The following is a 144,179-nucleotide window of genomic DNA, read 5'->3' on the forward strand; positions in this document are numbered from 1 at the left end:
TTTGTATTGCTGTAAAGAAATACCTAAGGCTGGGTCATTTCTTTCTTTTTTTCTTAAAAAAAAAGATTTACTTGGTTCATGATTCTGTTGGCTGGAAGATTGGGCATCTGGTGAAAGCCTCGGGCTGCTTCCAGGCATGGGGAAGACCAAGGGTAACTGGCACGAGATCACATGCAGAGATCTCATGGCCAGAGAGGAAGCAAGAGGGAAATGGAGGAGTGCCAGGCTCCTTTTCATAACCAGCTCTCGTGAGAAACAATGGACTAAGAAATTATTACAGCAAGCACAGCACTAAGCTATTCATGAGAGACCCACCTCCATGACCCAAACACCTCCCGTTAGGCCTCACCTCCCACTGTGGGGATAACATGTGAGGCTTGAGGGGGACAAACATCCAAACTATAGCAGCACTCTTTCAAAAAAACTAAATACAAATATTTCCAAAATATAACACAATGTTATTAACTATAGTCTTCATGCTATACATTAGAACTTAAGAATTATTCATTCTACATAACTCTGACTTTGTACCCTTTGATCTTCCCATTTTTCCCCCTTCCCACCCTTGGTAACCACCATTGTACTGTTTCTAGGTACTCACTTTTTTTTTGTTTCCTTTTTGGAATTCCAAATACAAGTAAGATTATGCAATATTTTTTTTCTGTGTTTAGCTAGTTGAAATTTACTAAGAAAATAGATTTTATGTGTTCTTACCATAAAAAAAGTTTAAAATTTTTTAGAAATTTAAAATGCAATGTATACTATGCCCATAGTATACATAGTTGATCAAAGTATAGTGAAAAATAGACTAATAATTACTTTGATCTGATCATTTTACATATATGTATCACTATGTGTCCCATAAATATGTATAATTATGTGTCAATTAAAAAATTGAATATTTTCAATAGAAAAATGAGGAATAATTATTCCAGTAATCATAAAAATGATTAACTTCAATGAAGAGGCAATAAGATGATATCAGGAAGAAAACGTGAGGGCTTCACAGTTACTAGTAATATTTTAATTCTTAAGAGGTACTTACATAGGTTTATTAAAAATAAATGAATAAGTTAGGCATGATGGCTCTCACATGTAATCCAAGCACTTTGGGAGGGCAAGGCTGATGGATTCCTTGATCTCAGGAGTTCAAGAGCAGCCTGGGTAATATGGCAAGACCTTGTCTCTATTAAAAATTATTATAAAAAGCTCAGTGGTGCATGGTGGCATGCACCTGTAGTCCCAGCTACTCTGGAGCCTGAGGCGAGAGGATTGCTTGAGCCTGGGAGATTGAGGCTGCAGTGGGCTGTGATCACACCACTGCACTCCAGCCTGGGTGACAGAGTGAGACCCTGTCTCAAAAAATTTAAAACAAAATTAATGAATATAATCAGTTTTTTTTTTTAAAGAAAGGATTTACACAATGTACTTAGCCATTGAAGTCAGATGTACGTTCTGAGAGATACACCAATGGGCAGGACTGGCCTCATGCCAGCCAAGATATATTTGGGTTACACTCATAATTTAAGCCTCTTCACAATTCAACAATAAGGTTCATAATTTCAACTATAAGTAGCATGTTACAGAGTGAAACATCCTAACATTCCTAAAGACGCATCCTCTGCCAGAAGACTCCACCACAGCTGTGCCTCCCGCTCTATCCTGCTCATTCTCTCTTTCTTTGTATTTATCTCCATTTCTCCCCGTGTGTATTTCTCTCTGTGTGTCTGTCGCTCTCCCTTTCTCTTTCTCATCCCATCATACCATTTGCCTCTCCTTCTTTCCCACACAAGCTCTCCTTTTTGCCTGCCTCCAGTTGCTGAGAAAATTATTTCTTTAAAGAGGGCATTTCCCAGTGAATTGTGATGTGTCCTGGACAGTATGTGTATAGTGGAAAGAGTGTCAAGCATGGAATTGAAAGGCCTGGCTTGCAATCCCTACTGTGCCATTCACTAACTCCTCACCTCAACTTTCTTACCTATAAATGAGGCTTCAGCACAAAATTGTGAGAATTAAATGATATAATGTCTGTAAAGTCTCCTTCCACAGTGTCTGGCGCATAATGATTTTAATGGATCTTGCATCTGGATCAGTGGAGAATACCTAAATTACACCATCAGACTATTTTTACCCTGATATGCCCATATGGGGTAGAAGTAAAGAGGCATTTCTATTACTAATATAATTTTCTAATCAAGAACTACCTCTGGGGTCATCAAAAAAAAAATCCAAATTAGTATCAACAGACCCATTATTCTCCCTTTTAAAAAAATGCAAAACTAGTTAAATGTTGCTGATTTTATACCAACAGGAAAGTTAGGGGAAAAACTAAAGGATAAAATCCTTGTAATTTCGGCTCCACACATACCTTTAGCAGGTTCACTGTGGAATAATTTATTTTTTTCCATTAATCGGGCCAAAGGCAACATTTGTGCCCTGAACCGCTGGAGCTCTGACAGCAAGGCGCTAGCTGCACATCATCCACCCAGCGTTTGTGCTGGAGAGCAGGTGGCCTCTGACCCATGGGATTGAGAATGCAGAGAGGAAGAGAAGAAAGGGGCACACTGCAGCATCTTGGGCTGGATTCACAGAGCGGGGCACGTACCCTGGCTCTCACAGCCAATAGTCTTTGTGAAAACACGGCTTTCTGAGGAGCGCTCCCACGTTGCTGTCCACGTACACTTTAGCTCGGCATCTCTGTCTTGCCTAAGGAACACCAGAGATGGAATCACCTTACAATCTCTGTAATGAGTGCCAAAAAGGTACCCGAAGGGCTATGCCTTGGTCTCCATCCAAAACACAACATCTCACTGTTAATTAAAGCTGCATAACACTCCAGGGTTCCCACCAGGGAGAGATGCAACTGCAGCATAAAATGATGGTGATTCCTAAAATAACCTTGGGCACTAAAAAAGCACTGATGGGTAAGAACGGTGCAGAGAGGGACTAAAAAGACATTTTCTTGTCACCCCTGCACTGTCAACCTGCAGATCTTAAGCTGGGCACTGTCCCCCTTTGTTAATTGAGCCAGAGGGCCCTGCCCTACCATTGTGCTTTATAAATCAGGAAACTGAGGCCTAAAGACTTAGCTATGGTCACACTGTCTTATCATAAAACTAATGTCATGTAATTGTTGTTTCTTTTATCCCATTTACCAGGAATGTGTGGGCCCTTTTAGCAGCAAAGGCAAACAAAAAGAAAACATTTTTGACCATAACTACCTTAAATATTTTCACGGGGCAAAGGTATGGAAATGGAAATAGTTAACACTATGATTCTAAAAACTAGCAAGTTCAAAAACTCTATGAGACCAAGCTATATTAATGTATATTTTCAAATGGAGGCTGAAGACTGCACATAGCTTCATTTCAAGTTGTGCTTTAAAATAATGCACCTCTGATTGTCCCAAATGGGTAGTGGTGGTCCTTGGCTTCAAACAAAAATTACATTAACTCCCTTGCCTGAATAAAAAGAGTGCCCACTGCCAGCAGTTACCCGTTACCACAAAGACCAAGCAGGTAATTTCTGTGTATTTGTCAAATCAGAGGTGCGGGCTAGCAAACATTACACGTTTGCATTTCTCTTTCATGATGTATGCGGCCTGCATTAATATGGAAATAGATGCAGCCCTAAGGCACTTTTGAAGTTGTCAGGGCTGTTCTCATGTGACAAAGTTTTCATGTCTCCGTGCATTGTACAGTGCTCCCTTGATTTTAAAATCTGTGCTTACCTGATGTATTGTAATTATGGGATCAAAAATGACAGGATGATGCTATTCCAAAGTTAAAATGAATGATAATAATACCTTAGGTTTATATAGTGTCTTTCTTCTGAAAAAGTAAAAGATTTCTTGCATATATTACCTCCTGTATCCTCTCGACACCCCTGTGAGGTATTGTTAGCCCCATTTTACAGATGGAGAACCAGAAACAGGTAGGTTATGTGACTTAGCCAAGGTCAGCAATATTAACCTGTCCACCAAACCACCCCAGTAGAAAGCAGTGAAGACCCACCTCACTGCTGAACCTCATGGCACTCCTCATGCCTAATCTACCCCATGTATTACTTTGTACTTCCAGTTATGGGTAACACTCAACTGCCTAATCTCTGATACTAGGTCTTTGAGCATCAGATCTATCATTTTATTCTTCCTTCTTTTCTACCCCACCTTCTCTTCCTTTCCTCCATAAAATTTCTGAGGATATACCCAACAGCTTGCCATTTTGTTGCATTCTACAGACTCAAAGAGGGCTGAATTGTTCTTCTTGTCCCCCAGGAGTTCACAGGCTGGTGAGAGAGTCAGAGAAACAGGCAGGCAATCATCACATGGTGGGATTCATGGGCTCAGGGAGTTTCCCAGGGAAGGAGGCTTGTTGGCAAATGGTACAGAGGACTGAGGACTGGAGCTCTGGTTACCTGGTGCATGTTCTGGAAAGGAGGGTAGGCTCTGAGGGGGCACATCCCCTTGGCTTCATGGAACCCTCACCTCATAGGAAAAGGTATAGCTGAAAGAAGAACATAGCAGCACCTCAGGCAGTAAGTGATGAGAAGCACTGTTCTTGCCAGGGTCCAAGAACAGAACTTCTGAATATAAACTTCCCAGGGCCTGAGAGTGCAAAGTAACGTGTCTTAGCACAGACTGGAAATCTCTTTGAAGTCTTTAGTTTCAGTTTAAGAAGCCATGCAAAATTTGTTTCTTCCCAGCCCATCTTAATACATGGCAGATCCAATCTTTCAATTGCTTAGATCAGAACCCTGAAAGTCATCCTTGACTCTGTCCTTAATACCCCACATCCCCTGGGAAATCCTGACAAACACATCCAAACACAAACCACTTCTCACCACTCCTTGCCATAGTCTAAGCGGCCATCATCTCTTGCCTGGAGTTCTATAGGAGCCTCCTAACTTGTTCCCCACCTCTACCCTTTTCCCCACCCTTTATCCTCGCTTTCTAACCACAGCACAACAGCCAGAGTGAGTCTCTTATAATCTAAGTCATCAACTCAAGTTATTCTTCTGCTTCCTCTCCTCTAGTGGCTTCCCAGCCCAGGCAGAGTGAAGGCAAATTCTGTAGCTCCCACCTCCCACATCATCTCCTACAATTTTCCCAACAGTCACCCAACTTCTGCCTAACTGACCTCATTATTGATCCTGGAAGCATACCCATGAAGAATACTCCCATCTCAGGAACACCTTTTTTTCTGTTCCTCTCCCTGGAATAATCTTCTCAAGATATTTGATAACCTCTTCTCTCATTTTCTTTAGGTTTCTGCTTAAAATCACCTTTCCAGATGATCATATACCCAACTCCCACCTTCATCCAACTTTGTTTCTTTTGTTGCACTTTAACAAAGCCAACACAGATTATAAACTGTTTTTATATACATATCATCAAAATACTCACTCCATGATGGTACGCACGTGACTCCATCAGAGCTTAGGACCATGAAAGCATGAAGAAGACACTCAATTCGATATTGCATTTGTTTTATGTTTCTTAAATTAAAATGGAAGTTTTAGGGAAGTGAGTCTGTGATGTTAGTATTGACTGGCACATTACCTCAGATCTGCATATTGAAAGCAATGAAAGCAGGTGTCCAGTAAAATTTTGCTTTATAGAGGAAATAATTATACTCATATTAGAGAGAATCTTGGCATAACATCTATAATTCTGACCTAACCACGTTCCATCTCCTATTCTTCTGCGTGATGCATTAAGTGTGCTAAAGTCAATTGACAATTGACCTTCTTACAACTGATTTAGTAGCACATTAAACTTTTTCAATGTAACACATGGCTTTTATAATCCCTCTCCAGCCCCAGCCTTTATCTATAGTATACTTATATACACTTGTTTGTTACCTTCAAACACTAATTATGCCTTCCTAACAGAACTCATTTCCATAAACCACACATACAACTCAAATCATTATTACAGTCAAATCTTGCCTTTACCAAATTGATTCCTTCAAGGGCAAGAGCTATATCTGCTTTTCTTTTTCAATCTCACTGATTAACCCCATGTCAGTCCTTTCCCAATGTAATACCAAATCAGTCACGGATATATGAGCAATTATTCAAGAAGTTAAAGTCACATAAAAAGAAAAATATCTTTTATAATTTGAGACTTTGGGGTAGGCTTAGCTCTAAGGCAAGTGGTCAAAGATTTCTTCATATGGTCACTGATACCCCTCTAAGCACAGTTCTAAGATCTCATTGTAAGTCCTCATTATTTTTATAATTTTTATAAGTTGCTAACTTAGGCCATATAAAGCAGAGGAATGCAGACTATCCACTCTTATATTACAAAGCTGATGTATATTTGTTGTGAAAAATTGTGACAACGTAAACAAATAAAGGGAGAAAATAAATGCATTCGTGGTCCATTACCTAAGGATAGTCATTGTCAGCATTTTAGTCTGTGTCTTTCCTATTTGTTTCTGATCATAATGTATTTATTGCTTTGTTCCTGACTTAAATTTTAATTGTTTATTTATGCAAGTAATAAATCATTCTCCTTTTAGAACATATAAATACAGAGAATGAAAAAGAATAGGCCAGAAATGATGGCTTATGCCTGTAATCCCAGCACTTTGAGAGGCCAAGGAGGGAAGATTACTTGAGCCCAGGAGGTTGAGGCTGCAGTGAGCCAAGATCCTGCCATTGCACTCCAGTGTGGGTGACAGAGTGAGACCTCATCTCAAAAAAAAAAAAAGAAAGAAAGAAAGAGGAGATTATTTATAATCTCATCATCCAGAGACTGCCACTGTTAATTTCAGTAAACACTCCTTCACAATTGTACCTATACATACACTCATGCATGGATATTTTTTATATATATATATATATATATATATAACTCTATATCAAATATATTTCAAATATATATATCAAATATATATATTTCAAATATATATATCAAATATATATATTTCAAATATATATATCAAATATATATTTGAAATATATATATATATATTTGATATAGAGTTTCCCTTTTGTTGCCCAGGCTGGAGTGCAGTGGTGCCATCTCGGCTCACTGCAATCTCTGCCTCCTGGGTTCGAGCTATTCTCCGGTCTCAGCCTCCCAAATAGCTGGGATTACAGGCATACACCACCATGCCTGGCTAATTTTGTATTTTTAGTAGAGATGGGGTTTCACCATATTGGTCAGGCTGGTCTCAAACTCCTGACCTCAGGTGATCCTCCTGCCTCAGCCTCCCGAAGTGCTGAGATTACAGGCATGAGCCACCATGCCCAACCTAGAGTACATATTTTGTTTCTACCAAAATGCTATAATGTGACATATAACACTCTACAAAACTAGTTTGATCACTTAATGTTAAGTCATATCACTAATATTGTTATATCATCATCATGATTTTTGTGGCTACATATTATTGCATTACATGGATGTATCCAAACTTACTGTTTCATCCCCTATGGTTGAGCATGTTTGTTGTTTTCTCTTTTTTTCTAGTGAAAGTGAACATCCATGCAAGAAAGCATTTTTCTACATTCATAAAATTTGTGGATGTAAAATAACTGAAGCAAAAGACACACACATGCGTAATTTTTTTATACCTGCTGATGGCAGAAAGATGCTAATATTATTGTTCACTTGTTTCACTTGTTTCAAAGTGAAATCTCCTCTGCACGTCTTTTCTCTTTAATTTTTTCATATCTTTTTGGTCATGTTTTCACCTAGAACATGGACATTTTCTATTATATCCTTTTCCTTATAGAGTTTTCACTGCATACAGGACACTTATTGATCAATCCTTGCTATTTAACATGCAAACACAATGTTACTTTCAACACAGTTTCAACTTGATGGATGCTTTGCTTGTTCAATGCACAAGTGTAGCCGGATCAAATGAATTCACCAACTTCCTCGTTTCTGATACCCTGACATGTACTTGGGTTAACTCTTAAGCTGTTTGGAAATTAAAAGCTGCCTATTGAATATGTGAAATTTATGAGAAGTCCTTTGTAGTGGTCTTATATGCTGCATGTTTTCTTCAATTAACGTTAGTGTAATACCACTGCCATTGTTGCCAGGTACTGTTAACTTATAGTGTAGCTAATCTGCCAAATCTCACACAAGCATAAGCCAATATGCTTATTGTAATTTTGACCTTTCATCTCTCTTTGCTCCTTGACATAAGCCAACAGGGGTCTTATGCAAACAAGCCCAAAACAATGGCATTCCTTCCAAACTCTTTAGGAAAAAGAAGGTGAAAAATCAGCAAGAGTTACATAGCCTTATACCTGAGTGCAGGTGAGATGTTTTTAGATTGATATATATGGTGTCATTTTCTGGACCATTAAAAATCCTGTCACCTCTGGAATGAAATGCTGCAGTGATTTACTTGCTGGTGACATAACATCATGCTATCATTTAGAAAGAGAAATGAGAAGTAGAAGTATTGAACCGAACATATTTTAAAGTTTATCACCTTAAAAAAATAAGATATTTTGTATAGGAGAAAAATCTGTAAATTTATTTTCACCGATCAAGTTCTTCATCTAAATCATTTTGATTTAAATGACAAACTAAGCTTTGAGGGAATAAACAAGTAAATGAAAGAAAAGCTTTTCCTGGCTGGGTGCAGTGGCTCACGCCTGTAATGCCGAGGCTGGAGGCAGGGGGATCACTTGAGGTCAGAAGTTCAAGACCAGCCTGGCCAACATAGTAAAACCCCGTTTCTACTAAAAACACAAAAATTAGCCAGGTGTGGTGGCACACACCTGTAGTCCCAGCTACTCAAGAGGCTGAGGCCGGAGAATTGCTTAAACCTGGGAGATGGAGGTTGCAGTGAACAGAGATCATGCCACTGCACTCCAGCCTGGGGGACAGAGCAAGACTCCATCTCAAAAAAACGAAAAAGAAAAAAAAAAAGAAAAGCTTTTTACCAACAGGGCTAAGAGAATGCTTGCAAACTCTTTGACAGGTTTTCAGGGCCATTTAAACAATTTAATTTTTTTTTTTTTTTTTTTTTTTTGATGGAGTCTCACTCTGCTGCCCAGGCTGGAGTGCAGTTGCATGATCTCGGCTCACTGCAAGCTCTGCCTCCTGGGTTCACGCCATTCTCCTGCCTCAGTCTCCTGAGTAAGCTGGGACTACAGGCATGCGCCACCATGCCCGGCTAATTTTTTGTACTTTTAATAGAGATGGTGTTTCACCGTGTTAGCCAGGATGGTCTCAGTCTCCTGACCTTGTGATCTGCTCACCTCGGCCTCCCAAAGCGCTGGAATTACAAGCATGAGCCACTGCGCCTGGCCTTTTTTTCTGTTCTTAAGACTTCATTCACCTCTAGACTGAGCCAGAGTATGATGACAACAAAACAATCATTTTTTTTTTCTATTTCCTAGAAGCTTCCCATATGGCCCAGGAGTCATAAAGCCTCAGAAATAGAAGGCATCTACCTGTGGCCCATTGAACAAGTTAAAGCAAACTGCGTGTCATGAATTGTTTTCTTGTGATATTTAGGTGGTAATACAGGTATGGTTTAAGCAAGAGAGAATAAAACATACTTTGAAGACTTTTTTAATTATAAAAGTGTTCATTCAAATTTTTTTTGTCATAATGAATCAGAATAAAGACAGATGCAAGTATTTGTAAAGAACATCTATTAATGTCTACAGACGGAACCAATATCTACCCAGGAACCATTTGTAGAATCTGAAGCTTCTCATGATCAGAAAGCAGTCAGATATAATTCATCATGACTGCAGATGCTCCATTTAGGGTGAAAACTAGATTTTTTAAGTTGGTATTGGTTCTTTCTGCAGTACTGACAAATTGGAGAGTAACTAGTAGTGAGCCTGTTGTGTGAAAGGTATTTGAAGTTCTTAGAACTAAGAGCACCTGGGGGAATATGATAGTGGAAGATTTGTTTGATGAAAAGAGGGAGCAAGTTTATTCTGTGTTGTTCTGGGAAAAAAAAAGAATGTGATAAAGAAAGTAAAGTCCCCAGAAAAATTTTTGGCACAAAGAGTGAAAATGTAATTTTAGGAAGACAGCCTAACCCCTCCTTTATAAATGTTCCTCACTCCGCCAACTCCGCACCCCATGAGGCACACAGACTGAGAGACACACGCCTGCTAAACGATGCCACTTTGGAGGCGATGTCTGCATTAGGTGACCCTGTTCTCTTGGCTCCAACTAATTATACCAAGGGCCACACGTCTCAGATTCCCTTTCTCAAAAACACAAAGAAAATAAAATGTCGTCAGATGGCTGGGGAAGGTGGAGTTGGCTACAAGATCAGAGTTGGCCCAAAGGCAAGTCAGTGTTGCTGGAGACTGTCAGATGAATCCAGTCTGCAAAAAACAAGAAAGAAGCAGATGTTCAGGGAGAAGAGGAGATAAGAGACTGTGAAAGCCCAGAGAAGTGATGGAGAAAAAATATCTGATGACATTCCAGATTTGGAAAGTCCAGAACTAGGTTATCGGGGATGCTCCTTTATATTTGTAATGCCTCCTGCTCATCTCCACCTTCTTCCTAAGCTATTTTGAACAGGATTCTATTTCCTGAAATAAAAAAAAAACCCTAAAGAAACCCAATGACTCAGTTTCCTCCTCCCTTCTTCCTGAACTTCAGATGCCAAAACCAGGACAAATGGGTACAAGTAACAGGGAAGTGTATTTCCTTTGATGATTGAAACTGTCCAGACCTAGCATAACTGTCATTCAAAGTGTTCAAACAGGCTCTAGAATCTGCCTCTTGCTATCATTGATCATCCCACTGGAGTTACTTATGTTTGTTTTTCTTCATTTATAATCTTTAGTTACAGTTAGAATACTGTTTAAAGGTTGACAAGCAAAGATAATTTCTTAATCTCGTCTACATACAATGGTAGCACCCATCAGTTGCCCCTAAATTCCGCAGTAACCACTGGATCTAGGTTAAAGTGTGCTGGGGAAATGGCTATACAGTTAAAAGCTTTTTGACTTTTCCAGGTTTCTAAACTTCTCAAAGCCTCAGCCTTGTCATCTGTAAATTGGGTGCACAATCCCTTCTCTGAAATCTTTGGGCAGGAATATTTCAAATTACAGAATTTTAAGACTTCAGATATTTTGTGGGGTTTATATACCGTATTTTATGTAAAATCATCACCAAAGTTTGTGTAAATACCCTTTACTATCATTGTGTCTGCAGTGAAACATTTAGATATACACACCAACTGGGATAAATAAAGGACATAAATAGTCCTTATATTAATTCAGGTCGGATTTTGCTGTCGGATAAGATTGCTAATAAAACCCTCCTGTGTTTCAGAAACTTTTGGATTTCAGGATTGTGGAATGGGCTTGTGACCTGCACTATTTGCCTCTTAAAGGTGTTGTAAGGATGAAATGCCACCATGTAGATAAAGGAATTGGAACAGACTCTTGGTCTCTGTTGGCTTGTGACCTGCAGTATTTGCCTCTTAAAGGTGTTACAAGGATGAAATGCCACCACGTAGACAAAGCAGTTAGAACAGGCTCTTGGTCTCTTTTTTTTCCCGCCCTTGCCAGGGATGCAGATTCCACCATGACCCCAGGACTCAGCCTGTCTCTCTGTTGCCACCATTTGTCCTGGTGGCTTCTTCCAATCCCCTCTTCTTCCCTCCAAACCTTGAGTGACAGATATAGTCTAGCTGAGCCCACATAAATGATGTAAGAGGTTTCAAAGACAGCTCTGTCACCAGCTGAACTTCAGCAGAGTGCTTGGCACATAGTCAGGGCTCTGTTTGGTCACTATCACAACTACTTCTACTACTACTGGGGGCATTACTGTCTTTCTACCCCAGCTACCAATGCCTGGCCATGGCTCCTTTTTCAAGGAGAAACTGCATCCTGAGTGACATTTTACTGTCCACTCAAAAAAAATAGGAAAGATCTGGGAACAGTAAACAAGATAGCTTCTTCTCTAAATGGAAGTATAGGGAAAAGGAAATATATATCCAAGTTGGCATTCACTGGAAAATAGGCCATTTGGATCACAGCCTTTGATTATTCAGTTGAATCCCATACTTACACACCTTCAAAAATGTTAATTGAGCCCTACACCACTTTAAATGTGTTAAGACTGAAGAGCAATCAAAACTCTTGTAGGAAGGGACTGTCCTTTAATTCTTATCCTAGCAGTTTCTTGTAACTTAGAAAATGCTGCGTGGAAAACTCCCAAGCCCTCCAAAGGAAGTAAAGAAACTCCCATCAGCATTGAGGGACTGCAGCTTCAGTCTTCCCGTCTCACTTGAGCCAACCCAATGGGCTGGGAGTTTCTAAGTGCTTTCCTTTGAACCTTTGCAAGTTACTGGAATTCTGATAAAAAATTCATTTTTCCTTCTGCCCCTTCTCCCAGAACTAATTGCTCTCTTTGGTAACCACAACTGCACCAAGATCTAAGCTTTATGAGCATAAGGTAGACTAGCAGAAGATATTTAGGGAATTAAAATAAAAAGAAACAGAGAGAGTTTAAAATGCTTCATAAACACCAACAAGACTTACTGAGAGCACTCAAGATTGGCAGTAAGTTTTAAGAACATGGTTGCTGATAATGATAGTCCACTTAGATGAGGCCAAGTCTTCCTGTGCCAGTGAGGCCTAATTTGCTGCATACTAATGAGAAAAGTATCTAAAAGTCCATTGATTTAATCTCATTAATGGTTACCCTCAAAAGCAATGACATGATAAGTTTTCTACAATTTGCTTCTAAATAAAAAGAAAAATAATCAAATTTAAAATTAAGTAAATTGCTTTAGCTTGCCATTTAAAAACAGCACAAGTAATCTAATTTGCTAAATTTATTAGGAGTAAATGTGAATGAACTCAGAAATTGAATTTGGGCACCAATGCTAGGGCAGTCTCTGTATCAACATGTAAGAGAGCACAGCTAGGTAAAAATTCTTTTTGTTTCTGGAGTCTGAAAATATGTGAAATAAAATGGAGAGGGATGCCCAAATGCAAACAGACTGAATTTATTCCCATGCTATCTTACAATAGAGTCAATAACATCTATCGGAATAAACAAACCCAAACTCAGAAGTTCAGCTTCTCAGCCTGGTCAGTAGATCTTATTAGTATTTATGAAGTAATTTGAATTTTAAAAATTCCCAGCCAGGTGCAGTGGTTCATGCCCATAATCCCAGCACTTTGGGAGGCCGAGGCAGGCAGATCACTTGAGGTCAGGTGTTTGAGACCAGCCTGCCCAACATAGTGAAACCCCACCTCTACTAAAAATACACAAAATAGCCGGGCGTGGTGGCGGGTGCCTGTAACCCCAGCTACTTGGGAGGCTGAGGCAGGAGAATGGCTTGATTCAGGGAGGCAGAGGTCGCGGCGAGGCAAAATCATGCCACTGCACTCCCATCTGGGTGACAGAGCAAGACTCCGTCTCAAAAAAAAAAAAAAAAAAAATTGGTTCAGTTGCAATTGTCCAGAATGATAAGTTAGCACATCATATCATTTTGGGGCGGGGGCAAGTGGAAAAAGAAAACATTTTAGAGGATGGATGGGAAGAACTGTTACTGCTCCTCTCATGTTTACAAAATAACTGTTCTTTGTATTATTAGCATTGTCCTATGCGCCAATGCCAGTGTCACTGAGGTAACAGGCAAAGGGAACCGACCTTGGGCCAGATGCTTGATACATGTGGTGTCCTTGAATGCCCATAGCCCAGTGGGGTTACTAGTATTGCTGCACTTCACAGATGGAGAAGCTGAAGCTTAGAGAGCCTAGATTACCTATGCAGCATCATTCAGCCAGTAAATGACAGAATTAAGATTCATATTCATATTTCTTTGAGTTCAAAGATTGTGTATTATTAAAAGTTACTCAATAAATATTTATTTGAAAGGTTACATTTTACTTAAAGAAAATAATTTTCACTTCTAATAACAACAATAGCCAATGGCTTTCTACTTTCACATCCAGTTTTTAGATATTACTTTTACCTTCACAACAATCTTGGCTATTTGTGTTGAGGTCAGTGTCGTTATTCTCATTTTACAAATGAAGAACCAGCGATCCAGTAACCCTAGGGAATCTACCTAAAATTATGCATTTTTAAGTGGATGCGGCTCTTAAACCCAGGTATATGAGCTTGTATACCAAGCTTTGCTCTGTCCCCCACTGCCTCCTCTGCTCAAGGAAAATGAAAACTAAGACTAGAGGACCAAGGTCCATCTTCTGACCTCTGATGTCTAACCAAGTTTCTAAGATTGTGTTTATCTAGAGAAGAGAAATAACTATATGAGAAATGGTTGATTATTGAATTCAAATTAATAACATGAAATCAACTATTTAGAGGCTTAAGTGTTGATTTAATAAAAAATATATTATAATTTGGGCAACATGATGAACAGTCTTACAGGGCGTGTAAAAAGACTAGCTCTCCCAGGATCTAACAATATTGCTATTAGACATCACTCACTTGGTTTATTCCATAAAATCCCTTGGTTACAATTCAATCCCACCTCTTCTCGGTTCCTCAGGAACACTGGTTCATTTTCCTTATTTACAGGGAAAGTGTTAAGCCTTATTTTTTCTTAAGCTAAAAGACCAAAGCAGTCAGAAGAAGAGATAACAGGGATCTGACAAGGCCACAAGGCAATTACACGTCCCTCTCCTATGTACCTGCCTGAATGTTTATGTGGGATCGGAAAAGGACAAGATGCCCTTCCTCTTGTGAAGTCTCCACTGATCACAGAAGCACTTTTCAAATAATCTTTTCCATTTTGCTCCTCTGGGCTGCTTGGCTTTGTAAACTGTCAGCAAAGCCGTCAGAGTGGGAAGCTAGATATTGCAGTCTCCATGGGCGGATGCTGCCCAAATCATGTCTGAGAGATGGCAGGCACAGGAGGGCAGAGCAAACCATGTCGTTGCAATATTCCTGAATCCCTCGGGCTAATTAGGCCTTCACATTCTTTTATAACAGTGAAAAAAAAAAATAGCTACTTGGAGATTCCATTAGAAAGTGCACAGTTTCAAGGGACATGAAATAGCCCAGGTATTGCTGCTGGTAAAATGAAACCTTTCTCTCTTGATCTGAGATCATTAGCTTTCTGTTTTACAAGAGACCATCTGCTGTTCTTATCTCCAACCAGAGATCCAAGGGAAGCCCTTTCATCAGCCCCTGGGACAGGATTATCTGCCACAACTGTTGATTACTCTGTGTCAGGAAAAGTGAGAGCTTGCAGAACAGGCAGTAAGAGAGAGAAAAGTGAAATAATTGCTTTGTGGGGAGCCCTCAGTGTGTGCAACGCAGGCAGAGAGCACTGGGTACGTGGTTTCACTTTATCTTTACAACAACGCCAGGGAATAGGTCAAATTATTATCCCCATTTCACGGATTGTGGGAATTGGGACTTGCTTGTTATCAGAGTAAGTGTTGAGAAAATCTGCGGAATGTTTTATAAAGAGTAAGGTAAAAGGTAAGATGCAGGCATACAATTTTCTTGTTTAAGGTGAAGCCTCATTTTTTTTTTTAACTGGCAACTCCCCATCAAGGAAACTACATTTTTCCCCTTCACAATATTAGGTAGAATCATTTTTTGCCTACATTAGCCTTCCTTTATCTTAAAATCCATATTCGATGTAACAAATATAATGTATAAATGAAAAAAAAATTTAAAAATGGCATTGATTATCTTGACTGGTATGAAACCATAAATACATAAATGAAAGTTTACATAGTTGTAAAAGATGAAATCTGTATGTATATATTTGGATGTTATTGAGCAAATATTTGAGTGCCATACCCATGTTAGATGGTAGAAATTTTTTTGGTAAAAAGATGTCCTATTTTTTCTCTTTTTTTCATAGAGCTTATGGAGAAAAGATGATAAGAAAATATATCACTATTTATAAATAATGTGGTGTTTCTGAAGTTCAAATGTGAAATGAAGCACAAAACCCTAATGCTCAATTTTTGTATTACAAACTTTATTTAAAAAATCAAAATGTGAATTACACAAAATAATTGCATAGGAACAATTTCATTTGGCAATAAAATGAGTGTTTACCATGAATCTTGAAAAGACGTTAAATTATTTAATTAAAAAGAATTAATGAGAAAATAAAAATAGAAAAGAAAGTAAGCATAATATGATGTGCAATAATAAATAAGTGACATCGAACAATTCTTTTGACACTCTTCACAAGAATTTGTTATACCCTTCGCTCTTGCTGCTTGATAGAATCCGAAACAGTGCTTTGAATGAACAGCAGCATCTTGTACATATGTAGGGTATACACTTGACTTTCTCTGTAGAAAACACCTTTTTGCAGGTGATGTTTTTCTGACACAATTTAGGTTCTACAGTTGCTAAACCAAATTCTGTTATTTCCTAATTTTGAGAAAAAGGATTAGGAAAAGAAATACAAGCTAAGCAATTTTTGTTACCAACAGAGATTAAACTAAAAGCATGGATATGCTATTCTTCAATTGCTTGGTGAATTATGCCTTACCCTGAATCATTCTATGAAGACTTCACTGAGCATACCTCAATTTAGAAGAATAACCATAAGACCCCCAATTAGAACTATAATTAAATGTCATTTGGAGACTAATAACCAAGGCTCACAATGTTATCTGAGTTGATGACAGTGGAGAAGAGATGAGGTTGCACGGTTCAGCTTCTGGTCAGAAATGCCAGCTCGTTATTATACTCCAGTAAATTTCATGCACTACTACATTTATAGCTACTATAAACTGAAAACATAAAAGACAGAAAAAGTGGAGATATAGTGATCGCATGATGGGCCTTGGAGGTTCAGTTTGATATCCATGGGATTTATTCCTTGATAACGAATATGCCTTTTGGTTTTACCCAACTAAATTTGTTTTCCTTTATTTCCAAACTTTTGTGAAAATTGGCATAAAATAAAAGATTTCATGGAAAAAAATTGTATCCACTTAGAAAGATATGATGTTTTGCTTTGGCACAGTGGTTAGGCCCCAGACCTCTCTCATCATGGAGACTGAAACATTGAGAGTTTGGAAGCCGGATCTTGAGAGGTTCCAATATTTTGCTGTCCTGATTTCCCTACTGCTGTGGTCTGAATATTTGTGTTCCTCCTATATTTATATGTTGAAATCCTAACCCCCATGTCAATGGCACTGGGAAGTAGGGCATTTGGGAAGTGATTATGTCATGAGGGCTCTGCCAGACGGGCCCTCACCAGACATTGAATGCTGGTGCCTTGATCTTGGACTTCCCAGCCTCCAGAACTCTGATAAATAAATTTCTATTGTTGATAAGCCACCTAGTTTATGGTATTTTGTTATAGCAGCATAAACTGGCTAAGACACCTACAAAAGTTGGGAATTCTCAGCTAGATTTTGAGATAACAAATTGTTTAGCTATACTAGATCTAGAAATGCTTCTCTTTAGGGACAAATTTTTGAGATAGCTTCACAATTTCTTTCTTTTCCAAGAATCTAAAGGTAAAACAAATCCACAGAAAATCAAAACTTGCTTTTAATAGATTTTCTTTTAGGCTAAAATTATTATTAGTGCATGTTGGGCTCAACAACTTAATCCAGAACTGAGAATAAACTGCTTCTCTAGTGGCCTATTCAGAAATCAGGAATGAGAATACATGGCAGGAAAATGACTACCAAAATTGGAATAAAATTGAGGTTGGCCAGAAATAAAACCACATACAGCCAACAGATCTTTGACAAAGTGGACAAGAACATACTGTGGGGAAAAGACACCCTTTCCAATAAATGTTGCCAGTAAAACTGGATTGCCATATGCAAAAGGATGGAATTGGACCCCAATTCTCACCATATACAAAATCAACTCAAGATGGATTAAAGACTTACATGTAAGTCTGGAAACAATAAAAACACTGGAAGAAACCCTAGAGAAAACTCTTCCGGACATTGGTCTAGGCAAAGAATTCAAAACCAAGACATCAAAAGTAGGCAACAAAACAAAAAATAAACAAATGGGACTATATTAACTAAAAAGCTTCTGCACAGCAAAAGAAATGATCAACAGAATGATCAGACAGCTTGCAAAATGGAAAAAAAATATTTGCAAACTATTCATCTGACAGGTGACTAATATCCAGAATTTTAAGAAACTACAACACAACTCAGCAGCGACAACAGCAAAAACAAATAATTCCATTAAACAGTGAGCAAAGGACATAAATGAACATTTTCAAAAGAAGACATACCAAGGGCCAACAAGCACATTTTTTAAAAAGCTTGTCATCACCAATCAACAAAGAAATGCAAATCAAAACCACAATGAAACATCATCTTATACCAGTCAAAATGGCTACTACTAAAACGTGAAAAAATAACAGATGTTGGTGATTATGTGCAAAAAAGGGAATGCTTATACACTGCTGATAGGAATGTAAATTAGTACAACCTCTGTGGAAAACAATATGGATATTTCTCAAAGAACTAAAAACAGAACTGCCATTTGATTCAGCAATCCCACTGCTGGGTATTTACCCAAAGGAAACAAATAATTACGTAAAAAAGATACCTGCACTCATATGTTTATTACAGCACTGTTCACAATAGCATAGATATGGAATCAACCTAAGTGTCTGTATTAGTCTGTTTTTGCATTGCTATAAATGCATAGGGCTGGATAATTTATAAAGCAAAAAGGTTTCATTGACTCATGATTCTATAGGCTGTATAGGAAACATGGCTGTAAAGAAAGCGAGTCATTTGCTCAGTTTCTGTTGAAGGCCTCAAGAAACTTGCAATCATGGCAGAAGGGGAAGGGGGAAGCCTGTGTATTACATAGTGAAAGGGGCAGCAAGACAGAGAGAGGGAGGAGATGCCACGCACTTTTAAACAACCAGATCTCATGTGAACTCACTCATCCCCAAGGAAATGGCACTTAGCCATTCATGAGGAATCCACTCCCATGATCCAAACACCTCCCACCAGACCATACCTCCAGCAGTGGAGATTGTATTTCCAGATGAGAGTTGGAGGGAAACATCCAAACCATATCAGTTCCCATCAATGGATGACTGGATAAAGAAAATATGGTATATATGCACTGTGGAATACTATTCAGCCATAAAAAGGATGAAATCATATCTTTTGCAGCAATGTGTATGAAACTAGGGGCCATTATCTTAGGTGAAACAGCTCAGACACAGAAAGACAAATATTGCTTGTTGTCACTTATATGTGGGAGCTAAATAATGTGTGCACATGTACATAGAGTGCAGAATGACAGACAATGGAGGCTTGAAAGGCTCGGGGATTGGGATGGATATAGTAATAAAAGCCTTGACTTCACCATTATGTAATATATACATGTAACAAAATTACGCTTGTACCCCATACATTTATACAAATTAGAAAATAAACTAGAAGTTGTAAAACCGTTTGAGAACATCATGTAAAAAAGCAAAAAAAAAAAACACTATGCTTGTTTATAAATAAATAAAGCAAGCAGGCAAGCATACATGCATTTAAGCTTTTGTGAGGCCAGAGAAAAAAGTAACTTTTGTATAAATAGGAAGAAGTTGAGGAAGTTAGAACATAAAGGAAGTGGGAGGATTAGAGCAGCTCAGCAGCTGTTTCGTGGCTTTGTAGGGCTTATTTCGGCATATCTGGCATATGTAATCATGCGTCAGGGTGGACTTCGTGGGGAGTCCTATATTTACCAGGTAAGTGACCAGATGTCTTTGCCAATGTATGATAATTTCTGGAAAAGGGATTTAAAAATTCAGGTCATACCACCCAAAATAGGAAACCAGCTCTTCTTGCTTTAAAGGAAATTTATGGATAATTCAAGATAAACCATCTGTGCAATAAGAAATACACATCCTACAGATGGTGAGAATTATAGGATCCATAATACTGTTAATAATAGTATCAATTGTAGATGTATTGTATGAGAAATATATGTATGTGTGACCATGGGGTCTGTTAGGGTAGTACTTTATATTGATACACCACAGTCAGACTCCATCTCTGCTACAGTGCTGGACACATAGTAGGCTTTCAGTAAGTCTAGAAGGAGAGAAGGGAAGAAGGGCTTTAGGGTTATCTTGAAGTATCTGCTGTGTGTATTAACTGAAGTTAGTTATAATGGACCATGTAATTTAGCAACATTGAGACTAAGTGCAATTGTAGGAGGAAAAAAGATAGGTGGATTTTTTTTCTTTTTTTTGTAGTCAGGCCCTCTCCATCTTCCCTCTATTGAATGACTATATGATATTTACCTGCACTCTCAGTACCACGGCAGAGATTAGATTGCAGATCCAGATCTTTCCAGGTTGGGCATGGGCAGGAATCAGGAGCTGCCATGCATCGTAAGATTTCAGTCACCTGAACTTGTTAGAAAAGAGGTGCCGATGATTTCTTCCTATTGTGGCTGCCCTAGTGTGCTAATAGTGATTAATTTTACATCATATGTTGACTAGTTTTGTTTTAATCCTATATGATATGCTAGAGCCTGCTTGTATGGCCACTTACTATTTTTAGAAAATTTATTTGTGAGCCGGTTGTTAAACACAGCTGTTATTAAATATTAAATGATATAAACTTAGAGTTAAATAATTGTATTAAACTCTAAGGTAATAAATATTCAAATGCATTACCTCCAGTGACTTTACTGCATTTTACTATGATCTATGCCCTTGAGATTATTTATTCCTTTTGTATTCGAATGAGGGGAAAACTATAAAATGGTACGCTAATGTACCTATCTTCTAAGCTCCACATTCAGTGATAGCACATTGCTTGCCTGAAATTGGCCATAGTAGGAGTATTCACTCTACAGAAATTGAAAAATGCTACAAATCAGGGCTTTTTCAGGGGTTGAGGGGAAGGGGATGGTGGCTAAACATTTTCCAGCACCTCACAAAGTAAACATCTCATTTTTCACTGCATCAGTATCTATTACTCTCTATCTTCTGGAACTATGTCCTGCATCTTTTAGATAATCACTCCTCCCCTCCTTTAGGTAGTTTTAGAGAGGATTTCAACTATTCTACTCCACTCCTTGGTCACAGATATAGGAACATAATCTAGGTTTGGCCAATCAAAATTACCCTTCCTCCTGACCACAGTTGGAAGTGTAACCCAGGGAGGAGCATGTGACTTAGGCCAAACCAGAGTCCTTTCCTGATGTTTTCTAGATCACTGCTGAGAAAATTAAAGCTTCTTTTTTCCTTTTTTTTTTTTTTTTTTTTTCAGACGGAGCCTTGCTCTGTTGCCCAGGCTGGAATGCAGTGGCGCTATCTCAGCTCACTGCAAGCTCTGCCTCTTGGGTTCACGCCATTCTCCTGCCTCAGCCTCCCGAGTAGCTGGGACTACAGGCGCCCGCCACCACGCCCAGATAATTTTTTGTGTTTTTAGTAGAGACAGGGTTTCACCATGTTAGCCAGGATGGTCTCGATCTCCTGACCTCGTGAACCGCCTGCCTCGGCCTCCCAAAGTGCTGGGATTACAGGTGTGAGCCACCGAGCCCAGCCTAATTAAAGCTTCTCTTTTCCCGCCAGGGTTGCTAAGCTGAGATGATGTAAGACTGTGGCTGTGGCCACTCTTCCCCCAATATCCAAATTACACATAAGAAGCCAGTCCCCGTTAGAGAACCTGAGGCTGCCATAGCAAGTAGCAAAGACACGAAACAGAGGACAATCTGGTACTATCATTTGGGTCCCTGGGTGCAGACATGCTTGTTCATCCATTCTTTTTCAGCTGTATAAGTCAATAAACTCTAACTTAAGCTATTTGGAGTTGAGTTTCTGTCACTTGCAATGAAGATTCCTAACTAATACAGTTGATTTGGGGTGACCCATATCTTCTCTCTTGTCCCCTGTTTCCTTGGTTCATCGATTACATGTATACATGTGTGATTTTCATGCTGTGACTTTAAAATTGATCTAGAGAAAAAAGTCATTCTAGAAAACCAGATGCAGACATTTAGGAAATCCATTAATCTCTCTTAACCAGGACTTTCATGGTTTTGCTGCCACCATGGGGATTGAGGGTCATAAAATGTAGAGGTTTATCATTTTAAAACCTAAACTCTGCCAGGAACAAACAGGATTCCAATACTATGACTGATTAGTGTCACTCCAGCAGAAGAGTAGTATAATGATGGGAATACCTCTCAAAATTAAATCCTAACGAAAGGATCAGTTGGCTTGCTATCTTGATTAAGTTATACAAGCTGAAGTCTACTAAATCACTTATCAGCAGAACTGTGATTGTTATAAGAATAAGGGAAATCGAATTAAAAAAGAAACTGAGGAAAAGAAAAATTCAAAAAAGATCAGAAACTAGTTTTTTAACTCCCTGTGCCTCAGTTTTCTCACCTGTATAATGGGGGTTATAATAGTATCCTGTAGAGTTATTATAAAGGTTAACATTTATAAAGCACTTAAACAGATCCTAGCTTATATTTTGAACCATATAAGTTTTAGCTCTTTTTTCTGTCAATGTTCTGGAGGGAAGCAAATGGCACTCTCAAGTAGTTTAATACAAGAGAGCTTAATAAAAGAACTATTTAAGAGTAGGGAAATCCTCAATGGATAATGAAGCATTCTGAAGCTAGCAAAAGAGTGGGAAGGAGTTTGAATTCCTGGAACTGAAGGAGCAGCTACCAGAACCTAGAAGGAGAAAATTATGATGAGATGGTTGCCTGACAGTAGCCATGGCTTTAAATGAGGATTCACAGCCAACTTGAGGCAAACTTGTAGGTAAGGAGATGGGAGAACAAATACTCTGATTTTATCTTCCTCTGTTCTACTGCTAGGGCTACCTACTGGCCAAAGTCAACCTGAAGTCAGAATAGGAGTCTGCTAATGTAGCCCATGCAGGTCAGCCTCTGCCAGGGCACAGAGCAGAATGGAAAGGGTGAAGAGTAGATGAATGCAGTGAACAGTTGATTCCTCAACATCTATTCTTGCCCTTCATCTGGATAAAACAATCATATTCTCAATACGGAGAACATAAAATATTCAGTAAGCTACCATATCATCACAGGTTGATTTCAAATTGGCCATAGTCTCACCCTAAGCTAGGATGTCATCTACCACTGGTGTTCTTCATATAAAGACGTAAGTCACAAAACATAGCTCCTAAAGTTCTCTTGCTATGGCCAGTCACCAAGGTTAGAAATTACCATGTCTTTCTTTCACTTTCCATTCTGTGACCCCCTTACCCTCTCCCAGCACATGGAGTGAACAAAGTTCTTTACTCATTGGGGTGATGAAAATTTTCATTTCTATAATATTTGAGTTCTTGATGCTCATGTCTTTATTGGTTGGTTGTAGGTTTTTATTGACCAGGACTATTAAGTGAGGGAGTATTTGGAGTTGCTGTAGAGAATCCTCTGGATTTCAGACACAGCACTCCTTTTTCCCCATTATGTTTCAGCAGGCTATTTTCCTCCTTGGAAATGGGATCAGTCACCTTAGCCCAAAATAATGATCTCTTTCTTACCCATTGGTTTAGCAGCACAAGGAATAAAAAATGACCAGGGAGAATCTCAAGTTCCAGGTCTCCAGTACTAGAAATGTACTTCCTAATGGAATCATTCTTTCTCTGAGCAGTAAGATCTCTAAACCCACAAAATGGAAAGGCTTGGAAATGGAAAGCAAAATTCTTTCAAATGGAGCAGTAAGAATAATAATGAAAGGTCACTTCTACCACCACCCTCTTCATTCTTGGACTTGTGTTTCCTATGTGAATGTCTGTTTAATATACTGGCGGATGATTTAAGGCATGATTAGATCCTGTAAGATAACAACCAATCTCACAGAGTGGGGCATCCTGGTATGGGCCATAAATGAGCCTTAAACAATAGACATTCATTTGTTCTATCAAGCCAGCCATTTCTAAGTGTTGGGGAAAATGGCAAGACTAGTTAATTTCTAGGCATTAGCTTATTTTTTATGCTTATTTCATGATAACATATGGCCTCCAGTACTTCTATGGAATACTGTGGTGATAGAAAAGGCATTCTGAAAGTTCATGAATGGTTACAATACTAGAAGTTCAATAAGTAGAAAAGACATGACACCTGGAATATATATTAGCTGCCACCTTCAATGATAGAAGGGGTCCAATATAATCTAACTACCCATGCAAGGCCAACTATCCCTCTTCAAGGAATAGTGCCATACTGGGAAACAGTGGTGGCTTCTTCTGTTGGTATATTGGGCACTTAGTAGTGAAAGTACTTAGGTTAGGTTTGGTGAAATCCAATAATTAAGTGGTCAAGATGACCCATCTCATGCTTGTCAGAAGCCTTTCCCCTGCCACCCTCATGCTTCCTGAATAAGTGATGTGGCGTGGCTTTGGTGGCAACGATGAAAAATATGCACAGGCTCAACCTCATAGACCTCTAACAGGAGCATCCTGTGCCCAGTCCCAGAGGGGTTGCTAGTGCAAGCAGTGGCACCTACAGCTTAGTGGGAGCAGTAGGCGGGTCTTCGCAAGACTACTTCTGCGTGATCATTTTAGATGTTAGACTTTACTACATATACATTATACATATATTTATCATACACAACCTCTGTTTACTATACGACCTCAAAATCTTCAGGCTTCCCAGAGATTCTGTGAACTAGTCAATATGCCTTTAATAATTTTTTCTGCTGAAATCAGCCAAGGTAATTTCTGCTGCGTATACTTCAGCATCTTGATCAACTCGCAAAGGCAACACAACACCAAGATCATGGTTAGAAAAGCAGTGGTAAGCACTAAGTCCCAAATAAGACAGGAGGTTCAAAATGAAAGTGCAGGTAAATAATCAGAATTCATGGTGGGATGTGTGTGTGTAGACTGTGTCCAGGTACATAGCTCAAGCCGAGGCCATGAGCAGTCTCTAAAATCCTACCTGCTTCAGGAAGTTAGTCCAGCGACTCAATACTTTGAACCATACTAGAAGCACAGGAGGCCCAGACCTTCACAGACAATAGAGATTAGTGAGTGGGAAGGTTTCACAATGACTATGGTAATTGTTCCCAGAATTGGTATTTTAGCTGGAAATATTTAATTGTGGTAATACATCTGTTGAACTTCAAATGAGGCAGATAATAGCGTATAAAAGGTCACATTATTCATCATATACAATCACTGTTCCAAAAGTCACTGCTTGGAGCAAAACTGTTCTAGAAGATATTACTGTATGGCTCTTATCTTAGAAGAAGGTAAAAACATAAATAATGTATATTCTTGTTAAATAAACATTTCCTTGGAAAACATCTAGTCATTATCATCTCTCTTTGGATTATCTACATTTGAGTGGATTACCATCATAAAATAGTTAGAAATCATTTAGCGTATTTTTCTTTTTAACATTTAGCATTTATCAAATAATGCTTTCCTGTCATTTAATTTTAATTAATTGTTTCAGCTTACCATACACTTGTAACAGGTTATTTTCCATCTTTGTCACTATGAATTGTATTTTTCCTAATTGATCATCCAGAGATGTCACTCTTTTCATCCCTGGTTAGAAGATTTTCTGTTACTGTTAATGGATTACGGTAATCTTTTTGTGTTTTGTAAAGCAGGAGGTGATGAGGTGATGTGAATGGAACTGAGTCACCCAGACTCAGGTGCCACGGGAGGCAACATGCTCCAACAGAGGCATTTTCTTTTTTTTTTTTTTTGATTCCTTTTTTTTTCTTTATTTCTTCTAAAACAAAACAAAAGAAACAAACAAACAAAAAACCCCACAAAAAACAGGATACATGTGCATGACGTGCATGTTTGTTACATAGGTATACGTGTGCCATGGTGGTTTGCCGCACCTATTGACCTGTCCTCTAAGTTCCGCCCCCTTACCATGCACCCCTCAACAGGCCCCAGTGTGTGCTGTTCCCCTCTCTGTGTCCATGTGTTCTCAATGTTCAACTCCCACGACTCCGACATACGAGTGAGAACATTTGGTGTTTGGCTTTCTGTTCCTGTGTTAGTTTGCTGAGGATGATGGCTTCCAGCTTTATCCATGTCCCTGCAAAGAACATGATCTCATTTCTTTTTATGGCTGCATAGTATTCCATGGTGTACATGTACCACATTGTCTTTATCCAGTCTATTATTCATGGGCATTTGGGTTGGTTCCATGTCTTTGCTATTGTAAATAGTACTGCAATAAACATATGTGTGCATATGACTTTATAGTAGAATTATTTATATTCCTTTGGGTATATACCCAGTAATGGGGTTGCTGAGTCAAATAGTATCTCTGGTTCTAGATCTTTGAGGAAGTGTGTTTTGGAGACGTTGGGGATTCTAAGGTCCTTAAAGGGGCTATGGAAGATCAAAACTATTTTCCTAATAATGTGAAGAAATGGCTTACCTTTCTCACTCCCTTTTTATCTTCATACTAATACTAACATGTTATATCCCTTTCCCTCTTATTATCTCATGAGTGTACAGTGGAGTTTTCCAGAGATCACCTGACATGTGATATCGAAACAGAATGAATGCAGAAGATGGGAGAATCCAGATGGCTTTCATTAAGCTAGACATTAAAGAGATTTACAAAAATGTAAAACAAAATCACTCTTCTCACAATTTGTTTTAAAAAATATGTTAATTTCATTAAAAATATTTATTTTAGCACATTTATAATTATTCTATTTAAAATTTTAAATCTGATTTATCTGAACCATTATTTTTAAATAAATTAATAAATATTTTGTAATTTTCTCAGTCTTAATTATATTGTAAATACAGATAGACATAACTCACATAAACCAAAGCTCTTCAGTATCCTCATGGAAGAATATAGAAGGGACCGAAGACCAGAGCATTTGAGAACAGCTAAAGAGAACATTGCTGATACATACAGGAAATATCTAAATGTTAGCTGTTACTATTATTGCTATTATGAGACCTAAAATCTAGATTGTTTGTAGTGGAAACTGTTGATGACTCAGGGGAGCAAGTGTGGTTGATGGAAACTTGGAGGACTTCACGTCTAAACTGACTTTTAAAAGGGCTGATACACTCTGTATCTCTGGCTTTAAGAGGGGGTTAATAAGTTAGCCTAGACATTAGCCACATTGTATTGCATTGTGTTTGCAATGCATTTATCATGGTGGGATTACAAGAGTGTGTGAGATGGTGCTGGCATTGACATAGCCGACAGTCTACTTGGAAAGCCAAAACTTTCATGTAGAAAGATAGCTCATGATATAGGATTACAAAACAAGTGCTAGCTTTAGCAGGTGGATGAGAAGTGGCAAATAAAGCCACTAAGTCTTGTAAGATTTATTTTTAAAATTATTATTGAAAGGATATGTGGTTATTTTTTAGAGCAATCATTTTATTTTATTTTTATATTTTAAAATTAAACATTTTCTGTATAAATATTCTAGCAATCCTAAGGGTGGTTGGGGATGGAAAAAAAGTGAAAATTGAACTTTTGGCTCTCTATCCAATCGTGCTCCTTGATCCTGAAGTAATTGTCATGAACAGTTTGGTAAATATCTTTTCAGGCCTTTTGGTATGCATCAAATAGAGTAATAGTATCAAAATTTATAGCACTTACCAAATACCAGACCCTATTCTAAAATATTGACCTAAATCAACTCATATAATCTTTACAAAATTCCATAATGTATTTACCGTTATGGATTTTACTCTTTTACAGTGGTAAAAGAGTATTGTTCCTTTTTTACCACTGAGGGAGAGAGGTGTACTAGGTCACAGAGAGGCTAAGCAAATTACTCAAGCTAACAGAGCTAGTAAATGACATGCTATACTTTATGTAGATAAATAAGCAGGTCAACAGAAACATAGATAGAATGGTATTTAAAAGAATATTTTTTAAAAATTATGTGAATGGGATTGTATGGTACATGTTGCTGTATGACTTGCTTTTTTCACTTATCAGTGAAATGGACCCTTTATTTGATTTAAGAGTTCCACAATCTTTTTACATAGGCATATTATTAGTTTAATAAACATTCTGGACTCCTGTAATACAAATATGACAGTGTTTGATTTTTCTCCAACCATATCCCAGGTCTCAGTCCATTTGAGAGACTAAACTGAATACCATAAATGGTGTAGCTTATATGTAATACAAAATTATCTCTCACAGTTCTGGAGCTGGGAAGTCCAAGATCAAGGCAGATCTGGTGTCTGGTGAGGACCTGTTTTCTGGCTCATAGATGGGATCTTTTTGCTGTGTCCTCACATGGAACAAGGGGCTAGCTAGCTCTCTGGGAATCTCTTTTACAAGGGCACTAAATACAATCATAAGGGCTCTACCCTCATGATGTAATCATCTCCCAAAGGCCTTACCTCCTAATATCATCACTGTGGAAGTTAAGATTTCAACATATGAATTTAGAGAAGACAGAAACATTCAAACCACATTACTGCATCTAATCCTCATTTCAAACCACTTCACGACATCTAGGCCTGGTCTCTCAGTAATTTGAACAACAGCAAACTCACCATAGTCCAACTTAAAACTCCTATTTTCTCCCCTCCTCTTTGCCCCTCATTGCGGGCCTCATTACAGAACTCAAACTTGGGGTGTGGGTGTGGTGGTGGCAGTGATGAGTCAAAGGGGCAAACGTCACTTCACTTGCCTGGAAGGGTGGCTATCAGGCTGTCTCCATGGCCTGCACAAAAGTGGTGGTTGAAACCTCCTGTGTGACAGGTGTCCAAATGCTGGATCATTTATGAGACGTGTGAGTTCTGTGCCCCTGGGACTTCCATGAGAGACAGGCAGAGCTTTATATAGAGCTAGAATCCTTAAAAGACCTTCCAGTATGAAAGTGGAAGAACTTCACTGTCTTCTACAGACTTTCAGTGGAGAGGAAAAGATCTACCAGGAGAAATTGAAACCCCTCTGCTATTCTACTTTATGAGATATTAATTTACACTCCCCGTGTGGTATGAGATTCCCAAACAAGAATTAATTAATATATGTATGAGTGCAGAATCCTGGGGAGTTCAGATGAGACAGATGCAAAAGCACTCTATGGGTCTGCTTTCATAAACTAGGGCCCAATTCTACCAAAGATGAGCTCACACTAAAAAATTACAAACCACAAGAAGAGAGAAATCACCATGAGAGAAAAAGAGGATGTCTGTACATACAATACACATGAGAAAAAGTCCCCAGAGAACTAAAAATATTAGAACAATATAAAGAGACGATAAGATAAAGTTTAAATGAAAAAAGCCCCTATGAAATAATAGAAAAAATTAACATATAAAACATATTTTCTGTACTTTCCAAATCTTTTATAAAATTTTTATAGATTTAACCTTTTTTTTTTTTTTTCTTGGGACATAGTCTCACAGTGTCACCCAGGCTGGAGTGCAGTGATGTGATCTCAGCTCACCACAACCTCCATCTCCCGGATTCAAGTGATTCTCCTGCCTCAGCCTCCCAAGTAGCTGGGACTACAGGTGCCCATCACCACGCCAGGCTAATTTTTGAATTTTTAGTAGAAATGGGGTTTCACCATGTTGGCCAGGCTGGTCTCAGGTGGCCAGGCTGGTCTCAAACTCCTGACCTCAGGCGCTCCATCCGCCTCGGCCTCCCAAAGTGCTGGGATTACAGGTGTGAGCCACCATGCCTGGCCTAGATGTAACTCTTTAATCTGCCTACAATTTATTTGTGCAGATGGTGCAGGAATCTAGTTAGTTTTTCCAAGTGGTTGTCTATTTCCCCAAAATCACTTTTTAAATATTTTTTGTTCACTGATTTTGAAATGCCAAGCTAATCAAAATGAATTCCTAAATATTTTATATATATGTGAATATATTTCAAGATGCTATTCTGCTTCATTTTCTATTGTTATACCGACACATTTTTTCATTAATTTAATTTTTAGCATGTTTTGATGTTAGGTTAGGAAAGTGGTCTTTCTGTATTTTTTTCAAATTATTTTCTACCTTTTAAATTCTAGACCATACATTCTAAATGACTTGTGTGATATCACCCCCAAGAGGGTGAAAATTAGTTTTTAGTGAGCAAAAAAAACTTACTGTTTTATGCATAAGAAAAACCAGATATAAATGCAATAGATAAACAGATACATATCGGTGGTATTAATATTTTATAGAGGGATGATTAGAAAAAAATTAAAAGGGCTCTTTAGAGTGGTGATAATATTAATATTAATAATAATAATGTTGAAAGAGATTGTTTTAGATGAATTTTAAAATTAGCTTGTCAATTCCTACCACTGATTTTTGCAAAAGAAGACCCTGGAGACCAGAGAGATGTGATTTGACCTAGGTTGCATTGAAAATTAGAAGCAGATCTGGAATGAACACCCACTCTTGACTTTTAGTTTTAGATTTTTTTCACTGTACTGCCTATCCTGATCTCTCCTGGCACCTAGAATATAAAATCACTCCCAGGCCTTTCAGCAGCTTCTGCACATTGGCCAGTCGTGAGCACAAGCTATCCATAACCCTCCTGCTCTAGTCCAGGAAGTCTGTTTCTGAATCTAGTTGTTGATGTCCATATTTTGTCCTGTCCCTTCTGTTCCCCACTTTCTTTCTCTTTCTTAAATCTGTTAGTCAATACTGGCATCAGTTGGAGCCCTCAAGATGAGAACAGAGAGAAGGATGTTGATACTCTGAAATCTGGGCTCTAGGCTCTACTGAAACTTAACCAGAATTTCAGAAAAACAGAAGCTCTCTGGGCAATGTTGGTCAGAAAAGTCTAAGAGATCATAGAGGATGAGAAAAAAATGAAAACAGAGGAAGAGGAACACAGCCATGAATAAAGGAGCAGGTGACAAAATGTTAACAATTGCTGAAGCTGGGGTCATTATGCTATTCTCTCTACTCTTGCAAATGAATGAAATTTTTCATAATAAAAAGCAAAATAAAAACTTCAAATTTTCATCAAATTCAGAGGCTCTACTTTTCTACCAACTCATACTTCCTCTGAATTTCCTTTGACGGGCTGTGAAGCAAGTATCATTATCCATCTTTTTTCTCTTTTCTTTGATTTGCTTTCTCTCCAATCACTCCTGCTGTTTCTGACTCCATTATGAAGGTAGAATGGTGGGGAAAGAAAATAAAGGAGAAGGGGGTAAAGTTCTTTGAACTTAGAAGGTGTCATCTATAGTGCTTATAGTTCTCTCTTGGTTATTGAAGCCCTTTGTCATATTAGGCCTCCAATGGCTCTTTCTCTTTGTGATGCCTTCATGGTGTGTTGGAAGGCCACTCCGTAACTGCTATAATCACAGGTTACCTCCTGATGACACAAATCCCTGATGGCTACTATACACTTTCTCTTTACAACTCTGCCTGTGGAAGCCACCAGATGGATCCCAATAATTACCTCTCTTGTGGTATTCACCCTTGTGTAGTCCCACATTATACCACCCTTGATATTTAATACAGGAGAAATTATGGTATATCCTTCCAAGATTAGATTATAAAACATTCTGTAGCAGCTGGGCATGGTGACTCACACCTCTAATCCCAACACTTTGGGAGGCCAAGACAGGAGAATTGCTTGAGGCCAGCAGTTCAAGACCAGCTTGAACAACATAGTGAGACCCAGTCTCTATAAAATAAATACATAAATAATAATAAAAAAAACATACTGTAGCTTCCCTCTTGGCCTCTCCCCACCCCTCTCTACCACATTGCTTGCTCCTGAAGAACCCAGCAACTGTGTTGCAAGCAACCCTATGAAGACTACTGAAGCCACCTTCTAACAGCCATGTGAGTGAACTTGAATGTGGATCCTACAGCCCCAGTCAAGCCTTCAGATGATGGTAGCCCCAGATGACAGCTTGCGTGCAATCTCATAAGAGACTCTGAGCTAGAATCACCAGCTGAGCTGCTCCCAGATTGCTGATCCTTAGAAATGGTGTGATACATTAAACATGTGTTGTTTAATGCTGATAAATTTGGGGATTATTTGTCATATAGCAGTAGATAACTAATACACTTCCTCAGCTCTGGCCCTAGCAGTCCATCCCTGGGGTTGCTTTATCTCTGAAAGCAGACCTCTTGGGAATGGTCTTTTCATTAAAAATCTAATGGTCTTTTCATTACAAACCACAGAGGTGTTTACTTAGTCCAAAGAAAACATGAATCTTTGCTCTGCTCTCTGCGGAAGTGCAACTTGCTCTGCCTGTGGCCTTCTCTCCTTTCCTTGACATTGCAGGGGTCAGACATGAGGCTCTATAACTTTAAACTCAAAATAAGAATCTTCCCCAAAATTCTCTTGTGCTCCATTTTTTATGGGTTTTTATATTAATTTTCCAGGGCTGCTGTAACAAGTTATGCCAAACTTGGTAGCTTAAAATGGCAGAATGTTATTCTTTTACAGTTCTGGAGGCAGAAGTTTGAAATCAAGTATCAGTGAGACAATGTCCCCTCCAATGTCTTGAGGGGAGAATCCTTCCTTTTTTCTTCCAGCTTCTGGTAGCTCCAGGCACTCCTTGGTCCTCAATCTTTGCCTCTATCTTCATATGGACTTTTCTTCTGTATTTTTACCTTCTCTTCTTTTGTCTCTTATGAGGAAACTTGTCATTGGATTTAAGGCCAGTTTGAGTAATCCAGGATGATCACTCCTTGAGATTCCTAATTATATCTGTGAAGATCCTTTTTCCAAATAAGGTCACATTCAACAGTTTTGGGAGTCAGGACATAGATATTATTTTTGGAGGCTACCATTCAACTATAACCTGTGAGTTACTTTATTTCAACAGTCACTCAGGTGTTAAGGAAAAAATATCCTAATTACTCTTGGATCCCCCTTCATTTACCTTGAAAGGGGCTAAAAATCATTCTTTGTCTTTTGTTTGGGCTGGAGAGAAATATTGCCTTAAAGTTATCATGTATTCTGGTTTATACCTCTTGACCCTGTGTAATTACTAATAGTGCCCTCTTTTGCTCTCAAAGTGTTGTAGTTAGGATAAGTAACATAAGAGTCCCAATTAAGGTTTTGGCCAACTTTTAGCAAGTCTTACAGGTAGGTATTTATAACTTTTCTTTAGAATCTTGGGACCCTTGGTACCCAAATGTCTCAGAGATGACAGAAAATGTTTTATCTGACATACAATTACAATTTTTATTAATACTTATTTCCTTAAAAGTGAATTCCTCAGAGGTTTGGGGGTTTTATAATCATGTAGCAGGTGTCATAAGGAAGAAAAAAGGGACCAAAAGTGAATATTTTAATGACTGCATTTTTAAAAAGAAAGTCTGAAAAGATCTGATCTGAAAATATAAGGCATGAGCAAGGCTTCTTACCCAAGAAGTTCTTTAAAATTTAGGGGTATACAAATAATGTTTTCCTATATCCAAGCCTACAAAGAAAGGAAAGTGTATTGGGCATCTTAAAAGTGGGGTCCACTGTTTCATTCTTTTATTCTTCCTGCTCAAACTTATGATGGGTTAAGAAGCAGGGCTGCATGTAGAGGCAGGAACAATTCCAACAGGCAAAGAATAAGGCCAAGTCAGCCAAAGCCACAATCTATGGAAAAACTAGCCTCATTGGGTTGATTAATTGATTCTCCTCATGATGTTGGGATATTGCATTCTCAGTTTCCAACATGGGTGGATAAATCCCAGATGAGAGGTAAACGAGCTTTCTCAGTTTTCTGCAACAGAGGAGTCTTTGTTTTTATTGTTTGTTTACTCATTCATATTCATATGTCAAACTTTTCTTCAGTATATGCTGTATTCAAGTCACTTAAGGAAGATTTTCTAGGTTTTTAGGTCTCAGTTTCTATGTTAAATGAAATTGTTGTTTATAGTCTGGCTCTGAACTATTTAGAGAGATAACCACCTTTTCAAATAGCCAGTTACTACTCTTCCTCCAGATTTTAATTTAAATGTCACTTCTTTCAATACTTCTTCCTAAAAACACCTGACCCATCCGTCTTAGGCTAAGATAGATACTCGTTTATGAGTTTCCCAATCCTTTGTGCTTCTTTTGTCACAGGATAACTGTGCTTTATTATAGTTGCTTGTTTAATTGTGTGCCTCCTCTTCAAGATTTTATGCACCTTGAGGAGAGAGACTCAGGTGTCTATTTTGCTTGTTGTCCAATGTTTACCCATGTAATTTGGCACGGAGCCAGTACTCTATCCACCCTTGTTGAATAACTGAAGAAACTTAATGTATTGGTGGTTCTTACCCAGTTTTGGATCGTGAACACTTGAATAATGGATGAAATCTATGGAACAATTTCAGTGGGTTTGTAACCAGCATCCAGGCTCAGTTATGGATTCTGGGTTAAAAACCCCTAAGCTGGTTGATTTATCAATCATCTACCAGCCCTAATATTCTAAGATGCTGTGAAATCATTAGTCTCCAAACTTTCCAGCACACAGATTTCAGTATCCCTTAGTGCAAGAGATAAAGCGGAGTTCAACATGACCACAAGGAGATATCACGTGACTGTACATGAGTGATGCCCCCAAATAATAAAAGGCATTTTGGAGAAGAAAAGCCTCCTAAAGTCATGAAGGTTTTTGCATTGGAAGGGCCTTACACTTCCTCCAGTAAGAATTATCAAAGCAAGAATTCTCTTTCGCCATTCTCCACAACATTTACCCTCTGCTTGACATAGTGAGAAAAAGGAACTCATATTTTTTTAAACAAAAGTTGAAAACGGTTGGCCCATAGCTTGTATTCAGCTGAAGAGCACCTTTTCCCAACTTCTTTAATGGTGTTTTAAAATTCAAAGAATTTCACATTTAAATATCTAGATTTCTAGGTTTATTTCATAAAACAGAGACTGAAAACGCTGAATCACCTTTCCCATATCAAACTGTCTAGAACTGAGGAGATTTCTTTACACAGATCTCTCCAGTTTGTCATAGTCTAGACCACTCCCTAATTTTAGATACCTGGTCTGTTCAGTCATGTACATTACCTTTCTATACCCTGTGGCTGTAGTGTGCTGCATGTGAGTGGGGTGGGAAGCCTTGGTTTGTAGCATTTGCTAATTTCCATGATGTAAATTCTCCCACTATGGTCAATTTCAGTCTACTGACCTGATGTCAGTCTGTTTGCTAGATTTCTTAAAATTTAACAATCCTCTCTCATGAAGAAGTACAAGCTGGTTTCAGCATACTATTATTATTTGTGATCTTAAGATATTAGAAAATCAATTTCATTTAAGTTGAACCAAAACTTCACTTCCTGTACTTCTCACATATATTCCTAGATCAACTCTCTTTATCAATTCAGAAAACTCTTTGGGTTTGTTTCATAGCCTTGCAATTATTAATAAAATAATTTTTGTTGTGTATATGTAAGGTATACAACATAATGTTATGAGACACATATATAGTACAGTTGTTACTATAGTGAAACAAACATATCCATTATCTCACGTAATTTTTGCCATTTTTCTTACCTGTGGCAACAACAGCTATAATCTATTCATTTAACAAAAATCCTGAATACAATACACTATTATTAACTATAGTCCTCATGTTGAACATTTGGTCTTCAAATTTGTTCACCTGCATATCTGCTACTTTGTATCTTTTGACCTGCATCTCCCAATTTCTCCCCACCACTCAGCCCTTGGTAACCACTGTTTTATTTTCTATCTTTGTATCTTTGACTTTTTTTTTTAGATTCCACATAAAAGTGAGATTCTGTAGTATTTTTCTTACTGTGTCCAGCTTATTTCACTTAGCATGATGTCCTCCAGCTTCATCCATTTTGTGGTAACTGCAGGGTCTGCTTTATTAAGGCTGAATGACACTCCATTGTATATATACACACCACAGCTTCTTTATTCATTCATCTGTCGACAGACACTTTAGTTGTTTTCATATCTTGGCTATTGTGAATAATGCTACAATGAACTTGGGAGTGCAGATTTTTTTTTCAAGGTGGTTTTATTCCCTTTGGGTATATACCCTTAAGAGGAGTAGCTGGATCATATGGTAATTCTATTTTTAGTTTGTTTAGGAACCCACATATAGTTTTCCATAGTGACTGCACCAATATATACTCCCACTAACAGTGTACAAGAGTTCTCTTTTCTCCACACACTTGCTAACACTTGTCTCTTGTCTTTTTGATAACGGCTATCCTAATGGGTACGAAGTGATATCTTATAGTGGTTTTCTTTTTTTTCTTTTTCTGAGATGGAGTTTCACTCTTGTTGCCCAGGCTGGAGTGCAATGGCACGATTTCGGATCACTGCAACCTCCGCTTCCTGGGTTGAAGCGATTCTCCTGCCTTAACCTCCCCAGTAGCTGGGATTACAGGCCCCTGCCACAATGCCTGGCTAATTTTTGTGTATTTAGTAGAGACAGGGTTTCACCATGTTGGCCAGGCTGGTCTTGAACTCCTGACCTCAAGTGATCAGCCCACCTCAGCCTTCCAAAGTGCTGGGATTACAGGCGTGAGCCACCAGGCCCAGCCTCTTATACTGGTTTTGATGTGCATTTCCCTTATAATGATGTTGAGCATCCTTTTATATACCTGTTGGCCATCTTTACATCTTTCTTAGAGAAATGTCTATTCAGGTCCTTTGCCCATTTTAAAAATTATGTTATATGTTTTCTTGCTATTGAGTTGTATGAGTTCTTTATAAATTTTGGATATCCACCTCTTATTCAATAGATGCTTTACACTTTTTTCCCCAATCTGTAGGTTGTCTTTTCATTTTGTTGTTTCCTTTTGTGCACAGAAACATTTTAGTTTCATGTTGGACCTTTTTTTTTTTTTTTTTTTTTTTTGCTTTTAAGGGAGGAAGTACTATCAAAGTTTCAAAATGTGTCTTTTTCTCACCTAGTTTCAGAAATTAATTAAGGCGGATGATAGAGTTTGTATCTGTGTCCCTGCCCAAATCTAATGTTAAGTTGTAATCTCCAATGTTGTAATCTCCAGAGCCTGGTGGTAGATGATTGGATGATGGGTGCAGTTTCTCACGAATGGTTTAGCACCATCCCCTTGGTGCTGTCCTCCTGATAAGAGTTCTCACAAGGTCTTGTTGTTTAAAAGTGTGCAGCAACTCTCCCCTCTCTCTCTTGCTCCTGTTCCAACCATAGGAGGTGCTACTCCTCCTTCATCTTCCGCCGTGATCGTAGGTTTCCTGAGGCCACCCCAGAAGCAGAAGCCACTATACTTCCTGTACAGCCTGCAGAACCATGACCCAATTAAACCTTTTTTCTTTATAAATTACCCAGTCTTGGGTCTTTCTTTACAGCAGTGCGAGAACAAACTAACACAGTGGATCATCAAAAACTGGTATCATATTATAAAAAGATGCAGAACAAAAACCCCAACACGATAAGAGTAGCAATATTGGAACTGTGTGATTACACATGATTTCTATTTTATTCTGTGTGCTCTTCAGAATTTTCCAATCTTTCTACAATAGATATGCATTGCTTATGGAAACGTCTCCCTATTATACTATAAGGCAAAATTTAATGATATCAATTCCAGTACATGTTTAGTATAGAGGTAAATAACCTTCACTTTGTCATATAGAAGATAAAATGATCTTCAGATCTCTGTCATTTATATAGTTAGGATGGCACATTGGTGGATGATCTGGTATAATCTTATTAGCCAAATGTTCCTATGAAATAAGAAATGTAAATAATTAGAAATGAAGCTAGGTGCAGGAGAAGACTATCCTGTATAGGGGCAGAAAGTATTAATGGGGTAGAATTGGGGTAGAGGATGGTGGTCAGTTGCATTTTGAAGAGCCAATTCCTGTTTACCATATATTTGTCCTGATATGTGAATAAATGGTACAGAAAGTTCCTTATACCCTCCATTTTGCCAGGACTTTCCTAGTGGCAGTAAACCAACTTTTGTCACATTGGCAAGAACCACACCCAGGAAATTTCAGAGTTCTTTGGCCTTGAGCTCATATATTTCGTAAGTGTCTAAAGCTCTTCTGCAAGTCAAGCAGCTCTAGTCGCTGGAATCTTGCACACACGCACACGATATTTTCTAATCCTCTCCTAGAACTTTCTTTAAAATAATAATGTCCAAATAGGTTTCTAAATAGGAGAAATTTGTGTGTGTGTGTGTGTGTGTGTGTGTGTGTGAGAGAGAGAGAGAGAGAGAGATAATGCCATGGCATTGATGTCTGAATTACATAGAGCTTAATAAATATATTAAGTCAATTAACTTAACAAATTCCCTGAATAGACCATTTTAAAAAATATCCCCAAGAGAAGACATTTTTACTCACAATGAATATCCGGAAGACTGACTGATAGCAAAATAATTTTCATTATAAATGGAATAAATATATTTTATAGCTAAAAACAGTCAGGAGAATAGAATCAGTACACCTGATTACAATATTAAAGATAGGCTTGGTTGAAATAAAAATGTACTATATATAGTAGTGATATAAAAGAATCAAAACATGATGTTTATAATTTTTTCTTTTAAAAAATGCATGTGTAATTACTACAATGGGTTTAAATATGCAAACTAAGCTGACATCATTGAGTTCATTAATGTTTCTCAAAAATACTCAAACTCATTAGTCATATTTGGAGGATTTTTAGAAGCCAATTTACTCTTCTGAGAACTAATCAATAAAGGGGGAGAATTAGTTCTGAGCCATCTGTACATTAAGATAGCTAAATAATGAAGAGAAAATCCGTCTTTACAGATAAATTCCAAGTAATAAATGCATAAGGAATTATAGAATTAAAATATCACTTTTTGGCAGCCCAGAATAAAATAACCCATCTGGGTGAAGACCCTTATAATATGCTAAAACTGTTAGATGAAACACTGTGAGAAGTCTCTAATAGATGAATCAAATTTGCAATGCCTGAATGCCTGTTCAATATTAACATCACAAAGAGAGAAAGATACTAACTAGACATGGCAAGCTCCCCAGGTGATGCAAAATGAATTTATAACTAGCTCTGAAGTATCGCTGCCTAAAAATGAAACCTGAGCTTATCTGAATCTTTAGATCAAACCACAAGTTTATGGGAAATTAAAGGGCAGAAGAACATGGCAAATGACACCACAGGTCTGTGAAAAACAAAATCCAGAGTGTGGGATTTGATTCAACATAATACGGATGGAAGTAGTGACTATATAGGAAACAAGATGAGCCATGTATTGAATGATGTTGAAAGTGGATGATAGATGCATGAGGGTGTGGTAAAATATTATCTCTATTCTTTTATGTGTATCAACTAGCTATTAGAGTAGTGCTTCATAACAAACAATCACAAAGCTTCAGTGGCATGCCACAATGAATATTTATTACTCACACCTCTGTGGTTGACTGTTAGTGGCTTTGGTGGTGCTGCCGATCTTGGCTGGGCTCATTCTCATGTCTGGGGGTTAGCTGGCTGTCAGCTGCCTGACGATGTCCATGGTTGGAGGACTGAAGCATCTCAGCTTTGCTTCACAAACCTCTCATTCTTCAACAGCCGAGACAGGCACACATTTACTTCTGTGACAGGTGCAAGAAGACAAGTGAAACACATAAAGCCTCTACAGGCCTTGGCTTCAAAGTAGCTTCATTCTATTGACCTCAGCAAGTCACATGGCAGAAGGTTAGAGTGCAACAAAGTTCTGTGGCCAAAAGTATGGATGCAGGTGAGAAATTTAGGCCAATATATGTTTGAAATTTTTTATGATTAAAAGTTTACATAAATAGCTATATACAATGTAGACAATACCAACAACTGAATAGATATAACAATATTTTGATACTAAAACAGCTTACCTAAAGACTGTGATGCATTCAATTTTTGCCATTTTTTTCATAAATAATTGATGGGATAATAATACCTTCTTCATGAAAGCTTTATAAATATTAAATGAGGCTTTGTTTGTTAAGTGCTTTGCATAGTGCTTGATACCTAAATACCCAATAAATAAAAACAAAAACAACAACAATAATAATTGCTGCTACTGTTACTGTTATTATTAGCCAAAAGTTCTGTGCTCTGAAGAGATCATAGTCACAATATGATAACACCTCTAACTTTACCTTTAGATTAAATAAATTATTTGATTATGTATGCCAAATCTTATTTCCAAACAATGCAAGTAAACTAATTGTAAACACACTGAAAGATATAGCTGTCAGAATATTTTTGCAGCTTTGTTTATGGAAGCAAAATACAAATGGATAAACAGAAAACTTGGGTATGATCTATATTTCCAAAAACAACAGAATGCTTAAATAAGTTTTGGTATATACTGACAAGAATGCCATGCATTTATGGATAATAAAGTTAGGGAAGAATATTTGATGTTGTATACTACAACTTTGCTTTGTAATATAACTTTATTTTGTATGAATGTTTGGATTCGTGGAGATACACATAAATGTTAACAATAATTTTCCTTTAGTGACAGATTATCCTTTTTCATAGAATTTATTTTTAGGGCAGTTTTAGGTTCACAGTAATATTGAGCAGAAGGTACAGAGCTTTCCTATATACGGCTGTGCCCCATACATGCATTATCAACATCACATACAAGAGTAGTACATTTGTGGCTGGGTGCGGCGGCTCAATCCTGTAATCCCAGCACTTTGGGGGGCCAAGGTGGGTGGATCACAAGGTCAGGAGATCGAGACCATTCTGGCTAACATGGTGAAACCCCGTCTTAACTAAAAAAAAAAAAAAAAAAAAATACAAAAAATTAGCTGGGCGTGGTGATGGGCGCCTGTAGTACCAGCTACTTGAGAGGCTGAGGCAGGAGAATGCTGTGAACCCAGGAGGCGGAGTTTGCAGTGAGCAGAGATGCGCCACTGCACTCCAGCCTGGGTGACAGAGCGAGACTCCATCTAAAAAAAAAAAAGAGTAGTACATGTGTTACAATTGCTGAACCTACCTTCATGCATTATTACCATCCAAAGTCCATAGTTTACATTAAGGTGCACTCTTGGTGTTTTAGATTATATGAATTTGGACAAATGCATAATGACGTGTATCTATCATTATAGTATTGAATAGCGTAGTTTCACTGCCCTACAAATGCTCTCTGCCCTGTCTATTTATCCCTCCCTCCACACTAGCCCTTGGCAACCACTGATGTTTTTACTGTCTCTATAGTTTTGCCTTGGATTATTCTTTCTACTTTGTTTACAATACATTTTTGAACCAAGAGTAGCTTCATGAAACCTAAGTGTCTGATATACTATTTCAGGAGATAGGCGATGGAATCTATGAATCACTGATGTAGACAAAGCCAATAGCTAGATCTACAAGTGCATAATTGATTTGCTTAAATTATTACTCCTAATAATGATAACAAATTGCTCAGTTGATAAATGCTTGTGCTAACTTGTTAGAAGCTCCACACAGCTAAAATAGTCAAATCACTTGCCTGTAGCCATAGCATCACACAATGAGGTATGTTAAAATGATTAAAACCTTGACTTCCTCCAAAAACATGTTCCCCTTAAGGCAAGATGGGATATGGAATTTGACTAGAACTAGAAGCATATAGGCGAAGGAGTATCCATAGTGGAAAAGCATTTTCCAGCATTAAGTTCAACCAGGGAGGCAAAAAGGGCAGACTTTAAAAATGGATCTAGGCCAGAAGCTGTGGCTCATGCCTGTAATTCCAGCACTTTGGGAGGCAAGGCAGGCAGATTCACTGAAACCCATGAGTTTGAGACCAGACTAGGCAACATAGTGAGACCCTATCTCTTAAAAAAAATTACAAAAATTAGTCAGGTGAGGTGGTAAATGCCTGTAATCCCAGCTACTCAGGATGCTGAGGTGGCTGTATTTATTGAGCCTGGGAGGTCAAGTCTGCAGTGAGTCGTGATCGTGCCACTGCACTTCAGCTTGGGTGATAGAACAAGACCCTGTCTCAAACAAAACAAAACAAAACAAAACACACACACACACACACACACACACACACACACACACACAAAAACAAAAATTGATCCAGTGTGTATTATTGGTCTTCCAAAGGTATTAAAACTCTTAAGCAATGATTTTTATTTGACTCTTGTGAAAGCAATGAAAATGTCCATTCTTATTTTAGTTTGTTGGGTTGGCCATGTATAGATAATTTGGGATAAATATTCCAGAGCATTCCTGGGATTATTGGTAGAGTGCTTCCTACTCAGCACCTCCATAACTGCAACATTGTGAGAAATCTGAGAGAAAGTAACAACCTACCATTTGGAATAGGCACCTTGAGTTGGTTTTAGTCGTTTGAGAAATAGGTCTTCATTTGACTCTCCTCAAGACCACAATGATGGCAATAATATAATAATGAGAAATACTATATTTCATATGACTTAGACAAGTGATATTTGCATATCAAGCCCACTATTAGTGCAATACCTCGATTTATAGCATTTGTGTAAATAATGAACTGCACAGTAACTATAGTTCAATGTAGACAGGTGACTACCTTTCAGGCATGGAATGTCATTTTGATAATGTAGACTGACAAAAAAAATGTTAAAACAGAACTCATTTTAAAAATTTGCATATATTATAATAAAAGGAAAAAGAATGTTCACTTTGCTTATAAGAAAGAGAAAAGTAAGAAAAAAATGAATAATTCAAGGCAAATTTACCAATTATTCTTATTACAAAGCCATTGACATATTGTGTGACTAGTTCTTCATTTATCACCTATTTTGTATATTTCCAGCCAGAAGAAAATTGTGAGAAGATCAGTTCACAGTTTATAAATCAAATCATTGAATACTAACTTTGATTTTGTCTCTGATACTTTCTAACTTGAACAAGTAGATGAGCCATTCTGTACATTAGTTTTCCCACTGGCAAGAAAAAGACATTTTGTATGTGCAATATATTTTTTAGCCAATCATAGAAAGATTGTTACAGTTATACACACAAACACACAGTACTTATAATATTGGTGCTATTAAGTATTTTTTTCTAGGTTAATGAAGAACATTTAAAATACAACTTGTGATGTTAAATTTTCCAGACTAGTAGGAATTCTGGCACTGAGATTTACCTAAGTTTCTCTCCATTATATTCACTCATTTATTCATATTGGCATTAATATGGTGGGCACCTACCATACCTTCAGTTTTATTCTTGGCAGTGAAGATCAAAGATGATTGAACAAGATGAAGTCACTGCTCAATGGAATGTGTATTCTAACAGGTGAGACAGGCAGTAAATAAACAACTGAGTTAAATTCAGACAGTTGTAGGTACTGTGAAGAAAATCAGAGTAACAGGAGAGTGTTTGGAGAACCTTGAATAGAAAGTGATCTGAGAAGATATCTCTGTAGAAGAGGCACTGTAACAAAATCATAAGAAGATACCAGCCACACAAGAATCTGCAGAAGAGCTTTTCAGGCAGAGGCAAGGAGCCAGTGCTAAGATCCTGAGGCCGGAAGTAGCCTTATAGAGTAGCAGAAAGTAGGCCACCATGGCTGAGGCCTAGTTGGCTAGGAGAGCTGGGGGAGGTGTGGAGTGGGAAGGCTGGAAATTGGGTTTCTAAGCACAACCAAAGGCAATTGAAAGGTTACAAGCAACAATGATCAAATAGTGAGTGAGTCCTACAAAACAATTGTGCAGTGAAAAATTTTCCATTTATTTCGGAAAAAAATATAAAACAAATTTTCCCATCATTTGGTAATATCAAGCTGCTAGGATAGTATTTATGAACTAATTTATTTTAAAACACATTCAAATGGTCCTGGTATATTCCAGAAAATTCCCATCTCTTAAAGGTTTCTCTGCATTCCAGAAAATCATGCTTGCATTTGTTAAAATGTGCTTTATGATCTCAAAATGCTGGGTTAAAGAGTTTCCTTAAATGAGTTGCCATAAATTAGACTGCCTGAATGCTGCAGATTACACCATAATTTGTTTTCTGCCAAATAGATAATGCATTCAGCACATCATATTTATTAGAGCTGCTAAACATCTACCCTTTGCTCTCTAATTAGGCTTTTCTTGTTACTGTGTGTTCCAAAAAATATGACTGCTCCATTCCTTAAGGCTGATGAGCAGGATTAGAGTTAATTCAAACAAGAGTAGGTTTAACCTTTGTTCAGTTGTGTTTAGCCAGATTATTCAGCATCAAGGGCCTGCTGCTGAATGGTAGAGTCCCATCAAGATAGGCTTGGCTACCTTCATGTCACATGCCTGCCATTCACTTAATTCTGCCCTATTTGTCATGGTAGCTGAAGGATGTCTCAATCAGCAACATCTGGAAAGTTACTTGAGAAACTTCTTGTTGATCAGTTACTCATTGTGAGACACACACAGGTTTGGTTAAGCAGAGACTGGCTTAATTATTGGTGAGGGTTTCTGCTTTTCAGGACATGACTAACATTTTACTTTGTCTATGCCATTTTTAACTCAGAACAACAAGCTGCCAGGAATACAATTGTTGGGCTCTATTTACAGTTCTTTCTTTGTGTAATACAAGTTCATCAAATGTGCTTCACGGGAGTTTGGATTGGGAAGGACACATGGGGAGATTTTGGAAATCAGTTATTTTCAATTTCTTAACCTGAGAGGGAGTTATATTGTATTTGCTTTATAATCATTGGAACCTACATATATGTTTTATATACTTCAGGTATATATGTTTATTTCATGTTTTAAGAAAGTGTGGTTCACGTATGTGTGTAAATGTATAATACATTTATTTTAATCCAAAGAGGATGTAACAAACATGTTACCTTTCCCTTCTGACTTATCAAGTCTCATTTATTCTAAATCTGCTGGTCACTTCATTCCCCAATGATCCCGTCATCTCAGGTATTAAAGGTCTGTCCACATACTTTTTCTTTCCCCATTAATTCTATTACTTTTTCTTTCCCCATTAATTCTATTTATTCTTCTTCTGCTTGCTATTATTTTATGTGGGTTCTTTTTTTTTCCAGTTACAGATTATAAATGTCTCAAAGCAGAGATCATATCCCTTCTGCTTTTTATCTTTGCTGAACACAGTCTAGATATTCAAGAAATACTTCCTGATTAAACCTAGCAGATTTTTAATTTTTTTAATTTTTTTTGTTTCATTATCTTTAGGGGTACACGTGGTGTTTGGTTACATGGATGAATTGAATAGTGGTATAGTGAAGTCTGATATTTCAGTGCACCTGTTACACGAGTGGTGTGCATTGTACCCAATAGGTAGGTTTTTACCCCACACTCCCTTCCCATCCCCCACAATCAGGTCTCCAAAGTTCATTATATCATTCTGTACGCCTTTGTGTACCCATAGCTTAGCTCCCACTTATAAGTAAGAACACACAGTATTTGGTTTTCCATTCCTGAGTTACTTCACTTAGAATAATGGCCTCCAGCTCTATCCAAGTTGCTAAAGAGATATTATTATTTTGAGACAGAGTTTCACTATTGTTACTCAGGTTGGAGTGCAATGGTGCTACCTCGGCTCACTGCAAACTCTGCCTCCTGGGTTCAAGTGATTCTCCTGCCACAGCCTCCCAAGTAGCTGGGATTATAGGTGCCTGCCACCACGCCTGGCTAACTTTTTGTATTTTTAGTAGAGATGAGATCTCACTATGTTGACCAGGCTGGTCTCAAACCCCTGACCTCAGGTGATCCCCGCCTCAGCCTGCCTAAGTCCTGGGATTACAGGCGTGAGCCACCACTCCCTGCCAAAAGACATTATTTCATTCTTTGTTGTGGCTGAGTGGTATTCCATAGTGCATATATACCAAATTTTCTTTATCCACTCATTGGTTGATGGGCACTTAGGTTGATTCCATATCTTTGCAATTGTGAATTGTGCTGTAGTAAGCATAGGTGTGCAGGTGTCTTTTTGATATAATACCCTTTTTCCTTTGGGTAGATATCCAGTAGTGGAATTGTTAGATTGAATGGTAAACTAGTTCTTTAACAAATCTCCATACTGTTTTCCATAGACGTTGCACTAATTTACATTCCCACCAGCAGTGTATAAACATTCCCTTCTCACCACATCTACGCCAACATCTATTGTTTCTTTTTAATAGCAGCTGTTTTTGCAAGAGTAAGTTGGTATCTCATTGTGGTTTTAATTTGCATTTCCCTGATGATTAGTGATGTTGAGCGTTTTTTAAAATATGTTTGTTGTTCATTTGTATATTTTCTTTTGAAAAATGTCTATTCCTGTCATTTGCCCACTTTTTGATAGAATCATTTGTTTTGTCTTTTTTTTTTTTTTTTTTTTTGAGACGGAGTCTCGCTCTGTCCCCCAGGCTGGAGTGCAGTGGCGCGATCTCGGCTCACTGCAAGCTCCGCCTCCCGGGTTCACGCCATTCTCCTGCCTCAGCCTCTCCGAGTAGCTGGGACTACAGGCGCCCGCCACCACGCCCGGCTAATTTTTTGTATTTTTAGAGACGGGGTTTCACCGTGGTCTCGATCTCCTGACCTCGTGATCCACCCACCTCGGCCTCCCAAAGTGCTGGGATTACAAGCGTGAGCCACTGCGCCCGGCCTTGTTTTTTCTTATTGATTTGTTTGAGTTTCTTGCAGATTCTGGCTACTAGTCTTTTGTCAGATTCATAGTTTGCAAATATTTTTTCTCATTCTGTGGGTTGTCTGTTTACTCTGATGATTAATCCTTTTGCTTTTTAATTAATTAGATCCTATTTATTTATTTTTATTATAGTTGCATTTGCTTTTGGGATTTTAGTCATAAATTCTTTGCCTAAGACAATGTCAAGAAGCAGCTTTCCTAGGTTATCTCCTAGAATTGTTATGGTTTCAGGTTTTAGGTTTAAGTCTTTGATCCATTTTGAGTTGATTTTTGTATAAGGTGAGAGATAGGCATCCAGTTTCATTCTTCTGCATGTGGTTATCTACTTTTCCCAGCACCATTTATTAAATAAGGTATACTTTCCCCAATTTATATTTTGTATGCTTTGTCAAAGATTAGTTGGTTGTAAGTATTTGGCTTTATTTATAGGGTCTCTATTCTGTTCCATTAGTCTATATGTCTACTTTTATACCAGTACCATGCTGTTTTGGTAACTGTAGCCTTGTAGTATAATTTGAAGTCCAGTAATGTGATGCCTACAGTTTTGTTTTGTTTGCTTAGGATTGCTTTGCTATACAGGATCTTTTTTGGTTCCATATGAATTTTAAAATTTGTTTTCCTAATTCTGTGAAAAATGATGCTGGCATTTTGGTAGGAATTACACTGACTCTATAGATTGCTATGGGCATTATAGTCATTTTCACAATATTGATTCTTTGAATTCATGAGCATGGGATGTATTTCCATTTGTTTGTGTCATTTGTGACTTCCTTCAGCAGTGTTTTGTAGTTCTACTTACAGAGATCTTTCACTTCCTTGGTTAAGTATATTCCTAGGAATTTTAATTTTTTGCAGGTATTGTAAACGAGACTAAGTCCTCAATTTGATTCTCAGCTTGATCATTGTTGGTGTATAGCATTGCTACTAATTTGTGTATATTGACTTTAAAACCTGAGACTTTGTGGATTTTGTTTATCAATTCTAGGAGTGTTTTGGAGGAGTCTTTAGGGTTTTCTAGGTATATGATCATATCGTTGGAAAACTTCCTCTTTTCCAACTTAAATGTCATTTATTTCCTTCTCTCTCGCCTGATTGTTCTGGCTAGGACTTCTGACACTACGTTGAATACAAATGGAGAAAGTGGGCATCCTTGTCTTGTTCCAGTTCTCAGGGGGAATGCTTTCAACTTTTCCCCATTTAGTATTATGCTGGTTGTGGGTTTGTCATATATAAACCTAGCAGATTTTTAATTTCTCTGTTTCCTGTTCTCAGTGTCAGGACATAATGCTAATAAATATATTAGAGATATTTATTCTGATTTTGTTGTTAAGAAAAAGTAGCAGTATTGAGTAGCAGTCAAGAACATGGATTTAGAATGTAATAGGTTTGGACTTCAATTCCTATTCCAACACTCTATAATTGTACATTCTTGGGAGAATGAAGATGTAGTTTCTTTTCTTAAAATGAAAGAAGAAACAGTACCTACCTCATGTTTTTAAAAGGATGGAGTAAAGGTACTGCACATAGAGCATTTAGAAAGCTACCTTACATTTCTTGCATATTGTAAGCACTCAACAATGTAAGCTATTATTATGCTTTTTATTATTACTACAACCTGAATAACGAGACATATTTTAGCATTAACCTAGAATCAATAGCTTATCTCAACTACATAAACTTTACTCTAAAAATTGGAAGAACACTAGTGCTATTTAAAGTTTTAATATGTCAAATTTTTGGCATATACTGGAAAAATAGAGTCAAATGCATAACTATATATTTATCCATTTAAATTGACTTTTTAAAAACTGACAGACACCATTAAAATATACTATATTCACAGATGATTACTCATCATGTGAAATGGCAGAATTCAGCATCATGTGGTCTGAATGGACCTCATCCAAGAGGACTTAGTTACAAATCTACCAGAAGGATCTGATTATAATGCAGCTTCACCTATAACTAAATCTGTGTCACTGAATCCAAGGGCAGTGAAACATCAAGACTTCTGGGCAGTGATTTGTGTTGGCATCTTTTTCTCTTCATACACCATATGAGATTAATTATACCCATCTATTTGCATTATGTATACTGTTTTACCACTTAAACATTGTAAGATAGAGCACTTTCAGTAATAAAAGCTACCACTTACTGAATTGGAAATGGAGGTGATGTAACTCAGCCAAGCCATAAGAATTTTACTTCAGGAAAGTAAAATTCAGTGGTCTGTACTATCTGCCAGCATCCACCATGTAAACCATCTACCACTCTAACATTCCAGCAAGAACACTGGGGCTTTCATCTCAATGCTTGATCACTTTCCAGATACTAAACTCTGACCATTCAGCATTTTTCTGCTTCTGACCATTAATATATGCTTTCAACTAACCTCTCAATATCCTTATTCTGTCGCTGTTATCTAGCCTTGTCTCTTCTTGTATTCCCAACCAGTCTAGGTCTTCACTTTCTCTAATTAGCTTTATCCATGGGACATGGAGGACCTGTGCATTATGCAAGCTAGTTTGGGTCTAAGTTGTTTTCCTTGTTGGGATTCTGATGTGTCTGAGAATTCCTGGGAGACACATGGGGAACTCATCCCTATTGAAGTTTGTGTATATATATATATATATATATATATATATATATATGAACTCATCCTAAGAATGTGAAAAAGAACTCATCCTGAAGAATAAGAAAGTCAGACTTAGTCATCTGCAGTCATCATAGGGAAGAATAATTCTAAGTATAAGCACATCATATTCTTTCATTCAGAGGCTAGAGTGACCTTGGGTCATACTCCATCGAATAACCTTGAAAGCACCCTTGATGATCTGTCCTCAGCTGATAATCACTCCTATTATTTTATTGCAGTCTATCACTCTCATTAGTTCTAGTTATATTTACCTTATATATTAGTACCTTGTTGTTTGGTGTTGGATGCATATATGTTTACAATTGCTAATCTTCTTTCTGAATTTTCCTCTTAATCATCATATAGTCATTTTCTTTGTCTCTTCTTACATTTTTGACTTAAAGTCTATTTTATCTGACATAAGTATAACTACTCTTCCTCTCTTTTGGTTTCCATTTGCATGGAATATCATTTTCCCTTCCTTCATTTTCAGTCTATGTGTGTCTTTACAGGTGAATTGAGTTTCTTGTAGGAAGCATATACTTAGGTCTTTTTTTTTTTTAAATCTTTTCAGCCCCTCTTTATCTTTTAATTGGAAAATTTAAGCAAGTTATATTTAAGGTTATTTTTGGTAGGTAAGGACTTACTCCTCCCATTTTGTTAATTGTTTTCTGGGTTTATATATATATATATAAAAAACCCTTTACCTTTCTTCCTCTCTTATTGTTTACCTTTGTGGATTGTCAGTTTTCTGTAATGATAAGTTTTTATTCCTTTCTCTTTCTCCTGTGTGTATCTGCTACAATTTTTTTCCATGTGATTATTATGGAGCTTACAAAAAAAAAAACATAGTTAGACTGTTTTAAGCTAATAACAATCTAACTTTGATCACATATAAGTGATCAAAAATTTTTGCCCTCCCCCCTCAGTTTATAATTTTATTACCTTAATGTACATCTTTTTATATTGTGTGTCCCTTAGAAACTTATTATTGTTATAGTTATCTTTGACCATTTTGACTTATAATCTTCATACTAGAGATTTGAAAGGTTATATGCCACCATTGCAGTAATGGAGTATTTGAAATTTGATAGTAATTTACCTCTACCAGTGAGAATTATACTTTCATATGTTTTCATGGTAGTATTTGTCATCCTTTCACTTATAGGTGAAACACTCTCTTTAGCATTTTTTGTAAGGTCTGTCTACTGGTGATGAATTTTTGCTTATCTGGGAAAGACTATTTCTTCTTTATTTCTGAAGGAAATTACTCCATGTCTCATATCCAAGGTTTGCTGATGCAAGAGGTGGGTTCCCATGGTCTCGGGCAGCTCTACCTCTGTTGCTTTGTAAGGTACAGCCTCCCTCCTGACTGCTTTCACTGGCTGGTGTTGAGTGTCTGTGGCTTTTCCAGGCACACGGTGCAAGCTGTCAGTGGATCTACCATCCTGGGGTCTGGAGGATGGTGGCTGCCTTCTCACAGCTCCACTAGGCAGTGCCCCAGTGGGGACTCTATGTGGAGGCTTCAACCCCACATTTCCCTTCCACTCTGCCCTAGCAGAGGATGAGGGCCTCGCCCCTGCAGCAAACTTCTGTCTGGACATGCAGGCACTTCCATACATTCTCTGAAATCTAGGTGAAGGTTCTCAAACTTCAATTCTTGACTTCTGTGCACCTGCAGGCTCAAAACCATGTGGAAGCTGCCAAGGCTTGGGGCTTGCACCCTCTGAAGCCACAGCCTGAGGTATACCTTGGCCCTTTTTAGCCATGGCTAGAGCAGCTGGGATGCAGGACACCAACTTCCTAGGCTGCACATACCAGGGGGGCGCTGGACCTGGCCCATGAAACCATTTTTTCCTCCTAGGCCTCCAGGCCTGTGGTGGGAGTTGCTGCTGCAAAGTTCTCTGACATGCCCTGGAGTCATTTTCCCCATTGTCTTGGCAATTAACATGTGGATCCTCATTACTTATGCAAATTTCTGCAGCCAGCTTGAATTTCTCCTCAGAAAATGGGTTTTTCTTTTCTATCACATCATCAGGCTGGAAATTTTCTGAAGTTTTATGCTCTGCTTCTCTTTTAAAAGTGAATGTTTTTAACAGCACCCAAGTCACCTCTTGAATGCTATGCTGCTTAGAAATTTCTTCTGCCAGATATCCTAAATCATCTCCCTCAATTTCAAAGTTCCACAGATCTCTAAGGCAGAGGCAAAATGCCACCAATCTTTTTGCTAAAACATAGGAAGAGTCACCTTACACCAGTTCCAAACAAGTTCTTCATCTCCATCTGAGACCACCTCAGCCTGGATTTTATTGTTCATATCTTTATCAGCATTTTGGTCAAAGCCATTCAACAAGTCTCTAGGAAGTCCAACTTTTCTCACATTTTTCAGTCTTCTTCTGAGCTTTCCAAACTGTTTCAACCTCTGCCTGATACCCAGTTTCAAAGTCACTTCCACATTTTGGGATATCTTTACAGCAGTGCCACACTCTATGGGTACCAATTTACTGTATTAGTCTGTTCTCATGTTGCTAACAAAGACATACCCAAGACTGGGTAATTTATAAAGAAAAGAGGTTTAATTGACTCACAGTTCCACATGGTTGGAGAGTATTCACAATCATGGCAGAAGATGAAGGAAGAGCAAAGGAACATCTTACATGGAGGCAGGGAAAAAGAAAATGAGAACCAAGTGAAATGGGTCTCCCCTTATAAAACCATCAGATCTTGTGAGACTTATTTACTACTATGAGAACAGTATGGGGAAAACCACCCCATGATTGAATTATCTCCCATCAGGTCCCACCCACAACACGTGGAAATTATGGAAACTACAATTCTCAATGAAATTTGGGTGGGAAAGCAGCCAAACCATATCATTATGCATTAAATGAATATACAGCAACAAAAACGTCCATGCGTAACAAACCCAGAGATAGGATTATATTGAATTGCAGGGAAGGGGAGCCCTTTCCTTTAAGAATTGGAACAAGATAGACATGCCCACTTTCACTATTTTTATTCAACACAGTACTGGCAGTTTTAGCCAGAAAAAGTTAGGCAAGAAAAAGAAATAAAAAACATCCAAATTGGAAAAGAGAAAGTCAAATTATGCCTCTTCGCAGACTACATCTATAGTCTTTTCTTTATATAAGATCATGTAATCTTATATATAGAAAAAGTTAAATATTCCACCAAAAAACCTTATAATTGATAACTGAATTCATTAAAGTTGCAAGATACAACATCAACAACAAATATCAGTAACAATTTTATATACCAATAATGAACTACTGAAAAAGAAATCAAGATAGCAATTCCATTTATAATAGCTACAAAGAAATACCTAGGAATGAATTTAATAAAAAAAATGAAAGACCTCAATAATGAAAACTACAAAACATTAATAAAAGAAATTGAAGATTACGCAAACAAATGAAAAGACATCTCATGCTCTTGAATTGGAAAAAAATAATATTTTCAAAATGATCATACTACCCAAAGCAATCTACAGATTCAATGCAGTCCCTGTCAAAACACCAATGACATTCTTCACAGAAATAGAAAATTTCTAAATCTTCTATTATTATTCATGTGAATTTCCTAAAATTCATATGAAACCATAAAGAACTAAAAGCAATCCTGAGTAAAAACAACAAACCTGGAGGCATTACATTACCAGATTTCAAAATATACTACAAAGCTATAGTAATCAAAACAACATGCTACTGGCATAAAAACAGACACATAGACCAATAAAACCAAATAGAAAATCAAGAAATAAAACCACATATTTACAGCCATCAGATTTTTGACAAAAGCCCCTTTTCGTTGGGAGGATAGTCCCTTCAACAAGTGGTTCTAGGAAGACTAGATATCTATATGCAGAAGAATGGAACTATGTCTCTAACTCTCACCATTTACAGAAACCAACTTAATATGGATTAAATACTTAAATGTAAGAACTAAAACTACAAAACTACTAAAACAAAACAAGGGGAAATGCTTTATGACATTGGTCTAGGAAAAGATTTTATGGCTAGGACTTCAAAAGCACAGGTAACATAAACAAAAATAGGCAAATAGGGCTATATCAAACTAAAAAGCTTCTGGACAGCAAAGGAAACAATCAACAGAGTGAAAAAAACAACCTGTAGAATGAGGAAAATAATTGCAAAGTATTAATCTGACAAAGGATGAATATTCTGTGTATATAAAAAACTCAAACATCTCAACAGCAAAATAATAATAATAATCCAATTATAATTGGTCAAAGGATCTGAATAGACATTTCTCAAAGGAAAGCATACAGATGGCCAATAGGTATGTGAAAAAATAGTCAACATCACTAATCATCAGGGAAACACAAATCAAAACCACAATGAAATATCATCTCATCCCAGTAGATGGCTATTGTAAAAAAGACACAAAAATAACAATTGCTCGTGAGAATGCAGAGAAAGGGGAATGCTCATATACTACTGGCAGGAATGTAAAGTAGTACAACCATTATGAAAAATGTCACTATTGGGTATTTACCCAAGGAAAATAATGAGTGTATTAAAGGGATATCTTCACTCCCATATTCATTGCAGGGCTATTCACAATAGCCAAGATATGGAATCAACTTGGGCCCATCAATATGTGGTTAAAATATGTGGTTGTATACACAATGGCATATCATTCTGCCATAAAAAGGGATGATATATTGTTGTTTGCAACATGGATGGACCTATAGGACATTAGTATAAAATAAGTGACACACAGAAAAACAAATACCACATGATCACACTCATACATGGAATCTAAAAATATTCCCCATGTGAGTGAGATCCTGGCTGGGTGCTGTGGCTCATATCTGTAATTCTATTACTTTGGCAGGCCAAGGAGGGAGAGTTATTTGAGGCCAAGAGTTTGTGACCAGACTAGCAACATAGCAAGACCCTGTCTCTACAAAAAACTTTTAAAATTAGCTGGGTATACTGGCATATGCCTATAGTCTCAGGTACTTGGGAGGCTGAGGTAGGAGGATTGCTTGAGCCCAGGAGTTTGGGCTGCAGTGAGTTATGATCTCTCCACTGCACTCCAACCTGGGCAACAGGGTGAGACATCATCTCTAAAAAAGAAAAAGTTGATCTCTTGGAAGTAGAGAATAGGATAGTGATTATCAGAAGAGAGCAGGGAGAGGGGATGGGACAAGACTGGTCAACAGGTACAAAGTTACAGTTAGGTGAAAGGGAGGAAAAACTTTTGATGTTGTATTACACAGTTGGGTGACTACAGTTAACGATATTGTATTGCATATTTCAAAATAGCTAGAAGAGAGGATTTGGAATGTTCTCACCAGAAAGAAATTATAAATATTTGAGGTGATGGATATGCTAAATATCCTTATTTTATGATTAACCAATTAGTATGTGTCAATTAAAATAAAACTAAAAAAAAAAGTCACAACTAACTCAAGAGTTCACATGGGAGATATTTTTAAAAAGTTGTTTAAATGATTAATTAATTACAGTTATAATGAATACTGTGAAGGAGAAATTTACAGTGGTATTTGGGTATATAGCAGAAAAATTTGTGTCACATTTCTTTCTGACCCCTTGCTCCTGCCCTCTACCTAGAATATCCTTCTCTTATTTTTATTAAAATCCTCAAGCAGCTTCTCACACAAAGACAAATGTCCCTCCTGCATGTCGTCTTTCTTACTTAGTTCAGTAAGAAGCATCCTTTCTTCCCTTTGCCTCCATGGACACATCAGTTATCATTTTCCTTATTCAACATTAAATTTTAGTTGAGAAGGATTTTTAAAATTGCCCTCTATGGACCAGTCTCTGAAGACAGGGGACATTCTCTTGCACACCTTTATAAACTTCCGCATACCTAATGTAACGCCTTGCAAATAAAAGTTCAACATATGTGTGTACTAAGTTAAAAATCATGTTATAATCCAACTTAGAGGATTCTACCGTTTATGTGTCAAAAGTCCATTTCAGTAATTTAACTGTTGTTTATTGTTGAAACAATAAAATATGTCCAACATAGAATATTTTAAAAATGTGGAAAAGTATAATTATTTCATATTTCTTTTAAAATGTAATATTCAATGTGTGTATAACACTGCAACAAAATTTTTTCTTGTTTTTTTCATGTTCTGTATTTTAAAAGTTGTGTATAGTAGTAAAGAATATAAACAGAGCAGTAGGACATACAAAGAAAATAATTCTCCTTCATTCCCTATTTTCACTCACAGGATCCTATTAAATCCTCAAAAACACCTTGTAAGTGAGCATTACTGTTGTCCTAATATTGTGAATATTGTGGAGAAGAGGTCTGCATGGCTTCCACAATGGTGATCCAAGCAAGATTGCACAAACAGTGGAAGAGCTGCACCTTACCCAAGATCTCTTACCTACCTGACCTCTTCTCTCAAGAAAAATCCCTCTTTTGCCACAGTTTCCATTTCACTAGTGTGCTAAAGCTAGTCTGACAGAAAAGGGAAATTTTTATTTATTCATTCTGTCTCTATTGAACCAGACATCGTGTTAGGTGCTGGTGAGCCATGGGCAGATTCAGTCCTTGCTCCCATTACTATAACAGCCTAGCTTTGTGTTTTGAGAGGTGTGTGGAAATAAATGAAGCCCGCCCAAATGAGAACAAGCAAAGATTATCATTCAGAGCTTGCTGTCACAAAGAGAGAACCACCAAGACTTGCATTTGGTAGAGACTCACAGGCAGGCAGAAGAATGAGAAAGCATTGCAGTGGAGAAAAGGGAGGCCTTCAGGTGTGCCCTGATTGGAGGCTGTTGGCATGGGGAAGCAGTAGGTGGTCTAACTAGAAGTGGGGCATCTTATGTGATTGGTTGGGAATACGGATTCAATTTTTTCCAATTGGTCCTAAATTGGAAGCTGGGGCAAAAATTAAAGAAGCTGTCAATTATTATTTAAGTCTTGGCTGTTTGGAGCTGATTGCTACAGGGGTTATTGTTAGGTTTCCTGGGCTGGTTGATGCAGATAGTAGTTTGTTTTCTTGGATTCATTTCTGTTGCCTTCCTGGGCTGTATCACTGCAGGTTGTAGGTCAGAGTTCTACTTTTATATGTTATCTGGCCATTGTCTGCTTATGTATGCAGTTTCTCAGATACAGCTATCAGGGTTTTCTGTTCTTCAATGAAAAATGGTCTATTTTCTTTTTTAAATTATACTTTAAGTTCTACAGTACATGTGCACAACATGCAGATTTGTTACATATGTATACATGTGCAGTGCCATGGGAATTGAACACTAAGAACACTTGGACACAGGGTGGGGAACATCACACACCGGGGCCTATCGTGGAGTGGGGGGATGGGGGAGGGATAGCATTAGGAGAAATACCTAATGTAAATGATGAGTTAATGGGAGCAGCAAATGGTCTATTTTCTATGAGTTCATTTCTAGGTTGAAGACTGGGGCACCTAAGCACATTTTTTCGCAAAGAGAAAATGAATAATAGCTATTTTTGAATGATCATCCAATGTATTCCAGACTAAGCCTGATAAATGCAGCCCCTCATTCAATATTCACAATGATCCTGTGAGGTAGATGCTATTCGTGTTTTCATTTTACATAGGAGAATGCAGAAACACACAGGCATTAAGCAACTTGCCCAAAGTCCCCTAGGTTAGAAATGGAGGAACAGGGATTTTCAGTAAATCAGTCTGACTATAAACATTTGATTTTAACCCATTTACTCTCATCTGTGCACTATAGTCTCCCTAGATGGCCCTCAGCAAATAACAGTTCCTTTTCATACAAAGTCCAAGTATGACAGTAGCCACCCAGGCTATTGCAGGGGTGAAGAACAGAATCAGCAGGCACTTTCAGAACAGAATAAGTGCGTGGGTCCTTCAGGAGGACAGACATAAAATACAAACACAAAGAAGCTTTGGTGGAGGGCACCAACATTCTGAGAAACAGACATACCTATGGTCAGCTGTTCATAGTTAAGGACAGCTTGTGACCTTTTTATCTCTGACATTTCTGTGGTCCAAAGCAGAGTGTGTATATATCAGTTTTAGGTGCCACATAGATGGCAGCAACATGGCATAGACATTCCATCACTATATTCCCATGCCTCCATCCCCTGAAACTATCATGGTTTAGTCATGCCTTGTGTACTGCTTCTTACCATGAATGTCATACTTTTCTCATTTATGGTTATTTCTTTGCTTCCAGGAAAGGGAAAGGGCCTTCTGTGCACAAGTCTTTGTGCACAGTGTGTGTTCAGTTCATTTGGCTCGTGTACCAAGAAGGGAAATGAGAAACATTGTGATTTTTCTTGCTCGAAAAACAACTCCCTGAGGTTTTAGAACTAAATTATAACTTAAATCAATAGTTTGCCCTTAAACGGCATTTTTCATGCATTTGAGACATGAGAAATGGAATAATAAAAAAATTCTCTAAATTTATATAGTATTGTTTCCAAACGATTTGCTCTTTTTTTCTTGTAATAAAAATCCTAACACTGTTGAGATTATATAATGTGTTGGTTATTTTACGGTAATCCTAAACATGTCCACCAGTGTTTCTTAAGAATTCCATCTCCTTCCATTTGTCTTAAAGCCGTGCTAATAATGAAATAGAACTATGACTGGGGTGATGGCAGTAGGGTTTTGATGTCCTTGCCATATCATAATCTAAACATATCAATTATAAGGAAGGACAGGACACTCTATCACTTCAGTGTAACTAGGTGAGGCACTTGGGAAGTTCCACTAGTTCTTACAAAGCACTGATATCCTGTTTAGTAAATTACTGTTCCTACATGCTAAGTGGTATGATCCTTAAAGTTCCCACTGGGACCACATTCTGGAAATACCACTAACTGGTTGGGAAATCCTGACATGGAGTGACTGAAGAATGGCCAGACAGCTGATGTTTCTCTGAACATGATGGGTCACCACTATTAATCTACATCTATGTAGTGGAATCTAGGCTGGAAGTGAAACACTTTACAGTGAGGGTAAAGAATGCTTTTCTCAGGGCACAAATTGAGTGAGCGATGTAATCTCACTCATTATCTGCCCTCTCTTTTCCACTCATTCCTCCTGTGACCACGAACCAACTTTTTCATGAGGATTTTCCAAGGATCAACTGACAGAGATGTGTTCATTTTGCATTCAAGGCCTCACTTTCAAACCTGGCTAATGTGTCCACCACCAGTGCAAATACCTGAGCTTATTCTCCATGCTGGATCCCGTGCTAACTGTTAGTTCCAAAACATCCAGGCCAGCTCAGGCTGCCTGCCCACCAGATACCTAATCCATTCTCATATCTATTCAGGTCTAGGTTTCTAGTTCTGATTCCTAACTGATTCTCAGTTTCTGGCTCTATATCTAGATTTAGCATTTCTCCAACAGTCTTGGCTGTCCACATTGTGCTTGAAAATGTAATAGAAAACGCATCTTTCATTCTGCAACCACAGAAACCAGCCCTAGTTTTTATGACTAACTGGTTCCAGTTAGTCATTTAATAGCTGTGTCAACAGGAGCAGCCCCAGAAATGTGGGGAGGAAAGTGCGTAGAGCCTGTGGGTCAGATTGAAGTATAAAGGTCAAAGATAATATAGAATTTCTATGAAAAGCTCAGCGTGGAAAATTAAGATATAATAAAAAGAGCTTGCTACTTTTTTTCTTTAATACTCCATTGCCATTGTGAGGTTCTAAAACCTGTAGCTAGCATTTTTATCAATGTGAAAAATGGGATATAACTATTTCCAGACTAGTCTGAAGCTCCTCCAGCTTGAGAAGGGATACTTACTTCTGCAATAAACTTTTTAAAGTTTTTACAAGCACACAAGTCATGGAATTGACCCATGGAATGCCACCTTATACTGATATTTCTATCCAATGACAAGAGAAGTTTCATGTTGATAAAAAATAGAGGGACCTATTTCTGATTGTTGACTCAGCACGTTGGTAATTTAACACTGGTTTAATATACAATTAGCACAATTCAACTCCACATCACTTAAACCTGCTGCCTGTAGAAGCCAGTTGCCTCATTAGAATGACAAAGTGGAGACAAGGGACTCTGAACTACATTGCGCAATGGAATCCCTTTTTTTTTGCCTCCCCCAACCCATGCCCTACTTCTTGAGAATTTAATTTTCACCTTAATAGAGGGAGCTAGCATCCAAGAAAAATTTCCAGGGAATGGGTAATACTTACTCAAATATTACACTGGTTTTCTAAACCACAAGACAACTGTCCATTTAAAAGGTTAATGAACTCAAAAAGATTAAGTGGGATGATGCATATTCGTTCTTTATAAAAGTGTAGGTTGTATATAAAAATAAGAACGAATGCACATGTGTGATTTTGGCATCATTGTTATGTAAATCCTGCTGGGACTCCACAGTCCTGTTCAACTCTCCTCTCTGCTAAGAAGCTTACAGTGAGTCCCAGCACTCACTCTCCTCTCTCTCTTCTGTCCTTAGTACCATGATTTGACATTTCACATGCATAAATTGTCACAAGGCATGACTATTTTCTTTCCAACACCTGAGGGGAGATATTTGTGTATCCCCAGAAAAATAGACACTTGATTTATTTATTGATCAAGGGATTGTAAGGAGACAAATTTGTCAAGGCAAGGAATTCCTAGACAGCTACATCTGATGTGTCTACGTTCCCCCAGCCTGTCTCACTTTTGCCTTGAGACTTGTTGACACCAACATCCCAGGGTAGTTGTGAGCATCACATTAGATAATATACGTGCAAATTCATTGTAAACGCAAACTGACTGCAAATGATTAATGCTGTAGGATTACATTCAAAAGTTTAAAACAGAATATGTATATAAAAATATTAAAGTTAAATTAAGATTACTCATCAAATATCAGTTAGACGAAGTAATATTTCTTCCCTCCAGATTAGAGGCTTAAGGTAGAATATGGGATACTCTTAAATTCAGAAGATCTTCATACAAATTCAGAATTTGCCAATGGCTTCTTGTAGTCTGAGCTTTACTTATTTTCTCTTGTGAAATTACACAGTTGGCTACGTTGATTTCTAAATTCTCCTCTGCTTCTGCAAGTAAATAAAATGTTGTAAGATTTAGCTTTCAGTCATTTCATTTGCATAAAAGACTGCTAGGTGAAGAATAGTCTATGGGAAGTCTACCAAGTTTTGTAGCTCATTTCTCTGACTTAAAATGCAGTCAGTCTTTCATTCCAAAATTCTTCTAGTATTAGATTATCTCTATTAACATACATAATTTCTAAATTATTTTTTATTGGAGTCTTTAATAGATGTGTAGCACCAGAGAAGATATTTGGCAATTGAGCAGGAATTAATACTATATTGCAAGGAATCTCAGTGTAATATAAGGAGCTATTTCATGAGTTAATTACACAAACATTACTTAGTATAGGAGTCTTGGGGAACAATAACATTTCAGACTATGATGCCCAGAAAAGGCTTTACAGAAGAATTTGATAAAAGTTAGGATGTAGTAAGAGACGTAAAAGGGACATTCAGCTGAGGATGCAAAGTGTAATAGTGCAAAGGTGGGAACATACAAAGGATGTTTTTCTGACAACCAGTAAAACAACCTGATTGCAGCAGAAGGTCAGACATGGTGGTGGGAGATAAGGCTTGAAAAATAGGTTAGCCCTCATTGGGGATGGCACTGAATGACACTGAAAGAACTTCAAAGAACTATATCCTTCAGGAAATGGGGAGCAAGTTCCAAACTTTTAAGCAAGACAGTAATGGATTGAAGTGTTATATTAAAAATAAATTGCCATCATTCATCAGCATGAGTTGGAAGAACAGATAATGACAACAAGCAAAACTATTAACACTTTATTCCCACAGTCCAGGCCTGCATTGATAAAGTCTTGAACCAGGTGGCCAGCAATAGGACTTGAAAGAAAAGAAGAAAAGCAAAACACTGGGGAGGGAGAATTGTCTGGGTAGGATCAACAAGTGAGAGGAACAAGACAGAAATGCCAGTGAGACTCTAGTTCTGGAGAACTGAGCGCATTAGTGGTGCTCTTTGAAGAGGAAGAGGAAGTACTGGAAACCAAGCATATTTTGAAGAGCCTAACAGGGTCTTCAGTTTCTTTAGAAAGTGAATTTGTATGGTGGAAATAGAGTCCAGGAGGGAGGTAAGTATTATCAGAAGTGCCAGGAGGTTTCTGATTGAGAATAGATGACATGGAAAATGCATTATTGCGGGAGTTGAGAAGAGTTACTAAAGTCAAACCTGGTCTAAACCTTCTTTGCACTCACTAATGTGTGGACCTGGCCCAGAAACAGGAAAACTTGATTTTTGGGGTCAGACTCTCCTAGCTCTATCTTCCAGCTCTACCACTAACTGACTGTATGACCTTAGGCAAGTTACTTGACTACCCATGCCTCAGTTTCCTCTCCTGTAAAAAAAAAAAAAGACAATAACAGTGCTCACCTCTTAGGATCAAGTAAACACATCTATATAAAGGGTTTGGGACATACTATATTATTTTTATTAACTTTTTCTAAATTTTTATTTTCTCTTGTATAGAATTAGGTTTTACTTATAGACAGACAATAAAAATTTACTTAAGGACAAACTGAGAATTAAATATAAAAAAAATTCAAAGCTGTCTGCAAAATGACTGGTTTAATGCCAGTGTCACTGTAAATAACTAATTCAATCACTCAATAAATATTTATCATGTACCTACTCTATGCCAGATACTTTCCTAGCACTCGGGGGCGTGTCAGTGAAGGAAACAGATGTGCCACTTGAGACCAAGTAGGGCTGGACAGGCAATCAACAAATGGGTAATCTGATGCCACATGAACAATGTAAAGCAGGTCAAGGGAAGAAACGAGAAGGGGAGTGGGCTTAGATAGGGTGGTAAGGGAATGCCTCTCTGGCAAGGTGACATTTGAGTGTAGTTTTAGCTGAATGAAATGAGGGAGGAAGACAAGCAGTTATCTAACGGGAAGAGCTTCCAGAGAGAGACAACTACAGATGCACCATGCCTTCTCAAGTGGACATGAACTCTGTTGCCTGGAGGACCTCAGAGTGCAGTGAGGTTCGGACACTGAGTGAGAAGGGAGAAGTGTGAGGTGAGGTCTGGTTAGGGCAGTTCTGGGGAACAGTACTGCTGGATAGAAGTAAAATGCAAGCTATACATGTGATGTTAAATTTTCTAGTGGCCACATTAAAAGAAAAAATGGAATAAGCAGTGAGCTTAATTTAACTCAATATATTCAAAAGATCATTTCAGCCCACAATCACTATAAAAATGTTACCTGGCATGTATATTCTTTTTTGGGGGCATTGAGGTGGGGGTCACTAAATCTTTGAAACTTGGTATACGTTTCCCACTTACAGCACATCTCAATTCAGACCAGCCACATTTCATGTGCTCAGTTGCCACATGTGGTCAGTGGCTTGCATCCTGGATGGTGCAAATGTAGAGTACAGAGTGTTGTAGCTCGTGGAAAGGAATTTGCATTTTATTCTAAGTGGATTTGGAAGCCATTAGAAAGTTTTGAGTTGGGGAAGGTGTATGTGTGTGGGTGGGGGGAGGATGAGGATGACATGATTTGATTTCATCTTTAAATCGTCACTCAATAGATGTTTCATCAAGTATGAATCATACTTCACACGCTTGGTTAAACAAGAAATAGCACCTTGATTTACTTCTTTAAAATCAGATTAAACCCAGTTCCAAACCTCGCTTGCTAGGTTGACATTTCTTCCTAAACATTATCATGATTCCCCTTCCGTCTTTTTTCCATTTCTAAATTTTAAATTAATTAATTGGGTGTTTGCGTGGTTGCGGTGGGAGGAGGGTAGCCATGCAGTGCTAAAGCATTGGAAAAACTTCCATATATCAGTCCACCTTGCTTCCTATTACTATACCCGTTTGCTGAGCTCAAATGTTCCCAGAAATCTGTGGCTTCCATGCCATCCATGGCACAGGCACATTGACAGAATGAGAGCTTAATACCTGGTGCCCAGACTGCCTGTTGCTTAAATTTAGGAGATACACTGATTTTCCTCTTTTTCTCAGCCCTGGGGACAATTTTTTTTTTCCTATTTATCTTTTTTTTTCTCTCCTCCCTTTCCTAAAGAATGCCTAATCTTATCTTTTCAATCACTCAAATTTCAAAAGAGACAAGAAGGGAGTCTTCCAGCAGCTCTTGCCCTCCCACCCCATGTCTCGAAGTTTCTGATGCAAAGCATTTGAATGGGCTTGACTACTTGCTCAGAACAAATGCATGAGAAATAAGAGGGAATACATGCAAATTAGCACCTCAGTGAATTACCCTGCCACACTAGCTATTATAATTGTATAGAAGACCCTTAATTGGTTATTGAATATTTCTGAAAGTCTCTAAACTGGTTAGATTCACATCAACCAGAAGTGTGATCTAGGTATGGCTCTGCAAAATGTAAAAAGCAAAGAAATGACTTCTAAATGATTTATTCATGTCTGATTTTCTTCATGTCTAAGGTCTTGATTCTTAAAATGGGGTCCCTAAACCAGAATCATTGGCATTGCCTGGGATTTGGGCATGCAGAATCCAGGCACCACCGCAGTTTTAGCAATCAGAAGCGGCATTTTGCCAGAATCCCCAGATAAGTGATATGCACATTCGAGGGTGACAAGCATGATCTAAGACACAGTGGCTCTCATTTGGAGTTATATTTGTCATCAGCAGTGTCTCCTCCTGATAAATTAATCCATCAAGGGTAAATACCAGCTGCCTACGATGTGTAAGGTGCTGAGATTAGGGACTGTGGAGGTGTATAGCAGTGTGAGGCAGTCTTTGCCTTCAAGGAGCTCATGGTCTAGTTGGAATGATAAGATGCAAACACATAAAAGTGAATAAGGATCTAACAGGGTACAGACAATAGCAGGTCAATGAGAGTTTATAATAGCCAGGTGTTTAGGGAATAGCGAGGTAAGATTTTCAACCAAACCTGAAAGATGAGAAGGATTTATTGTTCCAAATTATATTCCTTTATTCTCCTTGAATCTAAGGTCATAGGAAGAATAACAGGCAGAAAAGGAAAGCTCCTTCTAATGAAGAAGTACAAGCCAAAGGCAGACAGCACTTCTGAGAAAAGCAATACAGTGCCTGTGTCTTTATACACAAATCCAAGCAGAACATTAGACAGACTCCAGAAGGTGAGAGTTTGCTGCTAGATTTCACTTTTTCTTGTGGCATGTTTGGTGGTGCAGTGCTGAAAAGCAATAGCCAGCAACATATCCTTGCAGCTGTGTGTCCTTGCAAATAGGAGACACATCTCAAACTCCAGATGACCCGCGTTGTTTCCAACCAATGTGGGCAGGTTGCAGAGGTGTGAAATTGAATATCGTATTCTCCTTATGCTAAACTCTTCTACTTACTTCAACAGAAAAATCCCCAGAGGGATCTATAGTGTCTATTTCTCTAATGAGATTATCTAGCTGTGCAAGGGATTATAAGCATTTGGTGGTCACAGTAAGGGACCTGGGGTTGGAGCCACATAGCAGACTAGAAAAAGATGCTATAGTTTGTCCTCATTTGTGCTTCTCATCCTCTTTCAATATTAATAAAACTTAATGTAGAGCTCCTACCTTTGGTTGAACTCATAATCTTATTTTAGCATTTTAATGATTATTTTTTATGGCTTACAGGGTCCACACTGTGCATAATGCACAATTAGAGGTAAGATGCCCTTTCCAGGGTCAATGGCTTTATACAACTCTTGTAAATATGACTGGTATATTATACTTTTATTATTTGATTAGCTTTAGCAATCAGGAATTTAAGATATAATTGAATCATGTCAAGTACGTTATCATTGCACATGAATCTAAGAAAAGAATGTGATGAGTACACCATAGGTTTAATTCAGAGTTATTTAATTGTTTTATCCTAAAATACAGCTCCTCTCATCTCGCTGGAACTCATACATTAAATTGGGACTTGTGGCTGCCAGAATTCATTTGTGTTCTTGGACTTTCACTTTGAAAACATCCAAGGGAGACCAGGAATCCTGCTGATAGCAGAGTAAGCCTCAGCTATGAAAGTCAAACTGGTGATAAATATAAAGAAAACCTTAATCAGTTTTAATGAATACAAATAGCATAATGCTTGGATCAGGGCAGTCCAGGGAAATGTTTAGTGTGGTTCTATGAGTGGAATTCAACCATTTGTTTAAAAAAAGACACTGTTGAGGAAAGAGGGCTCCGGACTATGGCAAACAACAATGATGGGGAGGGCACATGGAAAAATTTATTCATGCACACATAGTAAGACTCTAAGGGTGGGCTCTTCTTAAAGAATACCTTTTTCTGTTCAATGCAGCATGAACACCCATTGAGCAGCTAGCGTGAGAAGTGGGTAACTGTCAACTGGAAAGAATGGCAAACTAAAGTCTATACTAGAAGTTAGTCCAGACACATGAGAGAAGCTGAGGACACACTGGCTAGGCAGGTTCTTAGATCAGACTTCCTGGGCTTGGATCCTGATTTTTCTAGTTCATTCCTATACTGAAGGGAAGACTGGCTGGATTGAATTTACTGAAAAGCTGTATGTGTGTATTCTCTGTGTCCACCTTGCAAGTTAGTTAGTGTCTCTCTATGACTCAGGTTCTTCACCTGTGATATAAGAGTGTAATAGCAATTCTGTAGATAAAAAGAGCAAATATATGTGTGTATAAGTAAGAAAACATGAATGTATTTATCATATATAAATTATCTATCTTGGAAGAATAGCCGGCATATACACTGCAAATGTGTTAATTCTTCTTCTTAAATTGTTGTAATTATAATAATTATTATTGCTGTTGAGTTGTAAATGAGCTGGTGTTACAGGAAAAGAAATCAATAACATGGCTCGTGAAACAAAATTGTTTCTAAGTCTCTCACTTTCCTTAGAGTGTTAAGAATATGGAGTGATTGCTCAAGACTTCACTGGGGACTTGAATACTCTACAGTTATAGAAATGCAAAGGTTTAGCCAGCAGGAGAAGTAGTAGTGCTACAGATATGCAAAGAAGGTCCCAGAGGACTTAATGTTTAAATTGAAATCTTAAGGATGAGGAGAAGTAAGTCACACAAGGATGATGACTGAGGATATGTGCAAAGGCCTTGAGATATGGGAAGTATTGCCCTTTTAGAGAGTGCAAGCAGTTTGATTTCACTGGAAATGGCAGTGGGATGGGTGTAAGTGTGGTGAGAGCAGAGACTTGCAAAGAATGGAGAGAAGATTACGAAGGGCTCCTATGTCATGCCAAAGCCTTTGGACTTGTCACAATGAGAAACGGTTGAAAGATTTTAAAAAGAAAAGGGAGGGAGAGGCATGATCAAATTTGTTTTTGAGCTATCATCCTGCTTTCACACGGTAAATGGATTGAAGAAGATTAGTATTGGGGGATAAGAGTCTTTTTAGAGAACTTTCATTGTAATTCAGACAAGAGATGTTGGTACCTAAAAATAAACAGAATAGAGTCCCATCATATTACTGGCATTCAATTATACATTCTAAACAACAAAGAGAGGGGAGAGAATTGGAGAAAGAAAACAGACATAGAGAAATAGCACTTTAGATAATGCCAACACTTTGTCATTGGGTGAAAGGAGCGTATGCTCCAGAGAAACCCCAAAATGTGAGATACGAAACTCTTGTTTCTTCAGTTTCTGTGCATCGCACCGTATAGATATCTCACCATGCTAAATGTCATAACAGGGTTTAAATATGTATATATTTTCATCCAATATGGTCCCTAAATACATATTAATGTCTTCAACTAGTGCTCAGCTGAAGAAACAGCAATTTGTTCCAACACTAGAGAGAAAACTGTGTTGGATTTACTGAGAAGGAGTAAGTCTGCCTCCACTGGGGCACCTTCCCGAGGCATTCCAGATAATTGTAACAATACATGACTTTCACCTAGCCTCAACTGTTTACAGCCTGATCTTGAAGTAAGGTATGACTTTCCTGCAGTGACATTGGGAATAGCAAAGTGGAGGGGATTGGAGAGATTGAATAGGCAGAACTGACAACACCTGGTGAGGGCTTGCATGTGGGATGTAAGAGGTAAGGAGGCAGGCATCAAGATTGATAACTAGGATCCTAACTTGACAGAATTTTCCAGCCTTTACCTTCCAGTTCCCCCAACATCATCAAAAAAGTGGGGGAGATTACTCCTTTACACCTTGGGTTCTGGATTTTATAGGGACAACCTGGGCTCGTCCTTGGAGAGGGATGTTGGGAAAGTCACACTGCAAACTCATGTTCCTCCCCTTCTGTTCATACAGTGATAGGTTCCAATTTAAAGAAATTGGAAAAACATGGCCAGTCGTGGTGGCTCACATTTGTAACCCCAATACTTTGGGAGGCCAAGGTGGGTGGATCACCTGAGGTCAGGAGTTTGAGACCAGCCTGGCCAACATGGTGAAACCCCATCTCTACTAAAAATACAAAAATTAACCAGGCATGGTAGTGGGCACCTGTAATCTCAGCTACTCAGGAGACTGAGGCAGGAGAATCGCTTGAACCTCGGAGGCAGAGGTTACAGTGAGCAGAGATGGTGCCATTGCATTCCAGCCTGGGTGACAAGAGCAAAACTCCGTCTCAAAAATAAATAAATAAAAAATATAGGAGAAACAGACACAATTGAAAAGCTATAATCAGATTCTCTAATGGTTCAAAGGAGCCTGTGGAATTCCCAAAAGTTAAGGTACTCAGACCCTATAATCTACCAAATAAGTTCAAAGCAAGTAGACTCTCCAGAGCAAAAAGAAATATAGTTGCCATCTGACAGGTGAATAAGCAGGGTGGCAATGAAAAGAAGAAAACTAGGGATTAGTCTAAACTCTGGGGAGGTAATAATTTCCAGGGTTGACAGGCAGTCAAAGGCAATCCAAGAAGATAGATGAGCCAAGTTCAGTAAATCTTAGTGTAATCTTCATGCCAGAGACTGCTCTGACATGAAGGACTAGTGTATATTCTAGGAATTTATCTCATTTCTTCAGCTGAAGCCTCCACTCTGAAATCTGCTTAAATACTCCCATATCAGCTTCTAGAAGGGCTGGGTGGGGAGGAAATTGGTAGGGAGATTGGGGGGCTACAGGCCTTCACCCTCTCATTTCAAATAGAACAGCTATGGTTGGATCTTCCTCTGGGATTTGACTTGAAGAAAGGCTCTAGCTACACTGAAAAGTTTGCAGGACACTTCAAGAACTCAAGTCATGGAAAGGGCATACAGTATTTTTTGCCCTTGCTTGTTTCAATAACCCCCAAGACACACCAATGGTGATCTTGCTGTCTTGTAGAATCCCTACTCCATGCAGCCCATTCAGCTGGGGGAGTTTCTGTCTTGAAAATTCCTTTGGATTTCTTGGGTCCTGTAATGCATTGTGCCTGCATGGCTTGATGCTTTACAAGACACACAGCTTCTCACCCATAAGGTATCAGTTCATCAATTAAGGCAAATTTCTGTGGCTGAATTAACCTTTCAATTAGCACTGTATTATGACATTATCACTTCTAATTATTACCTGGTAATGAATAAGACCATTGCAACTATATCAGTTGTGGGATGTTCAAAGGGCTGCATTGGAAGGAGAAGAATGCTAGGTGCTCTCTAAAGCTTCCTCAAGGGCTCCTGCGAGAGGCAATCAGAGGAAACAGAATGGATTCAAAGTCAGACGATGTTCAAGGAAATCTTGGCCAGATTCTAGTTTTCCACCTCTTTGATTCTCTTTTAGCATTGGGGCAATTCCTGTGAAGTACTCACACAGCTATTTAGGCAGCTAATAAAGTACAACAGCTAAACTGTGCTCCACTAGGATAGTGTTTCAAACAAATTCAGGTGGCACAGCCACCCAAAGGAATGGTATTTTTGAAAAACACTATGAGGTAATCAAGTTTATATTGCAAAATAAATATGTCACTGTACTAAATTAGGCATCACCGTAGAATGCTAACAGAGACCATTGAGACTGGATGCCAAAGGTTTAGGCCAAAGTTATAGAAGAAATACTTAAAAGGAAAAAGATGATATCTATAAACTTAATTTTCCCTGCAATGTGAGAAATGACTGCCATCCATCAATTTTAATGGTAGATTTCTGTGGCTTTTCTGAGCACCATTGAATTAGCTTATCAAGGCTTGCCAGGAAGTGGAAAGTAATTAGAAAAAGAAAAGAACTTTCTAATTCCGTAAAGGTATGAGGTCCTGTAAAATAATAATAATAATAATAATAATAATGATGATGATAATAATAATAACTCCTCTGACCCATACTGAAAGTTTCACCTAGACAGAATATAGAGTCTAGAATCCACTTTTATTCTTATAGCTGCTGTGGGATTGCTTCCTATGAATGTCATTTCTTAAACCACTGAATCCCTGTTGGGAAAGGCAGTCTCCTGTGTGTAGTCTTTTGACTCCTGCTTAGTGGCAATGTGCCATGGTCCTAGAACATTTCATTACAGAGAAATAAAGAACCTTTATAGCCCATGCTATAAAGGTTCTTTACTGGAACCCTTGAGAGTTTTTTTCACCTATTTCAGACTTGAAGTGTACTTCTTTGCTTAAGCATGTGCATCACATGGCACCTGGCCAATCCCACTGCTATATCTGGTCCTTGAGGGAAGAGAGAGGCTCATGAGTGTGAGCAGACCATCTCCCTGCTGCAGGGTAAGTCCTGCTGGCTGTGGGCACCAACATTCATTGATGCTGATCTTGCTTTGTCTCTTCTCTATATGCATAAAGTGTTGGTCCATTCAGTGCCCTTGTGAATGGTGTCTTTCTTGGTGACTCTGGCAACTGCAAACCATGCAGAGGGTTGACATCTTGGGACTGCTGCTTCTAGTAGTAAACAATGTTAGGATCTTTGCCATCATCCATGCAGTGGGATTCCTCCAGTGGAACCAGAAACAGCTGTCCTTTGCTCAACCATTTCTTACCATTTCTAGCAGCAGTGCAGATCTATTTCCTATAAAATCTAAGCAATAGCCTGAAAACAGTTAAGGGCAATATACTGTGTAGTATTGTAGTATTAAGCTTGCCTAATGGGCAGCAAATTTCTGCTGTGGTTCCAGAAGTACTACTAAATAAAAAAAAAGAAAGAAAAAAATCTGTTTTGTTATCCATGTGCTTTAGAACTCCGAGCCTTTATTTGTATTAAAATTATATCAAATGCTTTGAGTATTATTGCATTTCATTTTGATGAAATTAATATATGCATGTCTTAGTCTGGGTGCCCTCAAAGACAAAGCCTGAGATAAGGTTTATGTGCATGTAGAAAGTGTATTTGGGAGGAGGAGGGAGAGACTGGGAAGACTGAAACAGGAGAAAGACCAGTGCAAAAGTTTGTTATGGCACTGCTATTCTGGGCACAACAATGATCTGGTCACTGCTGTGGACCACCAAGGATAAATTGCTGGGACCTGTTGAGGGGTCCTAAAAATGCATTTAACATTACAATAGAGTATTTATCTGATGACTCTGTCCCTGTGGGTTAAAGATTGCCTTGTGGGGTGTGAATGCTCTAAATCACCTGCAGTCAAAGAGCAGAAAATCTATGGAGAGGGAACAAGGTGTGGTGGGGTCTCCCTGCCGGAAGCCGAGTGCCACAGGAGGGGCTTAAGTTAAAGAATTTAAAATGGGTTGCAAGAGATGGCTGAATGAATACCTAACGTAGAAAAACTTGGAAAACCAGAAAAAAAAAAAAAAGAAAAAAGGTTTTGCTTTAAGTAGAAATTACCCATTATCATACCACCCAGAGAACTACCGGCCAATGTTCTAACATCATTCTATCTAGGCATTTTATTTTTTAATTTCATATTTCACAGCTTTTTCATAATTAACCATTTTTGTATCTTCAATATATTTTCATGTTAATAAACACACTTCTGTGACACTTTTAAATGATTGAACAGTATTTCATTATACAGAGGTGCTAGTATCTCTCTTATGGTTGGTCATTTAGATTGTTCCTAATTTTCTATCATTTAAAAAGAAATGAAGACTAACTTGTTGTATACTTGTTCAATTATTCCTTTAATATTAACTCCTAGAAGTGAGATTCCTACATCAAAGCTATGCACATTTTTAAGGCTTTTAGTACCTAATTGCCCTCCAGAAAAGTTATAACTATCCCCCATCATTGTGTAAAACTGTCTTCATTTGACATTATTATTATTATGCTATCTTCATTTGATACTATTGTTTTCTAACTTCTAGCAATTTAATATGTAGTTATCTTTTATAATTATTAGATAATTTTTGTATGTCTTAATTTTTAACTTTTGTTCCTCCATTTCTAGTGAATTTTAAAATTTTCAAAAGTTTATTGACAATTTGTATATTTAATTTTATACATTTTTTATTTGTGTTATTTGCCCATTTTTCTGTTTAGGTCTTCATGTTTCTATTATTAACTTGTAATTAGTCATTTTAATATTAAAAAGACTTCTAAAATATATTATAATTATGCAATTATAATAATTTATAATACATATGCAATTGAAGATAAAATATATTCTAAATACGTTATCATATGCAAACTTTAAGTTTTCCTTATTTATTCATTAATGGGCTTTTTGATATTTAAATTTAACATTTTATGTAGTCAAAGATATCACTATGTTTCGTCGCGATTTCTGTCTTTGGAGATAATGCTTATGAAGATTTTCCTCTTCCCAAAAGTATGAAAATTCACCTACACTTTAATAGTCCGTCATGGTTTAATTTTCTACATTTGTTCTACACTTGGAATTTATGTTACAATGTGGCATAAGGTCAAGATTAAACCTTATTATTTTTCCCCAAATAGCTAATGATTTACCTCAAAAATTTAACATTAAAGGGCCAGGCACGGTGGCTCATGCCTGTAATCCCAGAACTTTAGAAGGCCAAGGTGGGTGGATCACGAGGTCAGGAGCTCGAGACTATCCTGGCTAACATGGTGAAATCCCATCTCTACTAAAATACAAAAAACTATCTGGGTGTGGTGGCACACACCTGTAGTCCCAGCTACTTGGGAAGCTGAGGCAGGGGAATCGCTTGAACCCGGGAGGCAGAGGTTGCAGTAAGCCGAGATGGCACCACTGCACTCCAGCCTGGCTATGGAATAAGACTGTATCTAAAAAAAAAAAAGGAAAAAGGAAAAAAGAAAAAGTTAACATTAAAAATATAGCTTTTCCCACTAACTTAAAATGCTAACATTATATCATATAAAATACACTTGATTGCCACTGTTTTTATATTTCTGCTTTTGTTTTTGGAAGGTTTTTAAAAAAGATTAACAGCAGTCATGTGTGCCATGAGTTAAATGAGGGATGACAGAGCATGTCTTGACACAGAACTCAGAGCAAACAAGAGGACCTGGATTGTTTTTTTAAAGCTATTGCATTGATGCTTTTCTTGTTCTTGTTTTTTGTGCATGTGTTTTTGGATGCGCTACACCTTGCTCAGCATAAAGCAAAGCTTCAATGAAAGCTTTCTGGTTATTTGACTGATTGAGACTGATTTGCCTTTTTATGCAGGTGCTACCTAAAATATCCTTTAAGATCTTGCTTCAGGACTGAATTTATTTATAAAAATTTATTTTGAGTTGTAGGAGGCCATACAACTAGGAAGTGAGGTAACTGAGATTGGAACTCAGTTCTGACTGATATCTAAGTGCCTTCTACTCTCAAAGTCCCCAAAAGCCTTTCTGAATTATGTTTTTGATTCCCTTGACCTAAGATTTATGATTGCACTTTAGTGAAACTTTATTATAGTGAGATTATTATGTATTTATTTATTGTAAACTGCTCTATCAAGCTAAGATATGAATATTGTGCTGGTCTATCCTTTTCACTCAACACCCCCCACCCCCATCCTCAGCTTTTGTGACATAAAATACAAAGTAAGAATAGAGTTTAATGCAAATCAAAATAGCTGACATATTGACTTACATACATTTATGCTGAAATTAATACACTCTGCGGGGGGATCACTTCTTTAAAAAAGTTCACCTTGCATGGTATAAATGGAAGTTCCGATAATAACAAAAGAAAGAGGAGATGGGGAAAAATCACAATAACCAGGTAAAGTGTTATTTTAGTAAATGGAGCATTTGGCTCTGAGATAATATTTTTATAATGAAGAAAATTTGCCCATAACTGTATAAGAGTGCAGACAAATCAGAAAAATAAGGCATTAATACAAACAATAGAGATTTTTCAATTACAGAAACAAATATCACAGGAAGTAAAGACATTTACCTTGCAGCTTTAGAGAGACAACAATGACAAATTATTTAGTGGAGCATGCCCGTTTTAAGACACTCTCTCACCTGAATCATTCATTCCATAAACCTTCATTGAGCCCAACTAAATTCTGTGAGTTAATGCATGAGAGAGAAACAGAACATTGGGTTTTCCAAAAGGAATTAAAGTCTAGTGAGAGAGACAGGTGGTAAAATAACCACAATACAGAGATGAATGAGAAAAGCAATAGAGAAATACACAACATGTTGTTGATATGCTATGAGATATGTGAGTGGGTGGGCAAACAAGGGACCAAACAGTTAAGTAGGTGTTCCTCCATTTCTAGTACAATTTAAAAATTTTCAAATGTTTGTTGACAATTTTTATATTTAATTTTAAAAATTTTTACTTGTGTTATTTGCCTATTTCTCTATTCAGATATTCATCTTCCTATTATCAACTTGTAATTAGTCATTTTAATATTAAAAAGACTACTAAAATATATTACATTTATGCAATTAAAATAACATATTAGCCACATGGTGGCTCACGCCTTTAATCCTAGCACTTTGGGAGGCCAAGGTGGGCAGATCACTTGAGGTCAGGAGTTCGAAACCAGCCTGGCCAACAGGGTGAAATCCCATCTCTACTAAAAAAATACCAAAAAGCTAGCCAGGCATGATGGTGGGCAACAGTAATCCCAGCTACTCAGGAGGCTGAGGCAGGAGAATCACTTGAACCTGGGTGGCAGAGGTTGCAGTGAGCCGAGATCACTCCACTGCACTCCAGCCTGGGCCACAGAGTGAGACTCCATCTCAAAAATAATAATAATAAAATAACATATATGAAATTGAAAATAAAATATATTATTTCTCTAAACGTGTTATTATATGCAAACTTTAAATATTCCTTATTTATTCACTGATGGGCTTTTTGGTATTTAAATTTAACATTTTATGTAGTCAAATATATCACTATGTTTTGTTGTGGTTTCTGTCTTTGGAGATAATGATTATGAAAATATCCCCCCCTACAACAAGTGGGGATTATGGAAGCTACAATTCAGGATGAGATTTGGGTGGGGACACAGACAAACCATATCAGGTAAACAGTTCAGAGTGAGTAGAACAGAAGGTGCATAGAGGCATACAGTCAGAAATGGAGCCACGTAGATAAAGTTTAGTTATGACTTTTGAATGCATGTAATAGAAATCCAACTTAATCTAGTATAAGCAAAAGGAAATCAATGAAAGGACACTAGATTATTTCATGGACTGCCCAAATAACAGAGATCATGGGGTCATCTGAGCCTCAGAAACAATAAGAAATAGTTCCTTGAACATCATAGTCACCTTATTCTCCTCTCTTTTGGCCTAAAATGGCAGCCTTATTCTTCTCCAGTCTGGATGAATACCGTGATCCACATAGTTTGTGGGCTTTATGTACCACAGCCTTGGGCTCATTGATGCTGCTTACATCAGGCAACAAACTCAAACCAGTCAATTTGGTCGGGATAGAGAAAGATATTTCTTAGAAGAAGAAAAGGAACCTCCTGAGAGGTAGTTCTACAGACTTCTACTGCAAATAGGAAATGGCCACACTATAATTGGCAAGTTACAAGAGTCTCATTTACCTTCCAATTATCCTCTTCCTTTTCTTCTTCTCCTCCCCACCCAAACTTGTGTATCTTCATCCTATATCCTTTTCCCTTGATCATCTTCTCATCTCTCATGGCCTTTTCCTGTTCAGTGGCTGCTTCTTTCTGGCGTGTCCTTTCCAGGTATTTTTCAGAGTACAGAGGCACTAGCTGAAATGTCTAGATCAAAAGCAATCATTCCTAAATTTAGAAGCCACTATTTCTTTCATCTCTATTTTCATTTGTCAAATGCTCACTGAACACTTGTAAAACACTGTGGGGATGAAGAGATTAAAAATCAATAGAAATAACAACAGCTTAAATGTGTTGCAAGATCACCATATGCAAAGCCTGAATTATCTCATTTAATTGCACACAGTAGCTCAATGAGCTAATAATAAATTAAATAACAAAAGGGTGTGGCTGGGATACAAACCTGGGCTGACTCCAAAATCCTTGTGCATTAGTCACTACACTGTCTGAAATAAAGGATACTGTCTTTGTCCCAAAGATCATTGACTAGTAGAAGGGCAGTACAGAGTGATAAGCACTGTGACATTGGTAAGTACTGGCTTACTAATGAGGAGAATTTCTAGGAGAGGCACTGGACCCAGCATGGAAGGGAGTTTTCCCAGAAAATCCAACCCAAGGTGAATCCTGAAACTGAGCTATAGTTGGCCAGGTTAGTAAGAGCTGCAAAGGCTGCCAAGTGGAAAAAACAACAGGGCAAACACCACGAGTGACAAGGAGGTGATGGTGTGCATTTATTGAATGGCACAAGGTTTAAAAAAGGCAGTGCTTAGGTTGGGATGTAAAACAATGGCAACAGAAGCAACTAGAAAAGCCAATAGGCATCCCACGAAAAGGATGTTATACACTACACTGACTTTAAACATCATCAGAGACAACGGATAACTTCTGAATGAGTTTAAACATCATCAAAGTCATGTTTTAGAGAGATCACTCCTGGAGGCAGTTGCAGAGGCCAGAGGCTGGGAGACTAATTAAGAAGCAATGTCTCAAATGTAGACTAAGCAATTTGAGGACAGGTACAAGTCTTTCATTTTTATGTCTCCAGAGCCTAACAAATTTTTGTTGAACACATGACTGAATAAAAGGACTGCTGCAGAAATCTAGGCAAGAAATAGGAAGGTCTGAATTAAGGCAGTCACAGTGGGCATGGGAGTTGTCAGATGAATTCTCTAGACAGTAGAACTGGAGAAGACTGCATCTGCCTTTCAACTCATTAGCTATCCTTTTCTCTTTTTCTTTTTAAAATTCTGAACTACATTAAACATTTAGCAGTATTGGAAATAATATAACACTTACTACCCAGGATTAATACATCTTAACTACTTGTCATATTCATATCATGTTTTAAATAATTTTCATATTGTCAGAATGTATAAGTATTATTTGTAATAGCTCTGTGATATACAAGTTGATCAAAGTGATGTACCATAATTTACCTAAGCATTTCTCTATTGTTAGATACACAAGCTACTAGTAATTTTTGATATATCTTGCTCTGAGAGAAAAACTCTGCAATAAACAGCTTCAGATATAGCTGTGTCTTTGAGTAAGATCCGTACCTCTTCTTCTTTTTTTCTCATTTAGTCTCATATTTGTGGGGATTGGTGTCTGGGAATAGATTGTTGACCTATAATTGGTATAAACACATAGGTTATTCTTTAGTGGAAGGCTATGAAAGATGTGGTTGTGTCTAAATGGCTTGGGAAGCATCCCAGGAACAGTAGCACATTTTCCAACAAAATATTTTTGTTGAGAAAAAAAAAACATTTTTTATCCTACAAATTAAAAAAAAAATTTAAGTCTGTGTCCATATTGTCTACAACTAGAAGAATGCTTGACACGTAGAGGTTGCTCAATATATCTTTGTTTCAAAAATGCACAAATTAATGAAGAAACAAAAGGGAACAAATACAAACAAATCAACTTAAAAATCCAAAATCCATTCGATGTGTATTTATTCACGTTCAGTATTCTAGAACACAATTTTCTAAAAAAAAAAATTCTGTTTCCACCAGGATCAGAAACATAATGGGAAGGTTTAGAAAGAAGTCATATCATATTTAGAAAATAACAGGACACTCAGTTTAGAAAAGAGATGTTTTATTTCAAAGAGAAGAAAAATCCACTAGAACCCTTTTTTGTGTAGTAGCGGGAATTAGGCTAATGAATTGGAGGCAACGTATCAGAGAGGGAAGGAGGGAGAGACAACTGCCCATTGTACACCTCATTCATTACAAGGAGGAACAGGGGAGTGCAGTGGGGATTGGGGACTGACCAAGGAACTTCCTGATTTGGCATCAGCTGTGAAATCTCAAGTAAGTTCATTCTATGTAATAAGGGCATTTGACAATATTCTAGTGTCTTAGAGTTTAGGCTCTAGGGGCCAACAAGTTTGCTTTCAAGCTTTGCCAGCAAATACTACTGAATAAGGACTATTTACTTAACCTTTTCCAGTCTTTGTTTCCTCATATAGAGATGAAAACAATACCTACTTTATAAAGTTGTCATGAAAGTTAAATGAAGTAAAGTTCTTGGTATATAATAACCTCTCAAATAATTCCATCTGTAACAATTGTCTGACCTGAAATTCTACCATCTGTAATCCTGTGGCATGCTTACTTCATATAGTAGTTGTACTGCGAGCAAATTTGGTCTTATGGGATACACACTATTTGTATCTGTACCCAGTTCACTGTGACACTGTTTCCTAACTCCCTGCCACTCAAAATGCAATCCATAGACCAGCATCAGAATCACAGGAGAGCTTTTAAGAAATGCAGACACAGGCCCTATCCCCAAACTATCTAATCAGAAGCTGCATTTTTAACACAGGCCCTAAGGGATTTGTGTGCACATTAATATTTGAGAAGGGTTCTTTTACCCAATGGTCATCCTCCTCCCCTTTTAACTACTGGTGTTCCTGTGAGCAGCAGTGAATCATAATGGTGCTAAGCCAATCATCACCCTTCTGCTTCCCTGGGAAAGTAAACATCAGAAGTTCACTTTCCTAGCTACATTCCAAAGCTGGAGTGTGGCCCTGTGACATCATTCTGACCAAGGATGTAGGGTAAGTTACTTGGCAGGCTTCCAGAAACATTTTTCTCTCCCTCCACTCTCCCATACACCTTGCTTCTTCCCCTTGAATCCTGCGAGAGGATAAAATCCCTGGAATTGGGTTGCTATTTAGCATTCACATAATAACAATGAGAAAAGGCCAACACAATGAAGAAAACACCAACACTGTGGAGATGGCAGAGTATAAGGTTAGGGCCTGAGTCTTTGAGGATATTGTTGAGGTGCTGATCCAGCCCCGATAGTGGCCACATCAAGCGCTCTCATTAAGAGAATGTGTAATAAAGAACTAGCCTTACCCAAAGTGAGGTCTGGTCTTTGCTTTCAACTACTGGAAGGTAATCTCTGCATCCTTGAAACATTACGCCTGATAGGCATGTCTTTGACGACTTCAGTCACCACATAGTCTAACAATGTGATTTACGATGGAGGCTTTTGGTGAGAGTAGTCATTTCAGTTTTGCCTTTGAATGAACTGGAGTCTAGAAGTGTCAGCCTGACCTCTGGAAAGGCTGGAGACTACAGGTCAGCCATGTAGGCTGTATAAAATCTCTGGACACTGAGGCTTGGGTGAGCTTCACTTGCAATACTCTGTGTGTGTCACACATTGTGGCCAGAGGAGTTAGAATTAACACTGACCATGACTCCATGGAGAGAGGATGACTGTAAACTGAACAGTTGGATTCCACCTGGACTCTGTCCTTGATTTTAATCTGTATTTTTTCCCTGTAATAAACTGTAACTGTTTACAGTAAGTTCTTTGGATGTTTCTAGTGAATTATCTAAGAGTGGTTCTGGGGACATCTAAGCTTGCAATTGATTTCAGAAGTGAAGTTAGTCTTATGTGGAGGACTGTTTCCTCTAATGCTAACAGTTGGTGAAAACTCCTCACAGAGTAACATATTCTATGCATTAAACCACCCTCCATAGGACGTTGTATTGTCAGATGCCTTGTCTACCCTAAAGGATATACAGTGGTTCTCAAAGTGCAGTCCATAGACTAGATGCCTTTACATTTTTAAAAAACATTAAAGACTTCAAGGAACTTTTATGTAGGTCACATCTATTGATAGTCACTGTGTTCAAAATTTAAATAGAAAACCTTTGAAAATTGCTTATTAACCCATTTAAAATAACAATAATAAACACATTCCATGTTAGCATAAGCATTTATAACTATATAGATGAAAAAAACTGTATTTTTTCCCCAAACTAAAAAGGAACACTGTTTTACATTAAAAAAATTATTTAGTGCTGGCTCAATAGAAGATAGCTAAATTCTTATATCTGCTTCTGTGATATGTTGTAATATGTTATTTTGGTTGAAGTATATGAAGAAAATTTAGCTTCATGCTACTGTGTAGTTGGAAATGAGAGTAATATTTTAATATCTTTTTCATGTAATTTTGGGTTTCTTTTTTGACACATTAGTCAAACTAAACAGGTGATAGTTTTCTAAAGGTTAGTTGCAATGTACAATCTGAAATTATATCAATTAACTTTTCATACTCTTTTTACACTGAAATCCATTGATTTACCTAGCACATTCAATGGATCTTTTACTCATGCATGATTTTGTAACATCATACATTGATGTTACACTTGGAAAATATTGGTTCACTGAGTTGTGCAGATCTTTTAATTGTTGACATGTTTGATTATATATTATTTTAAAAGTCACATTTATCAATAGCATCACTAACCCCATCAGGAAAGTCTTAAAGTTTTAGGAAGCTTTGAAGTTCATATTGGCCAAATTTTCCAATATTCTAATTTTTGGTTAGAAGCTCAAATTTTATCATTAGCACCAAATCTTGTCAGTTGTTTTCCTTGGAATGGAAGGCTCATTTTAGATAACATATTTACCCAAAACCCAAGTTTGTCTAAAAAAAAATGGTATTCCATAAAAAGTGCGGCTAGTTCAACTAGTAACTCAATCTCAAGAGTGCTTTTCCTTGAGGCAACCATCACTCTTTGGTGCTCAGAAGAAGTATTTTGTGCATGCTTCCTATTTTATTACACAGAACATTAAAAAGCACATGTGCATAGGGTTAAAATTTAATAAAATTAATAATTTTAAATTTTTACCACTTCATCAAGGTTATTCCTAAGTGAAACTGGCACATTTTTACTGCAAGTGTATGGCAGAGAAGAATTTAACATTTGGTGCCATTGCTTTAATTCATCCTGAGTCACCAGCCATTTTACCCAGAGTTTGCTTTTGTATCATCATTGCAAATGTCAAAAAAGTGAAAATGGCAGATAGCATATATTATTGTGAAAATAGGTTTGACCTCGATGACCCTCTGTGACTCACTCATGGCGTAAGTGATACATTGATTTTCAAGAGAATTCAGTGATATCACCAGCTCTGCAAAACAGACAACACCCACTGCTGGTCCCAGGCTGAGATGTGAGTTCTGAAAAGAAGAACCTGATCCTGCAAACTTCCTCTCTCTCAACCTTTCCAGCCCTCCTCCTCTGTTCCCCTAATGGATTTGATCAACTCATCCATACTAAAAGAATGGTTGAGACTAACGGCTTCAAAATCAGACCATCTTGGCTCTGACGTACATGAATTGGAACCTCTGTCCTTGCTTCGGTTTTTGCGTTTGTAAACTGAGGACAACTAATATGTTGTTTTGAGAATGAAATGAGCTAAATAATACAGAGTGCTTAGAACTCTTCTGAGTGTTGTAAGCTCCCATTAAGCATTAGTTATTGTTACTACTATTATTTAATACGTTTCTTCTTCTGGCGAGATTTAGTTTTTAACAAGGAGTATCTTGTACAATAGGATTGAATGTTCAGTGATGGAATTTCAAGCACAGGCTGCAGTCAGGATATTTGTTTTTGATTTTAAGGGTCTAGTTTGTGGGGAAAATGGAGATTCAGAGCCCCTGAAACCCTCCATGGAATCGAACTACTCGTATTAAGTGACTGTCTTTAATAGGCTTATTGTTAATGGTCAGCTAATACTATAATGCCAGAGAGTTCCATGAGCAGGTGGTTATATCTTTGTTCAGTTTTTATATTCTGCTAATGTCCTCACATAGCAATATGCATGCGGTCAAGGCCTGATAAATGCACATAAACTATATATTCTTAAAAGAAAAAAATTATTTGTAAGTGAAGTGCTCCTTGGAAAAATAAATTATCTAAAAACAACATTTTCACAAGTTTCACTAACCAAACCAAAAAAAAAAAAAAACAAAAACTGGCAATAATGTGAGTCCTCTGGCTATAGCTCCCAGCAGAGCACAATGTGAGAATATTGTCACTCCCTAGCCCCTTCGGAGCCTGAAAAAGCAGCTGCTCCTTGCATAAGAAAAATAAAAGTTTAAAAATAATTTCCCAACAAAAAGAAATACAGGTTATTGCATGCATTCATATTAGTTTCTGCTCCAGCAGAGAATGGCTTATGTAATTATATTTTGGGAACTCTCTTGTAGAGAGAGATTTATAGTTTTTTGCTTATAAAAACCTATTTCTATTTTGAAATATAGACTCTCAGCAAGTGTCACCCTGAAGAATTGGGCCTACTAGACTATTTTGTTACATTTTAGGGGATAAAAAAGCATGCGGCAGTTACACTATTAAGCCACAGCAATGGAGCTGCCACTCTCAACCTCATTACTCAAGACTCTCTTTAGTTCAATTATACACCTCTGCAGCTAAGGAAGATAGATGGAGGTCATTTGGGAGCTGTAAACCACAATGCCTTGAATGCAGAACTATGTTCTTAAACTGATTTACACCTTGTTCTCCAGTGTTCTACAGCAGGGGCTTGGATTGAAATGCAGGGGCTATGACTGAAAAGGCTTTTTCTTGGTTTTAGCATCACAACCTGTGCTGGCTGGAAATTATTATGTCCATTAAATGGCAAGGGACAATGAATGTTGCCTTCATTACTTCAGTGGTAGTAGCAAAACCAAACCAAACCAAAAGAGGACATAGAAGTTCTTGGCCAGAATATCCTTTGGGGAAGGAGGAATGACATTTATAACTTGATTGTGTATTGCTGCAGTGAGAAAGGAACTGCGTAATTGAAAGGAGCAATTTGCTTTTCCAGCATTGACAAAAATACTGTCATGCTGCTCTGATTCAACTCACACATATCTCCCAGTGTGAAACATGTAAAGTGTACCACAGAAAGTTAATTAAACAGGGCAAATCCACATGAAACTCCTCAAATCTACATGAACTTCTCATAGATGAATGAAAGATTCTTAGAAATTTAAGGTATGTGTATTATCGTAGCTACTACACCCATAGCTACTACACCCGTTTGCTTTAATGTCCTGGGCTCAACTTCTGCAACTTCTTCCCTAGGTGTTTCTTTAGATTTCAGAAGGTTGTCCCCACTGGGAATTAAAGAGCGCATTAAAAAAATAATTAACAGAAACAGAAATTGTGCCTATAAGAACACAGTGCTCAAATTCCTTTCACCTGTCTCAAATTGAGTAAACAGGATGTGTCAAGAAATACGGTTTCCACTGCCCCAAAATTTATCTTAATGAGTCCCCAGGAACTAAACAATCTAGGTCTTTAAATTATATGTCATTCCATTGGACACATATCCATAATGCCAAAGTGTTTCATAAAAGTTCACTTCTGAATTATAGGCTATAAAGAATTTTATTTCCACTGATATATTTTCATTTGGAAAGAAACAGGTCTTTTAAGAACTTATTTGAGGCCACTACAGAATCAATCCTGCTTCCTTCTCAGAAGAAAATAATGATAGAATTTAAGTAATATACCAGGTTTTCTTTGACATGTTTTTTTTCTGTCTAAGTTAATCTTAAAGTTAGATCTTTTTTATGAGATGGCATTTGAGAAGTTTCTTAAACTATAAACACCCTTAAAAACAGTGGACTTAGGAAACATTTCATTAACATTTAAAGTTATCTCAGATATACTGCTGAGCTATAGAAAGTATTTTTAAGGGCTAAACATTTTATGGCCATCCTAATGGTGCCTTATAACAGAGCTGAAACATGCTAGGATTCTTCCTGGCCTATGGATTTAGTATGTCCTATGAAATGCTATAAGCAGAGACTAAGATGATAAATTTTTCACATTGTATTTATTGAGATTTTACCATTGAAATTCTGCTTGTTGCTGTAAAACAAGGAATTGATTAGTTACATTTTTCGAGCACCTACCATTCCACATTATCAGAGTCTTCTTTGTTTACAGCATTCTATATCACACTTCTCTTCAAAACTACACTTTGGCTGCACTGGCCTTTCTACTAATCAGCTATGGCGAGCTCGCCCATGAGCACTTTCTCTCTAGAACTCTCCTTTCCCGAATATATGTAGATCTGTTTCCTGTTCATGTTTGAGATGTTGTCAAAAGTCCCTCCAAGAGAAGTCTGCTCTGATCACTTCCAGCCCCAGCCACTCTCCATCACATTACCATGTTTATTTTTATTTTCTTTGCTATACTTATCACTATATAAAATATTTTGGTTTATAATATGTCAGAACTTGAACATAAACTCATTAAGTGTAGGAACCTTATCTTCTTGCTTATTGGCAAGTCTCCAGACCCCAGAATGGCAAGCATGCAGTAAGTACTAGTTGCAATCAATGTATACTAAGTTTCAGAAACCTTGGGAAACTTATACTTTCAATTATTAAGAAGCCAAATACTAATCAGTTTAAAAAGAGGGAGAATTCTTTAAACACTGACATGAAAACCATCCATGAGTAATTGTTACATAAAATAACAAGTTGCAGAATAATTCATTTAGGAGAGTATATTCCATTTTAGAAAAAAAATAATGTATTTACCCATGAGCTAGTATATCAATAGAATATAATTTTTTAAATATAAACATTAGTAATTATTTCTGGAAGAAGAAATTACATGGAACTTTACTTTCTTAATTATACTGATATATCTATATTTCAGTTTTTAATGAATATTCATTTTTTCAACTAATAGCTATTGATTATTTACTATATCCAAGGACTATTCTTGATGCTAACTAGTATGTTAATGGACAAATCAAAGATTCTACTTTCACAGAGCTTCCACTCTAAGTTATATGAGGAAAATAGATCAAATGAAACAAAATAAAGCCAAATTGGGGCACAAACAGTGACAGGGAGAGGGCTGCTATTTTGGATAGGGTGGTCAGGGAAGACTTTTTTTGGTGAGGTGATATTTCAGCCAAGACTAAATGAGGTGTTCCATCAGGAAGGTCTTGACTATGCTGGGGTAATCAACAACCACAAAACCTCAGTGGCTTAAAACAACAAAGATACTTTGTTTCTTGTCCACATCGATGTCCAGCTTAGGTTGATGAGGGCTCTGTAGCCTTCATGCTGTAACCCCTGCCTACTTTGGCTCTGCCATCTTGTGGCAGTCATCTGGAACATGTGATCTTTCTGATACAACAAGGGAGGAGAAGGCTGGAGAGTCAAACAGCACAACTAAGCACAGCTAAACCTTTCACTTAGAAGTGACATGCCCTTCTCTTCACATGGCATCAGCCTATCATCAATGTAATCCTCTGTGTACCCGGAAGTAAAAGAGAAGCAGATATTAGTGAACGTTGTGATGTTTACTATAAAGGATAAGTCATATCAATATCTGGAGGGAGAGTTTTCAAATAAAGGGGACATAATTTGCAAAGGCCCTGAGGTGTGTATGAGCTTGTTGTATTCTATGAAGAAAGGCGATGTGGCTAGAGTATAGAAAGAGAAGGGAAGGGGGTGTAGAAGAAGCCAAGGATCAGATTATGTGGGATCTCATAGCCCATCATTATTATTCTAAGTATGATGGGAAATCACTGGCAGAGACTTGAGACTGGGGATGATATTACAATTTGTGAATCTCTCCTGTTATCACAAAAATACAACATAAAGGTAGCTATGATAAACAAAAATGATAGACTATCAAAATGAATAGATATGTAAGGACAAAAAGAATTATGAATCAGGTAAATAGAAAGTGGTCCAAATAGTTTCAAGATGCAGGCAGTTCCAAAGTTTTGATTTCATATGAATAAATCCCTCAGGGGTGTGTGTGTGTGTGTGTGTGTGTAACACCAGCTGAAGCTCTAAAATGTCAAAAGACATGGAAAGGATATGAGCCCCTTTAATATGGGTAAACAAATTAATTCAGTATGCACAGATGGCTGCTACATGGAGTCGGAGATAGGGCAGCTTCCAATTGAAGGCGACCAGAAGCTGCTGTTACTGCCTCTTGGGGAAAGAAACTTGTAGGTTTTTTGAGAAGCTCTTTGCCATTTTAATGGGATTTTTGTAGTCTTCAGTCCTTTCTGTGTTTCTGGAATCTCTGGGTATATGTATGTCTTCTTGCTAGACTCTAACTGGAAACATCCCTGGTACTTTTGGTATATTCCTGAGTGTTTAAGGTGAATCAAAATTCAATTTCCCAGGTTCACATTGCTGGGCATCCTGCCCCACTAGTAGGCCTTCAGGCCCACCTGGGTCTATTCTTGTAATAATTAAGTGAAATTGTAAAGGGCAGAGAGTGCTGTATGAATATAAATTACCAAGAATAGAAAAAAATAGACACCCTCTGGGTCTTGCAGGATATATGCAGTCTGCTGTTGTTGTTTTTTAAGCAAGAAGTTCAGCATTCCAAACAAAAGGACCCAGAGGAAAGAATTCAGCCCTGTTTGTGAAACGTGATGCCTGGTTCTCTTCCTACTGGTGTTATCATCTATTAATTTCAGCAAATTAGACCATTGTCCCCCTCTTTCTCTACTCCCACAGCTAAGTCATCACTGAATCCTGTAAATTTTACCTGCTAAACATTTCTCACATTAGTCCATTCATGATCATCTCCACCCACTTCCTGCTCCCATCCTGTCCAAAGTCCCATCATGTCACCCCTGAATTACAAATTTGCTCCCTAACTCATCTCTGACTTCCACTCTTGTCTGATTCGATCCAGTCTACAGGCAGCACTCAGGGGCAAGTTTTCCTCTTCCATGTCTAGTCAAGTCTGCTTCTTTTCTTAAACCTTTCCGTCATTTCTCATTGTTTTCAGACAAAAAACAAATCTTGGTCGATTAAAAAAACAAACAAACAAAAATATAACAAACAAACAAAAAATCATAATTCAGAAACAGCTACCTAGTCTACCTTCTGCTTATCTTTTCAGCTTTGTATCACTCTGTCTTCCTCCACTTCATAACTTCCTCCACTAGGGAACTCCAGCCATGTTGCCCTTTCAGTGAAATGTACAAGGCCCCCACCGACTTTAAGGAGACCCACTAATGCTCTTCTCTAGGTCTAGGATAGTGTCTCCTTGACCCCCCTAACCTCACCTCATCTTCTTTGTTCTGGTTAAGTCCTATTTAAACAGAACTCCTATTGGGTTCTGTTTCTTAGTTATTTGTTTTGACTTTATTTTATTGAGAACATGGTGTGTAGACAGTAATTCCTCAATATTTTTGAGATTTCCTTTGTGGTGTAATATGTATTACATTTTTAGATATGTTTTAAGTATGCTTAAAAATATTTATTCTCTGTTAGGTGCAGTATTTATAAATGTTTATTAACAGACTTATTAATTATGTTATTAAATGACACCAATGTATGGGTTAGGTTGATCAATTACTAAAAGATGTTAAAATCTCCCACTGTAAGTGTGGATCTATCAATTTCTCCTTGTAGTTTTCCTAGTTTTTGCCATAGTTTTTCAATCTGTGTTGTTAGGTATCTATAAGTTGGAAATCTTCTTATGATAATTTTTTTTTAGCATTGTGTATTGTTCCTCCATATTTTTTGATAATGCTTTTTAAAATGATACAACTTTTTCTTTAAAGCCATTTTCATTTGAACTTGGCTTCGATGAGCTTGTTCATTTGAAGGCAAGCTGTCTTCTTTGAGATTACTTTAAAGATTAATGTTACCTTTGTTATTTTGGAGTTTTGCTGTTAAGTCTGGGTATGGGTTACTATTTATTTGTCAAGAAAATTGTTATGCTTTCGTAATCTGAGAATTCATTTCTTTGGTCAATTCTGGACATATTTTATTCTTATGTTTGAAAATTACTTTTTTATTCTCTATTTTTTGAGAAATTCTATTAATGGATACTGAACTTTTATTAGGTCCCACATATATCTTAATGTCTTTATAATTTTCATTCCTTTATCTCTATAAACTTCATTATGTGTAATTGTCATACTTATTTTCTCATTTACCAGTCTTTTCACTGGTTGTATTTAACCTTGTGTTCAAGCTATTTACTAAGTTTCTAATTAAAAATTTTTTTTTTAATTTCAAGAAATACCATTTGCTTCCCTTTCTACTCTTTCTTTGTTAATGGTGTTCCATCCATTTTTAGATGTGTAATTATTCTTTTATGTCTTTAAGTATTTTGAACATACTTATCGATACTCCTTTCTGATTATTGTTCTATTAGCTTGGGTTTATGAAATTCTAGTTCTGTTATTTGTTGAATTGGTTTTGTAATTATTTTTAGTATAGCAGAGCCCTTCCTCATCCCCCAGAGACAGTCTTTATGACCTGGTTTTGGGATTATATCTTGAAATGAGTTTTATATTGCTTCATTCTGGATCACTGTTTTAGAAACAATTTTTAAATTAAATCTTTAATTTAAGGCTTCCCAGACCATGAGGGTGTATAATATCTAGGAAAACATAAACAAATTTGCTTGTTGTCTACCTAAGCCAGTGGGAAGCTTTTTTTTTTTTTTTTTGGTTTATCCTTTCAGGAAAGATACAGTTCTTTTAGGATCTTGGCTTTACGTGGGGGTATTTCAATTCTAACTCTCTGCCTCAAACAGATCTGAGAACTGTGGAAATAAAAATTTATGGCCCAGGCCACAATCCCATGATTCCCACTAGCATGCCTGTTCCCAATGCAGCTGTAGTGGATCCACACTTGCTAACCATCCCGGTGTTCCTTTTTCTCCTCCTTTCTGGTACTTTAATATTTCTCTTTACTTATTGTGAATTGAACTATACATACAAAAGAATGTTTATTATCTATGGTGCATTCACATGGTAGTCGGAGCCCCGAAAAGAAAACAGAGAAAGTCATTATGAATTCATATGGAATGACTTTCAGAATTGGTTATTAAATAAAATAATAGATTACAAAAACATGTATGTGCTATGTTTTATGACAGAAAGAAGAGACAATTAAAACTAAAATATGTAAATAAATGTGTATGTGTACATGTAGGCACTTATTTTTGCAAAGAAGAACATGGGGAGGATAATTTAGATTCTAATTAAAAATTGTTTAATTAAGGGGTGAATCGTCAGAGGAAGGTAGGGTATAGAGATTAGAGGGAGACATCTTGAGTATATGATTTTATGTAGTTTTGACCTTTGAAATATGTAAATGTTTTACATGTTCAAAAATCATAGTACATAGAAAAAGATGAGTCAACTCTAATATTTACATACAGAAACAAATGAACCTAACTGTATATCAAATTGATAACATAATTATACAAATAATTAATTTGAATACTTTTTGTACACAGTAATCTAACTGTATATCATTAATGGGTTAGAGTCTATGGTCAAAAGGTACTGTAAAGAAACCTTGAACTTTAGTTAGAAGATTTGTTTTTATAATGGTATTGGTGTAGCGCAGTCACTATAAAATAATTTTGCATGTTTTGCACAACAAATGAGTAAATATATTGATGTTAGAAATTGGCATCCTAACTGTGGGAGAAGATAAAATGTGAAATCAAGAAGTTAAGAGCCCTATAATGCAGGATGTGAAGGCATAGTATGAATCCATGATTTATAACTGATAGGTCCTAGCTCTGTCCACTAAAAGGGCCAGAGAAGTAATGACACCCCTTAGTTGTGAGCACATTGAATGCCTAGACTTTGTTTTCAAAATAAATGCCTTTTCTCCCACTATAGTCTGTGTTTGCACAGATATAGAGAAAGTTGGAAAAATATCCACCAAAGAGTTTGCAATGATAATGGAATGGAAAAGTTGGAGAGCAAGCAGACTAAAGAAAAAAAAAAGGGAGAGAACACCATTACGTAGATTCACTTGTTACAATGACAAACCACTGTTTTTGTAATTTGAAAATTTGAATGAAGTAAATATTATCAGATACTACGCTTATTACCTAGGTGATGAAATAATCTGTTACACCAAACCTTCCTGACTTGCAATTTACCTATATAACAAACTTGCACATGTACCCCTAAGCCTAATATAAATGTTTTTATAAAAGACTGTTCACACAGAATAAGAATAGAACCATGTATATATCTTTTCAGCAATTATTTACATGCAGAAAAGTAAAATAAACCTTGTTCTATTTTTTAGTTTTAATTTTTTGTTAAACGTATTTCAAACTAAAATTTGCAATAGACATATCCACCATGAGTTATTTTTCATGAGTTATTTCATGCTATACAAAGACATATGAGGCAATCTCCTTTACCTCACCTCCTTTACTTCTGCCTCCTTGGAGTTACAAGTTATAAAAGCATGGTGTGTAACCCAATAAATTTTTCTTGTCTTACAAATATCTGGAATTTCTTGTTTTACAGTGTTTGATAGGGTTTCGATTCATTTTTTTCTATATAAATGATAAATTGGGCTAGCACCATTTATTAATTAATTCTTCTCTAATTACATTTTTAAGCCAGTTGCAGTGGCTCACATGTGTAATTCCAGCACTTTGGGAGGCCGAGGCAGGCAGATCCCTTGAGCCGAGGAGTTTGAGACCAGCCTGGGCAACATGCTGAAACCCCATCTCTACAAAAAATACAAAAATTAGCTAGGCATGGTGGTACACACCTGTAGTCCCAGCCACTCAGGAGGCTGAGGTGGGACGAGGGCTTGAATCTGGGAGGCAGAGGTTGCAGTGAACCAAGATCATGCCACTGTGTTCCAGCCTGGACAATAAGCCAGACCTTGTCTCAATAAAGAAATAAATACATTTTTAAATAAATAAATCCCTGAACCTTATCCCTAATGACCAGCCCAGCCATAGGGTAGGAAACCTTTAACATGTCTCTCTGAAGATATTGTACTAGTTGCTTATTTTATTATTTATTATTATTATTATTGTTTTTTTTTCAGACAGAGTCTCGATCTTGTCATCCAGGCTGGAGTGTAGTGGTGCGATCTTGGCTCACTGCAACCTCCGCCTCCCAGGTTCAAGCAATTCTTCTGCTTCAGCCTCCTGAGTAGCTGGGATTACAGGCACCCACCACACACCCGGCTAATTTTTGCACTTTTAGTAGAGACGGGTTTCGCCATATTGTCCAGGCTGGTCTCGAACTCCTGGCCTCAAGTGATCCCCCGGCCTTGGCCTCCCAAAGTGCTGGGATTACAGGCATGAGCCACCATGCCTGGCCCTAGTTGCTTATTTTATATGTGGATATTGTTGACACTCAATACTCATTTATTGGCTGACTCTCATGTACTTGGGTGTGGCAATTTTGGTCAGTCTTATAGACTCCAACATGGTCTTCACAAACTGTGATGCCAGTCTAAGTTTTTATCTTTTTAAATAGCTTGTCCTTTCTCCAAAATAAGTGTAAGATTATCACTTTATCTTTGAGGTTCACTAATTTTATAAGCATATACCTACGAAAATGTCTTATGAAGCCTGTGCAGTAAACCCTTTAAAAATACAGACTCCAGGCCGGGTGCGGTGGCTCACGCTTGTAATCCCAGCACTTTGGGAGGCCGAGGCAGGCGGATCACGAGGTCAGGAGATCGAGACCACGGTGAAACCCCGTCTCTACTAAAAATACAAAAAATTAGCCAGGCGTGGTCGTGGGCGCCTGTAGTCCCAGCTACTCGGAGAGGCTGAGGCAGGAGAATGGCATGAACCCGGGAGGCGGAGCTTGCAGCGAGCTGAGATCGTGCCACTGCACTCCAGCCTGGGTGAGAGAGCGAGACTCCATCTCAAAAAAAAAAAAAAAAAAAAAAAAATACAGACTTGGTTCTTTAGTTCAAGGAAATTTTCTTTCTTTACTTTTTAAAAAAGAGACAGGGTCACACTCTGTTGCCCAGGCTGGAGTGCAGTGGTGTGATCATAGCTCACTGCAGCCTCAAATACCTGGGCTCAAGCAATCCTCTCACCTTGGCCTCCCAAAGCACTGGGATTGCAGGCATGAGCCACTGAATCTGGCTGGAAATGTTCTTCTATTGCTAGTTTATGTTTGGCATCTCCCCCATCTGTTTCTTGTTTCTATCCTTCAATACTAATCATTATATATACATGAGGTCTCATCTGTCCATCTCTAAAGTTTCATCTTTTCTTTTACAATTTGGATCTCTTTGTACTTTAGTTCTAGGATTTAGGATTTGGAAGATTTCTTCTAGTGATCTTTTAGGTCAATTGTGACCATCAAGTTTTTAAACTCATTTATTATGTATTTTTCAGTTCATAATGTTTTCTATTCCAGAAAGTCTTTTTTGTGTGTTGATCTTAAATCCAATCTAATTGTGCAAGTTGACACCTGTCTCCTTAAACAATTACTTTTCTTAGGAGACTCTTCTATTTATCATTTTCTGTCCCTTGATCCCTGCCTAGATATATAGCATTTTTTTTCTTTCTTCTCCATCATGTCCCTAAGGTGTCAGCACTCCAGTTGCAAGGGGACTTTAAGTGGCAGTGGTCCGTGCAGGCTATTGGTGCAGCAGCAGACAGGTGTTCAGAATCCCTGATGTGATCTGTGCTTCTTGTATCTCCAAGCCTCATGAGTGAAGAGGACTCTTCCCCACCCGTTCACTTCTAACCCCTTGTGGGCTAGGATGGCCCACCACATTCCCTTGTACAGAAGGTAAGCTTCACTGAGGACTGGAAATCTCTACAGACCATGTGCTTCTGAAGTGCTCTCTGGCTGGTCCTCAGGACCAGAGCACAAAGGACCACTATGGCTCCTTCACTAATGTTCTCCAAGCTTACCTGACACTGCCCTCAGGAGTCACTGGCTGAGGAGAGACAGATGAGTTGGAATGGAGTTGAGAGTAGCAAGAAGGCAGAAACGTCCATCTTCCTAGAATCCCCTGCCTCTTCATGCATTAAGTTGAATGTTAAGTAATTTCCCTTCTCTGGAATCAGTAATTCAACAAATTAATATTCACATAAAAAATGTTGGTCTGGAGACAGTTATCTTGTACAATGGTGATGATAATTAAAAGTATTATCAGCATTATGAACACAGAGAAAGCAAATAAAATATGATTGAAGGTCAATTGAACCTCTGTGATATGATTTGGCTGTGTCCCCACCCAAATCTCATTTTGAATTGCAGCTCCCATAATTCCCATGTCTTGTGTGAGGGACCCAGTGGGGGATACTTGAATCACGGGAGCGGTTCCCCCATCCTGTTCTCGTGATAGTGAATAAGTTTTACGAGATCTAATGGTTTTATAAACCACTTTCACTTGGCTCTCATTCTCTCTTATCTGTCACCATGTAAGATGTGCCTTTTACCTTCTGCCATGATTGTGAGGCCTCCCCAAACATGTGAGTACATTAAACTTCTTTTTTCTTTATAAATTGCCCAGTCTTGGGTGTGTTTTCATCAGCAGCATGAAAACGGACCAATACACTCTGCTTTAGAGAACATTTACCAAGGCAACTGTTTGTCTGTTTGTTTGTTTGTATGTTTGATTTTGGTGGGAGGGAAGGGAGAAGGAGAAGAAAAGAGATTCTTATGGTCTGTGACTGTTCTTTCTGAAATTCAGGTAACAAAGAGCTTTGTGAATGTTAAAAATTATATAATAACTAATAGGACACTTACGCCACTTTTTCTTATAGGATAACATGCTTTAAAAATGTGTAAAGTGTGGGGAAAAGAAAAATTCCAGATTTAAATGTTATGTTATTTTCCTAATTGCATAAATGGATGCCTTTTTAAAAGTTTTTTTTAATGAAAAAGTTTCACTGTCATTGGTGAAAACATAATAGATCAAAACTGAATTCTTTATTTCCATTTGATTGGTTACAGAGAGAAACTAAAGGGGTATATTTTTAAATGGCTCACCTTTTGGGGCTTAAACAGTAGGTAGCTGCCTCCTGTATTGTTATTGCTGTGTAACAAATTACCACAAACTTTAAGGTTGAAAAGAGCACTTATTTCTTATCTCACAGTGTCTGTGGGTCAGAAGTTGGGGTGCAATTTAGGTGTGTTCTCTGCAAGGCAGTAATTGAGGTGTAGACTGGGACTGGTGTCTCATTAGAGGCTGGACTGGGAAAGAATGCACTTCCTCACATAACTATTCGCAGGATTTAGGTTTCTGTGGTTGTAGGAATGAATGAGAGTGTCAGTTTCTTACTGGCTGTTGGCTGGCAGTCACTCTTGGCTCCCAGGTGCTGCCCTCAGCTCCCTGCCCTGTGGACCTCTCCATAGGTAGTTCACAGATTGCTTCTTCAGAGCCATCACAGGTGAGTCTCTGTCAGAGAAAATCTGTTAGCAAAGGTAATCATGAGAGTGATAATCCATCACCTTGACCATATTCTATTCATTAAAAAGAAGTCACAGGTCCTGTTCATACTCAAGCAGAGAGGATGGCACAAACCTATGAATATCAGGAGGCAGGGATCATGGGAATGGGGGGTCACTTTCGAGTATGTCTAATACACATCCTATATTGTAATTATCTATTTACTTTGTGCTTATTTATTTTGGATTCTATAACTGTACAAGCATTGCATAGTAAGTAGTTAAGAGACAGAACTCTCCTGGCTAACACGGTGAAACCCCGTCTCTACTAAAAATACAAAAAATTAGCCAGGCGTGGTGGCGGGCGCCTGTGGTCCCAGCTACTCGGGAGGCTGAGGCAAGAGAATGGCGTGAACCCGGGAGGCAGAGGTTGCAGTGAGCCAAGACTGCGCCAATGCACTCCAGCCTGGGTGACAGAGCGAGACTCCATCTGAAAAAAAAAAAGAGGTGGAACTCATACCTTGATTGTCTCCATTAAAACATTTTCAACTTTGTGTTATCTTGGGCAATTTCCATAACTTTGACGTCTCAAGTTTTCTCAGCAGTAAAAACAACTATGGTAAGTGTTTCTACTTCATAGAGTTGCAGTAAAGATTAAATACTATTACTAACTTTAAAGCACTTAGAATAGTGCCTAGCACATATTAAATACTCATAAATCATAGTGAATATGAAACACAAATATATAATAGGAAGTCTTTAAAGATATTTTAAAATAAATATAAACAAAGTTCCAGTGAATTCTTTCTACACTAAGGAAACAGTTTTGTACACCTTCTATGGTGTTTAGACTTTACTTTGAAGACCACTGTATAAACTATCATGGAGGACAAAAATCCCACTAATGAAGCAAAATAGACATTTATATGAGATTACAGAATTCTGAAGCTGAATGATGGCTTCCAAGCCAGTTTCCCTAACCTCCCTCATTTTACAGATTAGGAATCAGAAACCCAGACAGTGTAAATGTCATGCCGGAGGTTACATGGCTCCAGAGCAGTGGAAGAAGTGCAAGTGGGAAACTTCCTTGGAACTCAAAGAAAGGAATCACAAGACAAAAGGTAGTCCTACTTTACCCATCCTGGAGCAAAACAATCTATATCCAATTTAGCACTATCATGATATTCCAGGATATTCTTGAAAATATCTTACCAATTTGGTGATTATAATTTTACATATGTTAATGTCTGACTTTCATACTACATAAAAATAAATTCCTTCCTAGAAAATCCAGAAAAGCAGGTGTGCTAAGCTGGTAGGTATGAGACATATTTATTGGGGATAATCCCCATGAAAAAGAATAATTAAGTACTACTTAATCATAGTGAGATGATAGATAATGTATTAATATTATGCAAGTCCAATGGGCATTGTCAAATGATTAGAGCCCCCATTTAAGATCCTACATAATTATCCTTCCTATCATGGCAGAGGCTTTGGTGCCTTTTGTTCATCAGTATCACTCTAAACCACTGTGGGACATTCAGCCAATCAGACTGCTCAATTACCATGGTTGAATGGTCTTGACCTCATGAATATGAATAGAGGATGTACACAATAGAGCAGTACTTTTAATGACAATGAAACTGCCATGAGGGATAAAAGAAAGTGTGGATTAAAAAAATAATAATTAAAATTGAAATGAGAAAAATCATAATTAGCTGTGAGGATTACATATATTTGTGAAAATGTTTCTCACTTGCCTTTTGGAAAAGAACTAGAGAAAGTCATTTTATACTTCATTTCCTCTCGATATGGATGTCCCAATTGCTGACAGCTGGACCTATCTTGCATTTAAATAATATAAAGATCCATGTAAATATTTGGAAAACAGAAGTTGAAAAATAGGAGTTCAGAAATGCTTTTAAACCAACTGTCATGAGGCTTAACTGGAGACATAAAACTTGAATAGTGCCTGGTTCATATGTCATGGTTCAAAGGCAGTGCAATGTGAAGGCTGTCAGTCAAAATCCTCGGACGCTGTGGCACTAAACAGCAGTGTCAAGAAAGAGATTATAGAATATAATTAATATTTACGTACTTAGTCCTTTTATTCTACTTTTATGCATTCCAAACAATGCCAAGCTTTTGCTTACAGAAATGCAAAAAAGAAAGAAAGAAAGAAAGAAAGAAAGAAAGAGAAAGAAAGAAGAAAAGCAAAATGACATAAATTAGAATCAATCAAAAAGACAGAACAAAGGGAATATGAGTAGGGTCATAAATAAAGACATGGATGAAGTCCGTTCACAAACACGCACAGCATGAAATTTTACATAGGGTGTTATAATCTGAATTCATTAACAGAGCCTGAGAAGTTGCAAGGGTTGTGTAAGAAAGCAAAGTCATCACAAAATTTTTGCTAATGAATGTCAACTTTGAAAATGGTCTCCTTGCTTAACTCTAACATCTGTCCTCACCAGTTGAGTCCTCTATCAATCTGTTCCTGGCCATTGCAATTGTACAATGCAAACATAGCACATTGCAGGTGAAATTGCTAACCCTGGAAAAGATGCAAAGGTTCATGAAGGAGATGAAAGTCAGATTGGATAACTGCTTGAATTACAAGCCAGTGGCAAATGAGGATCTGGCAGAGTTAGGGTGGTTAACAACTAAATAAGGGAAAATGGATGGGGAGAACATCACTGGTGTGTGCTTCAAAAGCAAAGAATTTGAATATCAAAGGATCAGAAAGGCCCTTGGGAAAAATCAATGAAGCTCTTGAGTATTTCTGCAGAAATGACCTTCTATAACTTACTATGAATGTCAAATGTGAAAGATGTCTTACTAAGCTATTATATAATTTTATTGGGGACAAAAACTCAAATAATCAACATAATTTGAGTTTTATTTGATATGTCAGTGCATAGCTTCTATGTATAAGAGAAAATAAACTTCTTTTAAATTTTGCTTTTGAGATAAAATTTCTATCAACCTTCTCTATCTCCACACTCACCTCCTACCCAGTCACTGTGATCATTTACTAGAAAATTTTGGTCTTTAATATGAAAAGGTTTTTTAGTACTAATTGTTGCCAATAATAACATGCTTGTTTGCCAGTAGCAAACTCCAGGAGTAAAATAGGATTAACTACATGACTCATGGTGTCCCTGAGGATTAAAAAAAAAAAAAAAAAGTTAGTTGCTCAGTATTAAAAAGTCATATTTATTGCTGATACCCAATGGGAGCCATATAATCAAGACACTGTGAGATGTAAAAAATCACATGTTCTTACAAAAAGCACAATGATTATTTCCATGGGGTTATGTTTTCATTGCAGTTCATACTATAACCTAATGGCTGTCTATAAGCAAATAAGTTTGGGAAAGGCTGCATATTATTCTTAGAGATGTCCTGTGTACCCATTATGTTGCTAAGAACTTGGGTAAATCACTACAGCATTGTGGTCAAGAGCTCAGACTCTGGAGCCCAAGTGTCTGGGCTTTATCTTGGTGTATTAGTTAGTTCTCATGCTGCTAATAGAGACATACCCAAGACTGGGTAATTTATAAAGGAAAGAGGTTTAATTGACTTACAGTTCAGCATGGCCAGGTAGGCCTCAGAAAACATACAATCATGGCAGAAAGGGAAGCAAACATGTGCTTCTTCAAATGGCAGCAGGAAGGAGAAGAATTAGCAAAAGGGGGGAAACCCCTTATAAAACCATCAGATCTCATGAGCACTCACTATCACAAGAACAGCGTGGAGGTAACTGCTCCATGATTCAATTACCTCCCCCGGGTCCTTCCCCCAACACGTGGGCATTATGGGAGCTACAATTCAGGATGAAATTCAGGTGGAGACACAGCCAAACCATATCACTTGACTCTTGTTGTTAAAGTCTTAGTTGCACTTACATCTGGGACATGTTACTAACCTCTCCGTACCTCAGTGTCCTCATCTGCAAAGTGAGAATAATAATAATAATAGTATTTTCTTTATAGGGTTGCTGTTTAAGTTAATTCATCATGTACAATACCTGACACCAGCATCTGCTATCACTTATAGATATGTCCCGCATAGAAACCAGCTTAACATTATTGAATTCTGTTTTTCACACCATATTTGATCACAGAAGCCCCCCAACTCCAGCCCCTACCACTTTTTTTCAATAACATCTATTAACATGCTGGAAATAAGCTACATGAAAATTATAAACATGTAGGTTTTAGATTGATGTTCAAATCACAATCACTTATAGCACTTTTTCAGAAAGAAAATATTCATCTTCCACCCTAAATGAAGATACTGAGTCCATGATGTGCCATGGGCACCATTCTCTGAAGTTTAGAAAGTTCCCCAGGTGATTCTGATATGGTTCTTAACTATTGTTCAGAGCAGTAGCTCTTCTAGCAGCATCTGCATCACATAAGACTTGTTAGGAATGCAAATTATTGGTCCTTGCTCCAGACCTAGAGCTCAGAAACTCTATTGGGGGCGCAGGGGAGGACAGCAATCATTTCCAGGTGATTCTGTTTGAGAAGCACTGATATAGGAGAATGAGTAGAATTGGCTGCCCTTCAGTAGGCCCTCTATACATTTTACTTCTCTGCTGAGACTTTAAGAGACTTCAGATAGACATGATAAATTTCAAGTAGATTGCAGTGTGTCTGAAGTTATTCCCCTGAAAAGAAGAAAAGCCACTCCTCTGTCTTCCATTAAATTCAGAGCCAAAAGGTTTGGAAATCAGCTGAGCTTGGATCAGAATTAGCACAGTGCCCACAAGGACCTGGACCTAAATAGAAGGCCACCTCAGGTGGTTTTGTACAGTGTCAGCTTAGCTAAAATCTAGAACCACATATCCAAGAAAGGAGGCATGTATCCAAGAACTCCCTTCCCGGGATGGTTCTGGGTTAGGGCAGGCCATAAGAGAAATGTGCCTAAAATTTGGAAGATGGAAGTAAGGCGGCAACTGTCACTCTCTGAAGGTGGATGTAGGTGTCAGGTGCTGTTGAAGAGCTTGCCTACGTGGCTGCTTTGTGGTCTTGCTTGCTGGCTGAGGCCAGCAGCTGAGCTTGCAGCTGCCCTGTCTTCCTAGTTATGCAGCTTCTTTGAGTTTGGGGCCAGATGTGTGTGCAGCTCCCTGGTGAAGGGATCCAGCCTCTTCTGTAGGTCATGCACATCACTGAGGTTAAAGATGAGGGTCCTGGTTTGTCCTAATTCTCATCCACCTCAAATCTGCTTTCCCTCCTTATTGCCTGCCCTGCTGACTTGCAGTGACCTCAGGTCCATCCCCAGTGCAGAGGCAGCTGCTGTTCATACATGGCTTAGCCAGCCTCCCTTGGTGGTTGTTGGTTAGTCACTTGTATTTCATCCCTCCAACAGTCCCCTTCCAGGCTTGGACTTCCACCATGAAATCACCGAACTTCTATTCAGAAGTATCTGGTATGTGTGCATATGTGTGTCTGTGTGTGTGTGTATTTATATAGAGCAGATTTATACAACTCTAAGCAAAGGATATCGTGACCTAAGAAAAGTAGCAAGGAGATTAGCTATTTCTCAACTGACTCTAAGATAGAAGGTTTTCTAAGCCAAAAGCAGGAAGAATAAACAGACTTTAGCTTGGCCTATTTGGTGGAATGACTAATACTAACTGAGCTATCGTGGATGTTGATTACGTGCCAGGCCATATGCTAAATACTTTTCATACAGCATCACTTAATCCTCACAAACCTATCAGGTGGGTACTTTCACTTTCCTCATTTTACATACGAGACAACTGAGGCTTAAAGAGATTGCGTAGCTGACTGGTATCTGAGTATTTGAGAAATGTTTTGTGTTACTCGGGATGCTGAGGAAGGAGAATCACTTGAACCTTGAAACTGGGAGGCGGAGGTTGCAGTGAGCCGAGATCGCGCCACTCCACCCCAGCCTGGGTGACAGAGTGAGACTCTGTCTCAAAAAAACAAAAAAAGTTTTGTATTAGGCTTCCCCCCTAACCAGAGGATGAGAGATCTGACTGATACAGTAAACCTCCGTTGCTTCAACTCTGTGCTCATTAAACAAACTTTAATGATTTGTCCACTGTTAGACATGTTTCTTATTATGAAAGTAAAATATTCATTAAAGGAAAATTGGACAATTCAGATAAGTGTAAAGAAGTGAATAAAATCACCCAGAATCCCATCAATTAGGCAATTTCTTCAAAAATGACTTTCCACTACTTCTACGTCCTATAAAAATAAAATCCATTTTTATAGGTTTTCTGCTCCCACCACTTCTCGTTTTAAATACACGTCTGTTTCTATTAAACATAAGATGATTTCAATTTAAGTTTTATGTAAAAATAGACTCTTTGGTGTGAACAGAATTGTCTAATATTTGAAATGCATTCATTGAGTTCATGGTTAACATGCCAAGAAAAAAGCTTAAGGCATAATAAAAAAAGTGGTGGCTGTGGAATTTCCCTTTAATGGCCTCTGATAAGTTTTTACTCGCATTCTGAAAAAGTCCTTTACACTGTTTTATTGAGATGCCGTGAAGTCACTGGGGCCAAGATTTACTGATGTTAATATGCCCTTTAGTAATGCTAAATCCAAGTATGAAAGGCTTAGGAGGCTCTCTCGAACATAAAACTCCAGTCAGTTCCTGGACTCACCGCCATAAATGACTCCTTTATAGGAGGAACTAGCCAACGGGTCAGAGAATGGCAACAACGGTCATGAAAAGACTTTTTTTTTTTTTTTTTTTTTTTTGCAGTTCTTTGTGTTTTCCAGTGATTGAGTGATATAAAGATAAGTGGGTTATAAGAGTATATGTTACCATTCACTGTGAGTTTCCATCCCTTAATATATAATCTTGCAAATGATGAACTCCGCAGTGTCATTGTGGCACCATGCAATTATCTAATAGGAAAGAGAGAGCCACTCTGTTTTTTGAGCAGCACTCACTGGGTCAATTAATTAAACGAATACAAATGCCTTCAAGTGGGAGATTCAGAACCAAGCCAGGCAGTCTCATGAGATCAGACTATAAGAAACCAGAAATAAAAGGAGATCAGGAGAAATAAAAGGGAGGCGATTTTAAAGACATCACAAGGAATTCAAATTCTATCCTCTTCACATGAAGTTAAGATCCATGTTAAATCCACATTGGTTTGGCCCCATGAATTATGGAGGCCCCTTTCCTCACTATTGCTTAGGTACTTACTCTATTGAATATCTACCTCTTCATTCAAGTTTATTCGGGTCATAGAATCTAAAGATGAGGTGTTTCACAGTTTATATACTATTACTTTATTGATTTGTATTTATGATGCTAATAGAAAATGCCCAGTTTTTCTAGGCAGTTAGTTTTTAATTAGTGTAAGCTTCCTGCTTATGGGAAGTTCAGCTTTGGTTAAGATATTTGATGCTATAACAGAGAATTGATTTAGAGAATACAATGTATGCACAATCCTCATCAATCATGATTCTTCACTCCCACAAAAAAAAAAATCCTCTTTATTAAAATAATTGAGCAAAACCCTTGAAGATCTTAGTTTAAGACCACAGAAAAGTGTGATTCAAAGGAATGAGAAACATGAGGTGCAATTAAGCATTCTACATTAACCCACGTCCCTTCTGGGAAACTTCCATGCTCTATGAGTTCCCCCTGAAATTGCTCAGACCCAGCAATTGCACTGCCCATAAAAGTCCAAAACCCCACACTAGGCTGAGCATGGTGGCTCATGCCTGTGGTCCCAGCACTTTGGGAGGCTGAGGCAGGCAAATCACTTTAGGTCAGAAGTTTGAGACCAGACTGGGTACCATGGCAAAACTCCATCTTCACAAAAAATACAAAAATTAGCCAGACATGGTGATGTGCGCCTGTAGTCCCAACTACTTAGGAGGCTGAGGCGGGAGAGTTGCTTGAAGCTGAGAGGTCGAGGCTGTAGTGAGCCATGATCATGCCACTGCACTCCAGCCTGGGGGACAGAGCAAGACCTTGTTTCAAAAAACAAACAACAAAAAAAATCGTGCATTAATTCTGCACATGCTCTGCTCTGCCCCTAGGAATCCGCTTTCCTCTTGAGCTGTTTTTCTTCCTCATTGTATTTTCCTCTAAGTGAAACCTAGCCTCATCTATGGTTTCTACACCAACAGTAACAGAACCACAGCAACATTTTTTCTGTTTATCTAATTTTACTAAACATTCTAAGAGGTATTGGGAAGGGATATTTTCAGCCCATGAACCCTCCCCCTCTTCTTGCTCAATCTCTTCTTTTCTCTTCCGTTTCCCTCTCTCCCCGCCTCCTCCAAGGATGCTCTCTCTTTAAGCGGAGCAATTTTGCTCTCCTTTCTTAAGCCTTGGCACACTGGCACCAATGTCTCACATGGGGCAGGGATTGGACTGAGAGCGAAGGGCAAGGCTTCATTTTCTACATTAAGACTTCATCAGGGCGTCTCTCCAGAAAAGCCAGTTTTCTCTTGAAGATGATTTTTTATTGAGGCATATTTTACCATCTGTAAATTGCATAGATCTTCAGCATATAGTTGATGAATTTTGCAAATTTAGGTGTAAGAATCACATGGTTACTCAACATGTCTCAGAGGTTTGCTCCTGATCTTTAATTACTGAGTAACATTCCAGGAATGGACAGTTTCTAGTTGATGGGCATTTAAGTTGTTTGTAAGTTTGGGTTAGAGAGGAAAAGCTGATCTGGAAGTGTAGATCTATGTTTAACTTTATAAGAAACGGCCAAACAGATTTGCAAAGTAGTTTGTACCATTTTACATTCATATCAGAAATCTACGAGATGTCTAATGGTTACATATGCTTGTCAGCACTTGGCATTGTCAATTTCTTTAATGTTAATCATTCTAGTGGAGGTGTCATGGTGTCTCATTGTGCCTTGAGGAAAAATTTCAATGCTGACGAGTAAGATACATTTTCTCTACTTTGTTACAAAATCAAATGTTATTAATCACTGTTTAGTATAATTCCATTATTCTCCAGTTTTGTGAGCAAAGAATTCACCCGGAAACTTTCTTTTTCTCTGGAAGAGATCAGTGTTCTTGTTCTTGCTTCTGGGATTACTAGTTAGTCTTGAACCAAAACTTCACTTATAATTCTCCTTCGAACCAATAATTTTCAACTGCCTGTGTAAGAAATTGTTTTCAGAGAGTTTTTCTACAACTGCCTGCGTATGAAATTGTTTTTAGAAAATTTTTCTAAAGAGGTATGTACTGAAATATTTACAAATTAAATTGTATGATAAATGGGATTTACTTAAAAATAACATGGAATAGGGAAATGCCGTTTAGTGGTTGGGGTATAGATAAAACAAATTGGCTGAGAGTTCCTAATTGTTGAATCTGGATTTAGGTACATGAGGATTTTACTTTTATATATGTTTAAAATTTTCCTTCATGAAAAAGTTAAAATATATTTTAAAATCCTGTTTATTTAATTTTCATCTTATTTCACCAAAAATTTTTGGTGGCACATAAGAGTAGTTATTATAAAATGGGAAAGCTCAGGCAGATAAAAATCATTACTGGGGACAATATAGTTAAAACATTTTCACATCCACCTCTGCTGGGAAGGGGTCATGGGCTGACTGCCACCTGGCCAGTGAGGGTGGTGAACCTTCGCTGAGAAATCTAAGGATCACTGAAACCAAAGAGAAGGGCAAGAAACAGAATTGGGTAGACAATTGTGGCTATAAGTGGTAGGAAGATGCAGCTATGGAAAATGGGCTATGTGAAAAATCAAGAGGACAAACAAATACCCGGAAGTGGTTACAGGTGAATAGCTTTTATGTGCTCTTTACAGCTGGCAAATAGAAGGATGGCTGTGCTATGTGGCTCAGGACAGAGCCACAGAAGGGTGGGGTGGGGGAGGGTGGGAGGACTGTGAAGGTAGAATCAGAATGCAGATGTGCAGGGTCTAGGGTCCTACATTATTGAAGTTAGGAGTTGTATTAGTCTATCCTCATGCTGTTAATAAAGACATACCTGAGACTGGGTAATTTATAAAGGAAAGAGATTTAATTGATTCACAGTTCAGCATGGCTGGGAGACCTCAGGAAACTTACGATCATGATGGAAGGGAAAGCAAACACATCCTTCTGCACATGGCAGCAGCAAGGAGAAGTATAAAGTGAAGGGTAGGGGAAAGCTCCTTATAAAGCCATTAGATCTCATAAGAACTCACTCACTATCACGAGAACAGCTTGGAGGTAACTGCTCCCATGATTCAATTATCTTTCACCAGGTCGCTCCCACGACATATGAGCATTATTGGAGCTACAATTCAAGATGAGATTTGGGTGAGGACACAGCCAAACCATATCAGTTGTAATAATGGCTCCTATCTTCCTGGTGGATAAGACCTAGAAGAAAGAATAATCAGTTATATAATTTTGCATTGTACATAAGGGGAAAATACATCTGGTCTCTAGGGGAAGCAAAGATTTTCCTAACACATAGGCCTGAAAATGGATATATATATATATATAAATTTTAAGGATAGGCAATTGCCTCAGGGGTGCTGAGAGAGGGTTCAGTCACTGGAAAAACATTCTGAGCCCTTCAGCAAGAGTGGATGGAGGAAAAATAAACCTAAACCTTTACAGCACATGCACAGCCATGAAATATGATTGGACCTGGACCCCTTCCAGCCCTCTGGCCAACACTGTGTCCAGCCTCCTTGCTACCCACTTGGGGCCCTGCCTGGCTTTCAGTGATTAAGAGGGATAGCTTTTTCTTTCCATTGCCCCAGTGGCCTCTGCAATCCTCTATTCGTCTGTTCTCTGAATCTGGGAAAACTCAAAAGAAGAAAAATAGTCAAAATAATTTGGTAGCTTGCTAAAAGGAATAATTTCTCCCTCTTTGATTAATTGCTCTGATCTTCCTTTTCTCCATCAGAAATTTACTTGCCTCGTAGCCTTTAATGATTAATTTGAAAGGACACAGAATTTAGATCGATTTGAGACTTTAGAAACTCTCTAGTGCAATTCCTTCCCTTCACAGATAAGGAAGCTGAGGTCCAGCATAACTAGCCCCAGCTAGTTATGGCACAGCCATGACTTAGACTCAGTCTTCCAGGTCCCAAGCTTGGGCTAGTTGCAGCAAACCACCTTGACCCTGGGAGAAGACAGCCAGTTCCTTGTCATTGCTTGCTGGTTTCCTCCAGGTTTTACCCCCTGGCACTGCAACATGTAGTGCTCCTCTTTTAAATAGGCCATATTCTTTCTCACAGAACTTAACTTTTGTAAACAGTTTCAAATAAACAGTTTGAAATGTGGATATAAAAACAGTTTTAGGGCTGAACGCAGTGGCTCACACCTGTAATCCCAGCACTTTGGGAGGCCAGACAGGCAGATTGCTTGAGGTCAGGAGTTTGAGATCCACGAGCAACATGGCAAAACGCTGTCTCTATGAAAAAAATACAAAAGTTTGCCGGGCACACGCCTGTAATCCCAGATACTACTTGGGAGGTGGAGATTGCAGTGAGCCGAGATCGCTCACCACACTCCAGCCTGGGCAACAGAGCGAGACTCTGTCTCAAAAAAAAAAAAAAAAAAAAAATTAGCTCAAGCTGGGTGCAGAACAAATGGGGAGATGAGAGTAGCAATTGTTATTGTTTACCTCTCTCCTCTGCTATTCCAGGGGTGCTACACATTCCTCAGTATCTCATCTTTTAGCCTTTTGAAGATGATGAAATCCTCCACATTTACTGAATGGTAAAGTCCATAGTCATTTCATCATGGTCCCATGTGTGTGGCCCTGATTCTGACATCAGCTGGAGGAAGAGCAAGAGCAACTAACAGGGGCAGTGAGAAGGACAGCCCTGTTCTGTGTGTCGTTGGGAGCTGATGGAGTTCAGAAGCTCACCAACAGACCAGGGGATCTCAAACTTAAACCTGGGTAAGAGTCATCTGAGGAGTTTGGTGTTCATGCAGGCTCCCAGGCCCCAGCCCTAGAAATTCTGACAGAGGTGAGGGGAAGAGTGGTAGACTTGCGAGGAGTGGGACTTAAATTTGTGTTTTCAGTTGGCATGGGAGAAGACTCTGATACAGATGACCTCATTCTATACTTAGAGCAGCGTTTCTCAACCTGTTTTCATGACTGTCCCCTTCAACAGCCTTTTTAGATGTTTTTCCCCTAATCACCTCCTGTCCATGAAATTTTAATACCACATATATGCTGTATATTTGTTTAGGTACAATGACACACTGGAAGACCACAAACCATTGTAATAATAAATAAGAATTTTTGGTTCTACCAAAACCTCAATTTTTGCCCTGTTGGGAATGCAGGCCTTAAACTGAGGAACAAATGATAGCCAAAAAAAAAAAAATAATGTGAGCTTTGAAGTTGAAAGAACTGGGTTTAGGTCTTGATTGCAGTTGTGGTATGTATAAACCTAGCTTCATTATCTGGTCTACAGAGAGAAGAAGGATAATAATACTTTCTTCATATGACATAGTAGGAGTCTGCATATAGCATTTCTACATCAAGCATCTTCTAGATGCTTTGCATCATTTCATCAACAATATGATGAACTCCCTATTAGCTCAACTTTACAGATAAAGGAACTGAGGCACAGAGAGGTTTTAAAAACCACTTGCTCAAGGCCATGCAGCTAGAAAGTGGGGAGTGGCAGAACTGGGATTAAATAGTCTGAATCCGCAGTCTCTGATTTTAACCACTACTTTAAACTTTAATGCATTAGCAGCTGTGGTTAGGTCTTGCTTTGTAAGCAAGAATGTGTTCAAAAGAAAACTCACAGACTCACAAAAACATAGGACTGGGTTCTATTGAGACATTTCTTATGATTTTCTGTAAAAAGTCAATGCAAATATTAATAGTAAAATAACAGTCAATTTTTATTTACTTTAATAGAGAATTATATCAAATATTTATTTCTGAAATACTAGAATTAAACTTTATTAAAGGGAATACATGCAATCGATCCCTTGTAGAGAAATGATTCCCCCTGCCCCCAACAAAAAATTCTCATCCAGATGCTCAAAATATTTATTTGGAATCACAGATCTTACCGTACAATCACCAATCAAGTACTAGGTGACCCTGTGAAGCTAGGAGAGTGGCAGTCAACCCTTTGTATGTACAGACTCAATACTCTTGGTTTTGATAATTTGGGTGAGGGGTCAAAGGCAAAAGGAATTTGTCATTTTGCTGTGTCATAAATCACATGAACTTAGTGACAATGGGAGAGAGGATATAGCTACTAAGTTGGCATAGCTAACTGCCTAACTCTGCAGCTCAGGGACAAGGACAATAAGCCTAATTGGCTGTTACTGAGTTCTTGTCCTGAGCCAGATATTGTGTTAAGTCCTTTGCATTCTTGATTTCACTTAATCCACAAAATATAACCCTATGGATTAGAAACAATATATTTTCTTCTATTTTATAGATAAAACAGCCAAGGATTAGAAAAGTCAAATAAAGTGTTCAATTCATATGTCGAAATCCTAACTCCAAGATGATGGTGTTAAAAGGTGAGACCTCTGGGAGATGAATAAATCATGAGGGTGAGGCCTCCATGATTTGTATTAGCACCCTTATAAAATAGTCCCCAGAGAGCTAGCTAGACCCTCCCACACTGTGATGACGTAGTGAGCCCCTAGAGAGTTAGCTAAACCCTTTCATTCTGTGACAACATAGTGAGAATGTGCTGTTTGTGAATCAGAAAACAGGCCCTTGCCAGAAATCAAATCATCTGGTGCCTTCATTTTGGACTTCTCAGCCTCCAGAACTGTGAGAAATAGATTTCTGTTGTTAATATACCACTTAGCCTATGGGTTTTTGTTGTTGTTGTTGTTGTTTGTTTGTTGTTGTTGTTATGGCTGTTTGAATGAACCAAGACATTGTCTAAGGGCACACACTAGATAGTGTCAATACTAGTAAGACTAACTCAGGTATGTCTGAAACAGAAGTTTATTCTGTGTTTTACTGTCCTCTCTGCAGTATATGCTAGCTAATGATTAAAATAATAGATTTATTTAAAATAAAGAATAAAATTAAAATAGGGCTTATTTAGAACAGAATTTCACTAATTTTACACATATTGATTGACTTACACTGTGTTAGGCCTAGAGAGTACAGCACAGACAAAAACAGACACATTCTCTGCCCCCATTGTATTTACATTTGGGTGCCAGAGATTTGCATTAAGCAAATCATTATAGAAATAACTTTAAAAGTGCAAGTGTTAGGAAAGTAGATAGTGCTATGAGGAGATATATTGTAGGAACTAATTTAAACTGAGACACGATCATCATGAGATAGATCAAGCTTTATCAGAAGTTGAAAAGGTGATTATTTTGTAGTGTAAGGATATGTGTAACATATAGGCGACATCTAATGGAAATTTGACTCAGGAGAAAGTCCCAAACTGATGCAGACACTCTATATTTGCAGGAAGTCAATACAGCCTGTTCATCACACCCTTACAAAAATGGCACGTATCTACCATATATAATGCTATAGTAAATGGGTCTATAAAGAACATCCCATTTACTTCACGAAAGACTAGTAAAGGACTGAAATTTAGCTCTTTAGAGCATCTCAGAATCTGTAATAAAAAGTCGACGTAAAAACACTTTGAAACAAATTAAAGTTTGAATTTAGCTATGTACCAAATCCCAAGAGCTTTAGAATTAAGAAGAAGTCAATATTCATTCAAAACTCCCTAGAGTCTCTGTCTTTCAATTACCATAGAAAAATAGCAAAGTGATTTATGGCTGTCATTTAAAATACGCTTCTAGAACTGTCAAGTATGCTCACCTACCCTGTATCTTCTGCCTGTCCTGATAATTACTATTATTATTATTATTATTATTATTTTGAGACAGAGTCTCACTTTGTCACCCAAGCTGGAGTGCAGGGGACGATCTCAGTTCACTGCAACCTCGCCCTCCTGGGTTCAAGTTATTCTCCTGCCTCAGCCTCCCGAGTAACTGGGATTACAGGCACACACCACCATGCCCACTAATTTCTGTATTTTTAGTAGAGACTGGGTTTCATCATGTTGGCCAGGCTGGTCTTGAATTCCTGATCTCAAGCCATCCACCCGCCTCGGCCTCCCAAAGTGCTGGGACTATAGGAGTGAGCCACTGCACCCAGCCAATTACTGCTATTAATGTTTGTGTAATTTTTCAGAGTTTCTGGGTATATTCAAGCAAATATAAATACATAGTTTTATTCTCTTTTTTTTGTACACAAAATATATCTTACTATACAAACTGTTCTGCACCTTGTTTTTTTGCTCTTGTCTTGGAGAGCAATTATATTCTTTGACTCTTTTCACTCTTTTCCACAGCTACATAGTAGTCATCATATGGATCTGCCATATATTTTTTTGAGACAAGGTTTAACTCTATCACCCAAAGTGGAGTACAGTGATGCAATCACAGCTTACTGTAGCCTTGACCTCCTAGTCTCAAGCTATCCTCCCACCTCAGCATCCTAAGTAGTTGGGACCACAGGCATGTGCCCTCATGCCCAGATGATTTTTATTTTTTATTTTTTGTAGAGACGAGGTCTAACTATGTTACCCAGGCTGATCTTGAACTCCTATGCTCAAGTGATCCTCTTGCATTGGCCTCCCAAAGTGCTGGGATTGAAGGTGTGAGGTACTGTGCCTAGCCTGCCATAATTTATTTTATCAGTACTCTCTTTGTAGACATTAACATTGTTTCAGTTTTTTGGCCCTTACAACCATGATGCAATGAATTACTTTGAAAATCTCTATTGCTCATGTCTGAGCATTAGCTATAGTATCCACTCTATAAGGTATATGCACTTTCCTTTTTTAAAAGGATATTGTCAAATATCTCTGTATTCCTGTTTCCCCACAACTTTCCAACTAAGTATGCTATTAACTATTTGGATTTTCATTTTCATGATATGTGAAAAAATGATATATAGAGCATTTTTATTTTGCTTTTATTTTATCTTTAATTAATTTGGGCATCTTAGTATGTCTAAAGACCATTTGCAATTCTTTTTCTGCATGGTGGTATCACATCCCATTTTAAATTAAATTTTCAGGTTTTTCTGATCAATTTTTTTTTGTAATATTTGTGAAATTAAGAAGTCTGTATGTTTTTGTATTTTTGTAGCCTGCGATAGCTCCATGCAACTTACCTAACTTGCCTGAGCAAACTTCCTTGAAATAATTCAACTAAAACCAAGAACATTATGGAAATGAAAAAACAATTCTTCCATTTGAGATAAAATTCTTTCCAAGTTTTTGAATAAATTTGAATCCTGCTTCTTCTTTTGTGGTCATGGATTTTTTTTTTTAAAGCTCTGCTATGAAAGAGTTTATGTCCTGAAAAGAGAGGAACATCTTAAATGCATTTAAGAATTTTCTTTTAATAGGAAAACTAGAAATAAAGGAGGGAAACGTTTTTACTCAATCTCTATCACATAGCTTAGAGTAATAGTTGAATTTCTGAGTTTAATCAACAAAGAATCAAAATCAAAAATCAAAAAATAATTTGTACAAAGGATATTAACTGTCAATAGTATTAAGTGAATGATGAATCTTTAAGGGGGTGATTATCTTTCAAATAATCTTTCACATACAATTGTGTATTTATCTGAACATCTACTTATTTATTTTTTTGACCTCAATCTAGCCAGGACTGCAGATTCTTAAAGTAAATACACAATAAAAGTCAGTGTTAGTCCTGTCTTAGGGTGTGATGAAAGTATAAACAGGTCTGTTCTCCTCTTTATTTGTGATACCTAAGCCTTTGTTAGAGGTTGATATGGTTTGGCTGTGTCCCTGCCCAAATCTCATCTTGAATTCCCAGATGTTGTGGGAGGGACCCAGTGGGAGGTAATTGAATCATGGGGGCAGGTCTTTCCTGTGCTTTTCTTTTGATAGTGAATAAGCCTCACAAGATCTGATGGTTTGATAAAGGGGAGTTTCCCTGCACAAGCTCTCTCTTTGCCTGCTGCCATCCATGTAAGACATGACTTGCTCCTCCTTGCCTTCTGCCATGATTGTGAGGCCTCTCCAGCCACGTAGAACTATAAGTCCGTTAAACCTCTTTCTTTTGTAAATTACCCAGTCTCAGGTATGTCTTTATCAGCAGCATGAAAATGGACTAATACAGAGGTCAAGATACTCCAACTACTGAAGGGCTGGTCTTAACACTCCTGGAAAACATTCCTATTATCTCAAAACAGGTTCCTCATTTGGCTACCTCGACTCTCTCAGGCATTCTATACAAGTGCTCCCAGTCTAACTTGGAAGTCCCAACAGATAGATGTGTCTGTGGGGACATTTGGTTAATTCCAATTCACTGCTATCAACATTGTACCCACCACAGTTCCCTGTATACATGTTAAGTCACAATTATCTTGCTTATTAGATTTATCAACAGATACCATCTTGAATTTTGATGCTTGCATCTTTTTGGTTGTTTTCTTAGAGCAGATTCTCAGGCTATGAAGATTCTAGAGATAGTTATTTTAAAAATTGCTGCTACATCTGCCCTTTACCACTATTTAGGCTTCTCACCAGCTGCCCATGAATTCTCAGTGATAATGAGCTGTGGGTCTGTGAGGGTTGCATTCAATTCCATAAGTGCCCCGTGACATATTATCAGGGCTCATAGAGATGATAGCTACATCCAATTTATTTTACGTAATCTCCCTATTTTATGGTGGCTTTTGGTTCTCCAATCACAAGTGCTTCTTATTTTAGATCATTTGTCTAAATGTCATCAATTTTTTATTTTTTTAAAGCCTATTTTTAAAAGGTCCCCTAAAATATTGAGAATATTATGTCTTTTTAATGTCATTAATTTAGGGACATTTAAAATGGTTAAACCATGCAGTCATAAATATACTCCTGATACGTTATACAAAAGATATTAGATATCTTTATATCTTTACAAAGCATGAAACTTCACTTTATACAAAGATAATAGAGGACATTAAAGATTTTAGTTTAAATCAGGCAGCTCATTAGCATGTGTTGATGATAATGTCTGTTTCTATGAAGAAATCTCTGATATTAAAAGCGTAATGACCGCCAGGAAAAAATTTTGCCCTCTCCCTCCCTCTCTGTAATTATTTACTTTCTATTTTCTTCATTTTACACCCACACACAAAGAAAGCCTACTGCTCTTTCATTTTGCAGAGGCCAGTATAATTTTTCTTGACATGGCAATTAGTTTTTAATCTGGTTAGTATAGACTGTAATGGAACCAAGTTGTAAAACATCCTTTCTTGTTTACTCTTTTATTTTGCTTTTAATTTATTGCCTTGATTTCAATCCCTTTTATAAACTCATTAAAGCTCAATTACTCACTTTGAAGTCAATCACTAATCAATGCCATTTATTTTTGTATTATGGGGAGTAGGGAGGATAGTTAAATGGTATGTCTTTATTTCACTAAAGTCTGTGATAAAGATCAGATTGTTCTAGTGTTTACCATTTTAAGGAAAGGGAAGTTCCGTGCAAATAAAGGGAAAATTTCTAGGAGAAGAGGCAAAATGCCTAGTCTGGTTGATGTTTCTGCAGGTTTGTCTTGTGAGGAAGGAAATGGATGATACATACAGCATTTAAAGCATGCACTAACTGTTCATAGATTTAGATTGATTAGTGAGGATAAAGAACTGTCACTCTCTTATTGACTGGAATCTCCTTTATAAATCTGAATCTAGAAGCTCAGAGGCAGAAAGAACACATTTTGATAGCAATTTTTAAAATGCTTCTGCACACATGGCTTCCCTCATTTACTCTTCAATTAGGTTTTTGAAATAGGGGAAGGCATTAATTTTTTCAGTGTGAAGGTGATAACACTAAAGCCTACCAGAGATTCAAGCAATTTGCTTAATGTCACATAGTTTGCAAATGGAAGATCAAGGAAAATCCTACATCTTGGTGCAGTGGTATATTCTACTCCATGTCATTCTGAGCAGTGAAGTTCTAGGGCTTTGATTTATACGTAGCTCTTTTACTTGCAAACAGTGGCTTTCAAGATTGCTAAATGAGTTTTTCTTATTATATTGGATTCTATGAAGGCACACAGAAATTATATGACTATTTTGGTTACTGGCAGTGCTGTGCTGGTAAATCATTCTCAAAAAAAGAAAAATTATTTAAAAGAAAAAACCCTGATTTATAGCATTTGCTGATTTCTCTGGGGTAAATATTATCACTATGATTGATTTCAAGCTTACCAAAAAGACATCATTGAATTCAGGATTGGGAAGAAATGCACATAGGCAGTTCTTCCGAGCCAGTACAAACTGGCCCCAGCACAATAGCATGGCCCTGCATTGTAACAAACGAGTCTCCTCTGTACCATAACTGAGTTCTGCTGTTCTGAGGATAGACAAAATAATGTTAAAATGTGGCACATATATGAATGATAGCAAATTTTATAATTCAGTAAACATTTTAGGAATATCTACAACATATGGAGTAAGTAGAATCTGATCTACCTTCAAGGACTGTATAATCTAGTGGAGGTGCGAGACATGCACACAAGCCAAAGTAATTCAAAGGAAAGTCTCCTATGTGCTATAATGGCAGTGCTTGCAGAGGGCAATGGTAGGACATTAGAAGAAGGTATATTGCCTTCTTATTAGGGCAGCTGGTGAAGGAAGAATCCATAGAAGAGTCAGTGGTTGTACTGACTGATAAAGAATAAGCAGTTTTGAGGTCAGGCACAGTGGCTCACACCTGTAATCTCAGTGACCCAGGAGGCTGAGGCAAGAGGATGGCTTGAGCCCAGGAGTTTGAGGCTGCAGTGAGCCATGATGGTGCCACTGCACTCCAGCCTGGGTGATACAGTGAGACCCTGTCTCTAAATTTCTTTTTCAATGTAAGAAAAGAAAGTTTTTCAACCAAATTATGAGAGTGAGGAGAGTTTTCTAAATTGAATGGCAAATAAAAACAAAGTTCAAAACATACCCAGTTTATGAAAGTACAGAGGCTAAGTTGAACAAAATGATGACCGAGAAAATTAGCTTGAAGAGATCATCTTGGGATAATGTTTCTCAAAGTGTGGTCTGGGCCTACTAGGGTCAGAATCATCTCCAAATTTTTTTAAAAGCATCTAGGTCTCTGGAACCCATCTCTTGTCTACATTCAAAATCTCTCTATCTCATATTATAAGGTAGCATTTGAGGACCAGTGTTAATCAACAACAAATTTCCAAAGAATTTGAGGAAGAAAATGTTACTTTAGGTGAAAAAGACATTGGGAAAAGGGTGGATTCTCGGTAGGAGAAAGAGCTTGCTGGAATCAAAGAGACCAAGTTGAATTTAGGCAAGAGACGAAAAGGATTTGGAACTAGAGTAGATGTCAAAGACATGGAAAGGCTCATCTAGTTTGAAGAACTATTTTAGAGCTGGGGTTCTCAAAATTTCCTCCCTAGACACCTAGGAGATATTTATGTGGGCTCTGGAGGGTCTGTTTAGCCTAAAAATAGTCTATAAAATTTTGTACACCTGAGTGCATTATTCTATGGAGACTATTTCCTGGCTTCACAATATTCTAAAATTAGTCTATAAACCACAAAAAGTTGGCAAACCATTGTTTTCAAGAAAAAAAAAACTAGCAGTGATGGAATATTTGCTAGGATAGGGGATGAGGATGTTAAAGGATTTGAAAAATAATCATCATAATAATAAAAAGTCCAGTAGTTTCCAGCCTGAGTTGTTTAGAGGGTAATGACATTTTTAATCAAGAAAAGGACACTGATAAGAGAAGCTTCGTTTGAAACTATTACAAGTTCTCTTTTCTATAGAACAAACTTAAGATACTTGTACTTCATCATTATAAAGGTGTCCCTCAAGCTCATAGAGAGGTCATAGCAAATAATATTTTATTCAGTGCTAAATATTTATTAGGTGCTAAATATTTTATCAGGTGCTTGCTAAGCCCTGTCGATACATTCTTATTTAATTCTCACAATAACCAATTAATAATTATTATTTTGACTTTACAGAAAAATCAAGATTCAGAATATTAAGTGACTTTATTAAGGTCTCAAACCTGGTAAATGGCAGAGGTAGAATTTAAACATCAGTTGTCTTCCCAACTCGCTCCAAAGTTCATATTCTGAATTTCTCTGCTATGGCTGGCACCTTGGCATTCAGCAGTTGAAGATTAGGTCCATTTGAGCTTAATGACACTTGCACAGGAAAGAAACAAACCATGTCTATAGGCTAGATTTTGTCAACAAATCGAGGGACAGTTTTCTCTTTGACTAAATCAGAGAAGAGACCGTTGTTAAGGCCAGAGATGCTGGTGAGAGCATCATCAGTGCAACTCAGAATTATCTTAAGTACTTTCCAGCTTCTCTTACGATTAATTTCTGTGCCAAACCCAAGTCTCTTGCTTTATGCTATTCACTCCTGCTCTTCTTCTTCTCCTATTTGGGAAAGTCATTCATTTGATTTGAAAGACAAAAATTAGAGCTCACTGCAGTCAAGATATTCCTTTAAAAGGCTTTCTATGAGATCGTTTAAACAACATGATAGACATCTAATTTCAGCATAACATTAAGCATAATAAGTAGAAGCATGTAAATACTTAAATATGGCCTGTTGTAGGTGTAAAGCTATGTTTATTTCCAAAGTATTTCCCCACTGCTTTACATTGCATGAGAAGCCACAGTAGCATGGGTTCTAAGCACTGTGTTCTCACTCCTTTTGTCTCACCAAGATGGCTTCCTTGGTCTAGAGCTAAAAGAATTGGGATAAAGCACAGCAAGACTGATTGTATGTCAGCTTCATTTCTACTTAACTGGTTTGTCCTGATGGGATTGAGTACAGAGGAGAAGAGTTCTTGATAGAAAAGTGGAGAGCTGAGAGTTATGACTGAAAAAGAAGAGAAAATCTGTTTGATTCTCAGTACACTATGTGGAAGAAGGTTTCATATTAGTGGTCAGGAATGATGACGGTATAAGAGGTAGACCTGGATAAAAGAAGGCTGCATTAGCATAGACCAAGATGGAGAGATAGGAGCTTGTATTATGAGAACACAAAGCAACAAAGAAGAAGCTCTAGGTTTTTCCTCTCTATTGATTTTATTCTCTGTCTATACATACTGACATTGTCATAATGAATAAAAAGTTGACTAAGTCAAGTACTTCATCATGGGAATAAATTTTCATATTTGAAAGGACTTAGAAATACCATTTAATTTTCCACTCACTTTGAGAAAATGATAGCTAGTTTTTGCTTTTGTTTTGTTTCTTTTTTCATTCCAGATTCTCTTTAGGGAAAGCCTAATGGAATCTCTTCTCCTGGAGAATAAAACAGGTGCTCCATCCTAAACCTGTGGAAGGCTTCTTTCTGTAGGTGATAACAGTCCTGCCTTCAGCCTTGGAGTCACCTTTAGTGATGCCCTCTCCTCCATCCCTCATTGCACTGCAATGCTGATTTCAACATGGGCCTCCGTTTCTAGAACCTACAATGACTATTGCATGTGCCATCAAGTTCAAATTCTTCTGTTAAGTTTTCAAAGACCTTCAATCTGCTATCATGATACTTCTCATATTTTATTGTCTACTCCTCTGCATATAACACCTAGTTTTTGTCTGAAAGTCTGCCTATCCACATAACCAATTTTCTGTCCCCAGTCCTACTGTGTCCTGCCAAATTTTTATTTTTATTTTATTTTGTTTGTTTGTTTATTTTTTTGTTTGTATTTTTTATTATTATTATACTTTAAGTTTTAGGGTACATGTGCACAATGTGCAGGTTTGTTACATATGTATCCATGTGCCATGTAGGTGTGCTGCACCCATTAACTCGTCATTTAGCATTAGATGTATCTCCTAATGCTATCTTTTTTTGAGATGGAGTCTCACTCTGTCACGCAGGCTGGAGTGCGCTGGCAAATCTTGGCTCACTGCAACCTCTGCCTCTTGGGTTCAAGTGATTCTTCTGCCTCAACCTCCCGAGTAGCTGGGATTACAGGCATGCTCCACTGCACCTGGCTAATTTTTCTATTTTTAGTAGAGACTGGGTTTCACTGTATTGGCCAGGCTGATCTCAAACTCCTGACTTCATGAGCCACCTGCCTTGGCCTCCCAAAGTGCTGGGGTTACAGGTGTGAGCCACCACACCTGGCCCCAAATTTTTATTTATGTTGCTCTCCAGATTTGAAATTCTGTTTCCTTTATCTTAATGTATTTAAATGCTATCTAAGATTTAAAATTAATTTCAAGGGTTACCTCTTCAAGGAAATATCCTCTGAGCATGCCAACTTTCATTTATCTTCTTCTGTAAATTCTAAGGCCACACCGAAGGTCTATTTCAAATGACTCTTCTCCTGTGATCAGAAGCTATTGTTTCTCTCTCTGCCATTTCTTTGGGTAAATTAGTATTGCCATCCAAATAGATTTTAACTTCCTCAAAGAAGTATAATTGTATGTCAGTCTTCCATTATAACCTTCCTAGGAAACAACATATAGTAGAAACTCAGTAAATTCTTTTTGCTTAACACAATCCACATGTCCATGATTTGAACTAATGCAATTGATGATCCTCAATGTTAGATATATTCTGATAGAAAAACTTTCTGAAGGTTTGCATTGAAACAGAAAGAAAACTGTCCTGGAAAGAAGACTTTGTGGACAGAAATTCTGCTGTCCAGTGTTCTAGTACATTCTGACACATCCAAAAAGGTATATCTTGCTTAGGGAAATTTTCTCCCTTCCAGGCCACCATTGAAGGGTAAGAACAATATGGTTGAGATCTTCTATAACTCAAATCAAAAAGGAAAAGCATAGGCCTTGAGAAATATCATCTCTTTTATCCAAGGTTGTTTCCAATTCTCTCCTAGATACCACTGAACCAAAGCACCAATGCATGGGGTAAATACTTGCCCAGTTGTTAAGAGTACTGGGTGGGCAAGACTCCTCATAAAATCATTAAATTGGCTGTGCTGTGAAGATGGCCAAAATCCTAGAAGGTCAGAGTGGCTGTGGCCTGGAGGCAACTCTCTTGGCCATCTCAAAGTAGAACTCCCTGTAATGAGGCTTTTACAGAATATTTGTGTCTGATAGCTCCCAAAAAATGGTGACCCTAGAGGCAAAATTAATATTTGCCTGCAGGCAAGAACACAAACCTCTCCTTAGCTTTTCCACTTTCTTTTAGAAACTCTTTTTCATTTAAATAAACAAATTAGGCATTCTGAAATTCAAAGACCTATATAATGAAAGCAGTCACTGTTCATGATGGATTAGTCTGATGTTTAAAAAGAAGGTTAAAAAAATGCAAAACAAGCTGCCACCACTAGTTACATTAGAAATAGATCACAAGTGATGCTGGATTCTGTTTCATCTGTGGGAGGTTAAGAAGAAATTGCATTCACAGAAGAATAAGCTTCACTCCAGGTATAACTGGTGGGAGGCTTCTAGGCTGTTTGCATATTATTCTTTCAAGAACATGTACACACTCCCTGAAATTCTACATTCCCTCTAGCTACTTAGAGATTTTTTTAAATCTCAAAGCTCAAATCAGGCTCATATTTTTTAGAAGAAACTTCACCACATTCTTTGTCTATATGTTTACTAAATCCTCATACCCTAAAAGATAGAGGTGGGTTACTTGGTTAATAAAGGCCATTAAAATACAAGTATTTTAAGGGGAGAAAGAAGTCTTGCAATGTTGCTTTGGAGTCCTGGAAACTAGTTGTTTATTCATCATGTGTCAGGAAAACATAGATCTAAACTATAGGCCTACAGATTATATACATCTAGGTTATCGATGTGAAATGTACAATTTAAGGATTTGTGTCTTTAGTTCAGTGTATGGCAGTACAGACACAGAGTGTATACATCGACCTCCAGAGAGTAGTTACTTACTTTCCCCAAAACTTTGACATTTTCTGGAGCAAACTATGCAGCTTCTAGTAAGTGGCTGCTCTAGGGATTGATGTGTTCCTCTGTCACTCTACTTTAGGAGTTAGAAGTGGGACTTGAAGAACTGCAGCCACGTCCTAAATGATCTTTCCTTCTCCAAGCAGCCTATCCACTGCCAAATCACCCTTCCTTCCAAAGAAAATGTCTAATCATCTATTCTGCGATCTACCCTCAGCTCTCCACTTCTCCTAAGTTCAAATTGCCTAAAAAGGCATTCAGAGGCCTAACCATCTGACCCCAAGCCAATTTCTCTTTCTGTTTTGCAGCCTAAGATTCAGTGGCACGTCACTCCTGGCTGGTCTCTTAACATGATCTGGATTTGTGTGCCTTCATGTCTTGACTGATCTTTTTTTTCTTGATCATGGAGCCAGAAGTCTCAAATTCAAGGTCTGCTACCACCTTCATAGGTATGAAACCTTCACAGATCACTTTCCTCAGTCTCAATTTCCTTAATTGTATAATGGAGATAATAAAGTCTATTTAATAAGCTTCACAAAGGGTTATACATGAGCTAATGTTGAGAAGAGAAGGCATTCTATGCTGGAAACATTATTGTTTAGGCTGAGACACTGTCCTGGACAGACATGTTAGATTCATCTCAGAAAAATTGCCTATTTGGGGAGATACATATAGATTTACCTGGGGATGGTAGTTTGTTCTGTTAACAGGGTTTTTCGACCTCAGCACTATTGACATTTTGGGTTGGAAACTTCTTTGCAGTAGAATGATATCCTGTGCACTGTAGGACGTTTAGCCCCATCCCTGGCCTCTATCTGGTAACAGCCTCCTGCCAAGTTTTGACAATTAAAAATATTTCTAGAGATGGTCAAATGCCCACCCTTGCCCTAAGCCATGGGGGCAAAATCTATTAGATGTTTCAGAGATATATTATGTCCACGTCACTGTCTTGATGTACTGGTCACAATTTTCTAAGAGGACACTGTCCCTGCCTCACAGACATTTTTGAACTAAGGATACAGACAGATATGAAAGCAAGTTTCTGTAAAATATGTTCCAAGTAAATGAATGCTCCAAAAGAAGCATGAACTCGGGCTCTGGAGGCACAAAAGGAGCCATCAAGATTTGGTGAGCAGAGCTTGTGCTCAATACAAAGCAAAAACATAAATTTGTCTCTGCATCAGTCTGGAGTTCAGAAAGGGAGCCTCTGGCTCCTGGTTTGGGTTACCATTGAAGATGAATTTCAGTACCATTGTTACTAAGGGAAGGCTTCTGCAAGACTGAAGAGGTAAGCGTTTCTGCAGAAGAACTGAACAAAGCAAGTGCAGGGAAGAACAAAAGGGAAGGAAAGAATCCAAGAGGGAATGTCAGATATTATAGGACTCTACTTTCTCTGATTTCCTAACCGTGTGCTAAACCATTATCTCTGCTCATTCTGATAGATCCATTTGCTTTCCTTTACTTTTCACTACTTCTTCCTAAGATTTGGTTTTTGTATGTTTACAGTTGAGGTTCTTGGAAGTATTGTTACTCCACCCCAATCTGCATGGACCCAACCTGGTGGCATCATAGTGAATCTAAATTACTAGAGCATTTGGATGAACCATGGTGGTGGCCCCTCCTGTTTTAATCCAGACAAGTAGATAATCAACACTGAGTATGCACAGAGTGAGTGCAGTTGGAAACTCAGCTTTAATGTGAGTCCCACATCCTTGTCTATGAGAAATGAGACAGCCAGTTTAGTACTGGGGGCCACATTATGCAAGCAAATGCATAAGAATCCATCTAGTTGTCGGGGGAGGGATTCAAAGAACAGGAAGCTGGGGAGAACATGCCATATTAACAGTGCCCAGTGTGGGGCTTTTGAGGTCATCACTACATGATACCAGCCTTTTATCCCACCCCGCTCTGAGAATGCTGAGAAAGCCAGGGAGGATAGAGATGGAGTGATGTAAAACATGATCACCGTAAATATCTCAGCATGCCTCTTGCTGACAGTGGGAAGTCCAGCTCTGGAAAAAACACTGTCAGCAGTAGCATCTATTTATGTAAAGGATTAAGCTAGAAAATGCTTATTCTTATTGATATTTTTAGCAGTTCTCCCAGAAATTTTGAAATTGTTTTCAATATGCTTTTTTGCTTACTTGGACTTTATACTTACATCTGATTCTAGTGAATGCAACCTTAAAATGTGGATTGACCACCAGGCATTCAGTACCCAAATTATATAGGAATAGAGTAGTTAGAAATATTGAAAAAAGCCCTACCTCAGGTGTTAGGAAACCTGGATTTGAATCTCCAATGTACAATCTCTCATTTGATTGACCTTGAAAAAGTTGCTAATCTTATTTTTAACACCCAAACATCATTCTAGTGGTCCTAACTAGTTTTTAGGATTTCTATGAAGATAAAGTAAACTAATATATGTGTAAATAAACTAATATATGTGAAAGCATTTGGAGGCCCTATAGCTAAAAAGAAGAGGAGCAGGGTGGTGGGAAGAGGGAAAGAAAGGAAGAAAGAAAGAGAAAGAAAGAAAGAAAGAAAGAAAGAAAGAAAGAAAGAAAGAAAGAAAGAAAGAAAGAAAGAAGAGAAGAGAAAAGAAAGAAGAGGGAGGGAAGAGAGGGAGGGAGGAGGCAGGGAGGAAGGAAGGAGGGAACGAAGGGAGGGAGGAAGGAGGTAACGAAGGAAGGAAGGAAGGAGAGACTATGATATTCAATATTCTATTTTAAAGGTTTCACCAATTCAAAACACTCTTCAGTGATGTGAGAAATATCTCTGACAGAATTATTATATTCTGGTTAATGGCCATTCCAAATTATACACTGTGCTTATGTTTTTGGTGAGTGTTTTCCGACTTATTCTGTTGTCTTCACAATATTTGGTGGGGAGAAAAGAAGGGAATGAGCCACTTTCTTTTGATGTACTAAGAGCTTGATTAATAACAAAAGCATCAACACTATCCTAGATCTACAGGTTGGCAATGGACCTTCACTGCTGGATAAAGGGGTTCTACCTAAACAAGAACACCTGGGGAGACTTCTTATTAGGAAATGCTAATATTTCATGTGTTTCCTTGAAAGGGTAAACAATAGCTATGGAGCTAGGTTAGTAGCCACATTGAATATGAGTAAAAGGGTCAGTTTTGATGGACACAGCCTTGTCAAGGTTGCCCCAGAACAATAGGACATCTTTCTTTGAGCTCCCACTGTTTTTTTAGAGTAATCATCTAGAAAGCATATTTAAATTTTGAATAAGCAAAACGTATAATTATTTCTCAATACCTTGTATTAGATTGGGGGAGGGGGCAAAAGTGTGATAAAATCGGTTTCCAACACCCCAACAACTGAGGGGTTTTCTATTTGCTTGATTGATTGTTGAGTGTTGTGGTTGTTTATAGTTTCTTATGATAAGAGAGAGCATATTTTTTTCATTTTAGTTTCTCATCAAAGGGATTTCCTACCATCAAGCCAACAAAATCCAGATGTAATTTCACTGATGAGCAAAATGTCTCTGCCAACTGAATTCCTATTGATTAGCATCTGATTTTGTTTGTCAGCAAAAAGAAAAACATATTATTTAATGGCAAGTTTGGTACATAACCAGTGAGTTTAAGTGGTGGGAGGGAAAGGTGTGGATGGAGGGGTCTCTTTCAGAAGCTGATGAAATTATATTAATGTGTATGATCATTTCTGTTCTCAACCAAATAAATAACATTCATCATCTTAAAGCAGCCAGCGTCTTGCCCTGAAGATGAAAGGACTCATTGGCTTGCTGTCATTCTTCATAGTTAGAAGCTGTCATGGCCTGGGATGGGGTATGTGATGTGCTGACTGTGGGTCCAATGTCACTCACTCTCCATCCGGCTTCCTGACTCCTCTTCCCTTGGTGGCTTGTTGGGGGATCAGACACAAGCCAGTTACTCTTCCCAGGTGGGAAGAATGACAACTCCTAATGACTCATTCCAGCTGTTTGTGGAGATAAGGCAGCATGAATGCAGGCCCCACACCAGAATAGGATGAAGGGGATTTCTGGGATCACAAAGCAGACCTAGACTTTTATAAAAAAGCCACACATACTGATAGAATACAGTTACAGAATACATTAGCATTTACCAAGAACCTTCTCACATGTTATTTAATCTGACCGTGACTAATCCGATGAGGTCATTATTATTATTTCTATGTTAAACATGGGAAAATCAAGGCCCAAAGATATTGAATGACTTATCCAATGTTATGTGACCATAAGGTATGGACCTAAGGGTTGAGCCAATGCCTGAGCTCCAGTGTTCTTTCCAGTATAATAGACTTCCTATACTTTATTTCACACTGCTGATAAAGACATACCTGAAACTGGGTAATTTATAAAGAAAAAGAGGTTTAATGGACTCACAGTTTCACATGGCTGGGGAGGCTCATAATAATAGTGGAAGGCAAAAGGTAGGTCTTACATGGTGGCAGACAAGAGAAAATTTGTGCAGGGAAACTCCCCCTTATAAAACCATCAGATCTCATGAGACTTATTCACTATCACGAGAACAGCATGAGAAAGACCTACCCCCATGATTCAATTACCTCCCACCACAGGTGGGAATTGTTGGAGCTACAGTTTAAAATGAGATTTGGGTGGGGACACAGCCAAACCATATCAGCTTTACCAAGAAAATATATGTTCCATGCTTTTCAAGTGAAACCCCTGTTTCCTGTTGGTAAGGATATTATTTTCTGATGAAGACCTTTTATTACTAATCACATACAATTTCAAAAATTTATGAAAGCAAATAACTTATTACTTAGGCGTCATAAGGAAAGCATGAGGAATCAGTGTTAATATTCAATCTAAACCATATACCTATCAGTGGAAAAACTTCATTTCTTTAGTAATTGCATATGCTTCTTTCACATTAACCTGTGTGTCCTTATATCATGAGAGGGAAGCAAAAGGGTGCACAGCATAATTAAGTAATAGAAAAAATTTCCAGGAATGACTTAAATGAAATGGATTTTCTGAAATGATTGACCAAAGACCTATCAAGAGTTCTCACTCAATTCCTGATGCAGTCAAGAGTGTTTCTGGTCAATTATGGCCCTCAAGGAATTAAGAGGTCAGAATGCCCTCACAGTCTAAGATAAAGAGTAGCAAGAGATAGATAGAGAAATTTGGCATAAAACTGTGGATTATTTTGTCTGTGTAAGCCCAAGATTTTCTGACAGGAGCCCACTGGCTCTCAAGTGGTGATAAGGATGTAGTCACCTGAAAATGGGCAAGCTGTCACCTTCAAGTAAATGAAATGCTCTTTCATAAAGCAAACTCATAAAGCATGATTCAAGGTGTAAAATATTGTGGTATTAGAATTTGTATGCAACTCTGTGTGGGAGAATTCAGGAAACTTCAATCTTTGATTTATCTATATCTTATTCCTATCCAGATTACCTTTTCCAGTAATCCTATTATTCACTGTCCATTAAGCTAGTCTCCTGTTAACAAATTCAGGCTTCTCTAAGACGTACTCATTTCCTTTAGGTCTTGCTGGACTTTTACAATGGACAGTCAATGGTACTGTGATCTTTCCTTCCACATCCACTGTCTCATAGTCACTGACACTCTTCTCCCGCTGTTCACCCCACTAGTCAAATGTCCATTCTTTGACCCCCTTTTCCCATATTATTATATCTACAACTAATGTCTTCTTCCCCTGCCTTGCCCTTGAAGCTGATGCCACGTTTGCTTTAACATAGCCTAAGCTTGGTGGTGAAGCACCTTGGGCAGTTTCTAAGGTGTGGCTGAGTAGAATTTTCAAAGTGTTTTCTTGGCTCAAAGAGTCAGCTAAAGTTCTTAATGATAATGTTGATAACTTTTCAACATTAGAAAAGCAAAAATATATACATATGTACCGTATATATGTATAAATATATTTAAATATAAATATTTAAAATATTTCTATAATGATGTATACTATAATACAAAGAGACAAACAGCTACATTATGTACGTTAAAAGTATTAAAAAACAGTTTAAGATAAAGGTCTTTCTCTAAAAGATCTCTCAGTTTTACTGATTTGCGCTTTAATATTATGTTGAACTTTTTTCACGTGAATTTTTTTTTACATTTCTGTGAAACTCTTATTAAGGATGTTATTACACATCTCAGTTTTTGTCTCCTAGTAATGTAATGCAAAAAAAATTTTCTGCCTTTAATCTTAAGAAAAAAGAATTGTATTTGAAAAATACCACTTTATGTAACTTGTCACATTTTTATCTTCAATTTGGCTGTTAGGATGCATTGAGCCAAATATTGCACTTAATCATAACACATATTTAAATTATGGTTAGCATATTTGCTTCCTCCTTTTTGCCCAACTGTATTTTCCTCTTTTTAAGGGAGTTTAAAATCATTTTTGAAGGAGGCAGAGAATAACTAAGTTAAATATATAGATGAGTGTGTCTTTTAGAAAAAATATCGAGGCAGATTTTTTACAGTAATGGGATGACTATATGTTCAGAAAATGTAGGTATAGTACGATTATAAAAATGGGAGAAAAATAAAGAAGCATATGCAAAAAAGTTTTTAATTAATTAGTAATTATATTGTTATGAGTATTATTCAGAGACTATGTTTGTAATATGGGATAAACTAGATGAACAATTATGAAATGTTCCAATTCTATCACCTTCAGTGTCCTATAGAACTAGGATATTTGGTGTAGAAGGAAAGAGACACAAGCGTAACAGAAAAGAGGTTAAAGTAGAAACCTCTGTATCCTTGAGTTTGAACCAGAGCATCAGAATAAATTTATGAAGCAATTTATCTTAAAAATAATAATAGTATAGATGTATGAATTCAGTATAGTTCCAGTGAAAAATCTAGCAGGTGTGTGTGTGTGTGTGTGTGTGCGTGTGTTTAAAAATCAGCAAGCTGATTCTAAAATATATATGGTAAGACAAAGGAACTGTAATAGCCAGCATAATTTTGAAAAAGAACAAAGTTGGAGGAATCACACTACCTAATTTCAAGAGTTCCTATGAAGCTACAGTAATCAAGCCCGTGTGGTAATGGCAAAAGAACAGACAATATAAATCAATGAAACAGAATAGAAAGTCCAGAAATAGATGCACACATATATGGGTTAATTGATTCTTTTCAAAGTTAAAAAAGCAATTTAGTGAAGAAAAGATAGTCTTTTCAGCAAATGGTGCTGGAACAATTGGTTATCCATATTCAAATCCAAATCTTGATCCATATCTTGCATCACATAAAAAAATTAACTCAAAGGGGATCATACACAATGTGAAACCTAAAACTATAAAAGTTCTAGAAGAAAGCACAAGAGAAAATCTTTGCCCTGCCTATCTCCACTTTTGCCTCCAGAAGCAAAGACAATTTCAGTCTATTAACATTGTGCCTCCTGGAATCTGCTGGACGTCTGATCCATAGGCAGTGGAAAATGATGTCTCTGGGGGGTACCTTCTGACAGTGGGAACCACGTGGTCCAAATGGTCGCAAGCATGCTCCTGCTTTTATAATTCAGCTGCAGGAGGTACATGTAGCCATTGCATCTTGACACAGTGGAGAAAATCATGTTATCTTCTCTCTTTCCCCTTCTTCCAACGGGCCCTACTGGGCTTAAATGGCCATTTGGGGCCAGCCTTCTTTTTATCCTATGAATTAGAGGAGAGAGCGCTTCTTGTCTAGTGATGGAAGAAATTCGTGGTGTTCCTCATTCTCTTTCCCACTGATGATTTGTTTTGCAGTCTCTCCCTTGGTAGTGCTCTGTAGCAGCTGCTCTTTTCTCTTCGCTGTGTGTGTCTCATTTTTATCTTGGCAGACAGGGCAATTTCTTTGAAATAAGGCCCCCTTTCTCTGTTGCAAGCGACCTTGAGACATTCCACGCTATCATTCCCCAGCTGTATTAGTGACTCCAAATTCAATTTCAGGGTTCTTGAAAGCTTTCCCTTGTCCACCTTGTGATCAGTTGCCTTTAAGTGTCTTACAAGGCAATTGCTATGGGATCCTTGTATCCATTTTAGTATGTGCCTAACTTAGCCAAAGAGAATTGCAGCAAGCAAGGCTTCAATGCCTGGGGCCTGGCAGTGATCCAGCACCTCTGTTGCCTTCGGATGCTGTGAATGGCTAGTAATAGGAAAAGAGGAAAATGTCATGCTAGGACTGTGGGGTCCAGATCATGCAAATCATTTACCAATATATAGCAGAGACTCAATTACTCACAATATATATGACCAAGAGTGGTTTTTCAATAGAAAACTTGAATAATAAGCAATTATAGGCATATATTAAAATGCAGATGCATGCTTCTGATTGATGGGTGGGACGGCGTACATGGTGATGCCATTGAAACATGCTATTTGTGGTTGTCATCAATTACATTGGTGTTTGTCAAGGAACAGCCTTCTGAAACTCAGCCTCCTCATTTGTAAAATTTATGTCTAAGGTGTTTTTCAGGTCAGGCTTTTTAGGCCTTTTACTCTGGTAAGTATCCAGAAATATTTTTTTGATTCGGTAGACCATGATTCCTTGTCTTTTTATCTCACAAATCCTATCCAAAAATAAGAATTAGGTTTCATCTCTAGTGCCCAGGATAATTGAGTGGTCATGGCTGCCTGGGTTTCCAAAGATTCTAAGGCTGTGCTGAGGATCACCTGGGAACAAGCTGGAAGAGCAGTAGCAGGGATGTTCCAGGTGTGCCATTTGGGGCCTGTGGATTTATTCCCATTACATTCTCACCCCCAGTATCTCATCTGTTTCCTCTCCTCCACATTTCTCCCCCTTAGTGGAATTCATCCTGTCTGAATAATATCAACTCTACCTACCGACGGAATTTCAAAGAAGTTTACAATCTTCTGTCTGTTTGAAATGTTAACAGATTGTAATTATGGGGGAAACTGACAGGGATTAACAATAGAGTTAGGGGTTCGAAATTAAACAAAATTCCAAAATATGAGTTATACCTAGTCTTTATTACAAAATAAATGGGTTAGTCCAGTATTGTGACATTTCTCAGAATCCCTTCTTAGACATTCATGAAAGAGCAACTCTTTCTTCCTCCTCTTATACTCTCATTCCCTTGAAAAGAAACACCCACACTACTACTATTTCCTGGACATGATAAAGCACATTAATAAATGCCACTTAGGAGGACTTTCAAGGATCTCCACATTCAAAGGAGATTCATTTATATCACAAGTGAAACTACAGCCCTAATAATTTTTCTGCAATCTTAACCACCAATCTCCTGTCTTTAAACAGTGAAGATCAGCTTCAGTCGTTACCTGAAAATGTTGTGCTCAATACTGAATAACATTCTAAATTCCAGGATTGTCCAATCAGCCAAATTATCAACCAAAATATCCTGGAAAGATTCACTATCATTGACTGGGAATAATTGTTACTATTTTTTATAGTAAGTACACCATGCTTTCTCTGTCTATTAAGGCTGTTGGAGTTTGAAATTTCAGTTGTTTATCCATTATATTCAGGCAATCCAGTCTTTTGAATTCAGAAAAGTGATGCTCTCTCTTTAGTGTTGCATGGATTTAGCTCTCTTTAGTGTGCTGCATGGATTTAGCTAGCCATTTTGAGGAACTCGGTCCCATGTGTGTATATGTATGTTGAGCATGTATGTGCGTTTGTGTGTGTGTGTGGGTATGTGTGTGTGCACGATTCTGTATGTTTGGTGGGGTAAATGTCAGTATTCCCCAGACGCACAGAATAAGCATTGGGAGAGGAGGGCATGAAGATGAGGAAGTGAATGCTGGGGCATCTTAGACCAGTACATGCTCCATCCCTTTACCTGTCCAGACTTCATTCTCCCTCATTCTAGTGGCTCTGCTTTTAAGGGTGGGGAGGAGATCTATTTCCATTTTTCAAGATGCCTAAAGGTTATGGATAGGTTTCTAAACTTTCCTTGAAATATGAGATTCTTAACACATAATGCTGACACAATTATGAAGTCTTGTAAACTTTGATATTTGTCATGAGAATATGTATTTGTCTTGTCTAAACTAGCAATCCCCTTTAGTGGTGGCCTGTATTAGTCTGTTCTCACCCTGCTAATAAAGACATACCTGAGACTGGGTGATTTATAGAGAAAAGGAGGTTTAATGGACTCACAGTTTCACATGGCTGGGGAGGCCTCATAATCATGGTGGGGAAGGTGAAGGAGGAGCAAAGGCACATCTTTTTCTTTTTCTTTTTTTTTTTTTTGAGACAGAGTCTTGCTCTGTCCCCCAGGCTGGAGTGCAGTGGCGTGATCTCAACTCACTGCAAGCTCCGCCTCCCGGGTTCACGCCATTCTCCTGCCTCAGCCTCCGCAGTAGCTGGGACTATAGGCGCCCGCCACCATGCCCGGCTAATTTTTTGTATTTTTAGTAAAGACAGGGTTTCACCATGTTAGCCAGGATGATCTCGATCTCCTGACCTCATGATCCGCCCATCTCAGCTTCCCAAAGTGCTGGGATTACAGGCATGAGCCACCGCGCCCGGCTGCAAAGGCACATCTTAGATGGTGGCAGGCAAGAGAGCTTGTGTAGGGGAACTCCCCTTTATAAAACTATCAGCTCTTACAAGACCTATTCACTACCTCAAGAACAGTATGGGGAAAACTGCCCTCATAATTCAATTATCTCCACCTGGCCCCACCCTTGACACATGGGGATTTTTACAATTCAAGGTGAGCCAAACCGTATCACAGCCCCAGAGCCTGGAATGGAGCTTAGTGCAGAGTATGCTATCAACAAATGTTAAATAAATAAAGTTGTTCAATATTAGTAATAATATCATTTACCTTACCCTTTATTTTAATATCAGAAAACTCAGAGAATTAATCTCATTTTTTAACCTTAATGTAATAAAAGGAAAATGACATAAAAGATCATCTCACAGACAAAGTAGACCTGGGTCTAGAACTCAGGTATACTGACCCCTGTTGAGTTTCTGATTCTTCTCCCCTCTCTAATTCACCATCCTATTAAAAACGAGCTGCATTCCCATTTATCTTGGTGCTGTTTCTATGTTTTGAAAAGTAGGAAGGCTCAAAGTTCATCTTTCATGAAAATGGCGTATGCCCTAGAAAATGTGAGATCTACTATTATAAAAATACATTATTTTCCTTTCTATTCTGCTAAAATAATTTTTTAAAAAGTCAATCCCAAATTTCACTATCATTCGTGCCCCAGATATCCGACACCTTTGTGGAAAAGGTTCCGTGGAAAGGGTTCCATAGGAAAAGGTTCTGTGGAAAGGGTTCATAGGAAACGTTTCCTTGTGAGGTCGTTACATTTAGGCCACCACGATCTGCCATAAAATTTAGATAGTGAAAATAGAATGCTACTTCTTTAAAAATGACTATTTGACATATATCCAAAGTATAACAATCATATCAGTGAATGGCTCAATATATTTGGTATATAAAATTCAGAAGTACTGGATAAGGGCCTTAGTGAGTTATTTTTGTTTAAACTCTGCATTTTCCCTAGAGGTTCTGCCTTCTGTCAAGATTAAGCTGTTTGGGCCTTAATATTTGTTGTGAAATAAATGACTTTGATCTCACAGATGCCATGGAGACACTGGGTGGAAAAGCCCCATTACTCAGAGAGAAAACAAATTTCATGGGCTGCAGGCATACATTCTGAATGTCAAGCCTAGATACAGTAGTCATTCTCCAAACAGAAATTGAAAGATCTGTAGAAAAATGTCTGTTTCCCTAAGAGGCAGTTTGTCATGGAAGGAACAACAGATCTATCTCCACATGGTCAAACAGGATTTTTGTGATTCAAGGCCACTGCTGGGGAACCATTAGGGTTCATGTGTAGCACCAAGTATCTCCTTTGACGCATCTCTGTGAGTCCACTAGATGCAAGCTATTTAAGGCCAAAACTAGCTCTTTTTTACATTTCCTGATATGATTTGGCTGTGTCCCCACCCAAATCTCATCTTGAATTGTAGCTCCCATAATTCCCATGTGTCATGGGAGGGACCCAGCGGTAGGTAATAGAATCATGGGGACGGCTCATTCCCATGCTCTTCTCATGATAGTGAATAAGTCTCACAAGGTCTGACAATTTTATAAAGGGGAGTTCCCCTACACAAGTTCACTTGCCTGCCTCCATGTAAGACATTATTTTTCTCTTTCTTCAACTTCCATCATGACTGTGAGGCCTCCCTGGCCATGTGGAACTGTGAGTCTATTAAAGCTCTTTCCTTTATCAATTACCCAGTCTCTGGTATGTCTTTATTAGCAGCATGAGAATGAACTTACACATTTCCCCACCAGCCTGGCACATAGTAAGTGCTCAACAGAAGTGTTCTGAATGAACCAATTTACAGCAAAGAAGACTGGAGTCTAGGCCAGTGGTTTTCAACCTAGGAAAATTTTACCCCCACCCACAGAGGGACATTTGGCAATGTCTGGAAACATTTTCAGTTGTCATGACTTGGGGGCATGTGCTATTAATGTCTGGTGGGGAGAGGCTAAGGAGGCTACTACTTATGGTACAATGCTCAGGATGGCCCCCACAGCAAAGAACTATCTGGTCCAAATTGTCCATAGTGCTGAGCTTGACGAACCCTGCCATAAGCTATTAGAGGGAACACATATCCCTTGTTTCCTAGGTTTTCTTTCCACTGGAGATAGCCCTATCGTCTTAACACCCATGGCCTCTTTCTGCAGCCTCACACAGGAGAGGGGTGATTCCTCAGATTGGTGAGACCTGGATGAGAACCTGGGAACATGAAGACCAGCCTCATCCCTTTCTTTTGAGTCTTGAGCATCCCACAGGATCTGCTCTATTACTCCATACCACATGCCTTACAGTTCAGGCTCCAGGGAAACACAAGGGGACCTCATCTTTCCTGAGAGTGACCAGATAAGTCTATAATTTGGTGGCTCAGCATTAGGAAGGCCATTGTTTCTCAACATCTAAGGCATATGGTAAACCTCTTGCATGGTTCAGAATTCAGGTGGAGAAAATAAGTGCCATTAACAGACACCCAGTCCCCCATATAGGCCATGCTTGACATTCATTGAGGCCTGTGAATTTGTTTCATTAGGAACATCCTGTGCTCTCACCCCAGAGAGTTCTGGATTTCTTCTGAGCAGATAGTCACTTCTAGGAGCAGGTCCTGCCTGGATGGATATGCAAGCATGTACTCATGCTATCAGGAAAATGCCTCTAAATTATTAGGACTTACGGGACCTAAGATATCCTTGAAGTCACCATCCAGCCACTACTAATGTGACAGTGGATTCATAGACATGAGACACTTTGAAAATGAAGACTTCTGATTAAATACTGACCTAGGTGTGATAATATGGACAGTGTGGCACCCAATCACAGGCTATGGAGAATGTGATGTTGTCAGGCTGAATAAATACAGAGAGTGGCAAAGAAAAGAAAAATCCCTTTTTAAGTTGTGGCACCCAGACCTCCTTGCTGAACTGAGAATGGAAGATTATACATTTTCATTAGATGCTCTAAGTCTGAGAGAAGATCTTTTCATATTATCACTCTTCCATAATGATGTCTTGTAAAAAGCATCTTCCTAAAATGCTTTTACCAAAACTGACAGAGAAAAATGATGCTAGAGGCTTTTATTTCTCAAAGCTATGTTTAAACTCTTTCTCCAAGATATATTTGTTTTATTTTTAGTGTTTTCTCTATAACGTCATCGATTATATTTGATTCCTCATTAACTTAGAAAATATGAGTAAGACTTGGGATTTTCATGTGATGCTTAGATCCAGGGAAGAGAATACTGATGATTTTGTTTGTTTATGTTATGATGTCTTAGTAGACTTAGAATAGACATCAGTTTTATCTTCTTTACTAGCTGGAATAAAATTGATATTTGATGTTGAGCAAAAAAAAATATTTATTTTTGAAAATGTCTTTCCTCATTTATTTGTTAATTTGCTTTACAGTTCTTTCATGATTTATGTTAGTTATTAAGATTGAGCTAATATCATCAACATCCCAGCATCATCATCAGTGTATGTATTAGTCCATTCTTACACTGCTATAAAGAAATTCCTGAGAATAGATAATTTATAAAGAAAACATGTTTAATTGCTCATGATTCTGCAGGCTGTACAGGAATCATGATGCTGGCATCTGCTTGGCTTCTAAGGAGGCCTCAGGAAACTTTTACTTGTGGCTGAAGGCCAAGTGGGAGCAGGAGCCTTCACATGGCTGGAGCAGAAGGAAGAGAGGGTGGGGAGGTGCCACACACTTGTTAGCAATCGGATCTCACAATAACTCACTCACTCTCACAGTATTGCGAGAACATCATCAAAGGGGAAATCCATCCCCATGAGATCACCTCCCACCAGGCCCCACATCCAACATGGGGATTACAATTTGACATCAGATTTGGGTAGGGACACAGACCCAAACCATATGACTGTCATAACGCTCTCATTTGTTGAGTACCTACTTTGTATCATTGTGATGAATACTTTGCACAGTATTTCCTTTAAGTCTTAAAATAACCTTATGTAATGGGTATTCTGGATTTTGCAGACAAGGAAACTCAGAGACATTCAGTAGTTTGCGCAAGGCCACATGACTATGTAGATCAAAGTTTAGACTCAATCTGAGGTTTCTCTACCCTCTTATCAGGCATATAGATAGAGGATCATCTATATCACTAATAGGCAAGGCACAAAGCCATTCAAGCAATATCAGTTGAATGCTTCTCCCGTGGTGTGCTTTGTGCTGGCTGCTGCCAGGAATAACAAAGTGGCAACTGCCAAGTCCCTGGCCTTAAGGAATACCCTGAATGAGGAGGTGGAAAATAACAGATGAAAAGCTAACTAGAAGTGTTCCTCAAAGTTTTTATCAAAGTACCTCTTAGGACAGTAAAGATGATTCCATAATTTGAAGGATCTGCAAGTGTGGCCACAAATGACTGCAATGTGCAGGGCATATCTCACAAGTGGGAACTAAAAGATGGATCTAATGAAGAATGAGTAGACTGGTAGTTACAAGAGGCTGGGAAGGATAGGCGGTAGAGGGGGATGAAGAGAAGTTGATTAATGGGCACAAATATATGGTTTGGTAGAAAAAAATAAGACCTAGTGCTAGATAGATTAGCAGGGTGACTATAGTTTATAATAATGTATATTTCAAAATAGCTAGAATAGAAAAATTTTGATGGTTATTGCAGAAAGAAAAGACAAATATTTAAGGTGATAGATATCCTAAGAACTGGAATATCCCAAGAACTTATCTGATCTTTACAAATTATATGAATGTATTAAATTATCTCATGCACCTCCAAAACTATGTACATTTATTATAGTCTGCATCAATAAAAATTAGTTAATTAAATTAAAAACATTGTTTAAAAAGATAAACCAAATCTAGACTGCTTTAGATATTGAGATCCTGGGATTTGAATTTGATACCATGATTAGATAAGACTTTGGAGATCTTAGGTTGGGGGTAAGTTTATTTTTCATGTAGGAGGGAGTTGAGTAATTGTTCCTAAGAGTGTGGACAGTAGTATATTAAATAATTGTCCCTAGTTCTTCACTATTCTCTGCAATCACATCCTTTGCCATGTGACCTAGTAGCTCTTTCCACTACAGTCAAATGTTTCCTCTTGCCCCTTGTCTTTAGCCTCTACCATATGGCTTACTTTAGCCAATGGGATATTAGCAAATATAATAGAGAGGCCTGAAATATGTTTACAGCAATCACCTGAATGCTGGCCATGGCCTGGAGCCAACCCCATCTTTGGAGCCATAATCAGCTGACTCTGCTGACCTACAGGAGCATAAGCAAGAATAAATGATTGTTAAGCTATTGAATTTGGGGCGAGCTTGTTTCATAGAAAGATCTTTCCAACCTAAAATATTATTATTTTATTTCATAAAAATGTGAGTACCTACTCCATACCCAGAACTGTGTTATCTGCTGGAGGTATGATCATAAATAAAATGGACGTGCCATTTGATCTAACAGAGCTACAGTCATGAGTCTATCATTCATATTAAAAAGAGAAAGGATTCTTTTATACAGCCAGTCATTGCACCACCCCCCGACATCTACTGATTTTAAAATTTAAATTCTTAAAAAACGTTCCTGGTCATGTGAATGTTTAATTCTATGCAATATTTCAAGAAGAAACTATGGTGTAGAAACTAGACAATGTGTTGAGTTTTTGCTTTTTGTTGTGTGTGTGTTTATTTCAAGGCAGAACAGTATAAATAGAAAATATGGTGGATGACTATTGTAAATAGCACAGTGGCTTTTTAAGCAAATGAACACGTGCGTGTGTGTGTCTGTTTCTGGGTACACACGTATGCATATAGGAAATATCAATAAACGGCATCATGGACTAAGTTATCCAACTGAGAAAAATATGAGTTAACTTTGACTCATCTTTTACCAAATTTTCCTATATATATCTTGAATATTTATATCTATATCTATATCTATATATATCTCCTTCTCTGTCATACTGTCATCCTACCCAAGTCATCACCATTTCCTCCCTGCAATATGAGGCAATAGGATCTTAACAGATCTCTCGGTCTTCTCTTTCTCTCTCTGTTCATTCTACTTCACAAAGATTTATCCAAAATATAAAACTGACCCTTAATTCTTCGTGCGTGATGCCCTTTGATGTTTTCCTGTTTCCATAGAATAAAAGTCCAAGCTTCTTAGTGGAAGCAAAGCAAGACCTTCCATTATCTCACCCTTGCTACCTCATCTCCTACTAAACTCTGCTTCAATCCCGTGCACCAGTAAGTACTCACTTCATCAGGGCAGGGATTAGAGCAAAGCAAGCAAGGTGTGTAGGGTGCAAAATTTAAAGCGGTACTCACTCTTTAGTTTATACAGAGCACACTTGAGAATGTGTGCCTCCTTAAATTGCATTCCTTATGCACCCGGCTTCTCTCACTCTGGTTTTCAGTGCTTCATGCTCTTGTATATCTTCCACTAGTTTGCTCATACCTTGCTGAAACACCTTTTTTACTCTCCTTTTCCTTCTAATTCTAATTCACATAGTGTAGATTTGGCTTAACTGTGCATTTCGTAGGAAGCAATTCCTGACCCCCAGGCTGATATAAGTTCACTCACATGTTCCGTGCTTCAGTAGGAGCTCTGGGCTTACTTCTACCTTAGTACTCATCATATTAGGTGGAAACTGCTTATCTCCTTGACTATAACATTTATTAAAATGTGGTCTTTTGTTTTTCATCTTTGTAGTATAAAAAGCTAGGCCAGGAATCCTTTAAGCCCTCTCTCTCTAGTCCCCCGTATCTAACTCTTCACTCATGTGGCTGTTATCCTCTAAATGCTTGTCAAAGCCATCCACCTCTTTCCACTGAGGCTCATGATCTCCTACCTGCAATATTACAATAGCCTCTTACTAGGCCTTCCAAATTCCATTCCCCCACCCGACCCACCATCTCCGTTTGCCTACTTCATTGTAGCCATGGTAATCTTTGCAAAGTGTAAATATTATCATGTCACCACCAACCCATAACCATTTCTTATTGTACTTGGGACAATAAGAAATCAAACTTTTTTTTTTTTTTTAGTTTCTTTTTTTTATTATTATTATATTTTAGGTTTTAGGGTACATGTGCACAATGTGCAGGTTTGTTACATATGTATCCATGTGCCATGTTGATTTCCTGCACCCATTAACTCATCATTTAGCATTAGGTATATCTCCTAATGCTGTCCCTCCCCCCTCCCCCCACCCCACAACAGTCCCCGGAGTGTGATGTTCCCCTTCCTGTGTCCATGAGTTCTCATTGTTCAATTCCCACCTATGAGTGAGAACATGCGGTGTTTGGTTTTTTGTCCTTGTGATAGTTTACTGAGAATGATGTTTTCTGCAGCCAAAAAACACATGAAGAAATGCTCATCATCACTGGCCATCAGAGAAATGCAAATCAAAACCACAGTGAGATACCATCTCACACCAGTTAGAATGGCCATCATTAAAAAATCAGGAAACAACAGGTGCTGGAGAGGATGTGGAGAAATAGGAACACTTTTACACTGTTGGTGGGACTGTAAACTAGTTCAACCATTGTGGAAGTCAGTGTGGCGATTCCTCAGGGATCTAGAACTAGAAATATCATTTGACCCAGCCATCCCATTACTGGGTATATACCCAAAGGACTATAAATCATGCTGCTATAAAGACACATGCACACGTATGTTTATTGCGGCACTATTCACAATAGCAAAGAGTTGGAACCAACCCAAATGTCCAACAACGATAGACTGGATTAAGAAAATGTGGCACATATACACCATGGAATACTATGCAGCCATAAAAAATGATGAGTTCATGTCCTTTGTAGGGACATGGATGAAACAAGAAATCAAACTTTAAGGATGGTCTAAAGCCTCTCTTAAAAGTCTGACTGTGTCTGACCTCTACAGCTAATCTCACTAGATGTGAGCCATTGTTTATATTCTAGCCATCCTTTCATTTCATTCTAGAAGACCCCATGCAAGTTCCCCCCTAAAGGTCTGGACACAGGCAGGTCCCACTGCTTAGAGTGCTTCAGCCCCTCCATCATTTCACTGGATTAACATCTCTTGCTCTTCATGTCAGTCCAAAAACTGCTAGGTGCAGCCTCCATGATATCTCAATCCAGGTCAAGTCCTCTGCTATTCATTTTCCTAGTTCTACATTCCTGTGAGTTCCTTCAAAATACTCATCTCAGTTCATAGTATTTCATGTTTCTGGGCAATTATTTTTACTCAACAGTATCTAGTTGTTGTGTGTTCACAAAATAAATTATTTATTACAGAAATTTCCAAACATGCACAAAGTATAGAGACAATAACAAAGTCCCATTTCTTCTTGTTGTTTTAATAATCAACAACATATGGATATTTTATCTTTTGTATCTTTATACTACCTCACTTCCTCCCCAGTGTTATATGTTACCCTTAAATACTTTAGTCTGTATCTCTAAACAATGACTATTTCTTTAAAAAAAAATTCCCAAAATATTTTCACATGATCACACTTCCAAAATCTAATGAGTATTTTAAAATTATCGAATGTCTTGTCAGCGTTCAAATACTGTGTAAGATTTTAAGTCCGACTTCACACCACACTGAGAACAGGGGCAATCAGCCTGACACAGTGCATGCCACATAGTTGATAACAAATACAGCTGAAAAAGTGACTAAGTGAACTGTTGTTTAATAAATATTTATGAGCTGAACCGGACACAGGAGTGCAAGTATACCTGGGGAACACATTGCAGAGAAAAGCAGTTAAATAAGCTGCCACTCCTTTCTTCACCCCACATGAGCCATACCTTCTCTTCAGGTGGCATTCTTGGCCCTTGGAGCAAGGTGGTGCATTGGGACAAACTTAGAGCCAAGGAGAGGTGTCAAAGCTTTGTCTTTCCAACCCCACTATGGCTTGGTACAACTGCTCTTACCCTAAGTGAGACAAAGGGATGACAGTGCTTTTGGTCTCTAGGAAGCTTTACTTTCTTTCTACCCATCATCCTCTCTTTTCCAGTCCCAGAGAGTACTGGGCACCTACAGGTATAATAGCACACACCAGTCAAAAGTGGCTGAACTGGGCATTGCAGGACTGGTGTTTGCCAAGAGGCTCTGAGTCTCTGTACAGACACTTGAACAAGGGCTGGGTCTGTTATTAAGTAACCCAAGGTTTATCTGATTTCTGCACAGAAGAGAACATTTGTAATCAAATCTCATCAAGGGGGGAAGGAAAAGCTTTGTTTCCACTTGCTTGTATTTTTACCTTTTTAAATATGTAGTTTATATAACTTATATAATTTTTCATTATAAAAAGCATACTTTTCCCTAGTTGTGATTTTTTACTCACTCATCAGCAATTTTCCATGTTATTACAAATCCTGGGTATAAATTATCTTTTACTCCTTAATGTTCCATTAAATGGCATTTCCAAACTTTCTTTAGTGACTATTGCCTCCAATTCTGAATTATCGTAAGTGATGCTTTGATTAATAACTCTGTACATAAAGCTTTTTCTGTATCAAAGATAATTTTTAGGGTAGATTCCCAGAAGTATAATGACCAGGTCAAATAATATGAATAATGTGGCCGGGAGTGGTGGCTCATGCCTGTTGTCCCAGCACTTTGGGAGGCCGAGGTAGGCAGATCACGAGGTCAGGAGTTCAAGACCAGCCTGGCCAATATGGTGAAACCCTGTCTCTACTAAAAAAAAAAAAAAAAAAAAAAAAGAACCAACCAAACAAAAACACAATTAGCCAGGCATGGTAGCAGGCACCTGTAATCCCAGCTACTCGAGAGGCTGAGGCAGGAGAATTGCTTGAGCCCAGGAAGTGGAGGTTGCAGTGAGCTGACATCACACCATTGCACTCCGACCTGGGCAACAGAGCAAGACTCCCTCTTGGGAAAAAAAAAAAAAGAATATCAATAATGTGAAAGCTTCTAGTATATACACACTACTCCATTGCTTAGAAAGCATTGTTGTTCATCTATAAAATTAATTTGCCTTTAAATTAAATTTAACTTTAAAGTACCATTTATTATTCTTCTATTGCGTAAATAATGCATATTCATTACAGAAAAATTAAACATACATATATGTAACAAGAATGGAATAAAAAGCATGTGAAATTCCACCACTCAGAGTTATACATATATATATATATATATCAAGTTCTATAAGGTCTCAAAGAAGAAACATCACAGACTACTATCGATAATGAGGATTTATATCAGGAGTGCATAGGAACATGGAAAAATAAGGGAAGCTGCTCTATTAGCTGTATAGTCACTCCAGAACCAAACGCTTCAAAGACAGGGATTTCATTAGGCCAAATGCAGAAGCAGATTGAAATCTTCTCTTTGTACATCTAACCCTAGTTCATCGCGTGCTTTTAGCATTTTTACTTTCCTAAGAAGAGATTAGGTTGGGTTTGTTTGCTGTCTTCTACAATCTAGAACCTACATGGAACATTCCATATCACTTTTGGGTAGAGTTATCACAAGCCACCTCCAAGGCTGTTGTCCTTCTTTATACTCAGCCATTATATATTTACCTCGTGCTCTTGTTCAAACACCTTCAATCCTCTGTTTTCATTCCTACCAGGCAATTTACAAAGCAAAGATATACTTCAAGCTACTTCAAGATTCTTGAAGTATAAGATCTAAGGAGGATCTATATTTTCAGAATGTCATTCACATTGTGCTATATGATCTATTCAGTGTAACATTGTTTTATAATCCACTTTATTCCCTTAATACTGAATCTTCAACACTAACTCTTAACATTCCGCCTTATGAATGTGCCATAAAATAGCAAGTCTCCTGTAGCTGGATACCAGGTTGCTTTTGATTTAGGGCTATAGATTCTTTTAAATGATAAAAGAGAAATTTGCGGACAAATTCTTTTTGGTTTCTTTCTATCCTAACATATTTGCCCACCTGCTTTATTTATTTGTTTTTATTTTATTTTATTTGAGACAGAGTCTCACTCTGTCTCCCAGGCTGGAGTGCAGTGGTGCAATCTCAGTTTACTGCAACCTCCGCCTCCCGGGTTCAAGCGATTCTTGTGCCTCAACCTCTCTAGTAGCTGGGATTAAAAGCATGTGCCACCACACCCGGCTACTTTTTGTATTTTTAGTAGAGATGGGGTTTCACCAGACTGGCCAGGCTGGTCTTGAACTCCTGGCCCCAAGTGATCCACCTGCCTCGGCCTCTCAAAGTGCTAGGATTACAGGTGTGAGCCACCTGGCCTATTTTATTTTAACTCTTATAATTAATTTATTTTATTTTAGATGTGTATCTTAAACCAACCTGAAATCTTTGTTTTTTTTTAAATAGAAAAGCTTTATGTATTCACATTAATTTTGACAACAAAATATTCATTGTCAATTTCCTGCCTGCTTTTTTGCTATTTTCCCTGCTTCCTTGGTTATTATTTTCCCCTTAAGCTTATTTGTTTTATCGATCAACTTTTATTTTGAAGTAATGCAATCTCTGATTTGGAAATAATACATTTCAATTTTTTGCTAGTTACCTTTAAAGTAAAAGAAAAAAATCTACATTTTTCTAACAAATAAAAGGTAGCATCTTTTGGTGCTCTTCATATGGGCTAATAAATTTAAACAAAAAATTAATTCTGCTACCCCTGAAACTACCATATTTTATAGAAATAAACTGTTTAAATACAGATCATTATGGATAGACATGCTCTATTCTTCCTTGCTGAAGAATTCCAAGAAAATGTAAAATTGCAAGAATTTTAACATTTCATTAAGTTTTATAACCACGTTTCCAAATGCTATTTATATACAATTATGATTTACTGATTTTATTTGACATCATTTTAGATATCTTCCTTATTTTTAGTGCATTATTTTTATTGACTTAGCTTTAGTAGCTAAGTCAATTAAGTAGTAATTATCATATAATTTAATTAGAAAAGTATGCAGGTGCTATATTTTCTGAGTGACTTCTTCAGAATAAAAGAATTTCTTAATTTCATCTTCAAATACCCGAATTGGTTTTCTGCACTACCCAATTGGCTATTCACTATCTCCACTTCATTTTAAAATTCAATAATCATACTTTTATGGAAACCCAGGCTTCTCTGATTTCACTTTTTTCCCCTTTATTACTCATTATCCTAAAAATTATATTGATAATATACATTTAGTAATTTATAAATATTGTCTTTTGTGTTTTTACAGATTGTTTTCATACAAAAGTAAACCATCTTACTTCTCAGATTGGTCTTTTTATTTTGACTTTCAGTCTTTTCAGATGACTCTTGATTTGTTTCTATATTCTTAATTTATGGATGGAAGAGTGTGTATGAGTATGTACATGTGAGTGTGTGGGGGGAGGGTATCTATATATACAGTTCTAGGAGTTTAGATTATTGCCTTCATTGATTTTGTAAGATCCTATAAAAACTCTGTTTATGCTCGGTTAAGAAGAAAAGGAAACTACATTTGTATTATGTGCTGTCGTTTGGTTTTGCATTTTTTGTTTACTTGTTTGTTTTTGTATACAATTACTTCCACATATCAGAGTTCAAGTTGTATGTGGGGATTAAATTGTGCTAAAGACATAAATAGACATCCTAAGACTTGTACAAAAAAAAGGTTTTTTATTCTTTTTTTTTTTTGCATTCTGAAGTCAACTGGGGCTCTCTTCTGAATATTTTATTACATTCTCTCTTATTATGCTTTATTTATACATTACCTTTATTGTTATGGATTCAAGTCTATAATTTTTTTTTTTTTTTTTTTTTGAGACGGAGTCTCGCTCTATCGCCCAGGCTGGAGTGCAGTGGCACGATCTCGGCTCACTGCAAGCTCCGCCTCCCAGGTTCACGCCATTCTCCTGCCTCAGCCTCCCGAGTAGCTGGGACTACAGGTGCCCACCACTACGCCCGGCTAATTTTTGTATTTTTAGTAGAGACGGAGTTTCACCGTGTTAGCCAGGATGGTCTCAATCTCCTGACCTTGTGATCTGCCCACCTTGGCCTCCCAAAGTGCTGGGATTACAAGCGTGAGCCACCACGCCTGGCCAACAAATCTATCAATTTTTTAAATGAAAAAATAATAAATTTCTTGTCTGGCTAAGTAAGTGCCCCCTCTACCTCAAAGTGTAACAAATACTTGCCTGTATATTCCTCTGTTATTTTAAATTTACATGGATATTCAATCTTTCTGCAAGTTATTGCTGTATATATTATGATATAGTAGTTTTTTATTAGTTTCTCTCAGAGAGCTAGTTAGTTGTTCTGATGTTATAATGAATAATCCATCAATTTTCCATTGGCTTCTAGTGCCACCCTTATCATGTAGGTCTCCATATAAACTTGACTTTATTTCTGTATGTAGATTTCTATGATATCTAATGATATCCAGCCTTCAGTGTTATATTTTTCTAATCTTCTGCCAGCATAAAACTCTTCTAATTATAGTTGATTTTAATCCAGGGCTTTCTCTAACTTTTTTCTTAAAGTATAGCTATTCTTTTACAAAAATTTGCTTTTAACAAATATATTAACACACATTTTTCCACATATTATAGCACATATTATAATTTATCACATTTAAATGTCACTCTACATTTTGTAAGTCATTATTCATCATTGTTTCTTATATTGCCTTTCTCCATCTTGAGTTCTTGATCTGACTTCATTTTCGTTAGTCTGAAGAAATTCCTTAGGGCTTACAAGTGTTTTTGGTGATGTGTTTTCTGAATTTCTACGTATCTGAACGTGTGCTCCTTATCTCCCACAGGTGAGAGATACCTTCATTGGTTATAGAAATTTGGGATTTACAAGTATGTGCATATTGTTCCACTGTCTTCTTAGCTTTCAGGTTTTCAAAAAGAAAAGAAAATAGACTTTTCTGATATTCTTTTTTATGTAAATAACCATTTTGTTGTTGTTTTGCTTTTTCTGTCTTCCAACTACTCCCACAGGCCACATATAGCTGGCTGCTTCTTTCTGTAAATAAAGTTTATTGGGCCATAGCCATGGCCATCATTTACACATTGCCTGTGACTGCTTCCACCTGCTACCCTGCAGAGTTTTATAGTTATAACAGGGACTGTATGGCCTGCAATATTTACTACCTGGTCCTTTATAGAAAAAGTTTTCGGACCCTGTTCCTAACCTAACCCACGAGAACAAGGCTCCAGTGAGAGCACTTCAAACCTGAAAGAAGAGCAGAGGAGAAGACATTTGGAGCTTGGTAACCTTTGGATGGTGCTCCTAATACCATGCCATGAATGTGCCTCCAACAAATATGGGAGACTAACTTTGTAAACACTGCTTTAAAATGATGAACATGCCAAACCTCTGATACCCAGATAGGTCTGCTACCAATGCTAATTCCAAACAACCTGCTGGTGCCAATTTTGTTTTCTCTAAGGAAGGTAGGAGCCAAGAAGAGAGAAGAGCTCGACCTTTTGGGATGGCTTTGTAAGTTCTGTGGCAGATCCAGATGTCATGCTATTGAAGCTATATATTGCCTGAAAGCAACACTTCTTTTAGGGCAGAACAATCTTGCTAGTGGAAGAGGTTTGATTTATAAGCAGTCTGATTTAATTTTCTCTGTTTGGACAGACTGTAATTTGGTGCTAGAAGGAAACCCTTAGAATAGCTTTGTTGTCTTAGCTGACAATTACACAACTTAAGTCGCTCTACCTCTGAACTTCGTTACTCACACATACATGGCAGATTTATATTCTATTTCTCTTTAGCTGCTATTTCAAATCAGTGCTTAGGTGATAACAACTTAGGCAGGCAAAGTAGCTCGTCTAATTCTACTTATGCCAAATTACGTTCGGTACAAGAGAGCAGAACATTTTAAATCACAGAATAAAAAAAACTCAACTTCTTTTAGAGCTCCTAATTGGAAAAGGTAACATATTCAGCAATACCCTAGGACTCTGGAAGATCCAATTCATCTCTTCAGAAGGAGCAATTATTCTCAAAGGCCAGCGTTCTTAGCTTATACCACCAGAACTAGACACAGAGAGGAGCTGAGCGTTTTGGAATAGTGCATTTAATTGAAACTTGCTTTCTGTTCCATCTAGAAGAATTTAACTTGCAATAAACCACTGGGCAAGCAATATGACTTTCAAGACCATACTGTAGTTCACTGTTTTTATATAAGTCTAGAAATAGTCCAACAATCTTAGCAGGGGAAAAAATTAAGCCCATCTGTTTTGGAGACTTGAAAAAGCTTCCTTTACCCTCAAAACACTCAGAGCTTTGCATAGAGTTCCAAAAAAACAGGTTCATTTGGTCTCAGATCTTTGTTTTATTTAACAAACACGAGCACAGTGCTTACTAGATGCCAGGCACTGCTCTGAGCACTTGACAAACATTAACATATTTAATCTTCACAATAGTTCTAT

Source organism: Hylobates moloch, unplaced genomic scaffold, assembly GCF_009828535.3.
Source record: "Hylobates moloch isolate HMO894 unplaced genomic scaffold, HMol_V3 SCAFFOLD_1, whole genome shotgun sequence".
NCBI lineage: Eukaryota > Metazoa > Chordata > Mammalia > Primates > Hylobatidae > Hylobates > Hylobates moloch.